The sequence below is a fragment of the Coregonus lavaretus genome (genome assembly GCF_964263955.1).
Source record: "Coregonus lavaretus genome assembly, chromosome: 23".
Taxonomy (NCBI): Eukaryota; Metazoa; Chordata; class Actinopteri; order Salmoniformes; family Salmonidae; genus Coregonus; species Coregonus lavaretus.
In genome coordinates, this window is record NC_140010.1 from 43,497,499 (window position 1) to 43,641,677 (window position 144,179).

A 144,179-nucleotide genomic window follows, 5' to 3' on the forward strand; every position below is an offset into this window, starting at 1 on the left:
GTGGGGGGGGAAAGCGACCAGGTTGAGCAGGTTGAGGAAGCAGTGAATGATGTGGAGAGGGCAGAATAGCCAGCAGCAGCAGAAGAGTTAGCCACAGGTTTGTGCATGGTTGGTGGTAGCTAACAAGCTAGTGTCCCTCAGCATAAGGGTTGGCTAATGCTAATAAGCTAGCGTTAGCGCTCAGCATCCTTAAGCTATTGGGTGTCAGTCAGAGTTATTTAACAGTATATTTAGTGAATGGGCAAGCTAAGGATATTAATATAAGGCATGATATTAGGAAGTGTTTATTGGCTGGCTAGCCACTTCGGTATCTACTGGCTGGCTAGCTTGCTGAGACCGAAGAGAGGAGAGAACGTTTTTCTGACTGAAGCATTATCTTCTGACAGTAACCCAGTGACACCCTGTGGACTGAAGCTGAATTTCACTCCAATATTATATTGAATCCGGTTTAAAAATAAAGGGGCAATCAGCTGTTGCTACCTCCATTTTTGGATTTACAGTATAAAGTAATGATATGTAACCATTGATTCTTATAGAATATTACTTATAAATGCCTCATGAGCTTAGTTCAACAGTGGTACCCCATCAGAACCCAAAATATAAGCTTGTTTTACTCCAGTGTTTGTAAACAAAGAAAATGAAAACAAACACAATATAGCCTCAAAACGTGGTTAAAACTATAATGTTGATATAATGGATGGTCAGTCCTTGCATCCATATCTCTGTCTATGAACTTTTTACAGAACCAGGGGTGGGGAGGCCGCTTTGCTATTGTTTCTACTGCTGATTGCCGCTTTAAGGTCTTATAACCTATTCCATTCTGCAGGTAAATATGGTTGGCTCATGTCTGTTATTTCCATATAGGCTATGTAACTATTTGTAAAAATATATATGATAATAATTAAATAAATAACTACCCATTATTAAATTGGTGAAATTATTTAATTGGGCTTTTGTTTTTATTCACTTAGCTACTTACTTTGTCTATTTTTGCATGCTTTCCTGAGTCATACTGGGATGACCACACAACATATCATCGTGTGACTACAGGTTTACTTCAATATGATGGTTATTATATCAATATATGCGCGTAAAAGCTTTTCCACCGCCATTTTTCGCATAATACATTTTACTGACACAAAAAGATCCCACCATGTCTAACAAACGTTGTCTGTTGGCATTTATAAAACTGTACCGGCATTTCCTGTTTCCATCAGCCCGGTCGTGACTTTTTTCATGTGTTAGGTAATTAATCCGCATGAAATGATTGGATGGAAACGTGGTTATAGAGGTCATACAACTTATTCCATTCTACAGGTCAATTTATTGGGCTCATGTCTCTTTATATTCATATAGCCTAGGGGCTATGTAGTTTCTTATCTGTCATGTTTGCAGTTGTGTTGCGCTGTTATGCAGGCACTTGAATTTTTCTTTACAGTTGGGTTGCCCTGGTCGTGTCAGTATACAGTAACTTTAAAGAGCAACTGCCCCTAAAAACGAACTTCTCATTTAGAAAACAGCCTATGTGGCATCGACATGAGTCAGAAACATTTATTCTAGTGTCAAAATTGACTACAAAGTGTAAATAGGATAATTTTGATCATAAAGTCAGTCTCGTCCAAAACAGATTTTTATTTTTGGTTGATTTGTGGTTGTGACCGCATCACAGCGTAAATTAAGGTTGGGTTTATTTCAATCCTGCCCACATGACCACTGCTGGCAGCACACAAGAATCAGCAATTCGGAGTGCAGCTGCAAGCGACCCGATCGTAATGCCTGTGGTAAATTTGGGTTGACTTTGGATATCCCTATGGGGCTAGTTAGGGACCATCAGTAGTAAATTACACAATGTATATGGGATAATATGTTAACATTCCAATAGCTCCAAATTTCAATGACTTCAAAACCTCAAACCAACTATAAATTGTAGAAATGAATATACAAATATTTAAAGCATTTAATGAGAAACCTAAAAGGTGTGCAACATGAAAATATTGTCTAATTTACATTGTGTCATTTATTGACGGTCCCTAACTAGCCCCGGAGATAGGCTATCCAAAGTCAAAGTCAGGTCGCACACCAGCCGGCTGAAGCTAATTAGCTAAATAATTTGTCTAACTCTTCCCACATGGGAACACACACACGAGATACCCACATCAAGCCACACCCCGAAACCAACTCACGTTTGAATTCAGTCATGGCCGCTAGCATTTCTTAATTAACCAAATCTAAAACGAGGCCAAAGCAGGAAGTACAGTAACCCTTTAAAACAAACTAATGACATGTTGCACCTCTACCTTGCTACCTTTCAGATTAGCCAAGGAGGAGGACCAATGAGAACAGCAGCAGCTAGGGAAAATGGTAGGCGAAGAAGATGATTTAGGTGACCCAGACACAGGCCCAAAACAAGTTTAGCTACCCCAGTATCCCCTTGACCGTTTTGGATTGTAAAACTAAAGACACATGAGACAAGACACAGAGACAGCAACAGAAGAGTAGATGATGGAGAGAGACACCAGACAAGACACAGAGACAGCAACAGAAGAGTAGATGATGGAGAGAGACACCAGACAAGACACAGAGACAGCAACAGAAGAGTAGATGATGGAGAGAGACACCAGACAAGACACAGAGACAGCAACAGAAGAGTAGATGATGGAGAGAGACACCAGACAAGACACAGAGAAAGCAACAGAAGAGTAGATGATGGAGAGAGACACCAGACAAGACACAGAGACAGCAACAGAAGAGTAGATGATGGAGAGAGACACCAGACAAGACACAGAGACAGCAACAGAAGAGTAGATGATGGAGAGAGACACCAGACAAGGCACAGAGACAGCAACAGAAGAATAGGTGATGGAGAGAGACACACCAGACAAGACACAGAGACAGCAACAGAAGAATAGAATATGATGGAGAGAGACACCAGGAGAACAGAACAGGCCATAACAGAAGAGGATAGACAAAGGAGACAGTAACAAACAATAACCTGAGACGGCAACAGACAAGACACAGAAAAAGGGACAGAAGAGGGCAGATGGAGAGAGAACAGAGGTGGATTTTATAACAGTAGACTGTATCACTTCAAGCTGCTCTATAGATTCTAGTTAGTTTTATTTATTTGAGGAGGTGAAATACCGATAGTGGAAAAGTAAAACATGGTTTACAAAGAATTTGCAGGTGAGGTGAAAAAGCCTGTGAAATTACTATTAAAACAATTGTTTACTTTTACACTTTTTACAACTAGGACAAGACGAGAGAGGAGGGTACACAAGAGACAGCAACAGAAGAGGGCAGACAAGAGAGACAGCAACAGACGACACGGATAAAGCAATGGAGAGAGGCAGAGGAGGCTTATTGGACAGTTTGGCTCAATGGACAGGTCAGAGTCTATGTTTGAAGTTGTTGAGTGCTTTTTGGCAATACACTGTAGATGTGAGTGTTCCAGAGTAGAGAGACCCACAGTAGCAATCGTAATTGAGTACTGGCAGTGTCTGCTGTGGCAGGTGGGAAGGTGCAAGTTACCTGAAAACGATCTAATCTCTTAATGTTCTAATCTCTCAATGTTCATCTCAAAGTGCACCAAATTCATGCATTTAGCTGTTGAAGTTCCTTCTTTTTTTTGCCGGGGGAGAATGCACCCGGACCCCCTACTGGCTTTGGGTTAAGCCCCCAATGTCTTCAAATCCTAGAAACGCCCCTGATTTCTAACCAACAAATCTCTCAATATCAGTTGACTATCTGAGAAGAGCACTAGGATGTTGAAAGGCAGATTAAGCAAGTTAACTTTATTGCTTATACATCTAGTAGAAGCATTACTATAGCACTATACAACCATATCACTTCAAAAGTAATAAAATGAAGGGTCTAACTACCAAATAACGACAATCTCTACAACTCCCAAGCACTAAGGGTTAACTCCTCTACTGCAAAGTGTAGTGCTAGCATTTCTGCAATAAATCATAACTGGCACGCGGACCGGTAGAAATGGTAGGATCAATTATAATTGGTACTCCACACGCAAAAGGTTGCAGACCTGTGGTTTTACACATTAGTGCTCTATTCCCATGCCTACCTTTATTTAACCAGGTAAGCCTACAGCTCCAACAGATCCATGGAAGATGTCATTTCCATCGCTATTCACACGGCCGTAACACATCTGGACAAGAGGAACACCTATGTGAGAATGCTGTTTATTGACTAAAGTTCAGCATTCAATGCTATTGTTCCCTCCAAGCTCAGAGCCCTGGGTCTGGACACCACCCTCTGCAACTGGATCTTGGACTTCCTGACGGGCAGACCACAGGCTGTGATCGGCAACAACACCTCCTCCACTGACTCTTAACACAGGGGCCCCCCAGGGGTGTGTCCTCATTCCTCTGCTCTACTCGCTGTTCACCCTCGACTGCGTGGCTTTGCATGACACCAACTCCATCAAGTTTGCTGACGACACCACGGTTGTAGGCCTGATAACCAACAACAACGAGTCAGCCTATAGGGAGGAGGCAAGTGAACTGGCATTGGGGTGTCATGACAACAACCTCTCCCTCAACGTCAGCAGAACAAAGGTGTTGATTGTTGACTTCAGGAAGCAGAGGAGGGAACATGCTCCGATCCGCATCAACGGGACTGCAGTAGAAAGAGTCACAGGTTTTAAGCTCCTCGGCGTCCACATCACCAAGGATTTGTCATGGACCAACAACACCACCACTCTTGTCAAGAGTGCTCAACAGTGTCTCTACTTCCTAAGGTGGCTGAAGAAATTCGGCATGCCGCCCCAGGTCCTCTCCAAATACTACCACTGCACCATCGAGAGCATCTTGACCATCACTGCCTGGTACGGGAATCGCTCCGTCCATGACCGCAAGGCCCTTCAGTGGGTGGTGAAGACAGCCCAGTACATCACTGGGACCGTGCTCCCACCCATCCAGGACATCTACTCAAAACGGTACCTGAGGAAGGCACGCAGCAGCATCAATGACCTATCATCATGCAGACGGTATCGGCGCATGAGATCTGATACCAACAGGCTCCGATACGGTTTCTATCTACAAGCCATCAGACTGCTGAACACATGAACTGGCCTGACCACCTGCTCTGGTTGTCTGCACCTTAGCACACATGCACTCACTCATGCACGCGCACCCACACAGACATACACACACACACGTATACATTCATGCTACACACACATCACAACTGCTGCTACCAGACTCTTATTCTACTGCTCAATTTATACACTTGCCCCTCATCACCCCATCCCCCCTTCCCCAATACATGTGTAAATATAGGACTATAAATTGTGCCTTCCCGTGTTATCCTTATGCTAAAATGTATTATTCTATTCTATTTACTTTCTGTTCGTATTCTTATCTTTTCTTATTTCTTATTGTTGTTGCATTGTCGAGAAGGAACCTGAAAGTAAGCATTTCGTTGGACGATGTTACCATGCGTATCCCATTCATACAACTAATAACACGTGAAACTCTAAACTTCATCTGGGTACAAGATACCAAATATTCCGCATCTCTAAAATAGTCCAAAGCACTTAGGGTTAACTCCCCTACTGCAAAGTATAGCCCCAGAATTACTGCAATAGAGTACGCATTAGTGCTCTCTTCCCATACATTATCTGTATAAGCATCGCTGAAGTAGTCTTAACATTATGGGTAAAGTTCAAGCCTTAGGGGGCCAATTGCTATGTTACAGTACTGTAAGCATTAGGGGGTCCACCAGCGGGACACCTTCCAAGGGCTTGGGCTGATTAACTTGAGGGTTAAACTCCTACCCCCGGTCCTCCATGATGGCTCGGGATTATCCCCACTCAATGGTGGTCTGCTGGGATTGGAAGAGGAAGGCCTGGTGGTGCAGATGGTGGGAGTGAATTAGACATTGCATGCTAGGATGGATAAGGCCCACTGCCCACTGCAGGTGCCCTATACCCTGTAGTAGGTCCTCTAGTCTTACACAGTCTGCTGCCATAATGTGCTGTCGCAAGGATTCTAGCAAAATTCCTGTATTGTGTATAGTAAGTCTGGTATACTCTGTCATTCATTTTGCTGGCACTTTTACTTTAATGGTGAAGATTTAACAGATTATGTGATTTACCAATTATGTTGCTTGAGAATTGTGATATGATAATTAGGAGTCGTCAGTATTGTGTTGGGTGTTTGTCATGTCATTCGTGTTGCCATTCATGTTGTATAGCCCAACAAACCTCACGTAATAGGATTTTCCCTAGAACTTCAGAATGACATTGTGGACAGACAACATCCTTGCCAATCCTGCATAAATGTAGTAAGCCAATTAGATGGATGTTAATGGAATTAGCATTGCTGATTCGCTGATCGCTCTATCCATTTAGCCCCTGCAATCCGCACAGTATCCCCTTACCCTACATTAAAACCGTTATCCTGGGCAGAGAGGGACCCAGAGAATCTGCGGTTTCCACGCTCCATTCATGGCCTTATACACTCAGCACAATAAATAGTCGTCGCCAAGGATACACTGTATACCTCTGAGAGTTCCGCATAGCCAACTGTACGATTCTGCTGTTCAGCATTGTTGGATTGAGGCAGAGAGAATCGGTGGGGGGAAAACGCCAGCAGTACCTAGTAGCTTATTAGTGGGTTATACTGTAGGCTTTGAAAATGTAAAATGCTACCCAAGGATTGCAGGCAATGCCTCTCACTGTTGTGGGATGATGAAATATAGAGAACAGCATTACTTTAACGCTATTACACCGGAATATAGGCAAGGAACTGTGAAAATAGTATAAATTGGTATTCACTTTTGAATTTGGAGATAGGAATTGGGGAAAACAGTGAAGTACTGTGGAAAAATCACACAGGAAGTGACTGCTGTAGTGAAAAATGGAGGAACAAAAATTGTGATGAAAGACAGTGAAATTATACTCTTAGAAAAAAGGATTCCGAAAGGGTTCTTCGGCTGTCCGCATAGGAGAACCCTTTCTGGTTCTAGGTAAACAATATTTGGTCCCAGGTAGAACCATTTTGGGTTCAATGTAGAACCCTCTGTGGAAAGGGTTCTACATGGAACCAAAACGGTTTTACCTGGAACCAACAAGGGTTCTTCAAAGGGTTCTCCTATGGGGCCAGCCGAATAACCCTTTTAAGTTCTAGATAGCACCTTTTTTTATAAGAGTGTACTCTTACCCAAGACTGTCTGCAACACACTGTGAAAATCACACTTAGCTGCTGATGTTGAGTGGGAACAAAGTGAACAAACACTGGAGTTGCTCACTGCAGGTGCCCAATACGAAACAGTGAAAAATCCCTTCCCAGAGTAGAGATTTCACATCTGTTTTAGTTGTTCATTGCCAATGAGTGAGGACAGTCACTCCAGGAGAGCTATTAAAGGGATAGATCACCCAAAAGGGCTAGGAAGGGGGGCATCCTCTCACGTGACCATTCTCTCCAAATCTCTTTGTTGTAGCTACTGGAGCTGCTGCTGCTGTTTTGCATCCGGCGCCTTTTCTCTTTAATTCCCAGTTATTGAAACCAGATTTGGTTTTATGAACGGAAAGCGTACCGGGAGTGTAGGACTACTTCCATTGATTCAAAAGAAGGTTCATTTGAGGTGTTGTTTTGAAAGGAGGGATTGACCGGGGTGTTAAATCCGGGGCGTCAGATAAGTCATAAAAAGACCCGGAGCGTGTTGGAAGGACGGACGGCGAGGATGCTGTTGCTGCTTCTGTTGTCATCTTGGGGAATTTCGTCAGCCACCGAGGCTTCATAGATGACCACGTTTATTGGGAGTAAAGAGCCTTCAGAATTGTGCCTCTGCATCTAAGAATACAGCTTTGCATCGCGTCCCGTTGTCATAGTGCGTGTACCTTCGTGCATTCTTTCATTCAACACAATTGACCCTTCAATATTTTCGTAAAGTTGTCGAACTGAATTAATTTAGGATACATTCTGTGACAGTAGCCTTATTTGGGTATCGTCTCCATCCGTTTCATCATGGTTGGAGGCTTGCGCCCTGGTAGGTTGCCCGGACCTTTGGCTGGCTATTCCTTGGCGTTCCTCTGCTTCGTGGCTATCGCTTCATTGCCTGGATCACTAGCATCCTACCTACAAAGTGGCGAATGCAAAGGGAAAGGAAAAGACTGCACAGGTAAGGGTGCTCAAAATATGATGCTGCCGTCTATTTTGCTTATGTTTACGCACGGGCTGTGAACGGTGTCACAATGATTTAATATCCTATTCAAACATGTCTCGGCTTACAAATAACTTGAGTTTGCCACTCAATGCACTCTCCTGTGTATACCTAGGAATGGGCCATTGAATAGCTACTCTAAAGACGCGCAGATTATGTCATATTTCAACTGTCAGATATGTATCCTAATGCCTGTCACTCAGGTGTAGCATAATGGAAATAATTGAAGATTTCAACCCCGCCCTGGTCAGCTTGTGTCCCTCTCTATCTCAACTCTATCATCAACTGTTTCATGTCGCAAAAAAAAAACGCACAGCAGCTCTTGCCGTTAGCCTATGCTGGAATATCTGTCCTGTTATATATTAACAATTTAAAAGGAAGATTGTCTTTTTCTTCTTGTGCATGGAGATTTAAAGAGGACTCTACTGTAGCCAACTCACTGGAGGGTGTTGGAATAACCTGGTATACATGTTTTATTAATGAACCTCAGAATTGCCTTTTCCCTTCACTGTGTTGGCATTAAACATTAAGCATTTTCATCATAGATGATGCACTGTGAACCTAATTTTTCACTCTTTCGAAGCAACCACACATAAATGGAACATAATGCCATATCAGTAAAGGCAAATTAGATTTTCTATTTCACTGCCCAAACGAAATAACTTAATTGCTGCACATAATGCAGTTGCAGTTAGCCTATGCATAGTAATACCCTCCCAGCTATGGCCCTAGGCCTTGTATCCAAATCGATTCAATTCGTTTCAAAACTACAGTACCAGTCAAAAGTTTGGACACACCTACTCATTCAAGGGTTTTTCTTTATTTTTACTATTTTCTACATTGTAGAATAATAGTGAAGACATCAAAACTATGAAATAACACATATGGAAACATGTAGTAACCAAAAAAGTGTTAAACAATTCAAAATATATTTGAGATTTGAGATTCTTCAAATAGCCACCCTTTGCCTTGATGACAGCTCTGCACACTCTTGGCAATCTCTCAACCAGCTTGATGACGTTGTCATGGGCCTCTCACTCCACCGGGTTACCACCTTAATTTTCTTCCACTCTGCTCACCACTCTCTCTACTCAGCCTAACTAGCTCCACCTGTCCCTGCTCTGCTCTGCTCTAATTACTCTGCCAGCTGCGCTGCATTACCCACTACCTCTCCCAGTATTTAAGGCCCTGTCTTTCAGCTCTCCGGTGTCAGATCGTCTGCAAAGCTCACCCGGAACCTGTTTGCTCGCGCTTCTGGCTCACCCTGGTTTTGTGACCCCGGACCTGCCTGTTTTTTGGATACTCTTCTGCCTCAGGAGATCCAGACCTGCTTCTGCCATTACGACTCCTGACTACTCTTCAATCCCGGTAACTCTGACCAGCCTTCTGCCTTGCTACTACGTATTTTGGATTTCCCTTGAACTGTACTGCTGCCTGGTTTCATTCCGCCCTGTTGTGTCTGTGTCTCCCCCCCCCAGGACTTCTGGACCACCCACCACCGGCTTCATAGGACGCATCGCTGCCACTGGGGGGGGCACAGACCCAGCGCATTGGACGGGATCCCTGTTACCCCTGGAGCCTTCATTCACTCCCTACTTCCCTTTTCCCCTTAAGTTTAATAAACTTTCTGGTGTGACGCAATTGTGGTCCTCTGGTCGTCTGTCTGAACCGTGACAGTACGATCTGACCATTATGGACTCAGCGCACACTTTCCCCGACATGGAGACCGATGAGCATGAGCAGCAGTTCCAGCAGCAGCAACAACAACTCGCCATGATCATTCAACTCCTCACCAACCTTACCCCAGCCAGTCTGCCCACCAGCCCAGCCCCCGAGTTACCTGCCCCGGTCATTGCAGCCGCTGCTCCGGAACCCAAGATTGGAAACCCCGAGCGGTTCAACGGCGATTCAACCCAGGTCCGGCCATTCCTGACTAGCTGCCGACTTCAGTTCTCCTTGCAGCCAAGGACCTTCGCCACGGAGGGGGCTAAAGTTGGGTATGCCATCACTCACCTGACGGGCCGAGCTCGACTCTGGGGAACAGCAGAGTTCGAACGTCAAACCCCCGCATGTGCAACCTTCGACCTGTTTGCTGAGGAGATGCTGAAGGTGTTTGACCTGGATTCACCCACTGCAGAGGCGTCTCGTGAACTGTTCAGTATTCGACAAGGCAGACGTACAGTCGCAGACCATTCCATCGACTTCCGAACCCTGGCTAGACGAAGTTCTTGGAACACACCATCGTTGGTGGACGCGTTCTTCCATAGTTTGGCTGACTATATCAAGGACGAGTTGGTCTCCCATGAACTGCCTTCCACTCTTGATGAAGCCATCGCACTGACTGTCAGGATCGACAGAAGGATACAGACCCGTCGTCGTGAGAGGGGGCGCCAAGGTCCACCTACTACCGGCATTCGGAGAGATCCGACTGGGCTCCTGTCATCTACTGCCACTCACCCAGGTCAGCTTGATCAGTCTGAGCCTATGGAGATTGGGCGAGCCTCCCTCACTCCTGCAGAGCGCCAGCGCCGCTTCACCTCAAACCTCTGCCTCTATTGTGGAGGTGATGGACATCGTGTGGTAACCTGCCCTTTAAAGGGCCGAAGCTCACCGGGCATAGGGGGAGTCCGGTTGAGTTCAATGACCATCCAGTCCTCCGACCGCAAACCCCTGCTGCAAGTTCACCTCCGCCTCTCTGACTCAACTCACACCCTGGCTGCTCTGGTGGATTCTGGCGCCGAAGCCAACATAATGGACATCAAGCTGGCACGCCAACTGGGACTGGAGAACCTCCGTTTGACACCTCCTATTCCTGCCCGGGCACTGGACGGACACTTACTCGGATCGGTCACTCATGTCACGGCCCCGGTCTCGATGGGTCTGTCCGGAAACCATCAAGAAACTATCCAGTTTCACCTGCTCCCCTCTCCAGGCCAACCCCTCATCCTGGGTTACCCATGGCTCCGCCGGCACAACCCTCAGCTCGACTGGGTGACCGGGGTGATCAGGGAGTGGGGAGAGGACTGCCACCGAACCTGCCTGCTTGCTGCCGCACTACCCCCTCGGCCAGTACCTACTAACTCCGCTCCTGACCTCTCCAATGTCCCAGAATGCTACCATGGTCTCAGAGAGGTGTTTAACAAAGCAAGAGCCACATCTCTGCCCCCTCACCGACCGTACGACTGTGCCATCGACCTCCTCCCTGGAACAGCTCCTCCAAAGGGTCGTCTTTATTCGTTGTCTGCTCCTGAAAGAAAGTCCATGGAGGACTACATCAATGGCTCTCTGTCCGCAGGATTAATCCGTTCATCTTCATCTCCTGCTGGTGCTGGCTTCTTCTTTGTGGGGAAGAAGGACGGATCTCTTCGCCCCTGCATCGACTACAGGGGACTCAACGACATCACAGTGAAAAACCGTTACCCTCTGCCTCTGCTCACCTCTGCTTTTGAGTTGCTCCAGGGAGCCACTGTTTTTACCAAGTTGGATCTCAGAAACGCTTACCACCTAGTGCGGATCCGGGAGGGAGATGAATGGAAAACCGCATTCAATACACCAACAGGCCACTACGAGTATCTGGTTATGCCTTTTGGCCTCACCAATGCTCCTGCTGTGTTCCAGGCTCTAGTGAATGATGTACTGCGGGACATGTTAAACAAGTTTGTCTTCGTTTACCTGGATGACATCTTAATCTACTCCAGAAACCTGTCTGAACACACCCGCCATGTCCAGCAAGTCCTTCATCGTCTTCTGGAGAATTCCCTCTACGCCAAGGCAGAGAAATGTGAGTTTCACGTCAAGACAGTGGCCTTCCTGGGGTACATAGTGGCAGAGGGCAGTATCCAAATGGATCCTGCCAAAGTATCAGCAGTCACTTCATGGCCAGTTCCGGAGAACAGAAAGAAGCTGCAACAGTTTCTGGGGTTTGCTAACTTCTATAGGAAGTTTATCCGGAACTACAGTACCGTTGCTGCCCCTCTCACTGCTCTAACCAGCACCAAGCAACCCTTCACCTGGACCCCAGCAGCCGACAAAGCCTTCAGTACCCTCAAGGTGAGGTTCACCTCCGCTCCCATCCTCCAGATGCCTGATGTGGACCGGCAATTCATTGTGGAGGTGGACGCCTCGGATGTGGGAGTTGGTGCTGTGATTTCTCAGTGGGCTGCGGAGGATAGGAAGCTCCATCCCTGTGCCTTTTTCTCACGTCGGTTGTCCCCCTCTGAGTGCAATTACGACATAGGGAACCGTGAGCTGCTGGCTGTGAAGCTTGCCTTGGAGGAGTGGCGTCACTGGCTGGAGGGGTCCACCATTCCATTTCTCGTTTGGACCGATCATAAGAACTTGGAGTACATCCGCACGGCCAAACGGTTGAACTCCAGGCAGTCCCGCTGGGCCCTGTTCTTCACCAGGTTTAATTTCACTCTGTCATACCGGCCTGGATCACGCAACACCAAGCCAGACGCCCTCTCCCGTCAATTCCAGAAGGATGACACCCCCTCCAAGGACCCTGTGTCGATTCTGCCAAGTCCCTGCATCGTTGCAGCTCTGACCTGGGCTGTTGAGGAACAGGTGCTGGAGGCTCTCCGTAACCAGCCAGGTCCCAGCACTTGCCCAGCTGACCGCCTTTTTGTCCCCGAAGACCTGAGGTCCCAGGTCGTTCAGTGGGGACATGACTCCCGCCTAGCTTGTCACCCTGGCTCCACCCGCACTTACAACCTGCTCGCCCAGAGGTTCTGGTGGCCCTCTCTGAGGAAGGATGTACGGGAATTCGTCCAAGCCTGCCCCATCTGCAACCAACACAAGTCGTCCTGCCAGCCCCCAGCCGGATTGCTGCAGCCCCTGCCTGTGCCCAGACGTCCCTGGTCTCACATCGCCCTTGACTTTGTCACGGGGCTGCCCCCTTCAAGTGGCATGACCGTCATTCTCACCATCGTTGACCGTTTCAGCAAGATGGCACACTTCATTCCCCTCCCCAAGCTCCCAACCGCCAAGGAGACCGCCCAGGTGGTCCTGGAACACGTCTTCCGGATCCACGGACTGCCAAAGGATGTAGTTTCTGACCGTGGTCCACAATTCTCCTCCGCTTTTTGGAAGGAGTTCTGTCACCTGCTGGGAGCCACAGTCAGTCTGACTTCCGGATTCCATCCCCAATCCAATGGGCAGTCAGAGCGGGCTAATCAGGAGCTCGAGAAGGCACTGCGATGCATGACTTCACGCAACCCCCACTCCTGGTCGCAGCAATTGACATGGGTGGAGTACGCACACAATTCTCTGACCTGCTCTGCCATCGGTATGTCCCCTTTCCAATGTGTTTATGGATACCAGCCTCCTCTATTTGCCAGCCAGGAAGAGGAGGTTACTTGCCCATCTGCACTTGCTTTTGCCCGTCGATGTCGCCGCACCTGGTCACAAGCCCGAGCCACACTCCTCAGATCCGTTGCCAGCTACACTACCGGGGCCAACCGTCGGAGAATTCCTGCTCCCACCTACCATGTTGGTCAAAGGGTGTGGTTGTCATCGAAGAACCTGCCACTCAGGGTGGAGTCGCAGAAGCTGGCACCTCGGTTCATTGGCCCATTCCCTATCATAAGAGTGATTAGCCCAACTGCTGTCCGGCTCCAACTGCCTAATTCCCTGAGGGTGCACCCCACTTTCCATGTGTCTAAGATTAAGCCCATCCATGAGAGTCCGCTGGTCCCTGCTGCGCCTGGTCCTCCTCCTCCACGGCTCGTCGATGGTGGTCTGGTTTACACCGTCCGCCGCCTGCTTCGGTCCAGACGGAGGGGTAGGGGTCTCCAGTACCTCATTGACTGGGAGGGCTATGGACCTGAGGAGAGGACCTGGGTGCCAGCTAGTCGGATTGTGGATAGGACTCTCATCACCGCTTTCCACCAACGGCATCCTGATCAACCTGCAATCCGTAGGGGCCGCCCCAGAGGGGTCCCTAACCGTCCGGCCCGCTCGGCTTCCTGTCCTGTGCCTGATCCTGTCTCGGGACCTGTCCCATCTCCCGACCACGGCCCTCCGGCTTCCTCCAAGGATGAGGACGTTCACTCGGACCGTTCGGAGGAGTTCTAGCCCTCCTCCGGCTCCCCTCCTCCCGCCCGGCGTGGTGTTGCTCTTGGGACTTCTGGGGCCGTCCCTTGGGGGGGGGGTTCTGTCATGGGCCTCTCACTCCACCGGGTTACCACCTTAATTTTCTTCCACTCTGCTCACCACTCTCTCTACTCAGCCTAACTAGCTCCACCTGTCCCTGCTCTGCTCTGCTCTAATTACTCTGCCAGCTGCGCTGCATTACCCACTACCTCTCCCAGTATTTAAGGCCCTGTCTTTCAGCTCTCCGGTGTCAGATCGTCTGCAAAGCTCACCCGGAACCTGTTTGCTCGCGCTTCTGGCTCACCCTGGTTTTGTGACCCCGGACCTGCCTGTTTTTTGGATACTCTTCTGCCTCAGGAGATCCAGACCTGCTTCTGCCATTACGACTCCTGACTACTCTTCAATCCCGGTAACTCTGACCAGCCTTCTGCCTTGCTACTACGTATTTTGGATTTCCCTTGAACTGTACTGCTGCCTGGTTTCATTCCGCCCTGTTGTGTCTGTGTCTCCCCCCCCCAGGACTTCTGGACCACCCACCACCGGCTTCATAGGACGCATCGCTGCCACTGGGGGGGGCACAGACCCAGCGCATTGGACGGGATCCCTGTTACCCCTGGAGCCTTCATTCACTCCCTACTTCCCTTTTCCCCTTAAGTTTAATAAACTTTCTGGTGTGACGCAATTGTGGTCCTCTGGTCGTCTGTCTGAACCGTGACAGACGTGGCCTCCACAATCCCCCGACCTCAATCCAATTGAGATGGTTTGGGATGAGTCGGACCGCAGAGTGAAGGAAAAGCAGCCAACAAGTGCTCAGCATATGTGGGATCTCCTTCAAGACTGTTGGAAAAGCATTCCAGGTGAAGCTGGCTGAGAGTGTTACAAGTGTTATTTACTGCTGGTGTAAAATCAGGATTTCTGGACATAACAAAGGGTGTCCCACAGGGATCGATACAGACCTGTTCCGGGTTAGGGGAGGGTTTGGCCGGTGGGGCTTTACTTGGCTCATCGCACTCTAGCGACTCCTTGTGGCAGGCCGGGTGCCTGCAGGCTGACCCAGTTGAACGGTGTTTCCTCCAACACGTTGGTGCGGCTGGCTTCCGGGTTAAGCTGGCGGGTGTTAAGGAGCGCGGTTAGGTGGGTCATGTTTCGGAGGACGTATGACTCCACCTTCGCCTCTCCCGAGCCCGTTGCGGAGTTGCAGCAATGAGACAAGATCGAAGAAAAAGGGGGTAAAAAATAAATAAAATAATTAAGAAACAATGAATTCCAAGAGTTGGCAGGAGACAGCTTTGCCATTCTGGAGAGAGATATGCCTATAGGGTAACTTGGGGGAAGATGCCCCCTTCAGGGAATTGGCTATTTTCGAACAGAAAAAAGCTAAGTTTTGGTAAGATTTAGATATATGCATACTGGCTATCCTTAGGCAAACACATTTTGAAAGGAAATAATTGTGCAGAATATTCTTTTTTTTGTTATTCAATAAAAACAGAAACTTTAGAAAGGGTGAAACCCCCCACCCCCCCATGGGGCAAAATGCCCCCTCAAGATTAGTGTGTCAAAATCAATTTTATGCGATTTTAAAAGCTAAAGTCTAGGTACCTTATTTGAATTGAATAAATCAAATATAGAAACAAAATGAAACTGCACATCACACTATTAATATCCTCGCGCTTCCTATCCAAATCATCCTAAAGTATCTAAAAATGGATTGTGTAACTCAATGAAGTTTATTTTAGATGATTTTGACATGATGTGGAAAATGCTAAAATACAGTGCATTGAGAAAGTATTCAGACGCCTTGACTCTTTCCATATTTTGTTACGTTACAGCCTTATTCTAAAATTAATAATAAATAAAAAATCCCTCATCAATCTACACACAATACCCCATAATGACAAAGCAAAAACAGGTTTTTAGATTGTTTTGCAATATTATAAATAATAAAAAGCTGAAATATTACATTTATATAAGTATTCAGACCTTTACTCAGTACTTTGTTGAAGCACCTTTGGCAGCGATTACAGCCTTGCGTCTTCTTGGGTATGACGTTACAAACTTGGCACACCTGTATTTGGGGAGTTTCTCCCATTGTTCTCTGCAGATCCTCTCAAGCTCTGTCAGGTTGGATGGGGAGCGTCGCTGCACAGCTATTTTCAGGTCTCTCCAGAGATGTTCCATCTGGTTCAAGTCTGGGCTCTGGCTGGGACACTCAAGGACATTCAGAGACTTGTCCCGAAGCCACTCCTGCGTTGTCTTGGCTGTGTGCTTAGGGTTGTTGTCCTGTTGGAAGGTGAACCTTCGCCCCAGTCTGAGGTCCTGAGCGCTTTGGAGCAGGATTTAATCAAGGATCTCTTTGTACTTTGCTCTGTTCAGCTTTCCCTCGATCCTGACTAGTCTCCCAGTCCCTGCCGCTGAAAAACATCCCCACAGCATGATGCTGCTACCACCACCATGCTTTACCATAGGGATGGTGCCAGGTTTCCTCCAGACGTGACGCTTGGCATTCAAGCCAAAGAGTTCAATCTTGGTTTCATCAGAGTCTTTAGGTGCCTTTTGGCAAACTCCAAGAGGGCTGTCATGTGCCTTTTACTGAGGAGTGGCTTCCGTCTGGCCACTCTACCATAAAGGCCTGATTGGTAGAGTGCTGCAGAGATGACTGTCCTTCTGGAAGGTTCTCCCATCTCCACAGAGGAACTCTGGAGCTCTGTCAGAGTGACCATCGGGTTCTTGGTCACCTCCCTGACCAAGACCCTTCTCCCCCGATTGCTCAGTTTGGCTGGGCGGCCAGCTCTAGGAATAGTCTTGGTGGTTCCAAACTTCTTCCATTTAAGAATGATGGAGGCCACTGTGTTCTTGGGGACCTTCAATGCTGCAGACGTTTTTTTGTGTGTGCACGTGTGTGTGTGTGTGCGTATTGTGTGTGTGTGTTCATCAACTCCTTCTGCCCAGTACATTTTCAGGGGGCTGATCTTGTAAACCAGTTCAGAGCTGGGCTGTGTAATTGTATGGTTTACAGGGCTTCTTTTTAGTGACATATGTTCACTGAAACCCTTGCCTCTCAGAGGTTGCATCTCAAATGGCACTTTATTCCCTATGTAGTGCACTTCTTTTGACCTGGGTCCATAGGGTTCTGGGCAGAGGTAGTGCACTACATAGGGAATAGGGTGTCAGTTGGGACGCAACCCAAGTCTCCACCACTAACAGTTTGAGGTTGTGGTGGATGGAAGTAGTAGCCTGGCTTTCCAGACTCCTTGCTCCGGCAAACCGCTAAGCCACGCCCACGGACGTTCATTTCTTTTCTGGATCTGAGTACGTTCCTGACCCTTCACCGAATGCGAACACTTTCGGGGTTGTCTGATTGGTCCAGAAACCGAAGGGTTGGGCCAGAGGCAGAACACGTGGGTAAAGCGGTGGTTTGAAATGTTTTCATCGCATTGATACTCTGATTGGTTACAGACGATCCAATTACTGATGTTTTGTACAACGGCCCTCGTGCCCATCGTCACCACAAACGACTTCAATGATGGCAGTCTCAGACTGCCTCTGTATTTGTATTTATTATGGATCCCCATCAGCTACTCTTCCTGGGGTCCACCAAATTAAGGCAGTTCTAATTTTTTTTTAACATTACAATATATTCACAACAGATTTCACAACATTTTAAGTGTTTGCCCTCAGGCCGCTACTCTACTACCACATATCTACAACACAAAATCCATGTGTACGTGTGTGTATAGTGCGTATGTTATCGTGTGTTAGTATGCATGTGTCTGTGCCTATGTTTGTGTTGCTTGACAGTCCCCACTGTTCCATAAGGTGTATTTTTATCTGTTTATTAAATCTAATTTTACTGCCTGCATGAGTTACATCATGTGGAATAGAGTTCCATGTAGTCATGCCTCTATGTAGTACTGTGCGCCTCCCATAGTCTGTTCTGGGCTTGGGGACTGTGAAATGACCTCTGGTGGCATGTCTTGTTGGGTATGCATGGGTGTCCGAGCTGTGTGCCAGTAGTTTAAACAGACAGCTCGGTGCATTCAACATGTATACCTCTCATGAATACAAGTAGTGATGAAGTCAATCTCTCCTCCACTTTGAGCCAGGAGAGATTGACATGCATATTATTAATGTTAGATCTCTGTGTACATCCAAGGGCCAGCAGTGCTGCCCTGTTCTGAGCCAATTGCAATTTTCCTAAGTCCCTCTTTGTGGCGCCTGACCACACGACTGAACAGTAGTCCAGGTGCGACAAAATTAGGGCCTGTAGGACCTGCCTTGTTGTTAGTGCTATTATGAATGCAGAACAGCGCTTTATTATGGACAGACTTCTCCCCATCCTAGCTACTGTTGTATCAATATGTTTTGATCATGACAGTTTACAATCCAGGGTTACTCCAAGCAGTTTAGTCTCCTCAACTTGCTCAATTACCACATTATTCATTATACGATTTAGTTGAGGTTTAGGGTTTAGTGAATGATTTGTCCCAAATTCAATGCTTTTAGTTTTTGAAATATTTAGGACTAACTTATTCCTTGCCACCCATTCTGAAACTAACTGCAGCTCTTTGTTAAGTGTTGCAGTCATTTCAGTCGCTGTGGTAGCTGACGTGTATAGTGTTGAGTCATCCGCATACATAGACACACTGGCTTTACTCAAAGCCAGTGGCGTGTCGTTAGTAAATATTGAAAAAAGTAAGGGCCTAGACAGCTGCCCTTTGGAATTCCTGATATTACCTGGATTTTGTTGGAGAGGCTTCCATTAAAGAACACCCTCTGTGTTCTGTTAGACAGGTAACTCTTTATCCACAATATAGCAAGGGGTGTAAAGCCATAACACATGTTTTTCCAGCAGCAGACTATGATCGACAATGTCAAAAGCCACACTTCAATCTAACAAAACAGCTCCCACAATCTTTTGATCATCAATTTCTCTCAGCCAATCTTCAGTCATTTTTGTTAGTGCTGTGCTTGTTGAATGTCTTTCCCTATAAGCATGCTGAAAGTCTGTTGTCAATTTGTTTACTGTAAAATAGCATTGTATCTGGTCAAACACCATTTTTTCCAAAAGTTTACGAAGGGTTGGTAACAGGCTGATTGGTCGGCTATTTGAGCCAGTAATGGGGGCTTTACTATCCTTAGGTAGGGGAATAACTTTTGCTTCCTTCCAGGCCTGAGGGCACACACTTACTAGTAGGCTTAAATTGAAGATATGGCAAATAGGAGTGGCAATATTTTCCGCTATTATCCTCAGTAATTTTCCATCCAAGTTCTCAGACCCCGGTGGCTTGTCATTGTTGATAGACAACAATAACTTTTTCACCTCTTCCACATTCACTTTACAGAATTCAAAATTACAATGCTCGTCTTTCATAATTTGGTCAGATATACTTGGATGTGTAGTGTCAGCGTTTGTTGCTGGCATGTCATGTCTAAGTTTGCTAATCTTGCCAATGAAAACATCTATAAATTAGTGGGTTTTGTGTTGAATGAGCCAACTGATCCAATGAATGATGGAGCAGAGTTTGCCTTTTTGCCCAACATTTCATTTAAGGTGCTCTAAAGCTTTTTACTATCATTCTTTATGTCATTTATCTTTATTTCATAGTGTAGTTTCTCCTTCTTTTTATTCTGTTTAGTCACATGATGTCTCAATTGCAGTACGTTTGCCAATTGGATGTACAGCCAGACCTATTTGCCATTTATTTTGCATTATCCATACAATTTTTCAATTCCACATCAATCCACAGGGATTTAACAGTTTTTACAGTCGTTTTCTTAATGGGTGCATGCTTATTAGTCACTGGGATAAGCAATTCTATAAATGTGTCAAGTCCAGCGTCTGGTTGCTCCTCATTAGACCAACAAATATTCTTTACATCAACAACATAGGAATCGCTACAAAACGTATTGTATGACCTCTTATACACTATATTAGGCCCAGCCTTTGGAACTTTGGTTTTCCTAGATTTGGCTATTATATTGTGATCACTACATCCGATGGATTTGGAGACTGCTTTCAAACTAATTTCTGCAGCATGCATTAGTAAATATGTGATCAATACATGTTGATGATTTCATTCCTGTGCTGTTTGTAACTACCCTGGTAGGTTGATTGATAACCTGAACCAGGTTGCAGACACTAGTTACAGTCAATATTTAAATCACCCAGAAAATTGATATCACATACACTACCGGTCAAAAGTTTTAGAACACATACTCATTCAAGGGTTTTTCTTAATTTTTTAAACTATTTTCTACATTGTAGAATAATAGTGAAGACATCAAAACTATGAAATAACACATATGGAATCATGTAGTAACCAAAAAAGTGTTAAACAAATCAAAATATATTTTATATTTGAGATTCTTCAAATAACCACCCTTCGCCTTGATGACAGCTTTGCACACTCTTGTCATTCTCTCAACCAGCTTCATGAGGTAGTCACCTTGAATGCATTTCAATTAACAGCTGTGCCTTCTTGAAAGTTTATTTGTGGAATTCCTTTCCTTCTTAATGCGGTTGAGCCAGTCAGTTGTGTTGTGACAAGGTAGGGGGGGGGGGGGTATACAGAAGATAGCCCTATTTGGTAAAAGACCAAGTCCATATTATGGCAAGAACACCTCAAAAAACAAAGAGAAACGACAGTCTATCATTACTTTAAGACATGAATGTCAGTCAATACGGAACATTTCAAAAACTTTGAAAGTTTCTTCAAGTGCAGTCGCAAAAACCATCAAGCGCTATGATGAAACTGTCTCTCATGAGGACCGCCACAGGAATGAAAGACCCAGAGTTATCTCTGCTGCAGAGGATACATTCATTAGAGTTACCAGCCTCAGAAATTGCAGCCCAAGTAAATGCTTCCCAGAGTTAAAGTAACAGACACATCTCAACATCAACTGTTCAGAGTAGACTGTGTGAATCAGGCCTTCATGGTCGAATTGCTGCAAAGAAACCACTACTAAAGGACACCAATAAGAAGAAGAGACTTGCTTGGGTCAAGAAACACGAGCAATGGACATTAGACCGGTGGAAATTTGTCCTTTGGTCTGGAGTCCAAATTGGAGATTTTTGGTTCCAACCGCCGTGTCTTTGTGAGAAGCGGTATGGGTGAACGGATGATCTCCGCATGTGTATTTTAGAATTCAAGGCACACTTAACCAGCATGGCTATCACAGCATTCTGCAGTGATACGCCATCCCATCTGGTTTGGGCTTAGTGGGACTATCATTTGGTTTTCAATAGGACAATGACCCAACACACCTCCAGGTTGTGTAAGGGCTATTTTACCAAGAAGGAGAGTGATGGAGTGCTGCATCAGATGACCTGGCCTCCACAATCCCCCGACCTCAACCAAATTGAGATATTTTGGGATGAGTCGGACCGCAGAGTGAAGGAAAAGCAGCCAACAAGTGGAAAAGCATTCCAGGTGAAGCTGGTTGAGAGAATGCCAAGAAAGGGTGACTATTTGAAGAATCTCAAATATAAAATATATTTTGATTTGTTGAACACTTCTTTTGGTTACTACATGATTCCATATGTGTTATTTCATAGTTTTGATGTCTTCACTATTATTTTACAATGTAGAAAATAGTAAAAATAAAGAAAACCCTTGAATGAGTAGGTGTTCTAAAACCTCTGACCGGTGGTGTACATTATCAAGCATTTTATTATCAAGCATTTCAGTCAGATACTGACTGTTAGCACTCGGTGGTCTATAGCAGCTACCCACCAGAATGGGCTTCAGGTGAGGCAGATGAACTTGTAGCCATATTACTTCAACAGTATTTAACATGAGATCCTCTCTAAGCTTTACAGGAATGTGATTCTGAATATAAACAGCCACACCTCCACCTTTTGTCATTTCTGTATTTTCTGTAGATCTTATAACCATGTATTGCTCCCACTGTATCATCAAAGGTATTATCTAAGTGAGTTTCAGAGATTGTCAGAATATGAATGTCTTCTGTTACTAGCAAATTATTCATTTCATGAGCCTTATTTCTTAAGCTACATATGTTAACTTGGGCTATTTTTAACACTTTTCTGGGATGCTTGATTGTTTTTCTTGCTTTACTGGGAAGCTTAGCAGAGGTAGACATGCTCAAGTTATTTATGTTAGTGCAGGGTGAACTGCACACAGTGGACTTCCTACTAGGGCACACCCCATCAGTGCTATCAGTATAACTCTGGTTCATAGGCAAATTATTACTGCATACAATAGCTGTAGGGTCAGCAGAGGCATTCAGGGCCGTAAGAGGGACATAAATTAGGTTACTTACATTGTGTCTTCCTACGCACCTGGGATAATGTACATTTGCTGAAGCATTATGACAACTCAGCGACACAATGGTAGGGATTAGATCATCTGGGCTTGGTTCATTGATAAGTCATTGTCTCAACGCAGCCTTATAATGCTGTGAAAGGATCCATGAACCCAAATTATTTGGGTGGATCCCATCCTCCTTATAATACGAGCTTTGTTTCCAGAAGGTATCAAAATTGTCAATAAATGTTACACACACAGAGCTACAATAGTGTCGTATCCAGTTATGGTTATGGAGGGCTAAAAATATGCTGAACTGTTCAATACCACGATTTAGGGAGGGCAGAGGGCCAGATATTATGGGGCGTTTGTTGGTGTCAAGTAGTGACCCAATCAGTTCTTTAAAATCCATCTTCAGCTGTTCTGAGCTGCCCTTCATAATGTAATTCGACCCCACATGAAACATGACAGTATCAGCCCCTGGTGACTGACTCACAGCCTCTGGAAGCAACCTGGTGATATCCTGAACTTTTTCCCAAAGTCTTTGCCCCAGGTATAGATATATGCCTCACCATCGAACTCCCTATCACAATAGCCGGAATGATCCGGCCTCTGCCGTGTCTCGAAGCTGATTGCGAGGCCAGAGCCACAGAACTCACCCGAGAAGAGAGCTGCTTAGACGCCGGCTGCGTGCAGGCCACAACAGCCAAAGGGACAGAGCTCTGATCCAGAGAGAACAGCCCAGCGGAGGGGGGCCGCGGTGGTCCAGGCTGTGCCCAGGCAGTTGATTGACTAGGACAGGGAGAGGTAGCTGGAGGGTCATCCACACCTATGTGCAGGCCAGTCAAGTTCTTCCACACCGATCTCAACAAACCATTTCTGTATGGACCTCGCTTTGAGCACCGGGGCATTGTCATGCTGAAACAGGAAAGGGCCTTCCCCAAACTGTTGCCACAAAGTTGGAAGCACATAAACGTCTAGAATGTCACTGTATGCTGTAGCGTTAAGATTTCCCTTCACTGGAAATAAGGGGCCTAGCCCGAACCATGAAAAATAGCCCCAGACCATTATTCCTCCTCCCCCAAACTTTATAGTTGGCACTATGCATTGGGGCAGGTAGCATTCTCCTGGCATCTGCCAAACCCAGATTCGTCCGTCGGGACTGCCAGACGGTGAATTATGATTCATCACTCTAGAGAACACGTTTCCAATGCTCCAGAGTCCAATGGCGGCGAGCTTTACACCACTTCAGCCGACGCTTGACATTGCGCATGTTGATCTTAGGCTAGTGTGCGGCTGCTCGGCCATGGAAACCCATTTCATAAAGCTCCCGACGAGCTAGTCCTGAGGCTAGAGCTTGTTTGGACTGAATGTTACCTTTGTGGTTCCCTTGTTCGTAGCCACCACATAGCCTATACCTGCAATAATGCCTGGCTAGAGAAAGGATCATCACATGGAATAAGTAAGCATTGCAAGGCGCCTTTGAATGAATCCTGGCCCAAAAAGGTCAAATGTTAGTAGTATTGGTTTTTGTAGTAGAATCATATGAAACAACAATGGTAAACTAATTAACATCCAATATTATTTGAAGCGTTATTGTGTAGCAGGGCTGCCTCTTACATTATCCTTAGATACACACATACTATATTGCCTGAAGCGATTCCGATGGCTCTGTGGGATTGAGCATGGTGCTAGCAACACCAGAGTTGTGGCTTTGATTCCAGCATGGGCCACATATAGCCTTCTGAATATATGCGTTGACTGTAACTTGGATAATAGCGTCTGCTAAATGACCATATGGTATTGCATTACAAGTCTCACATGGCATGGTAGCATGACTCACCAAGGAACTGATGCATCACTGTCAGCACGTATCTTGACTTTCACCCTCCAGTCCCTCAGGTGTGTGTGTGGCGGAAAAAGACAACACACTCCATAGATGTTCTCCAACCACATAGCCCTCAGGCCGCACTAGGCAATGTCAATGGAAAAGTTATGACTGTACATCAAAAGGTGTAGCCTAACCAGTCCTAAAGCCCATGCTCAGGTTTACCCATAAAGCACAACCTGAAAGCTTTCATAGTACTATCACGTTTCAAGTACTAGATAGTGAGCACTGATTTCAGTCCTTGAAGTATGCATCTTTTATCTTTTATGAGCCTTTAGAATCATCTGTAAAAAACCTCTAGAATACAATCTTATCTGGACTGGGAGGCAAAAACACCTCAGCTTTTATTTGCAAAATGATGTCTGTTATGGTACAGCCAGGGCTCGGAAGGAATTTGTGCACCATATTAGGGCTGGGAATTGCCAGGGACCTCACGATATGATAATATCACGATACTTAGGTGTTGATACGATATGTATTGCGATTCTCTCGATACGATTCAATACTGTGATTTTATTGCAATTCAACGTTCCAAACACACCATATGTCTGCTGCAGAAGGACAAAAGAGAGCCATGAGAAAATGAGTTTTGATCAGTCATGGAAATAAAATAGCTGAAAACAAATTGGCTCCCTATTTAAAAATAAGATGGAGTACAAGCTATGAAGGAGAAATACTGGAGCTTTGGTGCAGTTACAGCCAACTAGTGCAAAAATAATATTGTGATATTGTCAAAACGATACGATACAATATATCATCAAGAATAAAATCCCAATATGTAACTGTATCGATTTCTTTCCCCCCATAACAACACCACATTGGCCACTTATCGGGAAAATGAATTTAAAGCTAGTTTAAGCCTTTAAAGCACCAGGGCTTATTTTAAAGGGTGACAGCTGAATTCACCTCAGTGCTTGAAGCTCAGAAATCTATGGAGAGAGTTGTTAGAGAGCCTAGAGACCATAGTATTCTGCCGAAGTCTGGTCGAGCGGTAACAACTCTCGCCTTAGGACCACATATGCCCCTCAGCGACAGGGTTCGAGCCTTGGTTCGACCACTGTCTTTGCCTTTCCTACCTGTCATTGTCTGTCCCCTTACTTTCTAACTATCCTTTCTAAAAAAAACAAAGTATTAAAGGATGTTTAAAGGATGGAAAAAAGATACCATAATCTGTAGTAGCCTTGTAGTCAGTACCCTGTAATCTCATACAAAACAAATAATGTTATGGTGTATAATAAGGTCTTGATTCAGTGCTTGCAGTTACAGTGCCTTCAGAAAGTATTCATACCCCTTGACTTATTCCACATTTTGTGTTACAGCCTGAATTCAAAATGGATTAAATCGATTTATTTTCACCCATCTACACACAATACTCCATAATGACAAAGTGAAAACATGTTTTTAGAAATGTTTGTAAATGTGTTTAAAATGAAATACAGAAATATCTGATTTACATACTGTAAGTATTCACATCCCTGAGTCGATACATGTTAGAGTCACCTTTGGCAGTGATTACAGCTGTGAGTCTTTCTGGGTACATTTCAGAGCTTTGCACACCTGGATTGTACAATATTTGCCCATTATTCTTTTAAAAATTATTCAATCTCTGTCAAATTGGTTGTTGATCATTGCTAGACAAGCATTTTCAAGTCTTACCATAGATTTTCAAGCAGATTTAAGTCAAAACTGTAACTCGGCCACTCAGGAACTTTCATTGACTTCTTGGTAAACAACTCCAGTGTAGATGTGGCCTTTTGTTTTAGGTTATTGTCCTGCTGAAAGGTGAATTCATCTCCCGGTGTCTGTTGGAAAGCAGACTGAACCAGGTTTTCCTCTAGGATTTTGCCTGTGCTTAGCTCCATTCCGTTTATTTTTTATCCTGAAAAACTCCCCAGTCCTTAATGATTAAAAGCATACCCATAACATGATGCAGCCATGCTTGAAAATATGGAGAGTGGTACTCAATAATGTTTTGTATTGGATTTGCCCCAAACATAACACTTTGTATTCAGGACAAAAAGTTAATTGCTTTGCCACATTTTTTGCAGTATTACTTTAGTGCCTTGTTGCAAACAGGATGCATGTTTTGGAATATTTTTATTCTGCACAGGCTTCCTTCTTTTTACCCTGTCAATTAGGTTAGTATTGCGGAGTAACTACAATGTTATTGATCCATCCTCAGTTTTCTCCTATCACAGCCATTAAACTCTGTAACTATTTTAAAGTCACCATTGGCCTCATGTTGAAATCCCTGAGCAGTTTCCTTCCTCTCTGGCAACTGAGTTAGGAAGGACACCTGTATCTTTGTAGTGACTGGGTGTATTGATACACCATCCAAAGTGTAATTAATAACTTCACTCAAATGTGACCAACCGGCTCGATTCGGTCTTATGTAGGAACATTTGAAATTGTGTTTTTAAAATTAGAGTCTCAGAGCTAGAAAATTGTATATCATACACTACAGTTGAGGAACAATGGGAAAGTAATTCTGCTTTGAAAGTTGATAAACTTGTAACCTCACTTTTGAAAAAATGGCATTTGAATGTTTTGGTACACCCACTGGAGAGCTCTTCTTTGTCTACACCTATTCAGCATCGTTCACACCCACTTAAGCTATAGCCCTGCCTGTCCATTCGTAAATTCAGAGCGTTTCGTTCTCGGAGCGTTCAGAGCGCACACTGGACGCTCTGGCCGAGGAGTAGGGTTGAGCCGAGCGTTCTGTCCTAACAGCAGCAGTCAAGCAGCTTGCTAGCTTGCTAGCTACTTCCAGAACAGCTCACTCTGACCATTTTACTCACCCTAGCACAGCTGGTTAGGCTGTTTTTATGTTATCCAGAGCGTTGGTGACTGCAACTGTGCTGCTGGCAACAATTTAATTATGCTTTTTTGCCAACGTTTACTGACACAGGCCATATTCAACAGGTGTTGAGCTTTCGTAAATTTGTCAGTTATTCTGCGTCTGTTAGATAGCCAGAGCGAATAGCCAGCTACGTCTATCAACAGTTGTCACCTTGACATCATGAACATTCTATTGATATGGTTACTTGCATAGTGGAGTCTTTTGTTAAGACATGTAGCTAGCTAGCTAGCTAAACAATGAACCATAATCCCAACTCATGACGTTACTACCCTGCATGAATCTGCAGGTAGCTAACCAACCAGGTTCAGTGTTAGCTAGCTAACATTAGGCTATAACTAGGAAAGCAAATGGCTCTGAGATACGAAAAATATTACTACACAGATCATACACGTAACGTTAGCTAGCGAGCCAGCCAGCTAACGTTAGCTAGCTAGTTAACAGTACACTTTAACTTTAAATGAAAACGACTTTCTGACTAAATTAGAAACATGTAATATCTGAAAATGTAGCTAGCTAGACTGTCTTACCCGTATACATGGATGGACGCTTCTCCCTCTCTGTCAAGGATGCCATGGTTGCCCTTAGTTTGAAGATGTAATTCGGAGACAGGTGTTTTCTCCATCTCCTTAGCTATCATACTCTAATTCCATTGATTTCAAAACTCGATCTCTCGGCATGTCCAGCCCACTCATTATCTCAGCCAATCATGGCTAGCGGTAAGGTTGCTGTCTTTTTCTGTGGCTAAACAAACTGGGCTCGTAATTGTATTTATTTATTCGTATTTACAGATGGCATACAAGTTTGTTATTAAGGCACATGAAAGTTCACATGTTCCAGAAGGCAATTCTGCCCAAAAACGAAAATGTATTTAAAAAAAAAAGTTTTTGTTTAAATGGCTCTCCTGTGAAGTAGTAATGCGCGACATACGCCTAGTTTCCTGAAACGAGTCACAAATATATTCAATGTTTGTTTGTTTTTTCTCCCATCGACCAATAGGTGCCCTTCTTTGCGAGGCATTGGAAAACCTCCCTGGTCTTTGTGGTTGAATCTGTTTTTGAAATTCACTGCTCAACTGACGGACCTTACAGATAGCTGTATGTGTGGGGTACAGAGATGAGGTAGTCATTAAATCAATCAATCAATCAATCAAATGTATTTATAAAGCCCTTTTTACATCAGCAGATGTCACAAAGTGCTATACAGAAACCCAGCCTAAAACCCCAAACAGCAAGCAATGCAGATGTAGAAGCACGGTGGCTAGGAAAGACTCCCTAGAAAGGCAGAAACCTAGGAAGAAACCTAGAGAGGAACCAGGCTCTGAGGGGTGGCTAGTCCCCTTCTGGCTGTGCCGGGTGGAGATTATAACCATACATGGCCATTAAGGCCAGATGACCAGCAGGGTCAAATAATAATCACAGTGGTTGTAGAGGTTGCAACAGGTCAGTAAATCAGGAGTAAATGTCACTTGGCTTTTCATAGCCGGGCATTTAGAGGTTGAAATTGCAGGTGCGGTAGAGAGAGTTGAAAAGAGCAGGTCTGGGACAAGGTAGCATGTCCGGTGAACAGGTCAGGGTTCCATAGCCGCAGGCAGAAGAGTTGAAACTGGAGCAGCAGCACGACCAGGTGGACTGGGGACAGCAAGGAGTCTTCAGGCCAGGTAGTCCTGAGGCATGGTCCTAGGGCTCAGCTCCTCCGGGAGGGGAGAGAGAGAGGGAGAGAGAGAGAATTAGAGGGAGCATACTTAAATTCACACAGGACAGCGGATAAGACATTAGAATAACACCATATGTAACAGACTGACCCTAGCCCCCGGCACATAGACTATTGCAGCATAGATACTGGAGGCTGCCGCCGTGTCGGCTCTCCTCAGCCGACTGGCCGGTACTCATGTTAAACACTATAATTGCACAGAGAGTCCATGCAATTTATTATGTGACTTGTTAAGCACATACAGTGGGGAAAAAAAGTATTTAGTCAGCCACCAATTGTGCAAGTGCTTCCACTTAAAAAGATGAGAGAGGCCTGTAATTTTCATCATAGGTACACGTCAACTATGACAGACAAAATGAGAAAATCACATTGTAGGATTTTTTATGAATTTATTTGCAAATGATGGTGGAAAATAAGTATATGGTCAACAACAAAAGTTTCTCAATACTTTGTTATATACCCTTTGTTGGCAATGACACAGGTCAAACGTTTTCTGTAAGTCTTCACAAGGTTTTCACACACTGTTGCTGGTATTTTGGCCCATTCCTCCATGCAGATCTCCTCTAGAGCAGTGATGTTTTGGGGCTGTCGCTGGGCAACACGGACTTTCAACTCCCTCCAAAGATTTTCTATGGGGTTGAGATCTGGAGACTGGCTAGGCCACTCCAGGACCTTGAAATGCTTCTTACGAAGCCACTCCTTCGTTGCCCGGGCGGTGTGTTTGGGATCATTGTCATGCTGAAAGACCCAGCCACGTTTCATCTTCAATGCCCTTGCTGATGGAAGGAGGTTTTCACTCAAAATCTCACGATACATGGCCCCATTCATTCTTTCCTTTACACGGATCAGTCGTCCTGGTCCCTTTGCAGAAAAACAGCCCCAAAGCATGATGTTTCCACCCCCATGCTTCACAGTAGGTATGGTGTAATTTGGATGCAACTCAGCATTCTTTGTCCTCCAAACACGACGAGTTGAGTTTTTACCCAAAAGTTATATTTTGGTTTCATCTGACCATATGACATTCTCCCAATCCTCTTCTGGATCATCCAAATGCACTCTAGCAAACTTCAGACGGGCCTGGACATGTACTGGCTTAAGCAGGGGGACACGTCTGGCACTGCAGGATTTGAGTCCCTGGCGGCGTAGTGTGTTACTGATGGTAGGCTTTGTTACTTTGGTCCCAGCTCTCTGCAGGTCATTCACTAGGTCCCCCCGTGTGGTTCTGGGATTTTTGCTCACCGTTCTTGTGATCATTTTGACCCCACGGGGTGAGAACTTGCGTGGAGCCCCAGATCGAGGGAGATTATCAGTGGTCTTGTATGTCTTCCATTTCTTAATAATTGCTCCCACAGTTGATTTCTTCAAACCAAGCTGCTTGCAGATTCAGTCTTCCCAGCCTGGTGCAGGTCTACAATTTTGTTTCTGGTGTAGTGTGACTGTTTGAGGTTGTGGACAGGTGTCTTTTATACTGATAACAAGTTCAAACAGGTGCCATTAATACAGGTAACGAGTGGAGGACAGAGGAGCCTCTTAAAGAAGAAGTTACAGGTCTGTGAGAGCCAGAAATCTTGCTTGTTTGTAGGTGACCAAATACTTATTTTCCACCATCATTTGCAAATAAATTCATAAAAAATCCTACAATGTGATTTTCTGGATTTTTTTTCTTCAATTTGTCTGTCATAGTTGACGTGTACCTATGATGAAAATTACAGGCCTCTCTCATCTTTTTAAGTGGGAGAACTTGCACAATTGGTGGCTGACTAAATACTTTTTTTCCCCACTGTATTTACTCCTGAATTTACTTATGCTTGCCATAACAAAGGGGTTGAATATTTATTGACTCAAGACATTTCAGCTTTTCATTTTTAATTAATTTGTAAACATTTCCGAAATGTCTGTAGGCCAGTGACAAAAAATCTAAATGTAATCCTTTTTAAATGCAGGCTCTAACACAACAAAATGTGGAAAAAGTCAAGGGGTATGGCGTGTGAATATTTTCCTAAGGCACTGTAAAATAAATCCAGGTTTTATTTCCTATTATTTATTTCTTACAATTCTAAAACTGGTGAAAGGGAAATGGGAACAAAATCAAATCATAATGGCATTCACTCGCCTGTAGCCCCACAGTCCTCATTCCCAGGTGTGCGTAAAGCGTGTTTTACTAGCCTGAGTTATAATACACTACACCGCCATTGGCCTGACGTTTTTGATAGCCGTGTGGTTCTCTCTAGGACAAGAGGAGAGACACGGAGGCCCGGCTGGCTTAGCTAGCCTAGCTAGCCCGGAGCCTCAAATGGACACTAACAAACGTTTTCAACGCTGCAGGTGCTCTGTTTATTTTGCTTTATTCCAGGACAATGTGGACCGCCGGGACTTTCAATGTAGCAACTGTTTGCTTGCAGAGGACTACAGGGGCGAAGTGGCTACTCTTAGCAAACAAGTAGCGAACCTACACAAGCTACTGGGGAATCCACACCTGCCTACTTTTTCTTTCTCTTCTACCCCAGTAGCCGTACGCCGCTCTGGCCCGGTGGAAGTGTCGCTGCCGTGTCGGCTCTCCACAGCCGACTGGCCTGTACTCTGCAGGGATCCCTCCCCTAAGGGAGAACAGAGTTAGTAGGATGCTCCTGGATGACTTGGTGGATGTACCTGTTCTTGATCCTACCATCCAGCCATGGAGATATGTCACTCGCTGTGACAGTCGAAAACAGCGTCCTCTGGCAACGAGGGCCTCCTTGGAGATGTTAAGCCCGGACCAGGCACAGACTAGAAACAGCTTCGCCGCCCTGGATCCAGAGGTTCCAGAGCCTTCTTTGCTGGGGACTTCCGATTCGAGATCGGATCCGGAGGTACCTGCGCCTTCGTCCTCAGTTCTGTCTCCCTCTCTGGTGGCTTCTACCTCGGGTTCAGATCCTCAGTGCTCCCACCCTCATCAGACCATGAGGCTGTCTGAGACTCCGGCCCATTAATCATCCACGGTGGATACTACAGCTCGCTAGGGTCCATCGGGCCCCACCGCCCTTCGGTCCTCGATGGGTTTGCGAAACCACTCAAGGCGAAAGAACGGCCGGACCAGCTGTCATCATCGGCAGTTCTATGGTAAGAAACATCTGGTTCCTGAGGAAAAAACCTTGTGATATTCTGGAGCACGAGTACAGGACATTACAAGGCTGCTTCCGACCATTCTACGACAGCTGCCAGGAGCTGACGCTAACGTAGTCCATGTGGGGTCAAATGAAATTAGGAGGGCTAGCTTGGAAAATTTATTTTAAAGAACTGATTCTAGCACTGAAGGATTCCAAAAAGCGTCCAATTATTTCAGGTCCGATACCATCGTTGGGCCGCGGGTGTAAAAGATTCAGCAGGCTACTGGCAATACACACCTGGCTACAAGATTACTGTAGCTCTGTTGGAATCACTTTTATAGAAAACTTTGACACCTTCTGGAAACAGAAGATGTTCTACAGGAATGACGGAGTCCATCCAAATCATCTTGGGTCCTGGACTCAGTCACTGAGTTTTCATAATGCTGCAGCAAATGTACATTATCCCAGGGGCGTTGGCAGACACAATGTAATTAACCTAATTTATGTCGCTCTAACTGCCCTGAATGCCTATGTTGATCCAACAGCTATTGTATGCAGTAATCATGTGCCTATGAACCAGATTTATACTGTTAGCACTGAGGCAGTGTGCCCTAGTAGGAAGTCTACTGTGTGCAGCTCACCCTGCACTATTTGCTCAAATATAAATAACATAACAATAACTTCTGATAAGCTTCCCAGTAAAGCAATAAAAACAATCAAGCATCCCAGAAAAGTGTTTAAGTGCCTTAAAGCAGTATCCAAATCCATCGGATGTAGTGATCATAATATAGTAACCATATCTAGGAAAACCAAAGTTCCAAGGGCTGGGCCTAATATACAGTGGCTTGCGAAAGTATTCACCCCCCTTGGCATTTTTCCTATTTTGTTGCCTTACAACCTGGAATTAAAATGGATTTTTGGGGGGTTTGTATCATTTGATTTACACAACATGCCTACCACTTTGAAGATGCAAAATATTTTTTCTTGTGAAACACTATTTTTCTTAACAACACGGCAGGTCCTACAGGCCCTAGTTTTGTGGCACCTGGACTACTGTTCAGTCATGTGGTCAGGTGCCACAAGGAGGGAATTACAATTGGCTCAGAACAGGGCAGCACGGCTGGCCCTTAAAATAAATGGAGATCTAACATTAATAATATGCATGTCAATCTCTCATTGCTCAAAGTGGAGGTGAGATTGACTTCATCACTACTTGTATTTGTAAGAAGTGTTGACATGCTGAATGCACCGACCTGTCTGTTTAAACTACTAGCTCACAATGTACTTAAATGTTACAGTATCTTCTTGACCGAAAACAACTCTTGGATCTCTTTTCCATTCATCATTGTCCACATTGTCTTTATATCTTGTTCTGCCCATTTAAAGGTTTTTGCAGATTCCTCTTCTGGCTATGAATAGCCTGAATGCCAATAGAAATGCGTCTGTGGTTAAATCTGAAACTAATTCCAAATGAACTGCTGTTGTCACAGCGCATGTGAGTAGTGCTACAGTGCATTCGGAAAGTATTTAGACCCCTTTTTCCACATTTTGTTACTTTACAGCCTTATTCTAAAATTGATTAAATAGTTTTCCCCCCTCATCAATCTACACACAATACTCCATAATGACAAAGCAAAAACAGGTTTTAATTTTATTTTGCAAATGTATTAAAAATTAAAAACGAAAATATCACATTTACTTAAGTATTCAGACCTTTTATTAGTACTTTGTTGAAGCATCTTTGGCAGCGATTACAGCCTCGAGTCTTCTTGGGTATGACACTACAAGCTTGGCACACCTGTATTTTGGGAGTTTCTCCCATTCTTCTCTGCAGATCCTGTCAAGCTCTGTCAGGTTGGATGGGGAGCGTTGATGCACAGCTATTTTCAGGTCTCTCCAGAGATGTTAGATCGGGTTCAAGTCCGGGCTCTGGCTGGGCCACTCAAGGACAGTCAGAGACTTGTCCTGAAGCCACTCCTGCGTTGTCTTGGCTGTGTGCTTAGGGTTGTTGTCCTGTTGGAAGGTGAACATTCACCCCAGTCTGAGGTCCTGAGCACTCTGGAGCAGGTTTTCATCAAGGATCTCTCTGTACTTGCCCCGTCCATCTTTCCCTCGATCCTGACTAGTCTCCCAGTCCCTGCCGCTGAAAAACACCCCCACAGCATGATGCTGCCACTACCATACTTCACCGTAGGGATGGTGCCAGGTTGGCATTCAGGCCAAAGAGTTCAATCTTGGTTTCATCAGACCAGAGAATCTTGTTTCTCATGGTCTGAGAGTCTTTAGGTGCCTTTTGGCAAACTCCAAGCGGGCTGTCATGTGCTTTTTACTGAGGAGTGCCTTCCGTCTGGCCACTCTACCATAAAGGCCTGATTGGTGGAGTGCTGCAGAGATGGTTGTCCTTCTGGAAGGTTCTATCATCTCCACAGAGGAACTTGAGAGCTCTGTCAGAGTGACCATTGGGTTCTTGGTCACCTCCCTGACCAAGGCCCTTCTCTCCCGATTGCTGAGTTTGGCCGGGCGGCCAGCTCTAGGAATAGTCTTGGTGTTTCCAAACTTCTTCAATTTAAGAATGATGGAGGCCACACTGTGTTCTTGGGGACCTTCAATGCTGCAGATTTTTTTTGGCACACTTCCCCAGATCTGTGCCTCGACACAATCCTTTCTCGGAGCTCTACGGACAATTCCTTGGTTTTTGCTCTGACATGCACTGTCAACTGTGGGACCTTGTATAGCCAGGTGTGTGCCTTTCCAAATCATGTCCAATCAATTAAATGATCAATAGACTCCAATCAAGGATGATCAATAGAAACCGGATGCACCTGAGCTCAATTTCGAGTCTCATAGCAAAGGGTCTGAATACTTATGTAAATAAGGTATTTCAGTTTGACATTTTTTATAAATTTGCAAACATTTATAAAAACCTGTTTTCGCTTCGTCATTATGGGGTATTGTGTGTAGATTGCTGAGGATTTGTATTTCTTTAATCAATTTTAGAATAAGGCTGTAACGTAACAAAATGTGGAAAAGGTCAAGGAGTCTGAATACTTTCTGAAGGCACTGTACATCTTCATTTTTTCATTTTGCATAGGGATGTCACTTGTTCATAAGAATCTCAATACGTCTCTGTCCATTTCGTTTAGTGAGATTTGCAGAAATGCTTTTGTGATGTCTGCCATTAGCGCTACTCTGTGCTGCCTGAACTTAATCAGAATACTCAACAGGTCAGGGTTTAGATTCGGTCCTGTTAGTAATCAGTCATTTAATGAACAACTATCTCTCTAATGATAGGATGCATCAAACACTACTCTGAGCTTGATAGTTGTCCTCTCCTCCTTGATCACTGTGTGATGTGGTAAGTAGTATACAGGGTTATCCGAATGATCATTAAGCACCTGCTCTATAGTCTTGAATCATGTCGTTGTATTTGTCATACAGAGTAACATTGTTTCAGAACTTATATATATATATATACACTACCGTTCAAAAGTTTGGGGTCACTTAGGAATTTCCTTGTTTTCGAAAGAAAAGCCATTTTTTTGTCCATTAAAATAACATCAAATTGATCAGAAACAGTGTAGACATTGTTCATGTTGTAAATGGCTATTGTAGCTGGAAACGGCTGATTTTTAATGGAGTATCTACATAGGCGTACAGAGGCCCATTATCAGCAACCATCAGTCCTGTGTTCCAGTGGCACATTGTGTTTGCTAATCCAAGTTTATCATTTTAAAAGGCTAATTGATCATTATAAAACCCTTTTGCAATTATGTTAGCACAGCTGAAAACTGTTGTGCTGATTAAAGAAGCAATAAAACTGGCCTTCTTGAGACTAGTGAGTATCTGGAGCATCAGCAATTGTGAGTTCAAATACGGGCTCAAAATGGCCAGAAACAAAGAACTTTCTTCTGAAACTCGTCAGTCTATTCTTGTTCTGAGAAATGAAGGCTATTCCATGTGAGAAATTGCCAAGAAACTGAAGATCTCGTACAGAACAGTGCAAACTGGCTCTAACCAGAATAGAAAGAGGACTGGGAGGCCCCGGTGCACAACTGAGCAAGAGAACAGATACATTCAAGTTTGAGAAACAGACCCCTCACAGGTCCTCAACTGGCAGCTTCATTAAATAGTACCCACAAAACACCAGTCTCAACGTCAACAGTGAAGAGGCGACTCCGGGATGCTGACCTTCTAGGCAGAGTTGCAAAGAAAAAGCCATATATCAGACTGGCCAATAAAAAGAAAAGATTAAGATGGGCAAAAGAACACAGACACTGGACAGAGGAAGATTGGGAAAAAGTGTTATGGACAGACAAATCGAAGTTTGAGGTGTTTGGATCACAAAGAAGAACATTTGTGAGACGCAGACCAAATGAAAAGATGCTGGAGGAGTGCTTGATGCCATCTGTCAAGCATGGTGGAGGCAATGTGATGGTCTGGGGATGCTTTGGTGGTGTTCAAGTGGGAGATTTGTACAGGGTAAAAGGGATCTTGAAGAAGGAAGGCTATCGCTCCATTTTGCAACGCCATGCCATACGCTGTGGACGGCGCTTGATTGGAGCCAATTTCCTCCTACAACAGGACAATGACCCAAAGCACAGCTCCAAACTATGCAATAACTATTTAGGGAAGAAGCAGTCAGCTGGTATTCTGTCTATAATGGAGTGGCCAGCACAGTCACCGGATCTCAACCCTATTGAGCTGTTGTGGGAGCAGCTTGACCGTATGGTACTTAAGAAGTGCCCATCAAGCCAATCCAACTTGTGGGAGGTGCTTCAGGAAGCATGGGGTGAAATCTCTTCAGATTACCTCAACAAATTGACAACTATAATGCCAAAGGTCTGCAAGGCTGCAAATGGAGGATTATTTGACGAAAGGAAAGTTTGAAGGACACAATTATTATTTATATTAAAAATAATTATTTCTAACCTTGTCAATGACTACATTTCTTATGCATGTTGCTATATTTCCTATTCAAACTAATTTAATGTATGTTTTCATGGAAAACAAGGACATTTCTAAGTGACCCCAAACTTTTGAACGGTAGTGTATATATTTTTCTTATTTTTACCCCTTTTTTCTCCCCAATTTTGTGATATCCAATTGGTAGTTACAGTCTTGTCCCATCACTGCAACTCCCGTACGGACTCGGGAGAGGCGAAGGTTGAGAGCCATGCGTCCTCCAAAACACGACCCTGCCAAGCCGCACTACTTCTTGACACACTGCTTGCTTAACCCGGAAGCCAGCCGCACCAATGTGTCGGAGGAAAGACCGTACAACTGGCGACCGTGCATACCACATGAGTCGCTAGTGCGCGATGGGACAAGGACATCCCGGGCCGGCCAAACCCTCCCCTAACCCGGACGATGCTGGGCCAATTGTGCACTGCCTCAAGGGTCTCCCGGTCGCGGCAGGCTGCGACACATTGCAAGTGTTGGTTCAGGAAAGTTGAGGTGAGGGGGGCGATTATTTAAGGTAGAGTTTCAGGTGCTTTCGGAAGATGGACAGTGACTCTGTTGTCCTAGCTTCAGGAGGAAGCTGGCTCCACCATTGGGGTGCCAGGACAGAGAAGAGCTTGGACTGGGCTGAGTGGGAGCTGCCCTCCCATAGGGGTGGAAAGGCCAAGAGACCAGAGGTGGCAGAATGGAATGCTTGGGTTGGGGTGTAGGGTTTGAGCATAGCCTGAAGGTAGGGAGGGGCAGTTCCTCTTGCTGCTCCGTAGGCAAGCACCATGGTCTTGTAGTGGATGCTAGATTCGACTGGAAGCCATTGGAGTGTGCGGAGGAGCTGGGTAACATGGGAGAACTTGGGAAGGTTGAAAACCAAGCCGGCTGCAGCATTCTGGATAAATTGCAGTGTATAAGTTGCAGGTGTTTGATGGCACAAGCGGGGAGCCCAGCCAACAGTGAGTTGTAGTAGTCCAGACGGGACTAGAGAGCTCTTTGAGCTGGCAGGCCTTCCCAAAGAGCAGCTCCGTCTTGTCGAGGTTGAGCTTGAGGTGGTGGGCCGACATCCAAGCTGACATATCTGCCAGGCAGAAGGGGGGAAGGTGAAAAGTAGTTGAGTGTCATCCGCATAGCAATGATAGGAGAGACCATGTGAGGATATGATGAAGCCGAGTGATTTGATGTATAGAGAGAAGAGGAGAGGGCCTAGAACCGAGCCCTGGGGGACACCAATAGTAACAGTATGTGGTATATACACAGATCCTCTCCACTTTGCCTGGTAGGAGTAGCCTGCCAAGTAGGATGCAATCCAAGAGTGTGCAGAGCCTGAGACGCTCAGCCCTGAAAGGGTGGAGAGGAGGAGCTGATGGTTCACAGTGTCGAAGGCAGCGGATAGATCTAGGAGGATGAGAACAGAGGAGAGAGAGTCAGCTTTGGCAGTGCGGAGAGCCTCCGTGACACAGAGAAGAGCAGTCTCGGTTGAGTGACCTGTCTTGAAGCCTAACTGAGTGACCCGTCTTGAAGCATTCCATTGTGAGATGCAGATTTTGATTGTCGATAGATAGGGTTTCCACTATTTACTACAGCCACAAGATCAAAATTGGCTATATCGTAAAACTTCATGAAAACAAAAATGAGCTTTTTGGTCTTAAATTAAGGTTAGGGTTAGGCATAAGGTTATCAGGGTGGTTAAGGTTAGGGTTAGGTTTAAGAAGATAAATTGTTGATATAGGAGTGGTTTATGACTTTGTGGGTTAATTATCTCACAGCTTGGAAAATATTTGTAATATTGTACTTCTTGTTCACAAAATTAATGCAAAAGTTGGGTTTTTGAACTAGCGCCCAATTGACTCCCATTCACTCCTTGAAGGAGTGATCTCCTTGTCCCAGAATCGCCCCGAATGGACTACATGGCCGATTGACACTGCATGGGCAACGTAGACAATGGGTGTTAATACGATTCCAATGGAGTTTCCCATCACCTCATTTTCATTTCATTTTAGTCATTTAGCAGACGCTCTTATCCAGAGCGACTTACAGTTAGTGAGTGCATCCATTTTTCATACTGGCCCCCCGTGGGAAATGTATTTCTGGCCTAGTGCACGGTTCTGACTGTCTGCCTGGTGGCCGACCTGCCTATACTGTGCACCTCCCCTCTCTCTCCATCCCTTGCTAGCTCGCTATGAAAGATGCAAGTGTTTATGTTCTCAGAAGTATGGCAACTGATCAGTCTCCTCCGTTCCAAAAATACTGAATATTGGCGGAATCTACACTTGACACTCAGAAATGGGAGTCGATACAAGGAGTCGATGTGCAAGAAGTCGAGGAATCAATTATTTTGGAGTCGACTACACCACTACATCGTCGTCGTTAACGTAAGAAAAATGGTAGAGAAAGGCACGCGGTACAGTACAAACTTTGCGAGGTGGAATTGAGGAACAGTAATGGTAGTACAGGTGAATGCTTAACCATCTGAAAGGGACGCACCGTGAGACCCAAACCGTTGTTGGCAGCAACGCAGCTGAATTGTGAATGCCTTCTGGAACATGTAAATAAATACGAATAAGATGGTTAAATTACTAACATAGTTGGTTTAGCCATGGAAAAAGACCAGAACCTTGCCGCTAGCCATGATTGGCTGAGATAATGGATGGGCTGGACATGCCGGGAGATGAGTTTGGATTGGTCTGCCATGTAGCATGCTTCTGTCTATAACGTGAGCTGCTCAGTATGTGTTGGCAGTCCTTTCTACCGCACCATTTTTGAAAGATATAACGTTAGCCATCGAGAACTACAAAAGTTTTGCTACTTTTCTCAACAACATTGATGACCTGAATTTAGCAGCCGCTATTGACAGATCAGTTAGAAAAAGTGATGGGCTACTTTCTGCACACGCCACGGTCAGCGTGAACCGGAGTGACTTGACACATTGCTGGCCAAACAAGGGGTGCGTTCGTAAATACACTATGTCTATCTACTCCGATTTCAGATCACTCTCATCTGAGTGTGCCAGAGCGCAGAATAACTGATTAATTTATGAACGCTCAACACCCGTTGAATATATGGCCGGTGTCAGTAAACGTAAAAAGCATTGTTGCCAGAAGCACAGTTACAGCCACCAACGCTCTGGATAACATGAAAACACCATAACCAGCTCTGCTAGGGCAAGTAAAATGGTCAGTGAGATTTTCTCTCATTTGTGTCTGGAAGTAGCTAGCAAGCGAGCCAATGTTAGCTTGGGTGCTTATATAATATATATAATATGCCATTTAGCAGACGCTTTTATCCAAAGCGACTTACAGTCATGCGTGCATACATTTTTTTTGTGTATGGGTGGTCCCGGGGATCGAACCCACTACCTTGGCGTTACAAGCGCCGTGCTCTACCAGCTGAGCTACAGAGGACCAACGCTTGGCTCAACCCTACTTCTTGGCCAGAGCGTCCAGTGTGCACTCTGAACGGTCCGAGAGCGAAACGCTCTGAATTTACGAATTTTACATAGTTTATTTGGATGAATTATTCATACTATTTCATCCTTCTGCAAGATTTAGCCTTGGCAGCAGCTAATGGGGATCCTTAATAAATACAAATACACGTTCTGTTTCCTCCCCTTTAGCCTTCAACAATGCAGACTTTTATTAGAGGGATCATTGTTGCTTTTCCTTTGACTTGGAATGTGGTTGTGGATATTCTGTACTTTCTTCCGGTCGGTTGTGCAATAGTAGTGTGTGTTGTACTGGTGTCTATGAATGAGCCTTGTAGCAAGGGGGTGCGTTTGGACAATAACCCTTAGCTGGAGGAAATGGAGATGACTAATGGTTCTGGTAGGACTCTGTTACAGATGTCCTTGAAGCCCAACAGGATACAGTGTTGATATTCTCTCAGCACAGCCAAAGGATCTACACTATAAACTGTGGTCCAGTAAACACACTGAGAGGAAAGGGTTTCAACCAAAACAGGTCCTCCACTTAGGGAATGCAATGAATGTCGTTTGTGAAAAATGCCTTGCACTGAGATTCTGAATAAGAAATGAAACAGATGCTTTAAAGAGTGCCATTGCTCCAGCACTAAGAACATTGACATTTAAATATGAAATAGACAAGCTCAAAACCGTTTGAGGCATTACAAAGTTCATGCTTTGTTTTACAGTACCTTCAGAAAGTATTCACACCCCTTGACTTTTTTCACATTTTGTTGTGTTACAAAGTGGGATTATAATGGATATAATTGTCATTTTTTTGTCAACGATCTACAAAAAATACTCTGTAATGTCAAAGTGGATGAAAAATTAGATGTTTCTTTATTGTTAATGGAAAATAAAACACTGATATATTTTGATTAGATAAGTATTCAACCCCCTGAGTCAATACATGTTAGAATCACCTTTGGCACTGATTACAGCTGTGAGTCTTTCTGGTTAAGTCTCTAAGAGCTTTGCAAACCTGGATTGTAAAATATTTGCCCATTACTCTTTTTAAAAATTATTCAAGCTCTGTGAAGTTGGTTGTTGCTCATTGCTAGATAGCCATTTTCAAGTATTTCTGTAGATTTTCAAGCCGATTTTAAGTCAAAACTGTAACTAGGCCACTCAAGAACATTCAATGTCGTCTTGGTAAGTACCTCCAGTGTATATTTGGCCTTGCGTTTTAGGTGATTCTCCTGCTGAAAGGTGGATTTGTCTCCCAGTGTCTGTTGGAAAGCAGACTGAACCAGGTTTTCCTATAGGACTTTGCCTGTGCTTAGCTCTATTCCTTTTATTTTTATCCTAAAAAACTCCCCAGACCTTGCCGATGACAAGCATACCAATAACATGATGCTATCATGTTTCAGGAGAAGACCCAGATGCAGACAGTGTCGAAGTAACAAAAGTTTATTACAAAAACTGGGGGCAGGCAAACGACAGGTCAAGGGCAGGCAGAGGTCAGTAATCCAGATCAGAGTCCAAAAGGTACAGAACAGCAGGCAGCCTCAGGGTCAGGGCAGGCAGAGGTCAATAATCCAGGGTGGTGTGACTAGGTACAGAACGGCAGGCAGGCTCAGGGTCAGGGCAGGCAGAACAGTCAAAACTAGAAAACATGAACTTGAGAAAGACAGGCGCAAGGGGAAAACCGCTGGTATGCTTGATGAAACAAAATGAACTGGTAACAGACAAACAGAGAACACAGGTATAAATACACTGGGGATAATGGGGAAGATGGGCGACACCTGGAGGGGGGTGGAGACAATCACAAAGACAGGTGAAACAGATCAGGGTGTGACAGATGCAGCCATCACCATGCTTGAAAATATGAAGAGTGGTACTCAGTGACGTGTTGTGTTGGATTTGCCCCAAACACATTCCTTTGTATTCAGGACAAAAAGTTAATATCTTTGCCATATTTCTAGCAGTTGTTTGCCTTATTGCATCCTGCTTGCATCCTGTTTGCCTAATTGCAAACAAGATGCATATTTTTTCCACTCCTTCATTTAGGTTAGTATTGTGGAGTAACTACAATGTTGTTGATCCATCCTCAGTTTTCTCCTATCACAGCCATTTAACTCTGTAACTGGTATAAAATCACCATTGGCCTCATGGTGAAATCCCTGAGCAGTTTCCTTCTTCTCTGTCGACTGAGTTAGGAAGGACGCCTGTATCTTTGTAGTGACTGGCTGTATTGATGAGGGGTCGGAACCAGTTCAGGGAACAGAACCAAAAACCGGAAAATAACAAACATTTTCAAGGAACAGAAATGGAACCTGGAACGAAAGTGTTACTGGTACTGTTCCGGAACAGAACCGTTATTTTAAAAGCATGGGAACCGGTTAATAACATTATTTTACGTTCCAGGCATTTTTTTCTAGTCCCACAACAAAACACAACAAAGCGCCTTTCCAAAACCCTTACTCTGTCACTCAGAAACCTGCAAGCTGAAAATATTTGCCTGTGCGTGTTTAGGCTACCTGCCCCTCCCTCCTCCAAAGGATAGGCTACTGTACTGATGTTACAAGCTTGATTCAGAAGATAGGGAAAGATATTTTTTTATTAGCTAAAGAATAATGGATAACCTTTTTCAATGCTAGTTAAGGATACTATAGGCCTAGGTATCACGTTTCACGTTGTATTTATTGGCTACAAAAAGGAAAGACGTGTTTTTAATTCTGGTGCCACTCTGCACACTCAAGCTTGCTAACTAGCAAGCTCAAAGGACATTAAAAGTTCCTCCATAGAAACCACTCCTCCTAGGTATAATTCTGTGGACCTAATTCAGATAATGCATGTCAAAACAAGATGCCCAGCGCTTCAAGCCTCCTCTTCAACCCTCTCCCCACCTGCAAAATTTCAGTCGTATCTTGCGCCATAGGCTACATTTTCATTTTAGTAGACGCTCTTATCCACAGTGACATACAGGTGCAATTAGGGTTAAGTGTCTTGCTTAAGGGCACATTTTCACCAACCTTTTGGTTACTGGCCCAATGCTCTCAACCTGCCTCCCCTACACCTGTCTGTCCATCAAACATATAAACAACTACCTTGACTGCTCTATCCGCACTGATTGGTGAAGTAATTTAATGAGCTAAATGTAAAAAACTGTTGATTTCACAGGTTAAAAAAGAACAGAAAATTATTATATAAACTGTTACTTTTTTTTTGTTTGAAACGGTTCAAAACTTTATTTTGCTGATCGGAACAGTGGAACGAAACCAAAAAAAATGTGTCTCAGTTCAGAATGAAATGAAAATAATTATGGTTCCAACCCCCTGGTATTGATACACCATCCAAAGTATAATTCATAACTTTAATAATAACTCTACCAATACAGTAGGTGCCCTTCTTTGCGAGGCATTGGAAAACCTCCCTGGTCTTTGTTGTTGAATCTGTGCTTGAAATTCACTGCTCGACTGAGGGACCTTACAGATAATTGTATGTGTTGGCTACAGAGATGGGGTAGTCATTCAAGACCATTATTGCACACAGAGTTAGTCCATGAAACTTAATCTCTGACCTATTAAGCACATTTTTACCCCTGAAGTTATTTTGTTGAATACTTATTGAGTCAAGACATTTCAGCTTTTCATTTTTTATTAATTTGTAAAAAATTCTAAAACCATAATTCCACTTTGACATTATGGGGTATTGTGTGTAGATCAGTGACACAATCTCAATGTAATAAATGTTAAATTCAGGCTGTGACACAACAAAATGTGGAAAAAGTCAAGGGGTGTGAATACTTTCTGATGGCACTGTAGTTTACACAGTTCTTCTCCACTTGCACACAGAGGAGTTGCCTTCCCTTGATGTTGTAACACTGAAACCTTAGCCTTGAGCAGCAACATAAAATATATAGAAAGCACAGAAAACCACAGTTTCTGCTACAGACTTCATCTCATAGTTGGCCTTTGTTAGTTTCATCGACACTTTGGGCAGCAACCACAGCAGTGTGAGACAGAACCTCAACTTAATATGTAGCCTCGAAGACAACACCTCTGATTGTTTCCTTTATTAGGTGAAACTATGGAGACTTTACTAGCCTCTTAAATGTAACTAGATGTAATCTAAAATGTAATCTCCAAAAGTAATGATTTATCATAAGAGGACCATAAACGATAACTAGTAATGCTGCATACTCCAAGAACGGTTAAAACCTCACCTTTTTGGTAAAAATTGTTATAAACTGCAGAGATGTGGTCACTTTTGCGGACACAAGCTCAAGTACACAGTACAAATATGAAAGAAATATGAAGATATTACATTTTATGACGTATTTCCTACTCAACAAAACTGTATGAATAAGGCTTGAAATGACTTGTATGCTTTCAAATATAGTATAATAAAATTATTAAACCACTAACTATAAGATTTCACCTTCCTTATAACTGTAAAATACATATTTGTATGTTTAGTTTTAGAGAACATTTTCATATTTTCGAAAGGTCTCTCTTGATCAAAACATCTTCCCCACCGCTGTGAACGTCACACAGAGCTCTAGCTTGGCTTCCTGAACTTGTTAGGAACTCGCCTTTCATCTCATATTAACATTGTCCATCTATGACAAACAGAAAGTGTTTTTTTGTTTAAAATCTATTAATTATTTTTGATGAATGGCTATAAATCCATCTCTGAATGTGCTATAGTGATTAAACCACTCTCTCCTGCTGCGCTACAATGTAAGGATTGCAGGCATGTGCTTTGTCAGTGGCTGTGATGTAGGGTTCAGCCAGGAGATGGACAGTCGGAAGAGCAAATTAAATGGTAGGAGGGACATTCCAGCTTCAAGTGGTTTCAGGTTTCACATTCTACGTCTCCCAGGCGGAAAAAATATACTACTGTGTCCGTGGGAACCAGGGCTATCGCTCAATGCAAGCCATTTCGTGTCCACAGATTGATTTATAAGCGAAAATGTTGGTTTGAACCTGTACCAGAACCACGCAGGTCCCCTAAACAGGGGACTTTACATCTAAGAGGCTAGTGTGAGTGGGTGCATGACACCTTGCTGCCCTGTTTCAACAGCATTTCCTTAATTGTAGAAAGACTGTCTCAACAAGTCTCCCCCACTGCACTTGGACATTGAAGTTCATGGGACTCAATGAAGTTAATTTGGAATAGTGACCCATTGAGCAAGGCAGTTAACCCCAACAACAACTGCTCCCCGGGCGCCGATGACATGGATTAAGGCAGCCCCCGCACCTCTCTGATTCAGAGGGGTTGGGTTAAATGCGGAAGACACATTTCAGTTGAATGCATTCAGTTGTGCAACTGACTAGGTATCCCCCTTTCCCTTTCCCTTCCCATTCGTACCAGCTGCATCTTGTCTTTGTTCCTCGGCTTCAAGACACAGATGCATAACAAGGAAGTTATGGTCTATCAGGATTTATTTAGTAAGACCAAGTCAATCAAATTCAATGAGATTTATTTTATATATCCCTTTTTGCATCAGCAGTTGTCACAAAGTGCTTATACAGATACCCAGCCTAAAACCCGAAAGAGCAAACAATGCAGATGTAGAAGTACAGTGGCTAGGAAAAACTCCCTAGAAAGGCAGGAACCTAGGAAGAAACTTAGAGTGGAGATTATAAGAGTACATGGCCATTAAGGCCAGATCATTCTTCAAGATGTTCAAACGTTTACAGATCATGGCCATTAAGGCCAGATTGTTCTTCAAGATGTTAAAACGTTCATAAATCACAGTGGTTATAGAGGGTGCAACAGGTCAGCACCTCAGGAGTAAATGTCAGTTGGCTTTTCATAACCAAGTCCATTACTTTAATGTACACATTCTTCATGCGAAGCACTGCTTTGTGCCAAAGCCATGGCAACTAAAGACTTTCCGTGCCAGGCCGGCCCCCATTTGCTGAATGTTGTGTCTGCAGTGAATTTGATGCGCTCTCCTCCTTTGTTTTTCTTCTCTTGTAGACACAAAAATGATGAACGCTTGTTTAGCTACTCTAATTCTCATATTAAGCATGCATGCTAGCTTGCTTGCAATTGAGCCATTCCATTTTTGTGGAGGCTTTCCCAAAACCATGTTTTGTGACGAAAGCACTTCCAGTGTCTACAAGACGACAAGACTGCATTGAGGCCAGTGCACAAAATGTACATATGTCAAAAGAATGGCTACATTTGTGGAAGATGGCATCCTCTCTTTTTGTCCATGCAGCCGGTTTGTTAACCCAAGGGTATAATAATAATAATAATAATATGCCATTTAGCAGATGCTTTTATCCAAAGCGACTTACAGTCATGCGTGCATACATTTTTGTGTATGGGTGGTCCCGGGGATCGAACCCACTACCTTGGCGTTACAAGCGCCGTGCTCTACCAGCTGAGCTACAGAGGTATGGTCTAGCTATTGCATATATTGATGTGCTTTTTGATAGCAAAATAACTTATTTGGGCTATATTATACATTAATTTATACATGACAAGGTGATATTTTCAATGAGACGTGTTTCGTATTTTGATTCCATATATTCACATATTTCTTATTGATAGCAAACTTATTGGTATGCATTTATATGCTTGGTTTGGCCAAGGGATCTGTGGAGCAAAATTGTCTCTCTGCCACATGGGAAAATGTATAGAATTGCAGGGAATTAGCTTTAAAACTTCAACATGTTCCCTCTGTCCCAACTCAAAATGTGTAGAATTACAGGAAATGACCTTGAAAACTGTAACATTGTCTCCCCGATGCGAAGAGGGGGGCCTTTTAAAATGTTATTTCCCAGGGCCCGAGACTTGAGGCTCTATTCAATCCGTATTGCGGAAGTCCAGCGTTACTGACATTTTAAGGGAATGGACACTGCATTCACGGTAAACGCTGCATATGTCGGCTCAATCGGAAATGACCTTTTCATTTCTGTCGCGCAATCTGTAATGCTTACAGATTGAATAGAGCCCCTAGTTAGTCCAGCCAGGTTCTGCAGCAGTCATAGTAAAACTCCTTGTGTGCTATTTCTCTCACATTCGAAAGTCAAATTGTGTTCTGATTTTGAGGGGGTCCCTGATGAATTTGCTATCACAAAAGGGGTCCCCGGACCCAAAAAGTTTGGGAACCCCTGATCTAGGGAAGGCTTTTGTTTCTGTCCTCTCTGTAATATTGAACCGTCCAAAGCAGCTCATATTGGCTGTAGGGTCTGTTATGCAGTCATTAGAGGCATCGGGTTGGGGTTAGCTTTCCTTCCCATTGATTGTGGACAGACAAAAGAAGCATCAAAAGGATGGCCCCCGTCTGTGCCTTGAACAGCAGCAGTAGGATCTGCTATCTCCTCTTACACAGCTAAAGGAAGCAGAACTTAAAATAGGCTAGATAGAATGGGGTCTATGTTAAGTAGAATGCATCAAGTTCAGGTCACCTGCTGGTTTGTGACTTGAGCTTCGCAACCCAGGTTGGGCGTCCTCTTGTGTGTGCCCAGAATTGTAATGGGGGCCTGACAATTCTCGCATCACTGAGTCCTTGGCCAAATTCATTCAACAGCATTTCATACACCAGCAGAGCAGAAAGGGTTTTGCCTCAAAAAGTGTCTTACGCTATAGACAGGTAGATAATATCAGACCTTGCGCAAACATTCTGGCAATATTATCATGATATAATTATTGTATTTTTTTCTGATAGTGATAATCTTGTGGTGTAACCTAGCGGCTAAGAGCTTTGGGCCAGTAACTGAAAGGTTGCTGGTTTGAATCCCTGAGCCGACTAGGTGAAAAATCTATTGATTTGCTCTTGAGCAAGGCACTTAACCCTAATTACTCCTGTAAGTTGCTCTGGATAAGAGTATCTGCTAAATGTGTACTTTGATCATACAGGCCTTACAATAAATCACGATTTGTTTTATGGATGTATTTGCGATTCCGTGGTAGGCCTACATCACTGCATTGCAGAAATTGATGGTCCTTTTAGAATGTTGTTTTACATCACCTACATTATTGTTGTTTATCACTGTAACTCACTCAGACGCTGCCTTCCTTGTTCTGCTTTTCCGGCCCCGACTGCAGCAGCAAATTGTGCAGTCTTGTGGATCTGTGGAGTGGCAATACTCACAGCTAAATCTGTTTAGTGTTACAGAAGAGAGTAATGTCGCTTGTCACGAAAAGCAGTAAAATCAAATCGAACAGCGCTTGAATCGGTTGTGTCTCTGCTTTAAATCAATACTGGGTGAGAATTTCCCTCCTCCGTAACGCGCTCACTTTGAGATTTATGCGATTGCATGGATCGGGAGAAGACGCACTCAAGACTGCAGTAAGATGAAGGCAGAGGGACGTTCAGACTGTGACAACTAGTTACATTTGAGGATAAAAGACAGACACAGGCAAATGAAATGAACCCATCAGTCTACAAATGGGAATATGAAGACAATCTACTAGGGTCATTGACTATTTACTAGGGTTAGAGGATGTGTGGCAAAATATGGCTTGTCATTTCATCCCTGGCATTCTGCGTGTTAGTGGTGGTTGCTGTGCTCCCTTCCAGTCTCTCCCGTAAGACCCCCATAAACAATAAGAACATGCAGAGAGGATATAAAGACTATTTATGAGGGACTGTGAGAGCTGCCTGAGAAAAGACAAAAAGCCCTTTCCATTGACTTTCAAAACAGACATTTATGAAGCCTCTTTGAGCTCCATGCCCCACTTGAAGACAAAAGCAACTTCCAGAACGAACCACTGTAAGGAAGGACAGTTTTGTGGAGATCTGTCATGTCCAACGGCAAAGAGAAAGGCAGTGCAACATATAGCTTGCAGTGTTCACTCAGGGGCTGAATGGCAGATATCATTGGGAGACCAAACAAACGGTATTGAATTGTAGTGCAGTAATGATGCAAATAGTTACACCAATGGCAGGGGGAAGGGATTATGGATGTTGACAAGGGGTTGTTGACATGGGGCTGGAGATTGATGGAAAAATGTAATGTGTTAGTGTGCATGCGTTTGTGTCATACGTTTGTCCATCTCTACGTTTGCCCATGTATAACTGTCCAAGTCTGTGTGTCTGCGTTTGAGTGTATGCATGTCTGGCAGGGAGAGAGAGGGAGGCGGAGAGAGGGAGGAGAGAGAGAGGGAGGAGAGAGGGAGGCAGGGCAGGCTACATTAGAGGATGTTGGCTGGTCCATAGAGAGAGGTTTGGGAGTCTGCCAGTAGGTCTCATTTAATCAGGAGCAGAACCAGCAGACACATCCAGGGAGGTAGGGGGTGAAATCCATCAGATTAATGGATAAATAAGGACATGGGATATCAGAGTGGTTTTGCTTGGCTATTCCCAAAACTTAAGTCTGCAGTTTCTGGCAGGTGGATCCAGGGATAGGCTGAGAGGGTGTGAATACGAGGTAGTTTCAGTAATCATTAAATGAACTCTCTTGTTCGATGTGGTGCAACTGAAATAGAGAATCTAACACGAGGCAGCAAACGTCACTGAATCTGGAAAACTAAAAATAGCCATGAATGTATGGACCTATTTCAGTGTGATCTCAACCCACTGGGCACACGATGTCATTTCAGCATGGACAATTGGGTAATATTTGTTTGAGATGTTGATCAATGAGATTACAACCTATACATCCACTCAAAAAGACAGTTTACGTTGATGACTTTTGCAAATCCAATGTATTTTACACATATATTCCACATCACAATACGTTGACAAATTATGTTGAAACAACGTTGATTCAACCAGTTTGTGGCCAGTGGGAAGTAACTCAAAGATAATCAATCTAAGCTGCATAATATGAATGCCTCAAAGATCTGAAAGCATCTCAAATATTTAAAAAAATGGACAGTCTGAACAAAGTCAAAGAACTGGACCATTTGAAGATACAAGTGGTCTCAACAATACTTGTGTTGCCTTTTAGGATCTGACATATGCAGTACATTAGCCACTCAGGAAAACTAAGGGGCCTAGGACCGACCCTGTGGGGGGACACCATTGTTTTTGCTATAGCCTTTAATTTTCTACGTAGACCTAGCCTACCATCACCACGGCTTATCTGAGGTTATCTGCACTGGCTGGGGCCAGAGGTTTGCCTTATCCCGGAACATAGCAGGGTTGTCGGTGGACTGTAAAGTGAAGCAAAGACTGAACACAGTGTATTACTTGTGTCGATTGTGTGAGGAGACAAACTGAATGGAGGGGTGTCGCAGTAGGGAGTGGATCTTTGGTTGGCTCTCCCTGATTGAGGGCCTCGTCCATCCAGGCACTCCCAAACCCTGAGGTGGCAGATGGTCCTCCTCTGGATGTCTTGTTGTGCTTCTGAAAAGGCTACTGGGTCTTTTGTCTTGTTTACACAGACAGATGGAAACCTCTGGAAAGAAGATCTATTGAGGGCACTGCATGCCTCTCTCTCTTTCGCTCTGTCTCTGTCTTCCTCTCCTCCTCTAAGGGTTTGTGGGGGATGGTGGCTGTTTAAAATGTTTGTCTAATTGAGGACTGGAAAGGAAAGCATTTTTTTGCAGTCAATTGCCGTAAAAAGTCATGTTTCCTTCTCTCTCCATCTCTTTCCATCTCTCTCGCTCTCCCTCTACCCCCCTGTTTCTCTCTCTTCTCTGCTCTCTCACACACACCAAAAGCGCCTGCGTGCAGCTTACAGGCTGAAAGGCCTGAGGTCACTCAGCCTTTGAATTCCCCCAGCACTTAAATCTTTCATCATGTCAAGCTCTTCATCCCCCTGTTCCTTTGCCGCCTGCTGAGAAGCCCCTGCTCTTTCTCTGTGGTTTTAGTTAGAAACTGTCATTATTTCATCCCTCCCCCTGTAAGATTTCTGTCCCCCTCCTTTGTAACCATGTGCTGCGATAGACATTCATGCCCCTTTGAAGCAAGAGGACACAACCACAATATCGTTTTTTTCTTCAGGAGTGTGTAGTTTGCTGTCCACCAAAGAAAGTATACTGTAGTTTAGTATGAAACGCAGATTGTAATGTCAGTTTTCTGTTTGGAATGTTTTTGGAATGTTGAATTCTTATGGCTAGTTTAGTGGCCACCTAGCTGGAGTGCAATACATTTATTTAAGGCACGGACAGACCAGTAGGATTGCAGGCCGAGAGTACTTAGCACCTCTAAACCGAGTGCAAACCGATTCTACATGTAGAATCTATTTTGACCCAAACTATGAACCTGCACTTACCAAATTAACAATGACTTCTTAGTCATTACAAAAGCATATACAGTTTCTCTTACCTTTGTGTGTTCTTCTCTAGTTACTCGCTGGCATTACATTTAAATGTAAGATTCTCTTTATTTCATAATAGAAAATAGACCCACCTTTGGTAAGCAGGCAATTGTAACATTTACTGTATCTGCACTGTATCCTCTCAGGTTGCATAAGCCTTCAGTTGACATAGGAAAAGTCATTTGGTTGTGCTTTGTAGTTGTAAGCCGGGCGGTGGGTTTGGAATTTGGAGTTGTTTTGACAGAGCCACCACCCTGGCTTTGGTGTTTGAAGCTGAAGCTGAACTTATTTGACTGAGCCCAAACTAAAGTCCCATTGCATTGTCTTTGACTGAAGCTTAGGTTTCTGTTGCCTGTGGTTTCATGTTATGTTATTGAGGCAATTGTCATGTTATGAGACTGTAAACAAAATATGTATTGCTTTAAATCAAGTAATATTGCTCATGGAACGTCATTCCTTGAGCACTCCAGATATATCTCAGAAATCAAGTGCTATATGTATGTGCATTTTTTTTGGAATGGATTTGCATGGTTGTTTGTTACATTTTTATTGGTGGTCTACACTTTGATGGCATGTAGGCTACAGCTTTAAATTGGGCATTTGAAATTTCAAAGCTGTTTTGACTGAAAGAGAATTGTTTACTTGGTATTTGACGTTGATTCGACCGAGGTCAAAAGCAGTCTGAGGTCTGAGCCACACAAGCCAATCCCTCTAGCATCCCACGTTTGTGCTCACCTCGTAGAAAGCCAGACACGTTCTCCTGCACCTGTGCTGTCTGCACACTTAGTAGAGAAAGAGACACACTCATTTAGACACCTCCACAGGAGTCGCAGATCACTGGGATGCCTTGGCAAACAGGCCCGCACTGTAATAAGCATCGCCTTCTGTCTGCAGGAGAGGGGGTTCTTCCTGAGGGAGCCATCTTGGATTTGTTCAATATTTATTAATCTAGCCTAATGAATTGCAAAGTGGATGAATCTATTGCGTTGCTCTATTCCTTGAAATTACATAGCATAATTTGTCATAATATGTTGATTTACTATATACCAACACTGTATGAATAAACGTTTCTGAATAGGTAAATTCATATTACACTGATTGTCAGAGGGTGATTGTACACATTTCAGAGTGCATGACTACAGCACGTTGTAATACACCGATGCCGTAATTGTTCAGGAACTCTTATCAAGCCAAAGTACCATGTAAAGCTATTGGAAGCATTATAACACTGTTATGTTGTTTGTACCCATTTACCTTAAAGTCTCCTAGATTATGCTTTGTCACACAGAGGCTAGTGTGAAGGGAACAGTGAAAGGCTTTTTAGAGGATGGTAAAAAAAAGTGCTAACTAATCTTTCTTTTGAGGTCAAGCTTTTTTTGTCTGTCTCGGAAACAACAATAGACAATCACATTTCACTCCTCATTGTTCATCAATTTGCTAAGCAGCTTCTCTAATGTGGAAAACAACGGTTTCCTCAAATCATCAACATTTGTTTTGGGCATGTTTTGCAGAGGAAGATCTAAAAGTCCTTGTAAATGATCACACCCCTGAAAGTGAGCCAGGGGCTGAACAATGTCTGTGGTTGACAATAGAAGTAGAACTAAAGGTTTGGTGGTTCTACACTTCCAGTATAACATAATCTCAGTTATTGAGGCTTAATTACTACCTGTGTTCTACGATAGTGTTTAAACCTTAAACAAACTACTCTATGTGGACTTCCTTGCACAAGACCTAAGCAGACCAAAGCATTTGGAAAGGTTATTGCAACACTGCAATTTTTTCTTTTAGATATTTGTCAACAGTGGAGTTTAGGTGTGCTGTGTGTGTGGGTTAGGGTTAAGGTTCATTTTAGGGTAAGGATATGATTACAGGTTAGGGTTTAGGGAAAATAGGATTTTGAATGGGACTGAATTGTGTGTCCTCACAAGGTTAGCTGTACAAGACTGTGTGTGTGTGTGTGTGTGTGTGTGTGTGTGTGTGTGTGTGTGTGTGTACGTGGACGTGGACGTGTTTAACTATACCTGTGGTCCCCACAAAAATGTGTAAACTAACAAAAGTTTGACCAACAAGGTCAAATTCTATTTCTAGGGGATGTAGAGTTAAGGTTAGAATTAGGTTTAGGGTTAGGTGCTAGGGTTAGTTTTAGGGCTAGGAGCTAGGTTTAGGGTTAGGGATAAGGTTTTGGGGTTAGGGTTAGGGTTAGGGTTAGGTTTAGGGATTAGGGAAAATAGGATTTTGAATGGGACTGAATTGTGTGTCCCCACAAGGTTAGTTATACAAGACTGTGTGTGTGTGGAAGGGATGAAGGGGGGTTAAGCGCGCAAGGAAGTCATCCAGGAAGTCAACTAATCAACCCAGCAGTGAATAGCAATGCAGGATTGTGTGTGGGTCTGTCTGCACTCTGCATGGTGTGTGTGCACTGTGTGTGCATCTACACACTGCATGTGAGTGTGTGTCTGTCTGTTTTACATGCTCTTGTGAGTGTGTGTGTGTTAGTGGGGGATGGGAGATTAGATGTGTCCCTCTATAAATCTCGGGTTAAGGGTCTGAAAAGAGACGGCTATCACTCAGCTACCCGGGTGGCAGGTGGAGGCTGTGCTTCCGAGCCAGAGCCTGTTATTCAAATGAAGTAATTAGACGAACCCATCAGGAGTCCTGCTGCACTCACATTTAAAAAGTGAACGACTGTTGTAGGATTATGAAGAGAGAGAAATAGCAGTTTAAAGTAGTTTATTAAGAAGTGGTTTTACTGATTATGTGATGTGGAAAGCCTTTTTTCAGAAGACTGAAATATAACAAAACCGAAAAAATATCCAACTTACAGTCATCTGTGCATACATTTTCATATGGGTGGCCACAGCTGGAATCGAACCTTTAATCCTGGTGTTTCAAGCCGAAAAACAGTTTCAAGCTGAAAGGGTTAAAGGCTAAAAGACCCTTTCTGTCTGAGCCGAGGGAAACCAGTGAAGTGTAGGCCCCAGTCTACCAGATAGGAGATGAAGTATTGACGTCTACTAGCCTGGAGTCAGGGGGGCCCGGCGTAGATAACGACCCAGGAGACAGACAGCTAGATGGGCATGACGACTCAGGCAAGCAGGGGGATTTGAGACTGAGAGGTCGATCTGCCCACGGCCCAGACAGCCACGGACCACTGAGTTCTCTCCAGTTCAGGAATAAGGAATTATGTTGCATTTCTAGTAGGGCTGGTAATTGCCAGGGACCTCACTATACGATATTATCATGATACTTAGGTGCCAATACGATATGCATACGATATGGCTCCCGAGTGGACAGCGGTCAAAGGCACTGCATCTCAGTGCTAGAGGCGTCACTACAGACCCTGGTTTGATTCCGGGCTGTATCACAATCCGGCCGTGATTGGGAGTCCCATAGGACGGCGCACAATTGGCCCAGCGTCGTCCGGGTCATTGTAAATACGAATTTGTTCTTAACAGGCTTGCCTAGTTAAATAAAGGTTAAATTAAAAAAGATGTATTGCGATTATCACAATTTTTATGAATCTCACGATTCTATATGTATTGTGATTCGATTCTGCAATTGTATTGCGATTTGATACTCCAAACATATTGATCACTATATTTCTGCTGCAGGAAGATAAGAGAGAGCATGAGAAAACGAGTTTTGATCAGTCAGGGTAATACATTTGCTGTAAACATGTTGGCTCACTATTTAAAAAGATGATGGAGAACAAGCTATACGATGAAAAATACAGGAGTTTTGGCGCACGTACAAATCGATACTCTTTGTCAAATATTGATATAATATTGTCCAAAAGTAATATTGTGATATAACTGTATCAATTAGATTTTTTTCATCACTCATTTCTAGTGAGTTTCTTGGAATATATAGGCTATATTCCAGGGAAAATATCAAATAGATGGACAGTGCTCTGTTGAAAACAAGCACCCACACAATATGCAGACATTTCTGTTAATATATACATTTGGTGTCTATGTATATTAAGTTAAGCACACAAATGCCTGCAACTGAAATGCTTACTCCAAAATACACTCATAAACACAGACACACATGCTTCCTCCTCAACCGCATCCTGCCAGGCACAATCTACCCTGATGGATGGGGCAATGGCTTGGCTTAATTAGCCATGAAAGGCACACTAGCCGGCGGAAGGAAGGAAACAATGAGAGATTGAGGCCAGCCAGCAGTGGACAGCTGCCGTAAACGGCTGTTGTTGACAGCCCCTCCCCGGAACAAATTCAACTACACAGACGGTTCAGGGTCCTGGCCACCTCAACACGCTCCTCTCTCTGCTCCTCTCCGCTCTGCTTTGACGTCGACTGCCGGTCAGAAGTGACATTGCATAGTCAGAGAGTATGGTAGTCAAACGAGAAAGGATACAAATCAGCCAATTTGTGCTGGTCGGGAGAGAGAGTTCGCTTAAGCAACATGTACCTCTTTGATGCTCCATGAAATTGTCTCATTTGGCTCAGTCTGGAATGAGAAGCATGACTAAGTAACAGTATTTATAGGACAGGAGACAAGGCTCTTTCCATGACATAGACCGGCCAGGTGAATCCAGGTGAAAGCTATGATCTCTTATTGATGTCACTTGTTAAATCCACTTCAATCAGTGTAGATGAAGGGGAGCAGACAGGTTAAAAAATGATTTTTAAGCCTTGAGACATGGATTGTATATGTGCCATTCAGAGGGTGAATGGGAAAGAGAAAATATTTAAGTGCCTTTGAACGGGGTACGGTAGTAGGTGCCAGACGCACTGGTTTGTTCAAGAACTGCAACGCTGAGACGAAGATAATCGATTTAGGTATGCAAACATCTGGAGAGTTCTGGAACAAGACATTTTGTACAATATATGCAAGGCATAATCCATTGCAATGGGTTTACATTGGAATAGTTTACATGGTTCTCTAAGTGGTCGGTAAGCCCAGAGAGCAGCTTCTCTAACTTATGGCACCCTATTCCCTATAAAGTGCAATACTTTTGACCAGGGCGAATACGTTTCTGGTCAAAAGTACTGCACTATGTAGGGAATAGGGTTGCTATTTGAGATGAAGTTAGACTCTGTGAGATGAACATATAAAATGGGAACAGGTTTTACATTATGTGTGCATTACTTATACATTACACACTTGTTCTACATCACACAATAATCCACAGAGCCACCAGCTTGTCGTTCCTGGAAAGCTGAGTATACTTTGCACATCTAAGGCTGTCGTCATTCTGATTTCCAAATCAACCCCAAGCCCCAACTACACTCTTAGAAAAAAAGGGTTCCAAAATGTTTATTTGGCTGTCTCCATAGGAGAACCCTTTTTGGTTCTAGGTAGAATCCTCGGTGGAAAGGGTTCTACATGGAACCCAAAAAGGTTCCACCTAGAACCAAAAGGGTTCTACCTGGTTCCAAAAATGGTTCTTCAAAGGGTTCCCCTATGCGCACAGCCAAATAACCCTTTTAGGTTCTAGATAGCGCCTTTTCTTCCAAGAGTGTACCTAGGCCCTCCTGTAGATTTGAAACAATTGGATAGGTGTAAGCAATAAGGGAAACAATTCCACCCAGTCTAGGGCAAGGTAATCTTGGAAACCCAGAAGTAAAATCTTGTGTAATTAAGTTCTCGGGGGAGATGTGTTAGAAAATATACTACGGAAGCAGGGCGGTAGCTCCACCCCCCTCTCTCTCCAGGTTTCGGGCTAAATTTGAAAGATGCGAGCACCTGTGAAATCGCGATTTATCCAAATGATCAGTGACAAGAAATCAGGGCACAGGAACAAAGTTCCTTGTTAGTCGCCACATCCCACAATCTGTTGACAGATGCTACGATACCATTTATGTTACGTGCGTCTGTCCACGAGAGATTAAGGGCAAGGTGATGCAAATATCGCTTAAATTTATCCAATCATTTCAGATCTACATGAGTGCCTAGAGATAGCATAGGGTCTAGGCCTAGGGGTCTTACTCACTAACACAGTAGCACTGTGTTTTTGTGTCTCGTTCTGGGAGCAACATTGAAAGTCTGGTTAGCGCAGATAGTCGTTAGCTAGTCTAGGCTGGTCCAAAAGTGGTAATTACAGACCATTGCACAGCTCTTCAAAGCCCACTCAGGCATGGTGTGCGACACAGACAGAGGCATGACTGAGTAATACGCTAGTACCGCTACATTATTAATCCCGCCCATGAGCGGGCAGGATTCCCTCCCTTTTATCTCTGCGGAGTATGTTGCTAAACGTCGCTAATTTAGGTACTCTGCACATTTTTGTAGTCACCAGCCCTATAATTACTATAGAACCAGTGGTGTAGTGGTGCCTGGAGAAGTGGGTATACTCTAATTTTGCCAAACATTTCCCAAACGGCCCGCCTGACAAAGGAAAGGCGCCCTGTGTGAAAAATTATATGAGAAACACTAACCGCTTTTACATCCACAGTTTTTATGCGAGTAAAGTCATACCATATATTTTTTTAAGCACGGTAGTTTCGGTACAATTTTATAAATGCTGACAGATAATTTGTTCATTCGACATGGTGGGATCTTTTTGTGTCGGTAAAATGAATTAGGTGAGAAATGGTAGTGGAAACGCCTTAATGCACAAATATTGATATAATAACCATCATATCGAAGTAAACTTGGATTCACACGATGATATGGTGTGTGGTCCTCCCACTATGACTCGGGAAACCATGCAGTTTATTAGGCTACAGATGAAATAAATTATGATGCACTTCGCAGGGTGGTGAAAGTGCACGGTGATTGATGCTCCTTTCCAATAAATATTGAGGGTCTTATTCTGGTGATCGATGCTTAACTGCCGTTTGACAAATTAAAATATTCTGACTCTTATCCATAATAATCTCATTATGTAGACTAGCCTACCAGCACAACCTACCCACACTGTATCTGCCAGCTGTTGGCTAGAGCGCACATGCCAAGACCAGAGGAGGCACATTTGCTATTCAACGCAAACGTTTTTGCGTTGAATTGGCGTTGAATTTTTGCGCAATTGGATGGAAACCTAGCTTGTGACATACACTCTGAATGACCTAAAATGCTAAATCCCATATTGGGTCTTTCACAGTCAGGCCAACCCAAGCTGTACTGTACAAGTAGGCTAATAGTTTCTGAATTGTCTATTTTTTTTAGGTTTTCCTAAAATAGAAAAACAACAAAATTGGATGTTCTAAGGACACAACAATGCTTAAACCACATCAGGAGACCAAAGTTAGATTTTTTTGTGTTAATTCAAGTGTGCTGGGGCCTCATTTATAACAGTTCCGTAAATTTCACACAAAATTTCTGCGTGCGCTATTTCTGAAAAGTCTACGCACGTACAAAAATATTTAGATGTATAAACTTGGCACATGCCATACATACGCATGATTCCCGTTATAAATCAGACCTTGAACAAGCATTAAAACCGCCTGGAAAAAGCCTCCATTCGTCTTTTATGGTGACAATAACGCCCTTTATTTGTTGTATAATTTGGAACTATTGGCATTATGCCATGGCATGCAAAAGACGAATTGTTGTTCAATATTTAGTTTATCAATAGATTATTGGGTTTTTACACTATATATACAAAAGTATGTGGACACCCCTTCGAATTAGTGGATTCGGCTATTTCAGCCACACCCGTTGTTGACAGGTGAAATCAAGCACACAGCCATGCAATCTCAATCTACAAATTGGCAGTAGAATGGCCTTACTGAAGAGCTTAGTGACTTTCAACGTGGCACTGTCATAGGATGTCACCTTTCCAACAAGTCCGTTCGTCAAATTACCATGTGCATCTCTCATTAAATTGAACCTAGTAACCTAGTAAATAGATAAGCTATATGTATCTCAAGTTTTACAATATCATAGGCAGCACGGTTTTATAATACCGGCATACAGTCGAATATAATAGTGTCGCGTAGAGTAGGCCAGAAGGCTAAACTGAAAAACCTAACCTCTATCAAGTAAAATGATGGCGGAGCCGCAAAAGTACTTCCGTGCAAGGGTGTTTATTTACATCGTATAAACAGTGTAACTAAAATGCAATGTACAGTAGTAGAAATATTATAATGAGCTATGTCAAGAATAAATTATTTAAATACACAGTACAAAACCCCATGGCAAAATGGATAGAATTGCAAGAAATTATCTTCCGCACCAGATTCCGGAATATAAATATATATGTATGTGAATGTTGTGGACAGCAGTAGTTATATAGGATGAGCCATGACTAGAATACAGTATATACATTTAAAGTGGGTAAAACAGTATGTAAACATTATTAAACATTATTTTTGCTTACCTCAGCAGAGTATAGCAACTATCCAGCTCAACTAGAAGAAACCATACTAAGTAGTATGCTAGTATGGACATCCTAAGTGAATTTAATTGGTGTGCTAGCTAGATCCAACACAATGACACCAAATGTAGTATTTTGATCAACGTTGGTGTTAGTACTTCTCTTGACATGTCCGGCTGTCAGGTTATATGTCTGTGTCCCAAATTGCACCATATTTCCTATATAGTGCACTACTTTTGATCAGAGCCCTACACTACACTAAAAATGCTGGGATGTTTGGTTGGCCCAACTGCTGGGTTGCAGACGTTGGGTCACTTAGTTTTTTTTTTTTAATTAGCAAGGTTGGTTTTTGATGCTGGGTTATTGGTGCTGGCCTATTGAGATATGACCCAGCGGGTCAGGTCAGAAGACTGGAGGCAAAGTTTAGTAGGGCCGTGGCTTTCAGATAATTATTTTTAGCCACCCGTGAGAGTAAATGTAATTCCCGTTCATCTGGTCTGTTGTATGGTTATCACGTTAAGGTTGAACATTTACATTTTTGTAGCTTCAATGAGGCTTACATGCTGACCACACCGCTCGTGTTATGTACGCGAGCGTTGCAAAATAAATGTACACATACATGTTATTCAATAATTTCCTCCAAAATGCTTGCTTCAACAAGCGTCTGCGTAGCCAGGCGATAAAATAGAAATTGGTTCTATTTTTTATGATTGACCCGCTGCAAGTCCCGCCTCTCCCATCTCTTCATTGGTTTTTAGGAGCATATACCCAAGTGGGTGATTGAAAGCTGAACTGAGGTCCACACTACAGACCAGTTGGTGGTGGTAATGTGCCTTAAAGTTGGTTTCCAACTGCCATATAAAGTACAAAGAAGAAGAAGAAGACTGAAGGAGGAGAGATTACTAGAAACTAACTAGGTTTACCCGTTTATCTGTGGATTAATTGTCAGAGTAGAGGACCTTGTGCATTTCAGGTAAAATAACAACCCGATGTTTATATCCCAGGACAAATTAGCTAGCAACAGCAAGCTAGCTAGCTAAATGGCCATGAATGTTTCATGCGTTTTGACCTGTCCCCAAATTAATATTGGTGGTTCAGAATTTGTTTTGATATTTCAACCTGCGCGTCCTGATCGCGTCTGGTGTGGATCGACAAAATCAACATGCGCGCGATGGTGGACGCACGCCCGTGCCCGGTCTAGTCAGCATGTTACAGAAGTGGATGAGTTCCCTAAAAGCCTTTGTAAATCCCATTGTTGTATACCTTATTATGCAATAAGTTGGCATACCTTATTATAATATGTAATAAATAATCATAATATTCTAGAAGATTGAGTAAAATACCCCAAAAATTAAGAAAATGTTAATTTGCAGTATGTAAACCTAACATGATGAACGGGAATGAAAGCCCGTTCATCATAACCTAAGGATTACATTCAAAAAGACCCAGCTGCTAGCTCAGCCCAGCATTAAAGTAACAAATACCCAAATTATGGTTAAATTACACCATGTAATCCCAACAACCCAACATTTTATTTTCTATTTTATTTTATCTTTATTTTATCAGGGAGGTCTCTTTTACAGATGAGCACTGAATTACAGAAATTACAGAAAATACACACATCAAAATATAAATACAAAATGCAAGCAGAAAGAAAGAAAAACATGGTCATAAAAAACAAACACATTCATCAGTAATAAGGTCCTCAATCATCTTTCTGAATTGCCCTAAAGGCACCAAAACATCAAATTTAAGAACATTTTGAAGATTGTTCCACAAATAAGGTGCAAGAAAACTAAAATCTAATTTACCTAACTCAGTAGAGACCACAGGAATTTCAAGAGTTAGCAATCCCTGAGACAGCGTGAGGTAACTCTTATGTCTAAAGTTTAGTAAAGATGTTGGGTACGGTGGGCCTTTTTGGAAAAGGGCTTTATAAATGGAAACATAGCAATGCATCAACCAACGTGACATCAAAGAGGGCAAACTTTCTGGTAGAGAATACAATGATGAGTACTAAAATTGTCGCCCATAATAAAGCGCAGTGCGCTATGATGAACTGCATCTAACGGCTTTAATGAAGTGGCAGCTACGTTCATGTAGAGGATGTCACCATAGTCTAGGACTGATAGGAACGTCGACTGAATAATCAGCTTTTTACTATTTAGTGAGAGGCAGGACCTATTTCTATAGAAGAAACCCATTTTTATTCTCAGCTTCTTAGCTAACTCATCAGTATGCTTTTTAAAAGACAGCTTTTCATCTATCCAGATACCCAGATATTTGTAAGCAGGGACACGATCAATATGGACACCATCCAAAGTACATATGCTTAAATCATCAAAGTTATTTTTATGCGCTCTAGAGAACATACTTAGTTTGATCTGCATTCAATACTCATTTCAGGTCAATAAAGTTTTTCTGTAGTACCATGAAGGCAGACTGTAGTTCAGATAGAGCCTGGTCAACTGTGGGGGCAATAGCATACACAACAGTATCATCGTCTAAGGATTCAGCAATCAGGGTGGCAGAGAGCTGCAGTAAAAATGGATCAAGCAAATCAGCCCCAGTGGATTTTCTTTTTACATCAATCTTAAGCAAGGCATCTAGAACATCACAGATAGTAAATTGTTGAAATGAAAACAAAGATTGCTGGGTAGTAGTGAACACAACATGTTGGGTTATTTACACAGCCCAACTGACTGGGTCAAAATAACCTAGCATGTGTTCTGTCCAGTATCTACCAAATAACCTAAATTGGGTTGTTTTTAACCCAGCATTTTTTGAGTGGATGGGACTTGGTCAAAAGTAGTCACTAAATAGGGAATTTGGGACTCAGCCTAGGTGTGTAGCCTACATTCAAAATGAATGAAGAGATGAATGAATGACCTCTTTTCTTTTTTCCTTTGTCTTACTAGATCTGTCGGAGAAGAAGAGCGACCTACGAGTGTGTGACGACTCCAGCTGCCGTTTTGGAGGCGTCTGCAGGGATGACGGGGCCACGCTAAAGTGTGTGTGCCAGTTCCAGGTACGTGGTGTAGTTTCTGCCATATTTTGTGTGTGTGTGTGTGTGTGTGTGTGTACATGTTTCCCTACATTATTAGGATCTGAATGTCCTGACAAGTCACCAGAATGTCCTGACAAGTCACCAGAATGTCCTGACAAGGTATGAAAACTATATTTTTAAAAAGGTGGGACTTTTTCCATTTTTAGAATGAGTTAAAATGCTATTTTAGGCTTAAGGGTTAGGTTTAGGGTTTGGGTTTAGGGTTAGGGTTAGGAGTTAGGCTTAAGGGTTTTGGGGTTAAGATTAGGGTTAGGTTAAGGCTTAGGGAAAATAGGAGTTTGAATGGAGAGAGAAAATGGACTCCCAAAAAAATATTGAAAATCCATGTAGAAAAAGCTGTGTATGTGTGCATGCACCTGCAGTGTGTGTATTTTTGTGTTGAAAAAAGTATGAATTATGTGCTTGGCAGAGGTGGGTAGAGTACTGAAAATCTGTACTTAAGTAAAGGTACTGTTACTTAGATTGTAATTTACTCAAGTAAAAGTAACCCTCTTAAGAAACTACTCAAGTAAGAGACCTTGGAATAATTTTTCTATTTCATTTCATGTAGAGGTGATGGTGAATGCGTACTGAAAATATTTACTCCAAGTGTGATGTTAAATTTTGTTTACTCAAAATGAAAGATCAAGGAGGATGTAAGCATTATATCAGTAAAACAACAACAAATATCAACATTTCACTATCAATAATGTTACTAGTATGCAAATCAGACAATTCAGCATGGAATGAAAGATCAAAGTAGGTATTCAGGTAAGAATCATGTAAGTAATAAATAATCAAACAGAGCATATATCAATTGCCATAGTCAACTCAATCATGTTACAAGTATGCAAATCATCAAGACACATTTTAGCATGGAATTAACATCGATGTACAGTACCAGTCAAAGGTTTGGACACACCGACTCATTCAAGGGTTTTTCTTTATTTTTTTTACTATTTTCTACATTGTAGAATAATAGTGAAGACATCAAAACTATGAAATAACACATGGAATCATGTAGTAACCAAAAAGAAGTGTTAAAAAAATAAAATGTATTTTAGATTTTAGATTCTTCAAAGTAGCAACCCTTTGCCTTGATGACAGCTTTGCACAATCTTGGCATTCTCTCAACCAGCTTTATGAGGAATGCTTTTCCAACAGTCTTGAAGGAGTTCCCACATATGATGAGTAATTGTTGGCTGCTTTTCCTTCACTCTGCTGTCCAACTCATCCCAAACATCTCAATTGGGTTGAGGTCGGGTGATTGTGGAAGCCAGGTCATCTGATGCAGCACTCCATCACTCTCCTTCTTGGTCGAATTCTAAATAAATCACAGAGAGTTTCACCAGCAAAGCACCCCCACACCATCACACCTCTTCCTCCATGCTTCACGGTGGGAACCACACATGCAGAGATCATCCGTTCACCTACTCTGCATCTTACAAAGACACGGCGGTTGGAACCAAAAATCTCAAATTTGGACTCATCAGACCAAAGGACAGATTTCCACCGTTCTAATATACAGTGAGGGAAAAAAGTATTTGATCCCCTGTTGATTTTGTATGTTTGCCCACTGACAAAGACATGATCAGTCTATAATTTTAATGGTAGGTTTATTTGAACAGTGAGAGACAGAATAACAACAACAAAAATCCAGAAAAACGCATGTCGAAAATGTTATGAATTGATTTGCATTTTAATGAGGGAAATAAGTATTTGACCCCTCTGCAAATCATGACTTAGTACTTGGTGGCAAAACCCTTGTTGGCAATCACAGAGGTCAGACGTTTCTTGTAGTTGGCCACCAGGTTTGCACACATCTCAGGAGGGATTTTGTCCCACTCCTCTTTGCAGATCTTCTCCAAGTAATTAAGGTTTTGAGGCTGACGTTTGGCAACTCGAACATTCAGCTCCCTCCACAGATTTTCTATGGGATTAAGGTCTGCAGACTGGCTAGGCCACTCCAGGACCTTAATGTGCTCTTCTTGAGCCACTCTGTTGCCTTGGCCGTGTGTTTTGGGTCATTGTCATGCTGGAATACCCATCCACGACCCATTTTCAATGCCCTGGCTGAGGGAAGGAGGTTCTCACCCAAGATTTGACGGTACATGGCCCCGTCCATCGTCCCTTTGATGCGGTGAAGTTGTCCTGTCCCCTTAGCAGAAAAACACCCCCAAAGCATAATGTTTCCACCTCCATGTTTGACGGTGGGGATGGTGTTCTTGGGGTCATAGGCAGCATTCCTCCTCCTCCAAACACGGTGAGTTGAGTTGATGCCAAAGAGCTCAATTTTGGTCTCATCTGACCACAACACTTTCACCCAGTTCTCCTCTGAATCATTCAGATGTTCATTGGCAAACTTCAGACGGGCCTGTATATGTGCTTTCTTGAGCAGGGGGACCTTGCGGGCGCTGCAGGATTTCAGTCCTTCACGGCGTAGTGTGTTACCAATTGTTTTCTTGGTGACTATGGTCCCAGCTGCCTTGAGATCATTGACAAGATCCTCCCGTGTAGTTCTGGGCTGATTCCTCACCGTTCTCATGATCATTGCAACTCCACGAGGTGAGATCTTGCATGGAGCCCCAGGCCGAGGGAGATTGACAGGTCTTTTGTGTTTCTTCCATTTGCGAATAATCGCACCAACTGTTGTCACCTTCTCACCAAGCTGCTTGGCGATGGTCTTGTAGCCCATTCCAGCCTTGTGTAGGTCTACAATCTTGTCCCTGACATCCTTGGTGAGCTCTTTGGTCTTGGCCATGGTGGAGAGTTTGGTATCTGATTGATTGATTGCTTCTGTGGACAGGTGTCTTTTATACAGGTAACAAACTGAGATTAGGAGCACTCCCTTTAAGAGTGTGCTCCTAATCTCAGCTCGTTGCCTGTATAAAAGACACCTGGGAGCCAGAAATCTTTCTGATTGAGAGGGGGTCAAATACTTATTTCCCTCACTAAAATGCAAATCAATTTATAACATTTTTGACATGTGTTTTTCTGGATTTTTTTGTTGTTATTCTGTCTCTCACTGTTCAAATAAACCTACCATTAAAATTATAGACTGATAATTTCTTTGTCAGTGGGCAAACGTACAAAATCAGCAGGGTATCAAATACTTTTTTCCCTCACTGTACGTACATTGCTTGTGTTTCTTGGCCCAAGCAAGTCTCTTCTTCTTATTGGTGTCCTTTAGTAGTGGTTTCTTTGCAGCAATTCGACCATGAAGGCCTGATTCACACAGTCTCCTCTGAACAGTTGATGTTGAGATGTGTCTGTTACTTGAACTCTGTGAAGCATTTATTTGGGCTGCAATCTTAGGTGCAGTTAACTCTAATGAACTTATCCTCTGCAGCAGAGGTAACTCTGGGTCTTCCTGTCCTGTGGCGGTCCTCATGAGAGCCAGTTTCATCATAGCGCTTGATGGTTTTCGTGACTGCACTACAAGAAACTTTCAAAGTTCTTGAAATGTTCCGGATTGACTGACCTTCATGTCTTAAAGTAATGATGGACTGTCACTTCTCTTTGCTTATTTGAGCTGTTCTTGCCATAATATGGACTTGGTCTTTTACCAAATAGGGCTATCTTCTGTATACCACCCCTACCTTGTCACAACACAACTGATTGGCTCAAACGCATTAACTTTAAGAAGGCACACCTGTTAATTGAAATGCATTCCAGGTGACTACCTCATGAAGCTGGTTGAGAGACTGCCAAGAGTGTGCAAAGCTGTCATCAAGGCAAAGGGTGGCTATTTGAAGAATCTCAAATATAAAATATATTTTGATTTGTCTTTTTTGGTTATTACATGTTTCCACATGTGTTATTTCATAGTTTTAATGTCTTCACTATTATTCTACAATGTAGAAAATATTAAAAATAAAGAAAAACCCTTGAATGAGTAGGTGTGTCCAAACTTTTGACTGGTACTGTAGGTATTCAGGTAACAATCATGTAAGCAATAAATAATCAAACAGTGCAGATATCAATTGCCATAGTGAGCTCCATCTTTTTCCTACCAAGGTACAAACCTCTCCTTTCCACTTTGAAGGGTCTTTTATTTTCTTGGCTGGCCCATTTTCCTACCCCTCAGTTGTGCCACTACAAGCTGTAAATAAAAAGAAACACAAAACATTTTATTGCTAGTAGCTATAAGGCACAAAAAGCTTACTGCAGTGTTTCACTATATGACAGATGTGGCTTATAGGCCTAGTCATAAAAACAGAATGACATTTTACACACACACACACACCCCCACACCCACAGTGAAAGAGAGCAATGGAGTGGGAGGATTCTGCACTGGGCTGACCGATTGATCTAGCTAACATTAGTTAGCTAGCTTGCTAGCTAGCTACATGATTGACATTGCAGCTATCTTAGCCAGCTTATCTAGTGGGAACCTAATGTGATAGCTAGCTAGTTAGCTATTGGCCCACACATCTGATTAATCTGTTCACGCTACATGCCAATGACAAGGTGGCTAGTTAATTTAGCAAACAAACAGATCATATGGGGAACTAAAAACAGGAGATTAAACATTCTGTCAGATTCTGGGTTAGCCAAAGCAAACCAGCTAGCTAGTTAGCTACCTAGCCATTTAATTTGCACTCGCCCTCAAAACCCAATTTCAACAGCAGAATGATATCCGAAAAATACTTATCTTAATCCAGAAATATATAATATTACAAAGGCAGAAGATAATTAAAGTGCAACTGAACTCTGATCGCATTTGGCTAAGAACCCACGAACAAAAATCTCCTTAGGAGTGAAGACGTGTGCTTCACTTCAAGAGCTGTGGTGGAGATACGGGGTTTGACGGACAACTTTGAGAGCCAATGGACTTAAGAGTTTTGATGACAAGTTATTTTGAATACATTCCGTGAAACGTTCTTACAGACGTAAAGGAGAACCAATAGTATCAATTCATGTAAAACAAATGTATAATCACAACAGTCACTAGGTTTTCATTTGACAGCGATGATAGAATAATATAAATCTATATTACAGAAGTGATTTGGTCAAATGTAACAGAGTAAAAAGTAAGTTACTTCCTTCAGAAAATACTTAAGTAAGAGTACAAGTACAGCCCACAGAGAGTAACTAGAAAAGTTCTAGTTCTTCCAAAAACGGACTTAAGTACATGTAAAGCGTTACTTGTTGTGCGTTACTACCCACCCCTGGTGCTTGGTATAGCTTCGAAGAGGAGTGCTGTTGTTTTTTCCCTCTAGTCTAGGTTGCTTTCTGTAGTCTGAGGTGGAATGAGAAGGCCGCCATATTTCTCTCTAATGTGACTGTAATTGCAACAGAAGGAGGACAGGTGTGTGTGTGTGAAGAGACCAGAATACCTTAGAGCGAGAGAGAGACGGAGATAGTCTAATGGGGAGACTGAGCAATAGCCTACAGTATGTCTTCAATTGGTCCTAGCCTGCAAAGCCTTTATGAAGCTTCCTAGATGTGACATGACATAGGTTATAAACATTCATGACGTTCCCTCATAATGAATGAGAGATGACTAGAATGTACAGGGCATTCGGAAAGTATTCAGACCCCTTGACTTTTTCCACATTTTGTTACGTTACAGCCTTATTCTGAAAAAAATAAAAAATAAAAAATAATAATCCAAATCAATCTACACACAATACCCCATAATGACAAAGCAAAAACAGGTTTTTAGAAATGTTTGCAAATGTATTAAAAATTAAATATTACATTTACATAAGTATTCAGACCCTTTACTTGAAGCACCTTTGGCAATGATTACAGCCTCGAGTCTTCTTGGGTATGACTCTACAAGCTTGGTACACCTGTATTTGGGAAGTTTCTCCCATTTCTTCTCTGCAGATTCTCTCAAGCTCTGTCAGGTTGGATGGGAATGTCTCTGCACAGCTATTTTCAGGTCTCTCCAGAGATGTTCGATCGGGTTCAAGTCCGGGCTCTGGCAGGACCACTCAAGGACATTCAGAGACTTGTCCTGAAGCCACTCCTGCGTTGTCTTGGCTGTGTGCTTAGGGTCGTTGTCCTGTTGGAAGTTGAACCTTTGCCCCAGTCTGAGGTCCTGAGCGCTTTGGAGCAGGTTTTCATCAAGGATCTCTCTGTACTTTGCTCCGTTCATCTTTCCCTCGATCCTGACTAGTCTCCCAGTCCCTGCCACTGGAAAACATCCCCACAGTATGATCCTGCCACCACCATGCTTCACCGTAGGGATGGTTCCAGGTTTCCTCCAGACGTGACGAAGATTTCAATCTTGGTTTCATCAGACCAGAGAATCTTGTTTCTCATGGTCTGAGAGTTCTTTAGGTGCCTTTTTGCAAACTCCAAGCGGGCTGTCATGTGCGTTTTACTGAGGAGTGGCTTCCGTCTGGCCACTCTACCATAAAGGCCTGATTGGTGGGGTGCTGCAGAGATGGTTGTCCTTCTGGAAGGTTCTCTTATCTCCACAGAGGAACTCTGGAGCTCTGTCAGTGACCATCAGGTTATTGGTCACCTCCCTGACCAAGGTCCTTCTCCCCCGATTGCTCAGTTTGGCCAGGCGGCCAGGTCTAGGAAGATTCTTGGTGGTTTCAAACTTCTTCCCTTAAGAATGATGGAGGCCACTGTGTTCTTGGGGAACTTCCATGCTGCAGAAATGATCTGTCTGCAAAATAGATCTGTGCCTCAACACAATCCTGTCTCGGTGCTCTACAGACAATTCCTTCGACCTCATGGCTTGGTTTTTGGTCTGACATGCACTGTCAACTGTGGGACCTTTATATAGACAGGTGTGTGCCTTTCCAAATAATGTCCAATCAATTGAATTGACCACAGGTGGAATCCAATCAAGTTGTACAAACATCTCAAGGATGAACAATGGAAACAGGATGTACCTGAGCTCAATTTCGAGTCTCATAGCAAAGGGTCTGAATACGTATGTAAATAAGGTATTTCAGTTTTTTATTTTAAATAAATTTGCAACAATTTCTAAAAACTTGTTTGCACTTTGACATTATGGGGTATTATGTGTAGATTGATGAGGATCAAAAAAAAAAAAATCCATTTTAGAATAAGGCTGTAATGTAACAACATATGGAAAAAGGGAAGGGGTCTGAATACTTTCCGAATGCACTGTATATTTCTATTATGGCTATGGCAACACGATGACAGCTTGTGCATTAGCCAACTAGCTTACTACTATTTTACAACTACCTATTTCACATGTTCTTGTTGTGAAAGTACCTGCACTTTTATATTGCCTCTCTTTGCATTACATAGACACACTCACTTTTTTGTTTGGTTTTCTGTTTTTCATTTCAGTGTCACAAAAACTACATCCCTGTGTGTGGCTCCAATGGCGATACCTACCAGAATGAGTGCTACCGGAGACAGGCCTCCTGCAAACAGCAGAGGCTCATATCAAGGGTATCTGATGGGCCATGCTCTGCAGGTGAGTGTTTCCACTTCTACTTTACAATCAGAGAAATATAATTTGTTGAAGGAAAAATAAGAATTCCCCGAGACCACAGCAATTTGACTCACATGTCCACTGGTCAACCCATCACAGCCCAGAACAGAACATTCACTTGAATAGAAATGTCTGTTCTAGTAATTATATTTATATTATTACAATAACGTTCAATGGATATAGACTTGTTCAGTGCTGCAGTCTGATTGTCTACCTTTCACCCCGATGTGTGCACTCCTTCACTCATCTCGTGGATTTAAAAGGAACAGACTGGTGGAAGGAATATGGTAGGAACTCTTTCAGCGCTAGTTCTAGCGGACGCCAATCCAATTCGCTTTGTTCATGTGGGGGAGTGAGCAAGTGCATACTTCAGGGAGAAGTGTAGGGAATTAGAATGCAACCCAGGTGTTCTCAATCCTAGTCTTCAAGGGCAGCAGTGTCTACAGGGTTTCTGCTCTCCTCAATACTTTATTGATTTCATTGATTGGTTTGAGAATCCGCTCACCTGTGGTCCTCTGTAGCTCAGCTGGTAGAGCACGGCGCTTGTAACGCCAGGGTAGTGGGTTCGATCCCCGGGACCACCCATACACAAAAATGGATGCACGCATGACTGTAAGTCGCTTTGGATAAAAGCGTCTGCTAAATGGCATATTATTATTATTATTACCTGGTTTCTTAGGTCTAAATCAATTAGCAATTAAAGACAAAGATGGAAAGCAGCTGGTTCGGTTGGGGACACCTGTTGTCGAAATAACAATTTCAGAATAGGTGTGTTTACAAGTGCTAGTTATGTGCTTGTCATTCATCAGGGTACGGCTTTGAATAGGAAATATCTGACTGGTTCACCAGGTCTAAACCAGAAGCCATTCTGAGGCAGAAACAAAAGCCCTGCACGGATTGCCTACACACACACACACACACACACTCACACACAGACACGCACACTGGTTCATCTGTGCCTGCACTAAGACAGGTTTTCTCATCGAGTATCACAGACATCCCCTAAGACAGACACATTGTCATCACACATAGCAAAATTGCGAGAAACTTTGAGCAACAGTTTCCAGCTCGCGTCGTGGACCCAGTCTCTCGGGGCGGTGGCCTGATTTCCCTGGTGACGCACCGCAGTAGTGCACTCTTTTACGACCTACCGAGGGTTCTTGCTCCGCAATATGCCCTCTGCTTCCTTCCCCTCTCCTTGCTCAGTCCAATTTCCTCTTGCCTAGATTTATGCTTTCTGTCATTGAAGCGTTTGGCGGCTATGAGCCGACTGCCGAGGCAACACCATGAATACTAAGGGCCCTATTCACTATTTAGTGCACTACTTTTGACCAGAGCCCTATGGGACCTGGTCAAAAGTAATGCTCTATAAAGGGAAAAGGGTGCCATTTAGAATGCAGACATAGGGCTAAGCACTTGTTTTTTTATAGGGCTTTTTGCAGTAGTGGTAGAAGTGGTTACAGTAGTGTCCGTGTAGGATGAATAGGATGCCCTCCACTGTCCAAGAACACATTAAAAGGGGCATGAATAGAGGGAACATCATACATAGTTTATGATAAGCAATAAACATTTGCTGGGATGAGGGGGTCAAAATCGGTACCAAAATCGGTCAGAGTCAAGAAAGGGTGTGTCAGATGTGTCAGAATTAGGATAGGACAAAAAGTATTGTTTGGGTTACATAATATAATTAACATTCAGTATTGGAGTTGTTAAAATGTCCTGAGGTAATTTTAAAAAACATTAATCAAACCCACACCAAGAAGTGTATCAATGTAAATGTTACTTAGGATCAAGTTTTTCACTCAGTAAATGTTAGCAACCTACAGTGGAACAGTATTTTTTTCTGCAGTATGGATTTGATTGAACTACAGTCAATGTTTTTGCAGTCGAGATTGGGCTGTGGTTTTGGGTTGAGTAAGCCTTGCAGCTGATCTATGGTAGCTTTTAGAGAATTTAGGTCTGGTCCCTCTGTTAAAAGTTTTCTTGAACTATGACTTTGGAAAGAGGTGCCGTAAAAGAAACCTGTGGTGAACTTTAATTGAACGATGCAGCCAATATCCATCTCCTAATGCAACAATACCATGCCAAAATCTTGGAAGCAAGTGTCCATTTCTTAATTCACGCATGCTATGCCAAGATCTGTGTTGCCAGGGTCCATTTCTTAATGCAACAACACTATGCCAAGAAGTATAGGGAAGCTGTCCTTAATACAATTGAACTTCAGAAGCAGTGTTTTTGAAGGGCATACACCGTATGTGGACTAGAATTGTGACAATGTCTTTCCTATCTTCACAGATACTGGCTCCGGCTCTGGAGATGGAGGTATGTGTTATACTCTATGGTTAATCCTGTGTTAAGCATATAAATAAGATACATTATAATATGTGATAAAGCATTGAAATAATCTGCACATACAGTAATTTGTTCTGTGACTTATATATGAGTGAAACATCCTTAAAGGCTTACAAAGATCCATTAAAGAGGCAGTACATAACTTTTTCCTCCAGGGGTCTTGAGTCAAAAGGGGTCCCCCCCAAATGGTCTGAAATATTGCCCCAAAATGACCACATTGGACAAGAAACGGGCCCGCCTAAAACCAAGGATTGTGCGGTTTCACAAGTTAAGAATGAAGGTCATATGTGTACATGAACCATTTAGGCAAAATGTGAGGTAAACAATTAGCAAATAAACGTCCGTACTGCCTCTTTAACTTTAGCCCTTTTTGAAGATTTTTCCTCACACAACATCGAAGGGTGTACCAAGTCCTAGGAAGTACACAGACTTGATACACCAGGCACTTATTTCCTATTCTGTTCATGCTGAATGCAAATGCAGTCCCTTGACAATTGGTCAAGGAAATGACTATTTAGATTGCAGTTGAACTTTAAATCCCCCTGTTTATTCCCTACTTCTGAAAGCTTCCAACTCTCAGAGTTTGTCTCGGAATACATTTCAGACAATACACAACAAATTCCTTTAATGAATACTCAATCTGATTTTTGGATGATTTATGAATGAGGGTTACGCAAGCCAGTGAACCTCCCGGCTTTGTACACAGTCTATAAGCGAGCTGGAATATTAAGTCCCTAATAATGGTCTGAGAGAAAATGGCTGTTCGTTCCTCCCATTAACTTCTCCTCATGGAGGCATTGATATTTCACTATTTGGATATTCCATCTACAGACTATTTACAGACTATCATTGACATTTCAATTGCATGTCTTTAGCCTCTCAGTAGCATCTCAACAGTATATATAATCATTTTCAACCAGGTAGTCTATAGTCCATCTATAGATGCTCATCAAACCATCTGTAGACTATCAGCCACATTTCAACAGCATATCTGTAGCCTGCCTGTCAGTAATATTTCAACAGTGTATCCCCTCACTTGCACAAATGCCAAGCCCATCGAGACATTTTGTGACCATCTGCATGTGGCGACCGCAGCGTTTGTTGTTTAATGTGACTGTTGGGGTTATAATTGGAAAGCAGTGACTGGGGACCCAATATCTCTACCATCTGCACAGGACTCAATAGACGTGCATAATCCCCTACAGGCGATTGGCTGAGCTGTTGATGATATCAATTATTAAAGTGCAATTGAGCTCTGATGCTTGTGTATCTGTCTGTGTGCTTTGGCTGTGTTTTGCTGTCCCCTTTGAACACGGTTGGGTATTCACAGTGGTTCTCTATGGGGATAGTGATTCTGTTCGTGGGTGTGTTCGTGTTTTTAATGTTGTTGTGTGGATGCTGTGTGTGTGTGTTTGGGTGTGGGTGTGTATAGCAATGGATGTGTGATTGCTGTGTGTGTGTTTGGGTGTGGGTGTGTATAGCAATAGATGTGTGATTGCTGTGTGTGTGTTTGGGTGTGGGTGTGTATAGCAATAGATGTGTGATTGCTGTGTGGGTGTTTGGGTGTGGGTGTGGATAGCAATGGATGTGTGATTGCTGTGAATGAGGATTGTCTGGTGTCTGTACCTATATGTATGTCATGGCTGTGTGTGTGTGTGTGTGTGTGTGTGTGTGTGTGTGTGTGTGTGTCTGCGTGCGTGCGTGTGTGCGTGTGTGTATCAGAGGTGGTTGGTGGCACCTTAATTGTGTAGGACGGGCTCATAGTAATGGCTGGAACAGAATAAATGGAATGGTACCATGTGTTAGATACCATTCCATTTACTCCATTCCAGCCATTGTTGTGAGCTGTGCTCCCCTGACCAGCCTCATGTGGTGTGTGTGTTTCTGTGTGTGTGTGTTTCTGGGTGTATGTGTGTGTGAGCGAGAGAGAGAGAGAGCGAGCGAGCGAGTGAGAGAGCTGAGAACAGAATGTTTGGTACACTCAGCCTTTGTGTGTGCCTCTGTGGATGGTTCATGGCTGCTGTGTGTTTGCGCACAAGTGTAGGCGTGTTGTAATAATGTATAAAGGTGGATAGAAGGTAACACGTACACTGGCATTGATTGAGTGGGGATGCACAGTGAGGTACTGTACAGCTGTTTCCATGGAATGGAAGGTTGTCAACAATGTGAAAGGGTTATTGTGGGGTGGTAGGGTTGTGTTCATTTTAGGTGTATAATATCCTGCTTTGGCAAAGCACAAAAATCTAATCAAAACAAGGACTGGCTTACTGACTGTGATAAAGCTAATATATTCTATCTAGAGAATAGGGAATGGCTGTTTGTTTGGGAAGACTGCTGGATGTGGCCTTACATCCGTTGAACCCAAGGATACAAATAATATTCACGTCTCTGTTTTATCACACAAGTAATGTATATGAATCGAATCTGTAATAATGGGCTAACATTTAAGGGGAAATCTGGGATTTCTACATCCTTTTTAGGGCTGTTAAAGTAATGATATAGCCTACTGTATATAACGCAATTTATTCTTGAAGAATATAACGTATAAATGCCTCATGAGCTTTTATTGTGGTACATATAGTTTCTTGGGTAATGCTGACAAAATCCGGTGACACAGGTTAACCTAGCCTAGTAGCAACAACAAAGCAGATCTTTCTCTATTGATCCTGTGTCCTCCCGACTAAGCACCACAGCCAATACAAGCATAAACAGCAGGCCAATCTGTCAGTACAGAGCGATAACCCACATTCCCCCCACCGCCCAGGTTTATTGCATTTGATCAAATATGGGTTAATTGTAATCCGCTTTGATAGTGGTGGGCGTTTTTTTACATTAGGAAATTACACCGGATGAATCCCTAAACGGCCCTCGATGAATACAGACCCAATCATCTGCACACAGATGCTAATGATACCTCAACTCATTGATATCTGAATTTGATTGTTATTGCCTTGTCCGTAGTGAATCCTCTGCTCTCCACTGGAAAAACACCACTCCACTGCCAGATAATAGTAACGCATCACTATAATTCCAAAATGCCCTGTTTTGTCTTGATTATCATGGTTTGTTTTCACTGTCATTGAATAAATCCCCTTTCTCGTTCAAGCTGACGCAATAGAACGTGTGAGTCACTGGTGTCTTATTTTCCATATCCGTCTCCTGTAATGATAGTGAATTTAGGCAGAGCGGTTGATGTGAAGTGTTTTGTATCCATTGCAATGGTATGATTATGTTCAGTGGAAAATAAATTGATCTCAATGAATCAAGAATGTATCCCTGGGAAAGAATGCACTGAACTGAAAGTGAAAGTGGGGAACAGAATGAAGCAATGATAATGAAACAGACCTGGTATAGAGGGACATGGAGATACACGATGAAATGGTGAGAAATGCAACTGAAGGAGAATTTCTGGTACAAATGAAAGGGAACTTTGTTACTGAAAATATAAAATAGAAGAATGAGAAGACGAAAGGGACAGAAAGTCTTGGAACCAAATTCATTAAACAGAGAGAAAAGAAATCATGACAGCTGTGATGGAAACAGGAAGTTTCGGTACAATTGTATAAATGAGGACAGATCATTTGTTTGTTCTTGTTCGTTCGACACGTTGGGATCTTTTTGTGTCGGTAAAATGTATTATGCGAGAAATGGCGGTGGAAATGCCTTTATGCGCAAATATTGATATAATCACCATCATATCGAATTAAGCTTGGAGTCACGCAATGATATGGTGTGTGTCGCCAATTGGATGGAAACCTAGTTAATGATACAGACATGAATGATACAGTAATGAAAAACCTTAGGCACTGAAAAGATTTGATTAGGAATATGGCAAACATCCTACTTGCCTATCAGAGGGCAAGGTGAAGCTACTACCATGCCTAATTATTTTGGCTCTACATGAAGTGACAAGGGGCTAGGGGTTGCTTCTAGACTGAGCCATTGCCTGAGCAAGGGAGAGTAGAATGGGAATAAGTAAGCCATGGTTCAGGATGCTGTGAAACAGAAAACTATGAATGAAACCCAAATAGCAGGTAACACTGTTTTGCATGTCCACTCTGCTCTTCCAGAATACGAAGGCTCAGGCACAGACGTGGGGAAGAAGTTCACAAAGTGCGGCACGTGCAAGTATGGAGCAGAATGCGACGAGGACTCTGAGGATGTTTGGTGAGTTTCTGTAAAATAGTAACTATCTCATCTAATATATTTTTCATATCATACAATAGGTCATAGAATATTGAACTTAGGCATTGATGAGTTGTCTCTGGCCTCATTGTAGGACCAACAATATTAAACACATTGTCATTATAATCTAAAATACATTTTACATTTCAATACTGTATCATACTGCATTAACATACAGTATTAGTATCATGCAGTGCCATCATACATAATCACCCTGTAAACATACACGTCCAAGAGATCTTCCTAATATACTGTAGTCGACGCTGATGGATGAAGACTAGTAGTTTAGGGTTACAAATTTTATATTTTTCTGTCAGGTGCATATGTAACATTGACTGCAGCGGACACAATGAGAACCCTGTGTGCGCCACGGACGGAAACTCCTACAACAACCCCTGTCTGGTCCGAGAGGCCTCATGCATGAAGCAGGAGCAGATCGACGTCAAGCACCTTGGGAGATGCCCAGGTGAGACTGAGCACTATGCTGTGCAACTAGTAAAACTGGTTTACTGCTTGTAAAACATTATTTTTTGGGGGTGGGGGGGGGCAAATTCACAACCTACTGTACACAACTGGGTTGAAATGGCGTATTTTTATAACTCACCAAGGTTATGGCGCAGCTTTTCAAAGCCCAGCAAGACCAGATGAGGGGATTTTCCCATTTTGATTCAATAAAAAAGTGATAAATACCATCAACCGGCAGTTTTATCTGTGGTACACAGGCCAACGAACCTTCAGTATCTTTACCATGTTGGCTCGTATTGGGGTCAGAGATCAAACCATTTCTAGAGGGAGAAGAAACATCCCGTTCCCTGAGGGGGGAAGGTTCCTCACAACTTTGGAATGTGGTCTCAGAGACTGTGTTCATGCTAGCTAGCCGGATGCTAGCCGGATGCTAGTTGTCCCCCACGATGAAATCGGAGGGGGGACTATGGATCTGTCTCCGTCTGTACGTTAGTCAAACGCGATTCTCAGACACCACTGGCCGAAACGTGGGTGAATGATGCATAATCAACTGAAGTTCCAAACTCTGAACAAGCATAGCTCCTGTCCCATTTACTGTTGCCTTGTTTCACACTGAAATGGCTGTTTATGTTAGCATTATTCTAGTGTCAATCTCTTACCCAAAGTCTTTATTTACACTGGGAACAAACTGCCCCAGTCTATTTGGGCCAAACCTACAGTATACAGCTAGCCTCCATTATTATGGTAGACACCATAGGAAGCTAGCCATATTAGGGCTCGGCCAATCCCTCACTTTAAACAGTATGTTCGCATTTTAGGCAACCACTTAAGTCTCTCTGGGAAGTATAATTACACTAGCTCCAGGAACAATACTGTTAGCTTCACTCATCTCACCTGGAGACTTTCTTACACCAACCATATGCTAGTACAAATGCTAGCTAACCCTATGCTAGTTTACCCCAAAAACCATAGTCCCATTGTATTCTCATCACACAAGTTACACAAAGTTACAAGTCACACTTGACACAAAGCTGTGGTAATGCTAGGCCCCGTTTCCCCTCGTAGAGTCCTTCATGCCCGCCTGACTGAAGCTCGCAGCCAGATAAGCCTTACCAAGCAGACACCTGTCGTCAGCGCTGAGCCGGCCGATCAGTCATGCAAATCAATGAGCACTAGGCAAGCATATCAAAGCCTCCGAAGTCAGTAAACAAACACACAAGCCCTGACCGGCGCCTCAAAAGGAATAACATTTATTTATACTCCCCCACCGCCATTCCAAACCCCTGTCACGTCGAACCTTCCCAGAATTAAATTTACTCAGCCATGATTGAAGCTCGCTTCTTCAGAGGCATCTTTAGGTGGGGGGGAAAAGCTCAAATTAGTTATCCCAGGTCACGGTATGAGAAGTTTTGATCAAGCCACTGCTGGATGACGTTTTGGGGGGAAGGGCTCATTTGTAGTCCTGTGTTGAGCATCTGATTGAGGCTGTCTGCATTGCCAGGAGGGAGGGGTTTGCATTTTGCGGACTATTCCATTGGTTCCATTGTGCCAGGCATGCTCAATCAATCCCAGGTCAATTATTTGAATGAAAAGATAATATTATTTGGAACCTGGTTTGCAAATGTCAGGCACAGCTATGACAAAGCTACTGATTGCCTCTGTGGGAGAGAAGTCTAAGCGACAGTGTGCCCTGCAGGGCCTGAGAGGAGGAGCAACAGACCAATTTTCTAGGATCACGCCGGGTTCCTTCACACAAACAGGGATTAAGATATTTTGTGACGCTCGAAACCCCATATGCCAAATGTCATCGCAGTATCAATGAATATTTCCCCCATGATTTTATTTTAGCAGATTCATTTGTTCAACCACAGTGTCATTGATTAGAGTCGATACATATTTGATCATATTTAAATTCCTTTAGGTTGTGCACTAACTCAAGGGTTAGTAAACTCGACAGCTTCAAAATAAAGCACAAGCATTTGCTTGCAGGTGGCACTACATATTTAACCACTGTTGCATGTTAGATTTTACACATCAAAGCAACAGCAAGGTAAATCTGTAGCTATCTCAGTAATCCTACATCTCGCAGCAATTCTTTCATAATCAGGCCCACACTTTTTTAGGTTAAAACAACAGGGATTATCCCTCTAGAATGTTCTACAACCACTGACTTCCCACTGTGGCTAGATTGTGAGCCACTACACAGTGCAACATCAAAAACAAACACGAAAGAAAGAAGCACTATCAATATTTCCCGAGGAAGGATAGAATATAAAAAATGGATGAGTGTATGTGCCACTGTGTTTACTTATTCACAGCCCCACACCTCTCTATTGCTCTTTTCCTCTCATCTTCCTGTTTAGCATGCACCCCACCAACTGCTCTCGTCTGCGGGCCATTGCAACAAGACGAGAGCGGCGTTGTGTCAAGCCAGCGTTAGCTGTCGACTGTTTTGTATGATAGGAAACCACAGAGACAAATATTGACACACAGACACATACACAGACACACCACAATCACACACACTGTCAACAGGCACAACTCCCTGCACTCGCTGTCCCAGACCGGACTCACCTCGCTTTCGAAAAGGCCCGTAACACATAGATAGACCTCTCTACGCCTCCGTTCTGACAGATAGATACCCCCCTTCAGACAGAGAGCAAATATCCCCCACTTCCTTCGAAACCCTGGGAAATAATTATCCTCCAAACATCCACGAAGAGAAACAGTCTCAGCCAGTTTGTTTGTTTGAGACAAATCTGTAGCCAGACAGATGGACAGGACCTGCTTCCAGCTGTCTCTCATGTAGACAGATTGGCAGACATGCAGACAGATAAACAGGTAGAAAGACAGACAGACAGACAGACAGACAGACAGAGGAAGACAGACAGACAGAGACTGACAAGCAGACACAGACAGACAGGCAGGCAGTCAGGCAGACAGACAAACAGGCAGGCAGGCAGATAGGCAGACATACAGTGGGGAGAACAAGTATTTGATACACTGCCGATTTTGCAGGTTTTCCAACTTACAAAGCATGTAGAGGTCTGTAATTGTTATCATAGGTACACTTCAACTGTGAGAGACGGAATCTAAAATCCAGAAAATCACATTCTATGATTTTTAAGTAATTAATTTGCATTTTATTGCATGACATAAGTATTTGATACATCAGAAAAGCAGAACTTAATATTTGGTACAGAAACCTTTGTTTGCAATTACAGAGATCATACGTTTCCTGTAGGTCTTGACCAGGTTTGCACACACTGCAGCAGGGATTTTGGCCCACTCCTCCATACAGACCTTCTCCAGATCCTTCAGGTTTCGGGGCTGTCGCTGGGCAATACGGACTTTCAGCTCCCTCCAAAGATTTTCTATTGGGATCAGGTCTGGAGACTGGCTAGGCCACTCCAGGACCTTGAGATGCTTCTTACGGAGCCACTCCTTAGTTGCCCTGGCTGTGAGTTTCGGGTCGTTGTCATGCTGGAAGACCCAGCCACGACCCATCTTCAATGCTCTTACTGAGGGAAGGAGGTTGTTGGCCAAGATCTCGCGATACATGGCCCCATCCATCCTCCCCTCAATACGGTGCAGTCGTCCTGCAGAAAAGCATCCCCAAAAAATGATGTTTCCACCTCCATGCTTCACGGTTGGGATGGTGTTCTTGGGGTTGTACTCATCCTTCTTCTTCCTCCAAACACGGCGAGTGGAGTTTAGACCAAAAAAGCTCTATTTTTGTCTCATCAGACCACATGACCTTCTCCCATTCCTCCTCTGGATCATCCAGATGGTCATTGGCAAACTTCAGACGGGCCTGGACATGCGTTGGCTTGAGCAGGGGGACATTGCGTGCGCTGCAGGATTTTAATCCATGACGGCGTAGTGTGTTACTAATGGTTTTCTTTGAGACTGGGGTCCCAGCTCTCTTCAGGTCATTGACCAGGTCCTGCCGTGTAGTTCTGGGCTGATCCCTCACCTTCCTCATGATCATTGATGCCCCACGAGGTGAGATCTTGCATGGAGCCCCAGACCGAGGGTGATTGACCATCATCTTGAACTTCTTCCATTTTCTAACAATTGCGCCAACAGTTGTTGCCTTCTCACCAAGCTGCTTGCCTATTGTCCTGTAGCCCATCCCAGCCTTGTGCAGGTCTACAATTTTATCCCTGATGTCCTTACACAGCTCTCTGGTCTTGGCCATTGTGGAGAGGTTGGAGTCTGTTTGATTGAGTGTGTGGACAGGTGTCTTTTATACAGGTAACGAGTTCAAACAGGTGCAGTTAATACAGGTAATGAGTGGAGAACAGGAGGGCTTCTTAATGAAAAACTAACAGGTCTGTGAGAGCCGGAATTCTTACTGGTTGGTAGGTGATCAAATACTTATGTCATGCAATAAAATGCAAATTAATTACTTTAAAATCATACAATGTGATTTTCTGGATTTTTGTTTTAGATTCCGTCTCTCACAGTTGAAGTATACTTATGATAAAAATGACAGACCTCTACATGCTTTGTAAGTAGGAAAACCTGCAAAATCGGCAGTGTATCAAATACTTGTTCAAATCGGCAGTGTATCAAATACTTGTTCTCCCCACTGTATATGTATGTGTGTATTATATGCATGTGTGAATGTGTGTGTGTGAGAGAGTGCTTCAATTTATCTTGTCTTATTTCTAACAGCAGATAAAGACAAAATGGGGAAGAAAGATGACGGCAGTTCGTACAAGCCTGATCTTTTAGGTAAGCATATTTTCAATTGACTTTATTTAATCTACCTGTCATTGTGTTTCAATTGTTGATTCATGTAGGAGCATTGAAGTCGTAATCCCACTATAAAGCTACAGTAGATAAGCGCTTGGAAGCTTGTATGATTCGGCAAACATACTGTAATACAGTATACCAAAACACCAAATTACACCACTTCACTTCAACTTACTGTAGCACAGAAGCAGATCAAAACAAGAACAAAGATAAAACAGAATTCAAAAAGCACCCATGACTATTTTCCATTTATTCATTTTGTGCATTGCTATTTTAATCAACTCAATCTCTCTTGGGAACAATTCCCATAAAGCTTTGAGCATTTTGAATCAATGGCTTCAGTGCTGATGCAATTCATAATGCTGTGCAAAAAATTGTTCTTAACGAGAGGGAATCGACAAAAAACGAGCATGTGATGTCATCACATATCATTACCGCAAATGCCATTCTCTCCTTATTTCTTGGGAATGTTTGTTTTCATTTGAAGGTTTAGTCGTTTATTTGATTTTGATGTACACATTCGCAGCTGAAAGCTAAATTGCTGTACACACAGTAGTTTACATGGCCTAAACCGAAATACAGTGTTCAAAAGAAGTCTACAAATAATTAAGCTATTCCTAGGAATAGTTTTACAAAGTTACTTGGGTTATGTTTTTTCTTCTAAAATCCTATTTCTCAGACACAGCAGACCCAGGGGATGGCTTCTACGCTGGGATGCCCATCCCCTGTGCGGAGAGCTACGCTGGCTTCTGTGTACACGGGAAATGCGAGATCAAGTACAACATGGCCACCTGCAGGTCCGTCTCATATCTGTCATGGCACCTCCTTTCCTTTCTTCTTTCCCTCTTTCACATTCACACGCTGTAGGCAGATCGCTGGCGGGCGTCTAGCTGTTTAGATACAGTATGAAATGGTCTGATAATCTGTATGTCATGTGGCTGTCATAAATGGAAGGGTCAGATCATTTTGTTTATAATAGTAATAGGGCATTGTACAGCATTCCTGGTCTTAATGTACATTTTTTCATCATGGCTCTGTCTCCTTGTGATGTCGCCAACAGGTGCGACTCGGGCTACAAGGGGGCGCAGTGCGAGGAGCCCCAGGACTTCAACATCCTGTATGTGGTGCCCAGCGGCCAGAAGCTCCACTACGTCCTCATCGCCGCCATCATTGGCGCCGTGCAGATCGCCATCATCGTTGCCGTGGTGATGTGCATCATGAGGTAAGCGGCTAGGTGTCACACTTCTCACAGAGGTGTGATGTTTCTGTCTTTCACGTTGTCAACAAGTTCAGCGAAGGAGAGGATTGAAAATAACTCAAGGCTTGAGGTGTGAGTGGCTTAATGCCAAGGAAGCCGACCGTATGTGTGACTGACCAGGGTTTAAACCTGGGTCTCCAGCGTGGCACAGGACTGTTAGTCCACTGAGCTAAAGCCTAGGTGTTCAAGTCTCAGGCAAGGTTACTCATCACATGAGAGTAATTCCGTGGAGTAGGTGTATGGATGCTAAGAAATAACATTTGGATCAAAGGCAATCAATTAATTTACTGTCTAGTTTTATGAAGTTATTCAGTGCTTAGAAGATAATAGAATATTAATGTGTGTGGGGAAAGTTAATCTTTCCTAGCAGACAGTTAAACAAATCATCCATCATTAAACGAAACCACATAAATCTCTCATAGCTTAGTTTTAAGCACTGACTTAGAATCTGAGGCTCAAAACGAATTTCCTTTTTTGTACTTACAGGAAATGCCCGAAAAACAACAGGGGCCGTCGACAAAAGCAAAACCTCGGACACTTCTCATCAGACACTAACTCCAGGATGGTATAGCTCGTGTTTTTGAATAGGTTTTTCTTACAACGTGGAATACGATTTTTTTTATGTAAGATGTGTCATTTTATTATTTTATTCTTCCTGAAAAACAAAAATAGAAGAATGAGGATATTTATTTCAGGGACTTTTCTGTTTCTCTGGTGGATATGTAGCGTATCTCGCAGCGCTATTTTTACATTTTTCAAACATCCACAGACTGGTATGAGGAAACCGTCGACCAAGCCGCTCGTAGCTTGACCTTTTTATCTGCATTTTTGTTTAGTTTTTTTTATTTATTACTGTTTATTTCTTTTTGATTTTTTCGATAATACGGTACCTTCGGCGATCTGGAAAATGAATCCAAAGGAAACATAAACAACGTCTGTCTATATGGAATGTGCTACGCATTGGAAACAATTATTTCTAAGCCCCTCTCTCTCTCTATCTCGTTTTACAAATGATGTGCAGCTGATCACCAAAATGCAGTTTTTATTTATTGGGTGAGGGGTCAGCCAGCAAGGTGGATAATATGTTTACACTTATTATTTGATATGTAATTACAATTTTAAAGAATACACTGTTTTAACTAGCTAATCATTTATTTTTTGAATTTGATCAATGCTTACGTTTTTTACGTTAACATTATTATTACGAGGATTCTTTTTCTAATTCTAGTTACTGTACTGTATATCGCATGACTTGTGAAACTGTGTTCTTTGGTGTAGTTTTAACTTAAAGAAAATATGACACGTCTCCAAGCTTTCATCTCAGAAGCTCTACCAGTCCGATTATTCCAGCACATGATGATAGGCATCCATGTAAAATAGAATTCGGGTGGTAGATTGATAGATTTGTCAGTGAAAAAAAAGGAATGTGTAATGTTTCAAATAAGTCTCCTGTCAGTCTTCTCAAACCAGTCATACTGGGTTACATCAAAGTACCTATGACTGGAGTTTTACTTTGATGGTGGAGACATGAAAGTGGATTGTAATGCGTTGAGGCAGATTTTTTTTTTTTTACTGTCTTACAATCACAGGATTGTAATGAAAGAGCTGTTGACTTTGGGGGACCAGTGGTATTTAATGTAATGATACAAAATGAAGGACTACACATTGAGATACTACTATCATCCCTTTACGATACTTTCATGTAATTAGAAACGTATTGGTTACCGAAATGGATGTACATTTACATTTTCGTCATTTAGCAGACGCTCTTATCCAGAGCGACTTACAAATTGGTAAACAAGGGTTTTCTTTGAATGTGAGGATGTAATGCTGTTGTTGTTCCTCCACAAAACTTTACTTACATTTGCTCCTCAGCAAGACATTCCAAATACAGAGAAAATGTTGAATGGATGAATGAATAGGTGGAAATAGAACACTTCCGAGGTCCAAAGTGTAATACTTAACCACCAGTTTAAGTAGTAATTTTTTTCATCACTGGGGCCTTTATGTAAATGTCTTTAGTCTGCCTTCATCTGGTTGTAGGTCTTTGAGCAAAGTGTTTCAATTTGTTGTTTACCATCTCAGCCGTGACTCTATAAATGTGACTAGAATGTGTTTGACATGTCGTTGATCTTCTGCATGTAGGACTTTATAGGCAATTTTTGTCCCCAAAAAATAAAATGGAAATGTTTTTTTATGTATCATGTCATGGTTTGGAATGCGTCATTTGGAATTAAATGTTCCTGTTTTACTACACTGTCATCCCTCAACAGAGAGGGATGGGTAAAAGTATGGCGTCAAATCAGCTTCTAAAGTCCATTGCGTGCGAGACAGCGCTGTCGAGCAAGATGAGACATAATTGAGCAAGCAAGCACTGAGTAGAGAGCGCAGAGGATGGATCAAGAGAACAGAGGATGTGTCCCGCGAGCAGACAGGCCACGGGTCGAGCAGAACATCATTGCTGCAGTTCAAAAAGAAAAATGTATGAATAAATAAATACAGAACTGTTGGCCTCCCAAGTGGCGCAGCGTTCTAAGGCACTTTGGTCGCCAGTTGTACGGTGTTTCCTCTGACCCATTGGTGCGGCTGGCTTCCGGGTTAAGCGAGCAGTGCGCCTTGGCAGGATCGTGTTTCGGAGGACCCATGGCTCTTGACCTTCGCCTCTCCCGAGTCTGTACGGGAGTTGCAGCGATGGAACATGACTGTAACTACCAATTGGGGAGAAAAAGGGGTAAAATTATTTATATATATATATATACACTGCTCAAAAAAATAAAGGGAACACTTAAACAACACATCCTAGATCTGAATGAATGAAATAATCTTATTAAAAACGTTTTTCTTTACATAGTTGAATGTGCTGACAACAAAATCACACAAAACTTATCAATGGAAATCAAATTTATCAACCCATGGAGGTCTGGATTTGGAGTCACCCTCAAAATTAAAGTGGAAAACCACACTACAGGCTGATCCAACGTTGATGTAATGTCCTTAAAACAAGTCAAAATGAGGCTCAGTAGTGTGTGTGGCCTCCACGTGCCTGTATGACCTCCCTACAACGCCTGGGCATGCTCCTGATGAGGTGGCGGATGGTCTCCTGAGGGATCTCCTCCCAGACCTGGACTAAAGCATCCGCCAACTCCTGGACAGTCTGTGGTGCAACATGGCGTTGGTGGATGGAGCGAGACATGATGTCCCAGATGTGCTCAATTGGATTCAGGTCTGGGGAATGGGCGGGCCAGTCCATAGCATCAATGCCTTCCTCTTGCAGGAACTGCTGACACACTCCAGCCACATGAGGTTTAGCATTGTCTTGCATTAGGAGGAACACAGGGCCAACCGCACCAGCATATGGTCTCACAAGGGGTCTGAGGATCTCATCTCGGTACCTAATGGCAGTCAGGCTACCTCTGGCGAGCACATGGAGGGCTGTGCGGCCCCCCAAAGAAATGCCACCCTACACCATGACTGACCCGCCGCCAAACCGGTCATGCTGGAGGATGTTGCAGGCAGCAGAACGTTCTCCACGGCGTCTCCAGACTCTGTCACGTCTGTCACATGTGCTCAGTGTGAACCTGCTTTCATCTGTGAAGAGCACAGGGCGCCAGTGGCGAATTTGCCAATCTTGGTGTTCTCTGGCAAATGCCAAACGTCCTGCACGGTGTTGGGCTGTAAGCACAACCATCACCTGTGGACGTCGTGCCCTCATACCACCCTCATGGAGTCTGTTTCTGACCGTTTGAGCAGACACATGCACATTTGTGGCCTGCTGGAGGTCATTTTGCAGGGCTCTGGCAGTGCTCCTCCTGCTCCTCCTTGCACAAAGGCGGCGGTAGCGGTCCTGCTGCTGGGTTGTTACCCTCCTACGGCCTCCTCCACGTCTCCTGATGTACTGGCCTGTCTCCTGGTAGCGCCTCCATGCTCTGGACACTACGCTGACAGACACAGCAAACCTTCTTGCAACAGCTCGCATTGATGTGCCATCCTGGATGAGCTGCACTACCTGAGCCACTTGTGTGGGTTGTAGACTCCGTCTCATGCTACCACTAGAGTGAAAGCACCGCCAGCATTCAAAAGTGACCAAAACATCAGCCAGGAAGCATAGGAACTGAGAAGTGGTCTGTGGTCACCACCTGCAGAACCACTTCTTTATTGGGGGTGTCTTGCTAATTGCCTATAATTTCCACCTGTTGTCTATTCCATTTGCACAACAGCATGTGAAATGTATTCTCAATCAGTGTTGCTTCCTAAGTGGACAGTTTGATTTCACAGAAGTGTGATTGACTTGGAGTTACATTGTGTTGTTTAAGTGTTCCCTTTATTTTTTTGAGCAGTATATACAGTGGGGGAAAAAAGTATTTAGTCAGCCACCAATTGTGCAAGTTCTCCCACTTAAAAAGATGAGAGAGGCCTGTAATTTTCATCATAGGTACACGTCAACTATGACAGACAAAATGAGAAGAAAAAAATCCTGAAAATCACATTGTAGGATTTTTTATGAATTTATTTGCAAATGATGGTGGAAAATAAGTATTTGGTCAATAACAAAAGTTTCTCAATACTTTGTTATATACCGTTTGTTGGCAATGACACAGGTCAAACGTTTTCTGTAAGTCTTCACAAGGTTTTCACACACTGTTGCTGGTATTTTGGCCCATTCCTCCATGCAGATCTCCTCTAGAGCAGTGATGTTTTGGGGCTGTCGCTGGGCAACACAGACTTTCAACTCCCTCCAAAGATTTTCTATGGGGTTGAGATCTGGAGACTGGCTAGGCCACTCCAGGACCTTGAAATGCTTCTTACGAAGCCACTCCTTCGTTGCCCGGGCGGTGTGTTTGGGATCATTGTCATGCTGAAAGACCCCGCCACGTTTTATCTTCAATGCCCTTGCTGATGGAAGGAGGTTTTCACTCAAAATCTCACGATACATGGCCCCATTCATTCTTTCCTTTACACGGATCAGTCGTCCTGGTCCCTTTGCAGAAAAACAGCCCCAAAGCATGATGTTTCCACCCCCATGCTTCACAGTAGGTATGGTGTTCTTTGGATGCAACTCAGCATTCTTTGTCCTCCAAACACGACGAGTTGAGATTTTACCAAAAAGTTATATTTTGGTTTCATCTGACCATATGACATTCTCCCAATCCTCTTCTGGATCATCCAAATGCACTCTAGCAAACTTCAGACGGGCCTGGACATGTACTGGCTTAAGCAGGGGGACACGTCTGGCACTGCAGGATTTGAGTCCCTGGCGGCGTAGTGTGTTACTGATGGTAGGCTTTGTTACTTTGGTCCCAGCTCTCTGCAGGTCATTCACTAGGTCCTCCCGTGTGGTTCTGGGATTTTTGCTCACCGTTCTTGTGATCATTTTGACCCCACGGGGTGAGATCTTGCGTGGAGCCCCAGATCGAGGGAGATTATCAGTGGTCTTGTATGTCTTCCATTTCCTAATAATTGCTCCCACAGTTGATTACTTCAAACCAAGCTGCTTACCTATTGCAGATTCAGTCTTCCCAGCCTGGTGCAGGTCTACAATTTTGTTTCTGGTGTCCTTTGACAGCTCTTTGGTCTTGGCCATAGTGGAGTTTGGAGTGTGACTGTTTGAGGTTGTGGACAGGTGTCTTTTATACTGATAACAAGTTCAAACATTTGCCATTAATACAGGTAACGAGTGGAGGACAGAGGAGCCTCTTAAAGAAGAAGTTACAGGTCTGTGAGAGCCAGAAATCTTGCTTGTTTGTAGGTGACCAAATACTTATTTTCCACCATAATTAGCAAATAAATTCATTAAAAATCCTACAATGTGATTTTCTGGAAAACATTTTCGCAATTTGTCTGTCATAGTTGACGTGTACCTATGATGAAAATTACAGGCCTCTCTCATCTTTTTAAGTGGGAGAACTTGCACAATTGGTGGCTGACTAAATACTTTTTTCCCCCACTGTAAGTATTTGATCACCTACCAACCAGTAAGAATTCCGGCTCTCACAGACCTGTTAGTTTTTCTTTAAGAAGCCCTCCTGTTCTCCACTCATTACCTGTATTAACTGCACCTGTTTGAACTCGTTACCTGTATAAAAGACACCTGTCCACACACTCAATCAAACAGACTCCAACCTCTCCACAATGGCCAAGACCAGAGAGCTGTGTAAGGACATCAGGGATAAAATTGTAGACCTGCACAAGGCTGGGATGGGCTACAGGACAATAGGCAAGCAGCTTGGTGAGAAGGCAACAACTGTTGGCGCAATTATTAGAAAATTGAAGAAGTTCAAGATGACGGTCAATCACCCTCGGTCTGGGGCTCCATGCAAGATCTCACCTCGTGGGGCATCAATGATCATGAGGAAGGTGAGGGATCAGCCCAGAACTACACGGCAGGACCTGGTCAATAACCTGAAGAGAGCTGGGACCACAGTCTCAAAGAAAACCATTAGTAACACACTACGCCGTCATGGATTAAAATCCTGCAGCGCACGCAAGGTCTCCCTGCTCAAGCCAGTGCATGTCCAGTACCGTCTGCAGTTTGCCAATGACCATCTGGATGATCCAGAGGAGGAATGGGAGAAGGTCATGTGGTCTGATGAGACAAAAATATAGCTTTTTGGTCTAAACTCCACTCGCCGTGTTTGGAGGAAGAAGAAGGATGAGTACAACCCCAAGAACACCATCCCAACCGTGAAGCATGGAGGTGGAAACATCATTCTTTGGGGATGCTTTTCTGCAAAGGGGACAGGACGACTGCACCGTATTGAGGGGAGGATGGATGGGGCCATGTATCGCGAGATCTTGGCCAACAACCTCCTTCCCTCAGTAAGAGCATTGAAGATGGGTCGTGGCTGGGTCTTCCAGCATGACAACGACCCGAAACACACAGCCAGGGCAACTAAGGAGTGGCTCCGTAAGAAGCATCTCAAGGTCCTGGAGTGGCCTAGCCAGTCTCCAGACCTGAACCCAATAGAAAATCTTTGGAGGGAGCTGAAAGTCCGTATTGCCCAGCGACTGCCCCGAAACCTGAAGGATCTGGAGAAGGTCTGTATGGAGGAGTGGGCCAAAATCCCTGCTGCAGTGTGTGCAAACCTGGTAAAGACCTACAGGAAACTTATGATCTCTGTAATTGGAAACAAAGGTTTCTGTACCAAATATTAAGTTCTGCTTTTCTGATGTATCAAAAACGGATGTCATGCAATAAAATGCAAATTAATTACTTTAAAATCATACAATGTGATTTTCTGGATTTTTGTTTTAGATTCCGTCTCTCACAGTTGAAGTGTACCTATGATAAAAATTACAGACCTCTACATGCTTTGTAAGTAGGAAAACCTGCAAAATCGTCAGTGTAACAAATACTTGTTCTTCCCACTGTAACTGATACAAGTAGTAGAATCAGATTTAAAAAACAGGTACAAAAACACCTTATGGAACAGTGGGGTCTGTGAAGCAACACAAACATAGGCACAGACACATTCATACACACACGATGACATACGCACTATACTGACACGTACACATGGATTCTTCCTGGAGTCAAGCAAAATTAAGGCAGTTCGTACAATTTTAAAAACATTACAATACATTCACAGATTTCACAACACACTGTGTGCCCTCAGGCCCCTACTCCACCACTACCACATATCTACAGTACAAAATCCATGTGTACGTGTGTGTATAGTGCGTTTGTTATCGTGTGTGTACGCATGTGTCTGTGCCTATGTTTGTGTTGCTTCACAGACCCCACTGTTCCATAAGGTGTTTTTTTTAATCTGTTTTTAAATTCTAATTTTACTATTTGCATCAGTTACTTGATGTGGAATAGAGTTCCATGTAGTCATGGCTCTATGTAGTACTGTGCGCCTCCCATAGTCTGTTCTGGACTTGGGGACTGTGAAGAGACCTCTGATGGCATGTCTTGTATGGGTATGTATGGGTGTCCGAGCTGTGCGCCAGTAGTTCTAACAGACAGCTCGGAGCATTCAACACGTCAATACCGCTCATAAATACAAGTAGTGATGAAGTCAATCTCTCCTCCACATTGAGCCAGGAGAGATTGACATGCATATTATTAATATTAGCTCTCTGTGTACATCCAAGGGCCAGCCGTGCTGCCCCGTTCTGAGCCAATTGCAATTTTCCTAAGTCTTTTTTCGTGGCACCTGACCACATGACTGAACAGTAGTCCAGGTGTGACAAAACTAGGGCCTGTATGACCTGCCTTGTTGATAGTGCTGTTAAGAAGGTAGAGTAGCGCTTTATTATGGACATACTTCTCCCCATCTTAGCTACTGTTGTATCAATATGTTTTGACCATGACAGTTTACAATCCAGGGTTACCCCAAGCAGTTTAGTCAACTCAACTTGCTCAATTTCCACATTATTTATTACAAGATTTAGTTGAGGTTTAGGGTTTAGTGAATGATTTGTCCCAAATACAATGCTTTTAGTTTTAGAAATATTTCGGACTAACTTATTCCTTGCCACCCACTCTGAAACTAACTGCAACTCTTTGTTAAGTGTTGCAGTCATTTCAGTCGCTGTAGTAGCTGACATGTATAGTGTTGAGTCATCTGCATACATAGACACTCTGGCTTTACTCAAAGCCAGTGGCATGTCATTAGTTAAGATTGAAAAAAGTAATGGGCCTAGACAGCTGCCCTGGGGAATTCCTGATTCTACCTGGATTATGTTGGAGAGGCTTCCATTAAAGAACACCCTCTGTGTTCTGTTAGACAGGTAACTCTGTATCCACAATATAGCAGGGGGAGTAAAGCCATAACACATATATTTTTCCAGCAGCAGACTTTGATCGATAATGTCAAAAGCCGCACTGAAGTCTAACAAAACAGACCCCACAGTCTTTTTATCATCAATGCCTCTCAGCCAATCATCAGTCATTTGTGTAAGTGCTGTGCTTGTTGAATGTCCTTCTCTATAAGCATGCTGAAAGTTTGTTGTCGATTTGTTTACTGTAAAGTAGAATTTTTTCCAATAGTTTACTAAAGGTTGGTAACAGGCTAATTGGTTGGCTATTTGAGCCAGTAAAGGGGCCTTTACTATTGTTAGGTAGCAGAATGACTTTTGCTTCCCTCCAAGCCTGGGGCAACACACATTCTAGTAGGCTTAAATTTAAAATATGGCAAATAGGAGTGGCAATATCGTCGTTATTATCCTCAGTAATTTTCCATCCAGGTTGTCAGACCCCGGTGGCTTGTCATTGTTGATAGACAACAATACTTTTTTCACCTCTTCCACACTCACTTTACGGAATTCAAAATTACAATGCTTGTCTTTCATAATTTGGTCAGATATACTTGGATGTGTAGTGTCAGCAATTGCTGCTGGCATGTCATGCCTAAGTTTGCTAATCTTGTCAATGAAAAAATCATGAAAGTAGTTGTCAATATCAGTTGGTTTTGTGATGAATGAGCCATCTGATTAAATGAATGATGGAGCTGAGTTTGCCTTTTTCCCCAAAATTTAATTTAAGGTGCTCCAAAGTGTCAAGGCCGGGCGTAGGTGTGGTGTGGAATCAATTGCAGGATGCAGATGCAAGTCCAAAAACACTTTAATAAAGTCCACAGAAACAACGGCTATAAACAGAGCCGGTTGAACAAGGGAAAGATAAACGCACTCAGCGTAAAAGTACAACAACCGCACAACGTGCGGACTCTCTAATAACATAGAGCACAAACTGACTGGCAACACCTGCTGACATAGAACAACTACACACAACCACAAGACAGAAACAACGAGAACTTAAAGGACACATAATCAAGACGAAATGAGCAACAGGTGTAACAAATCAGACCAAACCAAACACACACAGACACAACGAACGGTGGCAGCTAGTACTCCGGGGACGACGACCGCCGAAGCCTGCCCGAACAAGGAGAAGGAGCAGCCTCGGCTGAAACCGTGACAGTACCCCCCCCTTGACGCGCGGCTCCAGCCGTGCGCCGACCCCGGCCTCGGGGACGACCAGGAGGATGCGGAGCAGGGCGCGTGGGATGACCACGATGGAACTCAGTCAGAAGAGACGGGTCTAAGATATCTCTCCTAGGCACCCAGCACCGCTCCTCCGGACCGTACCCCTCCCACTCCACGAGATATTGGAGACCCCCCATCCGGCGTCTCGAATCCAGGATGGACCGAACTGTGTACGCCGGATGGACCGAACTGTGTACGCCGGAGCCCCCTCGATGTCCAGCGGGGGCGGAGGAGTCTCTGCTATCTCACACTCCTGGAGTGGACCAGCTACCACCGGCCTGAGGAGAGACACATGGAACGAGGGGTTAATATTCTTATACTCAATAGGAAGTTGTAATCTGTAACACACCTCGTTCAACCTCCTCAGGACTTTAAAAGGCCCCACAAACCGCCGACCCAGCTTCCGGCAGGGCAGGCGGAGGGGCAGGTTTCTGGTCGAGAGCCAGACTCGATCTCCCGGTGCGTACACCGGTCCCTCACTGCAGTGGAGATCGGCGCTCGCCTTGTGTCGACGGATGGCCCGCTGCAGATGTACGTGAGCAGCGTTCCACGTCTCCTCCGAGCGCCGCACCCACTCATCCACCGCAGGGGCCTCGATCTGGCTCTCATGCCAAGGTGCCAGAACCGGCTGGTACCCTAACACACACTGGAAAGGGGTTAGTTTAGTGGAGGAGTGGCGGAGAGAGTTCTGTGCCATCTCGGCCCAGGGAACATATCTCGTCCACTCCTCCGGCCGGCCCTGGCAATACGACCTCAGAAACCTACCCACCTCCTGGTTTACTCGTTCAACCTGCCCATTGCTCTCCGGGTGGTACCCCGAGGTAAGGCTCACCGAGACCCCCAAGCGCTCCATGAACGCTCTCCAGACTCGAGAGGTAAACTGGGGGCCTCGATCAGACACTATATCCTCGGGTACCCCGTAATGCCGGAAGACGTGAGTGAATAGTGCCTCAGCGGTCTGTAGGGCAGTGGGAAGACCCGGCATGGGAAGGAGACGACAGGCCTTCGAGAACCGATCCACAACGACCAGGATGGTGGTATTTCCCTGGGAGAGGGGAAGATCAGTAACAAAATCCACCGAGAGGTGAGACCAGGGTCGTTGTGGAACGGGCAGGGGTTGTAACTTACCCCTGGGCAAATGTCTGGGTGCCTTACACTGGGCACATAGCGAACAGGAGGAAACATAAACCCTCACATCCCTGGCTAACGTTGGCCACCAGTACTTAGTGCTAAGGCAGTGCACCGTCCGGCCAATCCCTGGATGTCCAGAGGAGGGTGACGTGTGAGCCCAATATATAAGTCGATCCCGAACCTCGAACGGCACGTACGTCCGACCCACAGGACACTGTGGAGGGCTAGGATCGGTACGCAACGCCCGCTCGAATTTCGGAATCGACCTCCCACACCACCGGTGCCACCAGGCAAGACGGCGGGAGTATGGGCGTGGGCTCAACGGACCTCTCCTCCGTGTCATACCGCCGGGACAGAGCATCTGCCTTACCATTCTGGGACCCAGGGATGTACGTGATCTTAAAAACGAACCGGGCCAGAAACATATTCCACCTAGCCTGGCGAGGGTTCAGTCTCCTAGCTGCCCGGATGTACTCCAGGTTTCGGTGGTCTGTCAAAATGAGGAAAGGGTGTTGAGCCCCCTCTAGCCAATGCCTCCACACCTTTAGGGCCTGGACCACGGCTAGCAGCTCCCTGTCCCCCACGTCATAATTTCGCTCCGCCGGACTGAGCTTTTTAGAGTAAAAAGCACAGGGGCGGAGTTTCAGGGGCGTGCCAGATCGTTGCGAGAGCACGGTCCCTATACCGGCTTCAGACGCGTCTACCTCGACCTGGAATGGGAGTGCGGGATCCGGATGCGCCAACACCGGCGCCGAGGTAAACAGGTCCTTCAGTCTCCCAAAAGCCCTATCCGCCTCAGCAGACCACTGCAAGCGCACCGGACCTCCCTTTAGTAGAGACGTTATGGGAGCTGCCACCTGTCCAAAACCCCGGATAAACCTCCTGTAGTAATTCGCAAAACCCAAGAACCGCTGCACCTCTTTAACAGTAGTTGGAGTTTGCCAATTACGCACGGCCGACACACGGTCAACCTCCATCTTAACCCCTGATGCAGACAACTGATAACCCAAAAAGGAGACAGACTCCTGGAAAAACAGACATTTCTCTGCCTTGACATACAGATCATGCTCCAACAATCTCCTCAATACTCGGCGCACCAGGGCTACATGCTCGGCTCGGGTAGAAGAATACACTAGAATGTCATCAATGTACACGACCACTCCCTGCCCCTGCATATCCCGGAAGATCTCATCAACGAAGGATTGGAAGACTGAAGGAGCATTCATTAACCCGTATGGCATGACGAGATACTCGTAATGACCCGAGGTGGTACTAAATGCTGTCTTCCATTCGTCTCCCTCCCTAATACGTACCAAGTTGTATGCGCTCCTGAGATCCAATTTTGTGAAGAAACGCGCCCCGTGTAAAGACTCCGTCATAGTCGCAATCAGAGGGAGTGGATAACTGTATTTCACAGTAATCTGATTGAGACTGCGGTAATCAATACACGGGCGCAAACCTCCATCCTTTTTCTTCACAAAAAAGAAACTCGAGGACGCAGGGGAAGTGGAGGGCCGTATGTATCCCTGTCTCAGAGACTCGGCTATGTAAGTCTCCATAGCTCTCTTCTCCTCTTGAGACAGAGGATACACATGGCTCCGCGGAAGCGCAGCTCCTACCTGGAGGTCTATCGCACAATCCCCCTGTCTATGTGGTGGCAATTGCGTCGCCTTCGCTTTACTAAACACAATTGCTAAATCATCATACTCGGGGGGAATGTGCAATGCCGGCAGTTGGTTTGGACTTTCCACCGAGGTCGCCCCTACGGAAACGCCCAGACATCGCCCTACACACTGGACAGACCACTCCTTGAGAGCCCTCTGTTGCCACGAAATAGAGGGATTATGAGTAATAAACCAGGGAAGCCCCAGCACCACCGGATACGCAGGAGAGTCTATAAGATATAGCTGAATAGTCTCCTCATGACCCTCCTGCGTCCCCATCCTAAGTGGAGCTGTGACCTCCCTAATCAACCCCGATCCCAACGGACGGCTATCTAAAGCATGTACAGGGAAGGGACTACTGACTGGAAGGAGGGGAATCCCTAACTCAGCACAAAATCGCCGATCTATAAAATTCCCAGCTGCGCCTGAATCTACTAGCGCCTTATGCTGGGAATGAGGTGCAACCTGTGGGAAGCAAACAGGTATGGTTAGGTGAACAACAGAGAGCTCTGGGTAAGTGGGGCGCCTACTCACCTGGAGGGACTCCCCAGAGCGTGGCCTGCCGTCTCTCCCCCTAGGCGACCCCCCCCAGCACCTGGCCGCAGTGTGTCCTCCACGGCCACAGTAGGTACAGGGGTTGGTTCCCCTGGGGCTCCTTCTCCTCTCCTCTCTAGCGCCAGCACCCCCGAGCTCCATAGGACTAGGCTCGGAGGTGCTGGAGGGTGGAATGGACGACCCCCACTCAGGACGTCCGCGGGTGGCCAACAGGGTGTCGAGGCGAATGGCCATGTCAACTAACTGGTCAAACGTGAGGGTGGTGTCCCTGCAGGCCAACTCACGACGGACGTCCTCCCGTAGGCTGCAGCGGAAGTGGTCTATGAGGGCCCGCTCATTCCACCCTGCGTCTGCCGCTAGAGTCCGGAACTCCAGTGCAAAATCCTGTGCGCTCCTCTTCCCCTGTCGGAGGTAGAATAGACGTTCTCCCGCCGCCTTCCCCTCAGGTGGATGGTCGAATACAGCCCTGAAGCGACGGGAGAACTCTGCATAGGTGATCGTCGCGGGGTCTATTCTCCTCCATTCGGCGTTGGCCCACTCCAACGCCTTGCCGGTGAGACAGGAGATGAGGGCGGAAACGCTCTCGTGTCCCGAGGGCACCGGGTGTACGGTGGCGAGGTAGAGTTCTACTTGTAGGAGGAAACCTTGACACCCGGCAGCGGTACCATCATACGCCCTCGGGAGCGAGAGCCGAATCCCACTGGGTTCCGGAGCGTGGACTAAGGGACTGACCGGTGCTGGTGGTACTGTGGGAGGAGGCGTGGGTGCCCAACTGGTCTCCAGGCGATGCAGGGTATTCATTACTCCTTGTAATGCGTTGGTGATCTGGGCTATCCTGTCATCCTGTCCGCGGACGCGCTCCTCCCATGACTCGGTCGCTGCTGCTGCTCCTGCTGATTCCATGAATGGTGTGTAGTTCTGTCAAGGCCGGGCGTAGGTGTGGTGTGGAATCAATTGCAGGATGCAGATGCAAGTCCAAAAACACTTTAATAAAGTCCACAGAAACAACGGCTATAAACAGAGCCGGTTGAACAAGGGAAAAATAAACGCACTCAGCGTAAAAGTACAACAACCGCACAACGTGCGGACTCTCTAATAACATAGAGCACAAACTGACTGGCAACACCTGCTGACATAGAACAACTACACACAACCACAAGACAGAAACAACGAGAACTTAAAGGACACATAATCAAGACGAAATGAGCAACAGGTGTAACAAATCAGACCAAACCAAACACACACAGACACAACGAACGGTGGCAGCTAGTACTCCGAGGACGACGACCGCCGAAGCCTGCCCGAACAAGGAGAAGGAGCAGCCTCGGCTGAAACCGTGACACAAAGCTTTTTACTATCATTCTTTATGTCATTCATCTTTGTTAAATATTGTAGTTTCTTCTTCTTTTTATTCAGTTTAGTCAAATGATTTCTCAATTTGCAATACGTTTGCCAATCGGTTGTGCATCCCTCTCAAACATACCATTTTTCAATTCCTCATCAATCAACAGGGATTTAACAGTGTTTACAATCATTTTCTTAATGGGTGCATGCTTATTAGTAACTGGAATAAGCGATTTCTTAAATGTGTCAAGTGCAGTGTCTGTTTGCTCCTCATTACACACCACGGACCAACATATATTCTTTACATCAACAACATAGGAATCACTACAAATCTTATTGGATGACCTCTTATACACAATATTAGGCCCAGCCTTTGGAACTTTGGTTTTCCTAGATATGGCTACTATGTTGTGATGGATTTGGATACTACTTTCAAACAAATCTCTGCAGCTTTAGTAAAGATATGATCAATACATGTTGATGATTTCATATCTGTGCTGTTTTTAACTACCCTGGTAGGTTGACTGATAACCTGAACCAGGTTGCAGGCACTGGTTACAGTTTGAAGCTTTCTCTTGAGTGGGCAGTCTGATGAAAGCCAGTCAATATTTAATTCACCCAGAAAGTATACCTCTCTATTGATATCACATACATTATCAAGCATTTCACACATGTTATCCAGATGCTGACTGTTAGCACTTGGTGGTCTATAGCAGCTTCCCACCAGAATGGGCTTTAGGTGAGACAGATGAACCTGTAGCCATATTACTTAAACAGTATTTAACATGAGATCCTCTCTAATCTTCACAGGAATGTGGTTCTGAATATAAACAGCAACACCGCCACCATTGGCATTTCTATATTTTCTGTAAATGTTATAACCTTGTATTGCTACCACTGTATCATCAAAGGTATTATCTAAGTGAGTTTCAGAGATAGTCAGAATATGAATGTTATCTGTTACTACCAAATTATTGATTTCATGAACCTTATTTCTTAAGCTACATACAGTGAGGGAAAAAAGTATTTGATCCCCTGCTGATTTTGTACGTTTGCCCACTGACAAAGAAATGATCAGTCTATAATTTTAATGGTAGGTTTATTTGAACAGTGAGAGACAGAATAACAACAAAAAAATCCAGAAAAACGCATGTCAAAAATGTTATCAATTGATTTGCATTTTAATGAGAGAAATAAGTATTTGACCCCTCTGCAAAACATGACTTAGTACTTGGTGGCAAAACCCTTGTTGGCAATCACAGAGGTCAGACGTTTCTTGTAGTTGGCCACCAGGTTTGTACACATCTCAGGAGGGATTTTGTCCCACTCCTCTTTGCAGATCTTCTCCAAGTCATTAAGGTTTCGAGGCTGACGTTTGGCAACTCGAACCTTCAGCTCCTTCCACAGATTTTCTATGGGATTAAGGTCTGGAGACTGGCTAGGCCACTCCAGGACCTTAATGTGCTTCTTCTTGAGCCACTCCTTTGTTGCTTTGGCCATGTGTTTTGGGTCATTGTCATGCTGGAATACCCATCACGACCCATTTTCAATGCCCTGGCTGAGGGAAGGAGGTTCTCACCCAAGATTTGACAGTACATGGCCCCGTCCATCGTCCATTTGATGCGGTGAAGTTGTCCTGTCCCCTTAGCAGAAAAACACCCCCAAAGCATAATGTTTCCACCTCCATGTTTGACGGTGGGGATGGTGTTCTTGGGGTCATAGGCAGCATTCATCCTCCTCCAAACACGGCGAGTTGAGTTGATGCCAAAGAGCTCCATTTTGGTCTCATCTGACCACAACACTTTCACCCAGTTCTCCTCTGAATCATTCAGATGTTCATTGGCAAACTTCAGACGGGCATGTATATGTGCTTTCTTGAGAAGGGGGAACTTGCGGGCGCTGCAGGATTTCAGTCCTTCACGGCGTAGTGTGTTACCAATTGTTTTCTTGGTGACTATGGTCCCAGCTGCCTTGAGATCATTGACAAGATCCTCCCGTGTAGTTCTGGGCTGATTCCTCACCATTCTCATGATCATTGCAACTCCAGGAGGTGAAATCTTGCATGGAGCCCCAGGCCGAGGGAGATTGACAGTTATTTTGTGTTCCTTCCATTTGCGAATAATCGCACCAACTGTTATCACCTTCTCACCAAGCTGCTTGCGATGGTCTTGTAGCCAATTCCAGCCTTGTGTAGGTCTACAATCTTGTCCCTGACATCCTTGGAGAGCTCTTTGGTCTTGGCCATTGTGGAGAGTTTGGAATCTGATTGATTGATTGCTTCTGTGGACAGGTGTCTTTTATACAGGTAACAAACTGAGATTAGGAGCACTCCCTTTAAGAGTGTGCTCCTAATCACAGCTCGTTACCTGTATAAAAGACACCTGGGAGCCAGAAATCTTTCTGATTGAGAGGGGGTCAAATACTTATTTCCCTCATTAAAATGCAAATCAATTTATAACATATTTGACATGCATTTTTCTGGATTATTTTGTTGTTATTCTGTCTCTCACTGTTCAAATAAACCTACCATAAAAAGTTTAGACTGATCATTTCTTTGTCAGTGGCAAACGTACAAAATCAGCATGGGATCAAATACTTTTTTCCCTCACTGTATGTTAACGTGGGGTATTTTGAGTACTTTTTTTCTGGGATGCTTACTTGCTTTTATTGCTTTACTGGGAAGCTAAGCAGTAGTAGATGTGCTCATGTTCTTTATGTTAGTGCAGGGTGAGCTGCACACAGTGGACTTCCTCCTAGGGCACACCGGCTCAGTGCTAGTATAAATCTGGTTGCATACAATAGCTGTAGGATCAGCAGAGGCATTCAGGGCAGTTAGAGGGACATAAATTAGGTTACTTATATTCTGTCTACAGATGCCCCTGGTGTAATGTACATTTGCTGAAGCATTATGACAACTCTGCGTCACAATGGTAGGGATTAGCTGAGCTGGGCTTGGGTCATTGATAAGTCATTGTCTTAATGCAGTCTCATAATGCTGGGAAAGGATCCAGGAACCCAAATTATAAAACGTGTTTTGTTTCCAAAAGTTATCGAAATTGTCAACAAAAGTTATGCCCATTGAGCTGCAATAATCACGTAGCCTGTTGTGAAGAGCAAGAATCCTGCTAAAGCGTTCAATGCCACGATTCAGAGGGCACAGGGCCAGATATTATGTTATTTTTTTGTGTCTAGCAGAGCGTCAATCAGCTCTTTAAAATCCAGTTTAAACTGTTCAGAGCTGCCCTTCATAATGTCATTAAAACCCACATGGACTACGATAGAATCGATTTCCATGTCCTGACGTAGTACATTCGGGAGCAGCTTAGTAATGTCATTTACTCGAGCTCCGGGATAGGATATTGTTTTTCCAGGAATGGTCACATTTCTTACCATGGAGCTGCCCAAAATCACGGCTGGCAAGAAGGACGAGGAAATCTGCCCACTCCCATGCTTCACAGGATTCGTAGAACCCTTTATGGACTGTCGAGAGGCAGGATAACTTGAGCCTGTTGCTCCCGGCGCCTGGTGCAGGCCTCCGACAGATGGAGAAGCCCCACACGATCCAGAGCAGGCACCCCCAGCGACGAAGGTGCAGGAAGATCAGGCTCCAGGACGGCGAAACTATTCGTTGTTTGTATCCGCTGCTTTGCTTTGCGGGAGGTCGCTGTCTTCGGCTTCCACGGCTCGTGACATGCGACCATCGTTGATTGCCTTTCTCCTCATGCTGTGCTCCTTTGACTCCGCTATCAGATGGGGGAGCTCCGGGTAACACTGGCCAGTCGGATAACGACAAACTGTCACGGTTTCGGCCGAGGCTGCTCCTCCTCCTTGTTCGGGCAGGCTTCGGCGTTCGCCGTCCCCGGAGTAGAGCTGCCACCGCTCTATGTTTCTGTGTTTGATTGCTTTTGTCTGTCTGTCACACCTGTGTCTGTTTGAGTGTTGATTATGTGTCTTATAAGTTCCTTGTTTTGCTCTATGGTAATTGTGTGTTGTTATTTTTCCGTTGCCTCTTGTATATGATACGTGTTTGTTTTTTCCGTATCATTTTTCTATGTTTAGTGTTTTACGCGTGTGCGTAATGTTCCCTCGCCTCTTCGTGTTATTCGAGGTCGGGGTTTATACTATTGCTTTTGAGACTATTAAAAGTCTTGTTGGACTAAACCTCTGCTTCCTGCGCTTGACTCCTCCACCACATCCACGACGGTTTTATGACAGAACAACACACCATGATGGAGTCAGCAGGATCAGCGACGGCACCTGAATCCCTGCTGGACCGGATCAATTTCCAGGACGCCATGATCCAGCAACTCGGGACCGTCATGGACGAGGTGTCCAACGCCCTGCGCCGATTGGTGAACTCTGAGGTGGCCAAGGACCCTTACAACTTCGCATCACCAACGGCCAGTCCTCCTCTCTCAGTACCGGAACCCAGTGGCATTCGGCTCTCACTCCCGAGGGCATATGACGGTTCTGCAGCCGGGTGTCAGGGATTCCTCCTGCAGGTAGAACTGTACCTTGCCACTATACACCCGGCGCCCTCGGGATACGAGAGCGTCTCCGCCCTCATCTCCTGTCTCTCCGGCAAGGCGTTGGAATGGGCCAACGCCGAATGGAGGGGAATAGACGCCGCTACCATCACCTACGCGGAGTTCTCCCACCGCTTCAGGGCTGTCTTCGATCATCCCCCTGAGGGGAAAGCGGCGGGAGAGCGTCTATTCCACCTCCGACAGGGGAAGAGGAGCGCACAGGAGTTCGCACTGGAGTTCCGGACACTAGCGGCGGATGCGGGGTGGAATGAGAGGGCCCTCATCGACCAGTACCGATGTAGTCTACGAGAGGACGTTCGTAGGGAGCTGGCCTGCAGGGACACCAACCTGTCGTTTGACCAGTTGGTGGACATTTCCATCCGTCTGGATACCCTGCTGGCTACCCGCGGACGTCCCGAGTGGGGGTCGTCCAGTCCACCCTCTAGCACCCCCGAGCCGATTCCCATGGAGCTAGGGGGTGCTGGCGCTAGAGAGAGGAGGAGAGGGAACCCGAGGGGGGCCATCCACTGCACCACCTGCGGTCGTGGAGGACACTCTGCGGCCAGGTGCTGGGGAGGGTCTCCTGGGAGAGGTGACAACAGGCCACGCACTGGGGAGTCATTTCAGGTGAGTAGGCGCCCCACTCACCCAGAGCTCTCTGTTGGTCACATGAGTATTCCTGTGAGGTTTACACAGGTGGCACCTCATTCCCAGCATAAGGCGCTAGTAGATTCAGGCGCAGCTGGGAACTTTATTGATCGAGCATTTTGTGCTAGGTTAGGAATTCCCCTTCGGCCGGTAGAAGTTCCTTTCCCTGTCCACGCATTAGACAGCCGGCCGTTGGGGTCGGGTCTGATCAGGGATGTCACAGCACCACTGACTATGACGACGCAGGGGGGTCATGAGGAAATCATTCAGGTCTATCTGATTGACTCTCCTGCGTACCCAGTGGTGTTGGGCCTTCCCTGGTTAAGTACCCATGATCCTACCATAGCGTGGCAACAGAGGGCTCTTATGGAGTGGTCTGCCCAGTGTGTAGGGAGATGTCTAGGTGTTTCCATAGGGGCGACCTCGGTAGAGAGTCCGAACCAAGGGCCCGCACTGCGCATTCCCCCCGAGTATGAGGATTTAGCACTCGTGTTTAGCAAATCGAGGGCAGCACGGCTACCTCCTCATAGACAGGGGGACTGTGCGATAAATCTCCAGACCGGAGCGGCTCTTCCCCGGAGTCATGTGTATCCCCTGTCTCAAGAGGAGACTGCGGCTATGGAGACCTATATAGCCGAGTCCTTGGCACAGGGATACATACGGTTCTCTACTTCCCCAGTCTCCTCGAGTTTCTTCTTTGTGAAGAAGAAGTACGGGGGATTGCGCCCGTTTATTGATTATCGTAGTCTCAATCAGATCACAGTTAAATACAGCTACCCACTTCCACTGATTGCGACGATGACGGAGTCATTACGCGGAGCGCGGTTCTTCACAAAGTTGGATCTCAGGAGCGCGTACAATCTGGTGCGCATTAGGGAGGGGGATGAATGGAAGACAGCATTTAGCACCACCTCGGGTCATTACGAGTATCTCGTCATGCCATACGGTTTAATGCATGCTCCTTCAGTCTTCCAATCCTTTGTTGACGAGATTTTCCGGGACATGCATGGGCAGGGAGTAGTAGTGTACATAGACGACATCCTAGTGTACTCTGCTACTCGAGCCGAGCATGTAGCCCAGGTACGCCGAGTGTTGAGACGACTGTTGGAGCATGACTTGTATGTCAAGGCAGAGAAATGCCTGTTCTTCCAGGAGTCCGTCTCCTTTTTGGGTTATCGGTTGTCCGCGTCTGGTGTGGAGATAGAGGTAGACCGGGTATCGGCCGTGCGTAATTGGCAAACTCCAACCACTGTAAAAGAGGTGCAGCAGTTCTTGGGTTTTGCTAATTACTACCGGATGTTTATTCGGGGTTTTGGACAGGTTGCAGCTCCCATTACGTCCCTGCTAAAGGGGGGTCCGGTTCGCTTGCAGTGGTCGGCTGAGGCGGACAGGGCATTTGTCAAACTTAAGAACCTGTTCACCTCGGCTCCTGTGCTGGCGCATCCGGATCCCTCTTTACCATTCCAGGTTGAGGTAGACGCGTCCGAGACTGGTATTGGGGCAGTTCTATCACAACGGTCCGGCACGCCACCTAAACTCCGCCCCTGTGCGTTCTACTCCAAGAAGCTCAGTGCGGCGGAGAGTAACTATGATGTCGGGGACAGGGAGCTGTTAGCCGTAGTCCAGGCCCTAAAGGTGTGGAGGCATTGGCTTGAGGGGGCTCAACACCCTTTCCTCATTCTGACGGATCACCGTAACCTGGAGTACATCCGGGCAGCTAGGAGATTGAACCCTCGTCAGGCTAGGTGGAACATGTTCCTAACCCGGTTCGTTTTTAAGATCACATACATCCCTGGGTCCCAGAATGGTAAGGCAGACGCCCTGTCCCGGCGATATGACACAGAGGAGAGGTCCAACGAGCCTACTTCCATACTGCCGGAGTCTTGTTTGGTGGCTCCGGTGGTGTGGGAGGTCGATTCAGAAATCGAGCGGGCACTGCGTACCGACCCTACTCCCCCCGAGTGTCCTGTGGGGCGGACGTACGTTCCGCTCGAGATTCGTGATAGACTTATTTATTGGGCTCATACATCACCCTCCTCTGGACATCCTGGTATTGGCCGGACATTGCACTGTCTTAGCATGAAATACTGGTGGCCAACGTTAGCCAGGGATGTGAGGGTTTATGTCTCCTCCTGCTCGGTGTGTGCCCAGTGTAAGGCGCCTAGACATTTGCCCAGGGGTAAGCTACATCCCCTGCCCGTTCCGCAACGACCATGGTCACACCTATCGGTGGATTTCGTAACCGACCTTCCCCCCTCCCAGGGGAATACCACCATTTTGGTCGTTGTGGATCGGTTTTCCAAGGCCTGTCGTCTCCTTCCCATGCCGGGTCTCCCTACTGCCCTACAAACCGCTGAGGCCCTATTCACCCATGTTTTCCGGCACTATGGGGTCCCCGAGGATATTGTGTCTGACCGAGGTCCCCAGTTCACTTCCAGAGTTTGGGGAGCGTTCATGGAACGGTTGGGGGTCTCGGTAAGCCTTACCTCGGGGTACCACCCAGAGAGTAATGGGCAGGTGGAACGTGTCAACCAGGATGTGGGTAGGTTTTTGAGGTCCTATTGCCGGGACCGGCCGGAGGAGTGGTCGAGGTTCATCCCCTGGGCAGAGATGGCCCAGAACTCTCTCCGCCACTCCTCCACCAACTTAACACCTTTCCAGTGTGTTTTAGGTTATCAGCCGGTCCTGGCACCGTGGCACGAGAGCCAGATCGAGGCCCCTGCGGTGGACGAGTGGATTCGGCGCTCGGACGAGACGTGGGACGCTGCCCATGGCCATCTGCAGCGTGCCATACGTCAACAAAAGGCGAGCGCCGATCGCCACCGCAGCGAGGGGCCGGTGTACACACCGGGAGATCGAGTCTGGCTCTCGACTCGAAACCTGCCCCTCCGCCTGCCCTGCCGGAAGCTGGGTCGGCGGTTTGTGGGGCCCTTCAAAGTCCTGAGAAGATTGAACGAGGTGTGTTACAGGTTACAACTGCCAATTGAGTATAAAAATATTAACCCCTCGTTCCATGTGTCTCTTCTCAGGCCGGTGGTAGCTGGCCCACTCCAAGAAGATGAGATAGGAGAGACCCCTCCGCCCCCTTTGGACATCGAGGGGGCCCCGGCGTACAGGGTCCGGACCATCCTGGACTTGAGGCGCCGGAGGAGTGGTCTCCAGTATCTCGTGGAGTGGGAGGGGTACGGTCCGGAGGAACGGTGCTGGGTGCCCAGGGGGGACATACTTGATCCATCCCTCCTGACTGAGTTTCACCATGGGCATCCCACGCGCCCGGGTCCGCGTCCTCCTGGCCGTCCCCGAGGCCGAGGCTGCTCCTCCTCCTTGTTCGGGCAGGCTTCGGCGTTCGCCGTCCCCGGAGTATTAGCTGCCACCGCTCTATGTTTCTGTGTTTGATTGCTTTTGTCTGTCTGTCACACCTGTGTCTGTTTGAGTGTTGATTATGTGTCTTATAAGTTCCTTGTTTTGCTCTATGGTAATTGTGTGTTGTTATTTTTCCGTTGCCTCTTGTATATGATACGTGTTTGTTTTTTCCGTATCATTTTTCTATGTTTAGTGTTTTACGCGTGTGCGTAATGTTCCCTCGCCTCTTCGTGTTATTCGAGGTCGGGGTTTATACTATTGCTTTTGAGACTATTAAAAGTCTTGTTGGACTAAACCTCTGCTTCCTGCGCTTGACTCCTCCACCACATCCACGACGGTTTTATGACACAAACGACAATTAATCAGTGGCGATTTTAGCATGTAAATCTTGGTGGGGCAAACAAACAAAAGCAAAGCCACTACACAACGCTAAACAATACATTAATTGCATTATAACGGTGACAAACGGTGCCCATAAACTGTTAGGGCCTACATAAAGCTGTCCCAACAGCAGAGTGCCAACAGCAGTCCCAACACCTTACCACTGCTATACCTGGCTATCAGCGGAGTCTTGTCTTGCAGCGAAACAGTTAATTCAGCCTCATTTACTGCCTTTAAAAAAAACATAGCTGATATGGCTGACTTGCTTAAACAAATGTGGTTTCTACTGACAATTGAGATGTACAAACTATGGCATAAGGGGATGACGAGCGGATAAGAGGCAATCCGTAATTTCGATTAAGACATAAATGAGCGCGCTACGACGGACGTAGTCAAAATAACTATTTGTTCAGCACTTTTGAAATGTACAGCGACAGAATTCAGAACATGGGCCATTCTTACAATGTACTCCCTGTACACCAAGTCAGAACTGTGGGATAAATAAGCAGACAATGAAAGCTCTTACAATATTTTATGATTACATTTCTTTAAAACAGGTTATAGGCTACATGTGCACCACCAAATTAGAACAGTAGGCGAAATTAAAAGGTGAAAATAGACCAAATTATTAGGGTGTGGCACATTGAACGCCGTTTGGGTCTTTGCGTGTCAAAAAAGATACACGTCAAATAACACAATTCTATTATAGATGTGTTGTGTGTGTTGAATTTGCACGTGCAAGCCAAGCGCCACCACTACTATCAGTAGCACTGTCAAAGCTGTACAAAACAAAGTCTGCAAACAAGCACACACTGGCCACGAACGATGTGTTTACAATACCGTGTTGGTGAAAATAGACCAAAGGACAAATTTCCACCGGTCTAATGTCCATTTCTCTTGTTTCTTGGCCCAAGCAGGTCTCTTCTTCTTATTGGTGTCCTTTAGTAGTGGTTTCTTTGCAGCAATTTGACCATTAAGGCCTGATTCACACAGTCCCCTCTGAACAGTTGATGTTGAGATGTTGAGATGAAGGCCTGACTTGAACCCTGTGAAGCATTTATTTGGGCTGCAATTTTTGAGGCTGGTAACTCTAATGAACTTATCCTCTGCAGCAGAGGTAACTCTGGGTCTTCCATTCCTGTGGCGGTCCTCATGAGAGCCAGTTTCATCATAGCACTTGATGGTCTTGACATTTTCCGTATTGACTGACCTTCATTTCTTAAAGTAATGATGGACTGTCGTTTCAATTTGCTTATTTGAGCTGTTCTTGCCATAACATGGACTTGGTCTCCTGACACTGTTTTGGTAAAAAGCTGGGTTTGGGCTGGAGAAATGTAACCACCAAAATCTATAGACAGTTATTTTTTGGGGTCATTTAGCAGACGTTCTTAACCAGAGCAACTAGGGTTGCTCAAGGGCACAGCAACAGATTGTTTTTCACCTAGTTGGCTCGGGGATTCAAACCAGCGACCTTTCAGTTACTGGTCCAACACTCTTAACCGCAAGGCTACCTGCCTCCCGCTAGGTAGGTAGCAACATTGGAGTAAAACAAGCTTGTATTTTGGGTTCTGATTGAGAATGACAGTTCAACTAAGCTCATGAGACATTTATAAGTTATATTATTTTCTGAATCAATGGTTAGATATCATTCATTTATAAGTTCAGAAATGGATGTAGTAACTGTTGATTCAACTTTAACATAAACACAGACACTAGACACAAACAGTGGAAATTATATATATATATATATATATATATATATATATATATATATATATATATATATATATATATAAATAAATAAAAATCTGGTAGATCTTTAAGAGCCTTTGCTTTGCTGAGCAGTTCGTTTTAAGAAGTGTGCTGCCTGCCTGCCATGCCATGCTATCAGAGAATTAGACCTGTGAATAATGAAAAGTGAAGTTATTGCTGGTTCAAACCACAAAATGTAGAACACAAAAAAGGCAAATGGTAGCAGATAAATAGTAAGCTGGTTAAATAAAAGACAGTGCTTTTTAGACATCCATATTTCCCCAACATATTGGCAATGTCTGTATTTCGCCAAATAACAAAAAATTGATGTATTTTGATATTTTAAAATTCTACACCATTTCATTCAGGATAATCTATTCGTTCTAATGATGTATGTAGCTTAGTTTGCTGTGATCAATTGCTTGTAGTTAAAAATAATTTTTTGCTCATGGAACTCTGAGGTTGTCCCATTATTTCCTATAGGGGTGTGTGTGATGAGTGTGATTAGAAGGAGTCAGGCGCAGGAGGGTAAATCACAGAATACAGAGTTTATTCCGTCGTACACAGTTGCACTGGATAGCGACCACAAAATACAGGCACAGGGGAACAATCTACCCCGGCAATACAAGGTACGAGTAGCTCCACTGAGCTACACTCAACTCACAAAAAACAATCACCTGAACAAGGAGGGGAGGCAGCCTCGGCGGAAGTCGTGACAGTACCCCCCCCCTTGAAGCGCAGCTCCAGCAGCGTGCCGACCCCGGCCAGGAGGACGCGGAGCAGGGCGGGCCTGATGGCGACGGTGGAAATCCCGCAACAGGGAGGGATCGAGGATATCCCTCACCGGGACCCAGCACCGTTCCTCCGGACCGTACCCCTCCCACTCCACGAGGTACTGAAGGCCCCCCACCCGACGCCTCAAATCCAGGATGGAACGGACAGAGTACGCCGGGGCCCTCTCGATGTCCAGAGGAGGTGGAGGGACCTCCCGCACCTCAGACTCCTGGAGCGGACCAGCCACCACCGGCCTGAGGAGAGACACATGAAACGAGGGGTTAATACGGTAATCAGTGGGAAGTAATAACCAATAGGTGACCTCGTTGATTCTCCTCAGGACTTTGAATGGCCCCACAAACCGCGGGCTCAGCTTCCGGCAGGGCAGGCGGAGGGGCAGATTCCGTGTTGAGAGCCAGACCCGATCCCCCGTTACGAAGACCGGGGCCTCACTGCGGTGGCGGTCAGTGTTGGCTTTCTGATGACGCACGGCACGTTGGAGGTGAACGTGGGCAGCGTCCCACGTCTCCTCTGTGCGCCGAAACCAGTCATCCACCGCAGGAGCCTCGGTCTGGCTCTGGTGCCATGGTGCCAGAACCGGTTGGTAACCTTGGAATGGCACATTGGACACATTGGAATGGCGTTAGGTTAGTAGAGGAGTGGCGGAGAGAGTTCTGGGCATATTCTGCCCATGGCAAGAACACCGACCACTCCCCCGGCCGGTCCTGGCAGTAGGACCGCAGGAACCTACCCACGTCTTGATTTACCCGTTCCACCTGCCCATTACTCTCGGGGTGGAACCCAGAGGTCAGGCTGACTGAGACCCCCAGACGTTCCATGAACGCCTTCCAGACCTTGAATGTGAACTGGGGACCTCGGTCAGACATTATATCCTCTGGTACCCCGTAGTGCCGGAAGACGTGTGTAAACAGGGCCTCCGCAGTTTGTAGAGACCGGGCAGAGGAAGGAGGCGGCAGGCCTTGAAAAAGCGGTCCACAACGACCAGGATGGTGGTGTTACCTTGGGAGAGGGGAAGATCAGTCAGGAAATCAACACTTAGGTGAGACCATGGTCGTTGTGGAACTGGTAAAGGTTGTAACTTTCCCGCTGGGAGGTGCCTAGGTGCCTTACTCTGGGCGCACACCGAGCAGGAGGAGACATACACCCTCACGTCCTTAGCCAAGGTAGGCCACCAGTACTTTCCGGTCAGGCAGCGCACTGTACGACCGATACCTGGGTGACGTGTGTGCCCAGTAGATCAGCCGATCACGGATAAGAGCAGGCACGTACCGCAACCCAGCTAGACACTGAGGTGGAGATGGATCTGTGCGTAATGCCTGCTCTATGTCCACGTCCATCGCCCATACTACCAGCGCCACAATGCAGGAGGCCGGGAGTATGGGGGTGTTGTCTCTGGGCCTCTTCTCTGTGTCATACAGCCGTGACAATGCGTCTGCCTTCACGTTCTTCGTACCCGGGATGTATGACAGTGTAAAATCGAACCAGGTGAAGAATAGGGCCCACCTGGCCTGGCGAGGATTCAGCCTCCTCTCTGCCCGGATGTACTCCAGGTTACGGTGGTCCGTCCAGACGAGGAAAGGGTGTTTCACCCCTTCGATCCAATGCCTCCACACGGTCAAGGCTCGGACAACAGCCAACAGCTCCTGATCACCAACGTCGTAGTTCTGCTCCGCCGGGCTGAGCTTCTTACAGAAGAAGGCACAAGTATTGTATTTGTCTGAGCCCGGTGAAGCACGAGGCTAGCTAACCCACTACCTGGACTAGCTAACGGGTAGCTACTGGTAACTATTAGCAACTGTGGATAGTTGTTTCACACTTAAGAGTACCTGTAATTACGCCAGCTAGCTGCCTACCATTCAGCTGTTTTTCTAACCTCATTGTCTGAAGCGTTATCGTTAGGTAGTAAGTAGCTACTGTGCTCAAAATGTAGCTAGCTTGTTGCTACCTGGATAGCTACTAAACAATAGCTGGAACGACCTAGCGAACAGACGCGAACTGGCTGAGTCGATTCAGTGGCTAGCTTTGCACTTGGCTAGCTAACAGTAGCTGCTAGGGGTAAGTTTTAACCTACATTTGTGTTTTGTTTTTACATACTGGTAACCAGAGTCGTTCAAGGGAATTTGGGACATGGGTGACTAGTTAACGTTAGCTTGGCTCTCTCTGTGTGTTCGTGCCATGGGTGGAGGGGTTTCTTCGTTGGCAGAAAGCAATGGCTAGCTAGTATGCTAACTATTCTAGCTAACTAACTGGCTGAATAAGTTGACGACGGACTCGCTCAAGCTGTCGGGACTAACCCACAACGTTAGCCACGGACACAAATGATCTGCTTGGCGTGTTGACACACTGGTGGTTTGTTGTGGCCGAGTATTGGTGCTAAACCGTGTTATTGGAGCCTGGCATGCTAGTTGGCTATGGCGTCATAGGACTAGGCCCTGGACGGTTTTCACGGAAGAATACTGTACCAAGTTAGCTAGCTGAATAAACTAAGTTAGTCTATTCCTAGAAAACATTGAACCGCTGTAGTTTACAACAATTATAGTTTAGAGGTAATTATAGAGGTGGAAGTTGGGAGAGTTATATTTGGGTGTTTCAGTGAAACGTAAGTGAGGGAGGCCCCGCTCTCTCGCTTTCCCAGATGTTTAGTTCATTTCATTCCGATCTCCTTTGCATTATTGTAGCGTCTGTCTATCCCTGTTCTCTCCTCTCCGCACAGGCTATACAAACGCCTCACACCGCGTGGCTGCTGCCTCTCTAACATGGTGGTCCCTGCACGCATGACCCATGTGGAGTTCCAGGTCTCCGGCAGCCTCTGGAACTGCTGTTCTGCGGCCAACAAGGCAGAGTTCATCTCAGCCTATGCTACCCTCCAGTCCCTCGACTTCTTGGCGCTGACGGAAACATGGATTACCACTGAAAACACTGCTACTCCTACTGCTCTCTCCTCGTCTGACCATGTGTTCTCGCATACCCCGAGAGCATCTGGTCAGCGGGGTGGTGGCACAGGAATCCTCATCTCTCCCAAGTTGACATTCTCTCTTTTTCCCCTGACCCATCTGTCTATCTCCTCATTTGAATTCCATGCTGTCACAGTCACTAGCCCATTCAAGCTTAACATCCTTATCATTTATCGCCCTCCAGGTTCCCTTGGAGAGTTCATCAATGAGCTTGACGCCTTGATAAGTTCCTTTCCTGAGGATGGCTCACCCCTCACAGTTCTGGGTGACTTTAACCTCCCTACGTCTACCTTTGACTCATTTCTCTCTGCCTCCTTCTTTCCACTCCTCTCCTCTTTTGACCTCACCCTCTCACCGTCCCCCCCTACTCACAAGGCAGGCAATACGCTTGACCTCATCTTTACTAGATGCTGTTCTTCTACTAATCTCACTGCAACTCCCCTCCATGTCTCTGACCACTACTTTGTATCCTTTTCTCTCTCGCTCTCCTCCAACACTACTCACTCTGCCTCTACTCAGATGGTAATGCGCCGTCGCAACCTTCTCTCTCTCTCTCCCGCTACTCTCTCCTCTTCCATCCTATCATCTCTTCCCTCTGCTCAATCCTTCTCCCTCCAATCTCCTGATTCTGCCTCCTCAACCCTCCTCTCCTCCCTTTCTGCATCCTTTGACTCTCTATGTCCCCTATCCTCCCGGCCGGCTCGGTCCTTCCCTCCTGCTCCGTGGCTTGACGACTCATTGCGAGCTCACAGAACAGGGCTCCGGGCAGCCGAGCGGAAATGGAGGAAAACTAGACTCACTGCGGACCTGGCATCTTTTCACTCCCTCCTCTCTACATTTTCTTTCTCTGTTTCTGCTGCTAAAGCCCCTTTCTACCACTCTAAATTCCAAGCATCTACCTCTAACCCTAGGAAGCTCTTTGCCACCTTCTCCTCCCTGCTGAATCCCCCCCCCCCCCCCCCCTCCTCCCTCTCTGTGGATGACTTCGTCAACCATTTTGAAAAGAAGGTTGACGACATCCGATCCTCGTTTGTTAAGTCAAATGACACTGCTGGTCCTGCTCACACTGCCCTACCCTATGCTTTGACTTATTTCTCCCCTCTCTCTCCAGATGAAATCTTGCGACTTGTGATGGCCGGCCGCCCAACAACCTGCCCGCTTGACCCTATCCCCTCCTCTCTTCTCCAGACCATTTCCGGTGACCTTCTCCCTTACCTCACCTCGCTCATCAACTCATCCTTGACCGCTGGCTATGTCCCTTCCGTCTTCAAGAGAGCGAGAGTTGCACCCCTTCTCAAAAAACCTACACTCGATCCCTCCGATGTCAACAACTACAGACCAGTATCCCTTCTTTCTTTTCTCTCCAAAACTCTTGAGTGTGCCGTCTTTAGCCAACTCTCTTGCTATCTCTCTCAGAATGACCTTCTTGATCCAAACCAGTCAGGTTTCAAGACTGGTCATTCAACTGAGACTGCTCTTCTCTGTGTCATGGAGGCTCTCCGCCCTGCTAAAGCTAACTCTCTCTCCTCTGCTCTTGCCCTTCTAGACCTGTCTGCTGCCTTTGATACTGTGAACCATCAGATCCTCCTCTCCACCCTCTCCGAGTTGGGCATCTCCGGCGCGGCACACTCCTGGATTGCGTCCTACCTGACAGGACGCTCCTACCAAGTGGTGTGGCGAGAATCTGTCTCCGCACCACATGCTCTCACCACTGGTGTCCCCCAGGGCTCAGTTCTAGGCCCTCTCCTATTCTCGCTATACACCAAGTCACTTGGCTCTGTCATATCCTCACATGGCCTCTCCTATCATTGCTACGCAGACGACACACAACTAATCTTCTCCTTTCCCCCTTCTGATAACCAGGTGGCGAATCGCATCTCTGCATGTCTGGCAGACATATCAGTGTGGATGACGGATCACCACCTCAAGCTGAACCCTGGCAAGACGGAGCTGCTCTTCCTCCCGGGGAAGGACTGCCCGTTCCATGATCTCGCCATCACGGTTGACAACTCTGTTGTGTGCTCCTCCCAGAGTGCAAAGAGCCTTGGCGTGACCCTGGACAACACCCTGTCGTTCTCCGCTAACATCAAGGCGGTGACCCGATCCTGTAGGTTCATGCTCTACAACATTCGGAGAGTATGACCCTGCCTTACACAGGAAGCGGCACAGGTCCTAATCCAGGCACTTGTCATCTCCCGTCTGGATTACTGCAACTCGCTGTTGGCTGGGCTCTCTGCCTGTGCCATTAAACCCCTACAACTCATCCAGAATGCCGCAGCCCGTCTGGTGTTCAACCTTCCCAAGTTCTCTCACGTCACCCCGCTCCTCCGCACACTCCACTGGCTTCCAGTTGAAGCTCACATTTGCTACAAGACCATGGTGCTTGCCTACGGAGCTGTGAGGGGAACGGCACCTCCGTACCTTCAGGCTCTGATCAGTCCCTACACCCAAACGAGGGCATTGCGTTCATCCACCTCTGGCCTGCTGGCCCCCCTACCTCTGCGGAAGCACAGTTCCCGCTCAGCCCAGTCAAAACAGTTCGCTGCTCTGGCACCCCAATGGTGGAACAAGCTCCCTCATGACGCCAGGACAGTGGAGTCACTCACCAACTTCCGGAGACACTTGAAACCCCACCTCTTTAAGGAATACCTGGGATAGGATAAAGTAATCCTTCTACCCCCCCTTACCCCACCCCTCAAAAAATTAAAAATAAAAACATATTGTAAAGTGGTTATCCCACTGGCTATAAGGTGAATGCACCAATTTGTAAGTCGCTCTGGATAAGAGCGTCTGCTAAATGACGTAAATGTAAATGTAATGTAAATGGGCGGAGCTTGGGTGGCGTGCCCGAGCGTTGAGAGAGGACAGCGCCTATCCCTACCTCAGACGCATCCACCTCCACTACGAACGGTAGTGATGGATCGGGATGGGCCAGTACCGGGGCTGAGGTGAACAGACCCCGCAGTTTGCTGAAGGCCAGGACAGCCTCAGCAGACCAGCGGAGCCGGGACGGCCCACACTTCAAAAGGGATGTAATGAGAGCTGCGACCTTGCCAAAGCCCCAGATAAACCTCTGATAGTAGTTGGTGAAGCCAAGGAAGCGCTGCACCTCCTTAACCGTGGTTGGAGTCAGCCAATTACGCACGGCTGAAATGCGATCTCCCTCCATTTCCACACCTGAGGTGGTAATGCGGTATCCGAGGAAGGAGACGGACTGCTGGAAAAAAATACACTTCTCTGCCTTGGCATAAATGTCAATTTCCAACAGTCGGGCAAGCACGGATGGAGCATTCATCAAACCGTAGGGCATCACCAAGTATTCATAATGCCCCGTGGTTGTGCTGAATGATGTCTTCCACTCATCCCCCTCTCGGATACGCACCAGGTTGTACGCACTCCTGAGATCTAATTTGGTGAAGAAGCGCGCCCCATGCATTGACTCGATCACTGACGGAATGAGGGGGAGATGATAACTAAATCTGATCGTCTCTTTGTTCAGTGGTCGATAATCAATGCACGGGCGCAGACCGCCGTTTTTCTTCTTCACAAAGAAGAAATTCAAGGAGGCGGGTGAAGTGGAGGGACGTATATACCCCTGGCGCAGGGACTCGGTGAAGTATGATGAGGTGGTAAATTGGTAGCCTGCGTTTTTGAAAACGCGTGTGCCAAATCGAGGAATTTGTGGGGAATGTGCACGGTGGAGGTACTGTCTGGACTTTCCACCGTGGTTGCACCAACGGAAACACCTAGACACCTACCCTGACACTCTCGCGACCACCCCGTGAGAACTTTCTGCGGCCATGAGAAGGTGGGGTTGTGGAGTGCTAACCAAGGGATACCTAATACCACAGGGAAAGCAGTGGACTCAATAATAAAAAAAGAGATCTGCTCACAATGAGTCTCCTGGGTAATCATGGTGACTGGTGCAGTAACTTCCTGAACAAACCCGGACCCTAATGGTCGACTATCAAGTGCTCTGATGGGGAGTGGAATTGAGAGGGGACCAATGAAATGCCTAGACGGCATGAGAATGCCCTGTCCATATAGTTCCCAGCTGCGCCTGAATCGACTAGTGCCTTACACTGGGGAACTACCATGTGATCGGGAAAGTAGATGGGTAGGGTACAGTGCGCAGCAGAGGGCTCTGAACAAGTGTGGGTGTTCGATACCTGGGGTGATGCGAGAGTGCCCTGCCTGCCGCCTCCAGAACCAAAAGAGCGTTGACGACAACGTGTGGTGTACTGTACCTTCATGCCACCAGAGTGGCACTGTCGCTGTCGTCCTCCTCTCTCTCGGACGGCGGCTCCACCCAGCTCCATCAGCTCGGGATCCGAGTTGGCCGGGGTGGGAACGGGCAGACCCCTTCCAGGACGTCCTCTGGCTGCCAGCCGGTTGTCCAAATGGATGGCCATGTCCACCAGTTGCGTGAAGGACAACATGATGTTCCAGCAGGCTAGCTCCCGTCGGACGTCCTCCCGCAGATGGCACCGGAAATGGTCGATCAGGGCCCGCTCGTTCCACCCGGACCCCGCTGCAAGAGTCCGAAACTCCAAAGCGAAGTCCTGCGCGGTCCTCGTCCCCTGCCTCAGGTGGACCAGCCGCTCGCCCGCCTCTCGGCTTTCGGGCGAGTGATCGAAGACAGCCCGAAAGAGCCCGAAGACAGCCCTCCAAGAGAGGCAGGAAACGAGGACGGACACCTTCTCACGTTCCGATGGGGCCGGCCTGATGCTGGAGAAGTAGAGCTCCAGTTGGAGGAGGAATCCTTGGCAGAGCGCCGCCGTCCCGTTGAACTCCCGTGGTCGGGATATCTGAATCCCTCCGCGTGCTGGGGTGTGGGTGGCTGGATCCGGTTGGCCTGCTGGTCTCGACAGATCGGTTCCTCTCCTCTCCAGGCATTGGACGACCTGAAGAACCTGATCCATCGCTTCCCCCAAGCTGGCCAGCATCGTGGAATGCTCCTGGACCCGTCCCATGACTCCAGGCATGCGCTCCTCTCCCGCTGACTCCATAGCGGGTGGGTGATTCTGTGATGAGTGTGATTAGGAGTCAGGCGCAGGAGGGTAAATCACTGAATACAGAGTTTATTCCGTCGTACACAGTTGCGCTGGATAGCTCCAACAAAATACAGGCACAGGGGAATAATCTACCCCGGCAATACAAGGTACGAGCTACACTCAACTCACATAAAACAATCACCCACAAGGACAAGGGGGCAGAGGGAACACTTATACACAGACTAATGAGGGGATAGGAACCAGGTGTGTGTAATTGACAAGACAAATGGAATGATGAGATATGGAGCGGCAGTGGCTAGTAAGCCGGTGACGACGAACGCCGAAGCCTGCCCGAACAAGGAGCGGAGGCAGCCTCGTCGGAGGTCGTGACAGTATGACTGTCTATTTCGCCAAATATTTCACAATGTGTATATTTTATTTTTTTTCAAGTCTGACACCATTTTAAATCAGGAGAATGTCCTCTTTGTAGTGATGTAAGGTTGGGCAGCGAGCTCGGTTATCATCAAATGCTAGCCCCAAAATACTTTTTGCCCTTGGAACCCTGAGCTCCGCCCATTGTTTCCTATGGAGAGGCATGCCGGTCTATTTCGCGAAATATCTCACAATGTGTATATTTAGATTTTTTCAAGTCGGACACTATTTTAATCAGGAGAATCTCATCTTTGTAATTATGTAAGTCTGGGCAGCGAGCTCGGTTGTCGTCCATCAATAGACCAGAAATAGTCCAAAGTGTTCATTTTTTCCCTACTTCCTCATTAGCGCAGACAAAGGTGCGACCATCGAGGTGCGGATGTTTACTTTCTACACTCGTTTCTTTAGAAAGTAAATAAAAAGGGGAAAAAAAATTGTGCCATTTAGGGGAAATGGAATTCCAGTCAGAAGAGGCTCTGCGAAGGTTCGTTTAAATTCATTTGCTATGGCCTCGCGCTAGTGTTCCAGCTCAGCCAATGTTCTTTGGCCATTTTTCAGCCTTGGGTGAATTTTGACTCGTTCTATTGTCCAGCCTATCTGGAGTCTGGACTGCAAGGGACTGCCAATGACGACCCAATCTGCACCCATCATCCATAATAACAAACAGGGCATGCATTGGTATTGAGGGTGCAACTTTTATTTACTGTTAAATCAATAAAATAAATGTTTCGCAAAGATTGGCCTACGTTTGCATCTTTCCAGAAAAACATGTGTCGTGATTGGAGCTCTGGATTTGCTATGTTGCATTTTCGAAACAGAAATAGCAGAGATGTTCTTTAGAAATAGCAACTTGGATTAAATATGACGATGTTTGCCTTTCCGTGCCTTGTATAGCCTGCTACTGAATATGGTGCAAATGTATGCTCAGATATGTAACCTACATGTGAAGAAGCACAAGGTTTTCAGCGCCTGAACAGGTAAAATAATTTGGCCGCTGGACATTTCATGAGTCAACTTTATCAAATGTTTTATCTGACATACGAGGAAGATTTTAATTGTTTAAAATACGGATACATGAATGATCAGGTAATGACTATAGATATGATACATTTATGTTAGCATGTTGACACATACTCTTTCCAGAGTTAGAATATTCAAAAAAGATGTACGAGCTCACCCAAGATATCTCCCTGGACTCACACGGTAGCAGGGAGATTGCGGAGGTCCAGATTGGATACATGTACAGCACTGGAAGGAAATCATCAACATGTATTGATCACATCTTTACTAATGCTGCAGAAATTTGCTTTAAAGCAGTATCCAGATCCATCGGATGTAGTGATTACAATATAGTAGCCATATCTAGGAAAACCAAAGTTCCAAAGGTTGGGCCTAATATTTTTTTTGTGATCCAATTGACATTTTAGGCATTTAGCAGACGCTCTTATCCAGAGCAACTTACAATTAGTGAGTGCATAAATTTTTCATACTGGCCCCCGTGGGAATATAAGTGTATAAGAGGTCATACAATAAGTTTTGCAGGGATTCCTATGTTGTTGATGTAAAGAATATTTGTTGGTCCGTGGTGTGTAATGAGGAGCAAATAGACACTGCACTTGACACATTTATGAAATTGCTTATTCCAGTTACTAATAAGCATGCAGCCATTAAGACAATGACTGTAAAAACTGTTAAATCCCAGTGGATTGATAAGGAACTGAAAAATGGTATGGTTGAGAGGGATGAGGCAAATGGCAAATAAGTCTAGCTGCACAACCGATTGGCAAACACAAATTGAGAAATCATGTGACTAAACTGAATAAAAAGAAGAAGAAGAAACTACACTATGAAACAAAGATCAATTACATAAACAATGATAGTAAAATGCTTTGGAGCACCTTAAATGACATTTTGGGAAATAAAGCACTCAGCTCCATCATTAATTGAATCAGATGGCTCATTCATCATGAAACCAACTGATATTGCCAACTACTTTAATGATTTTTTCAATGGCAAGATTAGCTAATTTAGGCATGACATTCCAGCAACAAATGCTGACACTACACATCCAAGTACACACTGGGACGCATCACTGTCATCAACACCTCCTCCCACTGGTCCAGTAACAGGTACATAGACATTGGCGTTTGATACCATAGCCAGGACTCCACTGAGGAAGGTGGAGGGATACGTACACTGAGTGTACAAAACATTAAGAACACCTGCTCTTTCCATGACATAGACTGACCAGGTGAATCCAGGTGAAAGCTATGCTCCCTTATTGTTGTCCCTTGTTAAATCCACTTCAATCTGTGTAGATGAACGGGAGGAGACAGGTTAAAGAAGGAGTTTTAAGGCTTGAGACATGGATTGTGTATGTGTGCCATTCAGAGGGTGAATAGGCAAGACAAAATATTTAAGTGCCTTTGAACTAGGTATGGTAGTAGGTTCCAGGCGCACTGGTTTGTGTCAAGAACTACAATGCTGCTGTGTTTTTCACGCTCAACAGTTTCCCATGTGTATCAAGAATGATCCACCATGCAAAGGACATCCAGCCAACTCGACACAACTGTGGGACGCATTGGAGTCAACATGGGCTAGCACCCCACTCCATCCTCCTCTTTTACGCTGCTGCTACTCTGTTTATTATTTATGCATAGTCACTTTAACTCTACCCACATGTACATATTACCTAAATTACCTCGACTAGCCGGTGCCCCCACACATTGACTCTGTACCGGTACCCCCCTGTATATATAGCCTCCCTACTGTTATTTTATTTTACTTCTGCTCTTTAGTTATTCGCTTTTATTTATTTTACTTAACACTTTTTTTATTTTACTTTTTTCTTTAAAAAACGGCATTGTTGGTTAAGGGCTTGTAAGTAAGCATTTCACTGTAATGTCTACACCTGTTGTATTCGGCGCATGTGGCAAATACATTTTGATTTGATTTGATTTGACTCACAGGTCCAAACTTGGCGTCCTCAGCCTCGTAGGTGTAGTGGTCCAGGGCGATGAAGTAAAAGCCTGACTCCACTTTGTCAGACATATGTTCTCTACACACACACTGACCCATCTCCTGAGAACAACTGCAGTGAGGTTAGAGTAAAAATATAATGTCAGGAAATTGGAGTTGAATAGTTTTAACATCTTAGTGTATACAGAAACACATTCAACTATGGATAATCATTTAGCCAAATAAGTGATAACATACCATGTGGGACTGAGCTGAGTTGTACCAATCCACGCCACTCGTCAATCATTATGCTCAGTATTGACCAGCCTGCTGTCATTTCATGCCCAACCCTCGTCATGCAGAGCTATCCTTTATACAGTTGAAGTCGGAAGTTTACATTCACTTAGGTTGGAGTCATTAAAACTCGTTTTTCAACCACTCCACAAATTTCTTGTTAACAAACTATAGTTTTGGCAAGTCGGTTAGGACATCTACTTTGTGCATGACACAAGTAATTTTTCCAACAATTGTTTACAGACAGATTATTTCACTTATAATTCACTGTATCACAATTCCAGTGGGTCAGATGTTTACATACACTAAATTGACTGTACCTTTAAACAGCTTGGAAAATTCCAGAAAATGATGTCATGGCTTTAGAAGCTTCTGATAGGCTAATTGACATCAAATTAGTCAATTGGAGGTGTACCTGTGGATATATTTCAAGGCCTACCTTCAAACTCAGTGCCTCTTTGCTTGACATCATGGGAAAATCCAAAGAAATCAGCCAAGACCTCAGAAAAAAAATGGTAGACCTCCACAAGTCTAGTTCATCCTTGGGAGCAATTTCCAAACGCCTGAAGGTACCACGTTCATCTGTACAAACAATAGTACGCAAGTATAAACACCATGGGACCACGCAGCCGTCATACTGCTCAGGAAGGAGACACGTTCTGTCTCCTAGAGATGAACGTACTTTTGTGCGAAAAGTGCAAATCAATCCCAGAACAACAGCAAAGGACCTTGTGAAGATGGTGGAGGAAACAGGTACAAAAGTATCTATATCCACAGTAAAATGAGTCCTATATCGACATAACCTGAAAGGCAGCTCAGCAAGGAAGAAGCCACTGCTCCAAAACCGCCATAAAAAAAGCCAGACTACGGTTTGCAATTACAAATAGGGACAAAGATCGTAATTTTTGGAGAAATGTCTTCTGGTCTGATGAAACAAAAAAATAGAACATTCTGTATAGAACAATCCTCCGTATAGAAGCATCTTTCTAACCAAATAAATAGCAGTTTGTCAAAGTCAATAACATGTCATCCTCTCGACGTGACAAATGTCCTAATAACAATAACATACAGTTGTGGTCAAAAGTTTTGAGAATGACACAAATATTAATTTTCAGAAAGTCTGCTTCCTCAGTTTTGATGATGGCAATTTGCATATACTCCAGAATGTTATGAAGAGTGATCAGATGAATTGCAATTAATTGCAAAGTCCCTCTTTGCCATGAAAATGAACTTAATCCCCAAAAAACATTTCCACTGCATTTCAGCCCTGACACAAAAGGACCAGCTGCCATCATGTCAGTGATTCTCTCGTTAACACAGGTGAGAGTGTTGACGAGGACAAGGCTGGAGATCACTATGTCATGCTGATTGAGTTAGAATAACAGACTGGAAGCTTTAAAAGGTGGGTGGTGCTTGAAATCATTGTTCTTCCTCTGTCAACCATGGTTACCTGCAAGGAAAAACGTGCCGTCATCATTGCTTTGCACAAAAAGGGCTTCACAGGCAAGGATATTGCTGCTAGTAAGATTGCACCTAAATCAACCATTTATCGGATCATCAAGAACTTCAAGAAGAGAGGTTCAATTGTTGTGAAGAAGGCTTCAGGGCGCCCAAGAAAGTCCAGCAAGCGCCAGGACCGTCTCCTAAAGTTGACTCAGCTGCGGGATCGGGGCACCACCAGTGCAGAGCTTGCTCAGGAATGGCAGCAGGCAGGTGTGAGTGCATCTGCACGCACAGTGAGGCGAAGACTTTTGGAGGATGGCCTGGTGTCAAGAAGGGCAGCGAGGAAGCCACTTTTCTCCAGGAAAAACATCAGGGACAGACTGATATTCTGCAAAAGGTACAGGGATTGGGGTAAAGTCATTTTCTCTGATGAATCCCATTTCCGATTGTTTGGGGCATCCGGAAAAAAGCTTGTCCGGAGAAGACAAGGTGAGCGCTACCATCAGTCCTGTGTCATGCCAACAGTAAAGCATCCTGAGACCATTCATGTGTGGGGTTGCTTCTCAGCCAAGGGAGTGGGGTCACTCACAATTTTGCCTAAGAACACAGCCATGAATAAAGAATGGTACCAACACATCCTCCGAGAGCAACTTCTCCCAACCATCCAATAACAGTTTGGTGACGGCCAATGCCTTTTCCAGCATGATGGAGCACCTTGCCATAAGGCAAAAGTGATAACTAAGTGATAACTAAGTACATCGAAATATTGACATGGCCAGGAAACTCCCCAGACCTTAATCCCATTGAGAACTTGTGGTCAATCCTCAAGAGGCGGGTAGACAAACAAAAACTCACAATTTCTGACAAACTCCAAGCATTGATTATGCAAGAATGGGCTGCCATCAGTCAAGATGTGGCCCAGAATTTAATTGACAGCATGCCAGGGCGGATTGCAGAGGTCTTGAAAAAGGGTCAACACTGCAAATATTGACTCTTTGCATAAACTTAATGTAATTGTCAGTAAAAGCCTTTGACACTTATGGAATGCTTGGAATTATATTTCAGTATACCATAGTAACATCTGACAAAAATATCTAAAAACACTGAAGCAGCGAACTTTGTGAAGACCAATACTCATTCTCAAAACTTTTGACCACGACTGTACAGTGTCAAAGTAATTAGAGGAGCTCTCAGTACCACTAATGATTAAGTTACGGGGGTGTTTGATAAAAGTCATGGTTACCTGTAGGAAGTTCACAGAGTGCTGTGCATAGAGGAGAGCCAAGGTACTTGGAACAGAGTAGACTCCTGTATCTCCTATCTCTGTCAGCTAAGCAGAGAACAACTTCCCTACCACATAGTGAAAGTGGGCCTGCATGAAGAGAGGAATGGAGAGTGAGAATATGGTTAGAGGTCATTCTCTTGTATTGTAACTGCACAAAAATGGCCAGAGTAAAAGTCATCAAATATGTATTTCAAATAGACTATCTGAAAGTGTGCAGTTAGAGGTTTACAATATTGGCTATTTAGTTTGGAGTTTGATCTCTCTTGGCTCCCTCTCATCCAATCTCAATCAAGGGCCTCTTCCCCAGTGAGGGCCTTCCCTGTCTGTTCTCACTCTGCCTCTCCCTCCTCCTTCACTCCCTCCCAGTCATGCTGGTTTTCCAAGATCTCCTTCTCTACTAACCCTTCCCCACTGGGCACAGGCGTCAATTCAACGTCTATTCCACGTTGGTTTAATGTAATTTCATTGAAATTGTTTGGAAACAACGTTGATTCAACCAGTGTGCCCAGTAGGTCGTTAACTAGCTATAATGCTCTTGGTTAAACCAAAGATACTGGTAACTTTTATATGTGGTTAAACATAGTTAGCTTCCTAGCTAGCTACTAGCTGACACTAACCTAGCTTGCCTAATCAATAGCCAGCTTTAATAACAGAAGACCAAATAACTACTTGCTTCAATTTCAGTATTGAAATCATAGTTGATTAGTTGGTTGGTTAGGTTCTTATAGAGCTTACCCTTTTCATCGTCCCTACTTCACTACCACCGTCAAAATCTGGTTTCCACTAGATAACACACCCACAAAGTCAAAATTGGTTGTTTTGTAAAAATTAATGAAAACATGATTTAAGGTTAGGGTTAGGCATAAGGTTAGCAGTGTGGTTAGGGTGAGGTTTAAAATCAAATTTTAAGAAGATACATTGTAGAAATAGGTAGGGTTTAGCCATCATAATTATGACTTTGTGGCTGTGTTAACTAGTGACAACCATCTTCATTGGCTAGAATTGTCACCTGTAATAAAATTATAGTTATAGATTGCAGTTGCGAGAGCAAGATTATTTGATGTGAGGAGAAATCTATGTGGGGATGCGGTGTATTTGTGAGAGCGCAGTAACTTCTGAGTCTTGACATGTAATAAGTATCTCTGCAAAACAAAACAAAAATCTCTTCTCTCAAATTAATATTTTGAATTTTTTGCAGTGATGTTCTGCTTTCTCAAAGTCACACTTGTAACTCAGGTTTAATTTGCGCAGCCCCTGCTGCTTGTGCGCTCGCAGGACACATCCTCTGCTGCTAGCGGCACTCATCCTCTGCTCGTGGGACCCATCCTCTGCGCTATTGTCACACATCTTGCTCGACAGCGCCATCTTCGCGCGCAGTGGACTTTAGAGGGTGATTTGATGCCATATAAAGGGGGCTATGATGCATTTAGATCTTTTACTTTGTATCGCTTACTGTGTCACTGGAGTTTGTGCATGCGTGTTTGTTTGTGCATGCGTGTTTGTTTGTGTGTGTGTGTGTGTGTGTGTGTGTTTGTGCATGTGTATGGTAGAATGGTAGCAGTGACAGAGATGAATGAGATGACCTTCTCTCTACCCATGTGACTGCCCACCAGAGACTCTTCTTCCCTGTTCGCACAAACACACAATATACTTATGTTGATCTCCTGTTGTTCTGGTCAGTACAGATACAGGCTACACATTATAGTGTGCCACCCCCACAGAGACACAAATAACTTTTTTAAAGTTTTGCAACGGTAAACAAAAGTTCAGATAGTACATCCCAGTTTCACTCCGTTTGGGACTGTTTCCTTCCATTTCGTGCGTACTGAACACGACCCGGGTTCAGTGTACAAGGATGAACATGGCCTCCAGCGATGTCATCAGAAGCCCCCTCACCATTCATTCGCAGTTCCGACCACAGTGGGAGGGGGATTGGATCATTAATTGGCACTCAAATCTAATTAAAAACTGCTTGTCTGCAGAAGCCCAGAATGAGAGCAGAGGTCAGAGCCTCTCCTCCTGAAAATAAACCAATGCGTGGGCATACATTTCAGAAGGGTGGTGGAGGGGGAGTCAAATATGGAAGGGGGGATTGAGGGGGCAGTAGGCTCACTGGCTCAGTCACTATGCTGCTGTGTAATTATAGACAGTGGAGGAGCTGAGGTGGGGGTGGGGGGTTTTGAGAGCAGAAGCAGCTGCTGGCTTCAGTTGAGGCAATTCAACCCCCCCCCCCCCCTCAAGGGATGAGAGAAATGGGACCAGGCCCTGATTGGGAAAGGGAGGTGGAGAGGGAGGTTGATCCTCAAGGCAGTCTCAGCTCACTGGTTTCGCGAGGTGGCTAGGCCGTGGCTCTCGGACCTCTTACTATTCTGAGAAGAAATCAATGGAAACTGGACCTCCATTGAAATGGGGACTACACATAATGAAGCATAGGAAGAGATGGAATAGTAAGGAGATCAGGTGGTACAGAGGCAGGACAAGAGTGATACTGTTTATTGTCACGCCTGCACCCGCTCCCCCTCCCTGGCGCTCGAGGGACCCATCATTACGCACACCTGTCACCATCGTTACGCACATCAGCGCTCATTGGACTCACCTGGACTCCTTCCCTTTGTTAATTACCTCCCCTATATCTGTCAGTTCCTCTGTTTGATCCCGGTGTCAGCATTGATGTTGTTTAGTTTCCCCTGTCCATTAAATGTTCACTCCCTGTACTTGCTTCCTGTCTCCCAGCGTCTGTCCTCACAGTTTATCATTATCAGGGCTTTGCTGCCACAGGAATTTAGATGAAATTATAGAACAATGCAACAGACAGTTGAGGAAATGTTGTCATATACAGAAACTCCAATTTGGTGGTATTGTATGCTTAAAAGATTCCCCATTCACAAAGTTGTGTCACGATCGCTGGAGGAAGTGGACCAAGGCGCAGCGTGGAATGCAAACATACTTTTATTTTAAATGATCACACGAACAAAACAACAAAACGATACGTGACGTCCTTGGCAAAAGACACTAACCAAACACGGAACAAGATCCCACAAACACTGTGGCAAAACAGGCTACCTAAGTATGGTTCCCAATCAGAGACAACAAGCAACAGCTGATTCACGTTGCCTCTAATTGAGAACCACACCGGCCAACATAGAAACAAATGAACTAGATAAACACCCTAGCACACAAAACACATAGAAACAACCCACCCTGGCTCAACATAACAGAGTCCCAGAGCCAGGGCGTGACAGTACCCCCGCCCAAAGGCGCGGACTGCGACCGCGCCAAACATAAACCGAACAGGGGAGGGCCGGGTGGGCATTCCTCCTCGGAGGCGGTTCCGGCTCCGGCCTTGACCCCCACCCTCCAACAAACCCCCCATAGCGCCCCTGGTCCGGTCTGGCCCTGCTGGCTGGATCTGGACTGGACATCGGTGGAGCGGATCGCTCAGGCTCCGATGTGGAGCAGCTAACCGGTACCTGACCAGGCACCGGTGACCCAGGCACGGGCTGTGCCGGACTGACGACGCGCACCACAGGCTTGGTGCGGGGAGCAGGAACAGGCCGGACCGGGCTGACGACGCGCACCATTGGGTTGGTGCGGGGAGCAGGGACGGGCTGAACCGGGCTGACGAAGCGCACCACTGGCTTGGTGCAGGGAGCAGGAACAGGCCGGACCGGGCTGACGACGCGCACCACAGGCTTGGTGCGGGGAGCAGGAACGGACCAAAACGGGCTGACGACTTGCACCACTGGCTTGGTGCGGGAAGCAGGAACGGACCAAAACGGGCTGACGACGCGCACCACTGGCTTGGTGCGGGAAGCAGGAACGGACCAAAACGGGCTGACGACGCGCACCACTGGCTTGGTGCGGGAAGCAGGAACGGACCGGACCGGGCTGGCGACGCGCACCACTGGCTTGGTGCGAGGGGCAGGAACAGGCCGGACCGGGCTGGCAACGCGCACCACAGGCTTGGTGCGAGGGGCAGGGACATGCCGGACCGGGCTGGCGACGCGCACCACAGGCTCGGTGCGAGGGACAGGAACAAGCCGGACCGTGCTGGGGACACACACCACTGGCCCTACGCGTGGATCAGGAACGGGCCGGACCGGACTGGCAACACACCCCAGTACCTCTCGCCGTGCCTCTACATTCTCCTTCCCCCTGGTGACCAGTGACTCCCGTAACCTGGTGGCCTCCTTTGCCAACCCGCTGAACCACTCTATCCCAGCCTCCTGCTGCCCCATCGTCCACGGCGTGAGCCCCTCCTTAAACATTTTCTGGGCGTCTCTCCTCCCCATGGGCCAGGCCTCCATGGCTCTCGCCAGACTCTCGCTCCTCTGCTCCCAAGTCCAGCCTCTCTCCTCCTCCCGCGGCTTGACCCAGTCGAGGTTGATATCCTTTAGAGCCCTCTCTGGCGTTGGCTCCTGGACACGCTGCTTGGTCCAGTTATGGTGGGATCTTCTGTCACGATCGCTGGAGGAAGTGGACCAAGGCGCAGCGTGGAATGCGAACATACTTTTATTTTAAATGATCACACGAACAAAACGATACGTGACGTCCTTGGCAAAAGACACTAACCAAACACGGAACAAGATCCCACAAAAAATGTGGCAAAACAGGCTACCTAAGTATGGTTCCCAATCAGAGACAACAAGCAACAGCTGATTCACGTTGCCTCTGATTGAGAACCACACCGGCCAACATAGAAACAAATGAACTAGATAAACACCCTAGCACACAAAACACATAGAAACAACCCACCCTGGCTCAACATAACAGAGTCCCAGAGCCAGGGCGTGACAAGTTGTCCCATTTGCTATGTAATTTGCCATGTATAGGATAAGGTTGCATATTGTGATTTGTGTTCATTGTAATATTGAAAACTAATAATATAGATTAAATAAGTGATTTGCAACAAAACGCAATATGGATTTAAGCACATTAACAAATCAATAGGGGAACAGTAAGTAACACACAAGTACTTCACTTCAACAGCTGCTCAATGCTCACAATTCCGATATGGCGCCACTTTGACACTCACTGCAATACAATGTTGCTGGTAGACAATGTAAATGGCTCCTGATGTCACTGCCACTCAATATGTGGACTTTGCTTCCCTGGGGAACTCAAAAAGGGCAGCGCTACAATGTTTAATCCTCTCAACATTCCTGGGATGGGTAATCAAGGCCCATGACCAAAGTGTTCTCTTTCCATCTGTCGCTACAAATGAGTCAGAAGTTGACGTTGACATACATGACATACAGCTGCATCGTCAAGCGATGCCTAGATAATGACCACCACTTTATTATAAATGATAAATTAATCGGGGAGTAACAGAGTGGGCTAGAGGGGGATTTCCATCCATGCCCCTGCTTTGCATCTTCCCAAAATGTCAGTGTCACCTTACCAAAAAAGTATTTATATCTATGTGGTGCATGCTGGCTACGCCACACCCCTTTCAGTCTATTTCCTGCCCTCTGAGCGCTTGTTTTGCAGGTCCCCTCTTGATCCTGCAGCCTATTCTAAAAGGGTAGGAGAAGTCTGCTTCCTTTTTTGCACCAGACCTGAGTTGGGTCACTGTGGTAGGGAGTCACCTCTTGCTGGTCTCTTAGCTGGTGGTACCTCAATGGTCTTGGAGCAATCCAAATCAACCCAAGTCTAACCAGATATCCTCAAGTTCTCTGCACTTGCGTCAAAGTTTCAGCACTTCAGCGTTGTTCACTCGGCTTCTTCACCCAACATCCAAGTTTCCCTTCCGTCTTTCGAGAAACGCTTCCATGGATCAGTCGAAGTACCGCATGGCGGGCGTGCAGGACAAGCTGGAGGTGCTGGGGGTGGAGGACGATGCAGGCAATCCCATCAGTGCCCTGACCATCCTGTCGCTGCTGGAGCGTGTGGCAGGCATCATCGACAACGTTCAGGCTGGCCAGCAGCGCATGGAGGAGCGGCAGCTGGAGCTGGAGACCAACATCAACACCATCCAGGGTGATGTCCTGAAGCTTGCCAAAGACCACACCACCACCAGTGGCACCGTGGAGAAGCTGCTCCAGAAGACGCGTAAGGTCAGCTCCAATGTCAAGGAGGTGCGCATGCGCGTAGAGAAGCAGAACGTGCGCGTCAAGAAGGTGGAGACCACACAGGAGGAGCTGCTGACCCGTAACAAGTTCCGCGTCATCATTTATCAGGTAATTAAGTAATATAATAAGCTGCAATAATAGTAACTGATAACATTCACAATCAGATGTAGAATGCACCAATAGGTTACATAAGGAAACTGTAACTGAAAAGCTCCAAAAGGAGGCAGGGCAGAGCAACAAATAAAGAGGCCAATGATACAAAGGCCAAAGGGCCATGACGGCCACTTCAAAAAATTAGTTAGCAGTTAAGAGCGTAGGGCCATGAACCGAAAGGTCGTTGGCTCGAATCCTGAGACAACTAAATGAAAAACCTGTCGATGTGCCCTTGAGCAAGGCGCTAAACCCTAATTGCTCCTGTAAGTCGCTCTGGATAAGAGCTTCTGCTAAATGATGTAAATTTATTTTACAGAAACAATTATCTTTGGTCTTATTTTACAGAAACAATTATATTTGGTCTAAGGTGTAGACTTGAATACAAAGTGAAAAAGACTTACATTTACATTACATTTACGTCATTTAGCAGACGCTCTTATCCAGAGCGACTTACAAACTTCACAGAAGTCATGAAAAAAACAGTTACAGTTTATGTCTTAGATGAAAATAGATACTAGGTAGCCTAAAAGAGACTTCAAGCCTTCTGTTTTAATAGGAGAAACAGCTCCCGTTAAAGGGACTTGCGGGTGCAATGAGAGCTCTGTGTGCTTTCCCCTGAAAGAAGCAGCTGCTGTGTGGCCGTGACAGAGAGTCCTATTCTGGGAGCATGGCATACTCCCCGCTGCCAATGGGGACACGATAAACTGACTTCTTATGTGGCAGCAGACTGCTAGGGCCAATCTGAAGAATGAAGGTCTGCCAATCACGGTGACCCCGCTTTGGGGCAACCTCTTACTAGGCTAACGAGAAAGCGATATCAGCAGTCAGTGGGTGTCACATGTATTTATTGTAAAATAATGAAGACGGTAGTGATTTCTTGTATAGCGATCAATGTTAGAAAGCCGATTTTTAATGAAATTTTTAATGGGGCCATTAGCTCTCAGATAAGTCATGGCATTTGAAACACCATAGCTTAAAAAAAAAAACTACGCTCGATGTCCGCTCCCCCGCTGAAATTGAATTTGCATAATAAAAAAATCCCCAGAAAAATCAGTCAGTTTAAGCTAGAGATATCTTTTTACATCTCAATCCACTGCATCCACCTATGTCGCACTTCCGCATCTGTGGTGAAAGGTGACAGAGCTAGAGCAGTGTTTGTCAGACCAAGAGACATCCCAAAAATCGGTCTTCTCACAAAATTGTCTGTAGCGGCCGAACAGTTTGGCCTACAAACTATTATACCCCTCTGTGGAAAGATAAGCAAACACGATGGTGTTATACGTTTTGCTATACGACCCCCACAAGCATCTTGGGACTCATCTGAAGTCAGTACAGCCGATCAGCCAACCTTTGTCTGTAGCGTCCGAATGGTTTAAAAAGGTGAGACTCTCACATACATATACATGTCGGTTGTTTTGCTCTAGGATGCCCACAGGCCTCAAAAGACTTGTCTGAGGGTCCCCCGGTTCCAGTTGAAAAAATGAATGGAAGTACAGTACCAGTCAAAAGTTTGGACACACCTACTCATTCCAGGTTTTTTCTTTATTTTTGCTATTTTCTACATTGTAGAATAATAGTGAATACATCAGAACTATGAAATAACACGTGGAATTATGTAGTAACCAAAAAAGTGTTAAACAAATCAAAATATATTTTATATTTGAGGTTCTTCAAAGTAGTCACCCTTTGCCTTGATGACAGCTTTGCACACTCTTGGCCTTCTCTCAACCAGCTTCATGAGGAATGTTGAAGGAGTTCCCACATATGCTGAGCACTTGTTGGCTGCTTTTCCTTCACTCCCAAACCATCTTAATTGGGTTGAGGTCGGGTGATTGTGGAGGTCAGGTCATCTGATGCAGCACTCCATCACTCTCCTTCTTGGTGAAATAGCCCTTACACAGCCTGGAGGTGTGTTTTGGGTCATTGTCCTGTTGAAAAACAAATGATAGTCCCACTAAGTGCAAATCATATGGGATGGTGTATTGCTGCAGAATGCTGTGGTAGCCATGCTGGTTAAGTGTGCCTTGAATTCTAAATAAATCACAGACAGTGTCACCAGCAAAGCACCCCCACACCATCACACCTCCTCCTCCATGCTTCACGGTGGGAACCACACATGCAGAGATCACCGTTCACCTACTCTGCGTCTCGCAAAGACACGGCGGTTGGAACCAAAAATCTCAAATTTGGACTCCAGACCAAAGGACAAATTTCCACCGGTCTAATGTCCATTGCTCGTGTTTCTTGGCCCAAGCAAGTCTCTTCTTCTTATTGGTGTCCTTTAGTAGTGGTTTCTTTGCAGCAAATTGACCATGAAGGCATGATTCACGCAGTCTCCTCTGAACAGTTGATGTTGAGATGTGTCTGTTACTTGAACTCTGTGAAGCATTTGTTTGTGCTGCAATTTCTGAGGCTGGTAACTCTAATGAACTTATCCTCTGCAGCAGAGGTAACTCTGGGTCTTCCTTTCCTGTGGCGGTCCTCATGAGAGCCAGTTTCATCATAGCTTGTGATGGTTTCTGCGACTGCACTTGAAGAAACTTGAAATGTTCCGTATTGACTGACCTTCATGTCGTTTCTCTTTACTTATTTGAGCTGTTCTTTCCATAATATGGACTTGTTCTTTTACCAAATAGGTCTATCTTCTGTATACCCCCCCCCCCCCCCCCCCCCCCAGGTGACTACCTCGTGAAGCTGGTTGAGAGAATGCCAAGAGTGTGCAAAGCTGTCATCAAGGCAAAGGGTGGCTACTTTGAAGAATCTCAAACATAAAATATATTTTGATTTGTTTAAAAAATTTTGGGTTACTACATGATTCCATATGTGTTATTTAATAGTTCTGATGTCTGCACTATTATTCTACAATGTAGAAAATAGTAAAAATAAGGAACAAACCTGGAATGAGTAGGTGTGTCCAAACGTTTGACTGGTACTGTATATATGGAGACTGTTTAGTGCCAAAAATAAGGTGTTAAATACATGTACTGAACAAATAACACTTTTTTCCCCCTGATCTTTCTTCTATCTCCCAGATATAGGACAGACACTTCAGAACAAACTTAGACTCTTATGGGTAATGGCAAATCCTTATATATGACTGAACTTTTAAGGCCTAGGGGCTAGCTTTTCATATAAATATTTGAGGGTTATTGTGTCAGTCTCTGTAGTCAACATTAAAACATGGCTTCTGAATATGATTGTTATACTACACTTTACATTAAGTGTATAGTGAATCTCATATTTCCTCTATGATGATCCCTAGGAGGGGCTTAATCTCCCTCTTGCCTGAATAGGACAGTCTGAGTGTAGGATTTCCAGATGACTGATTTGCTGTCGGTTATTCTGAGGGCCTGGCTAGCAGGGCATAGATATCCTAATATAGTGCTTTTGCCTCTGACGCAGCGATGGCCATTTAACTTTAGTTAGGAAGCAAGCACTGTTTGTTATAGAGACAGTCATTGCCAGTGGCAAAGCATGGCAAGACTGAAAAATGGGACACAACAGCTCAGCATGGACCAGTAATAAGACACAGATAAATGGCTGTAGTTTCTGTGGGGGTGGCATTGTTTTGAGGATAGATTTTGGGCATATAAAGCCAAACTTTCATTCGAAGCTAGAATTAACCAACACAAGGTAACAACATTTTTGTCAAAGTAATGTATATTCTGTATAGCAGCAAGTTCTTTGTTGTAGCAGTCAAGCTGACGTTATCCCTTTTTGGGGGGGTTATACATTATAGGACTTTCTAACGCATGACTGGCTTTATGCCAATCACATGGACATCATATATCTTATACAGACACTGATTGGCCAGCTACTGTAGGGTTGACAGAGAGAATTTAGAACTTATTGTGCAGACTCCTACTCTGTACCACGAGCCTGAGCCGTCCATGTACTGTTATGTAACCATGACAACAGAGGCACCAATAAGGTCAGAGTTCAACATGAATAAAGCACCATCGAACGCACACCATCAGTTGACGGAAGCACAAGCCCAATGTGGTTGTGACCAATGACGGTCATCTTATGGGTGGTTGTCATGTCGGTCGGCCAATAATCTATTATTAATTGCCTGGCAACATCAGGTATGAAAATAAATAAATATGCTGGCCCACATTCCCTTGTGGTGTAATTGTTGTGTCATTCACAGAGTCTGGGCATGTTCAGACAACTTACCCTCTTGATTAATGAGAGTGATTGTTGCAGGTGGCTGAATCTTTATTATAATTAATTGGGTCTCAGATTCAAAAGTCACCTGCAGAACCCAGCAGGTTGCCCAGTCATCAGAAGGGGGGGCACTACCGCTTTTTAGGAATTCATAATAGAGAGGGAGATTCAGCAATTAGGCCTAGTATCACATAGTGCTAGAAATGTAAGCTAAGTGTTCAGTTGTAACACTAGAAGTGCTTGTTAATGGCACATCTTTCAATGCTATTCTTGGGTTTATAATTTATCATGTTTCTCATACGCTTCTCATGTTGTGGGCTAAGTTGTCTGAGTTATTTGCTGAGAACACCCACTCATAGATGTCCATATGTTGCGAACTGCAATGATACAGTTTAGCATATCTTTGAGAAACGGATCTTTCCACCAACCTCTGTGATCCCTGTAGAAAAATTGGCCCATGGTATTGAGTGGTTACTGGCATGTAATATAAAGCCCAGCGGGACATATACTGTTGCAACCTCAAAGGGCAAACTCAAAGACATAGCAACCGTTACAAAGCCAAACATCCCCTCTACAACTGATAGGGAGAGAAGAGAAAGCTTGTGTAATTTCTCCATAATTGCCCAAAAAGTGCACAGTCAAGCAGACCCGGTTTCAAAATGTATGTTTTTCCTTTCAAAGAGTTTGAGCATTTGATTGAGCGTTTCTGGAACGCCAGATGGTTGGCAATTTTGGGACTATTCCATTGCACCAGGCAAACTTAATCAAGTAAGAAAAAATACAAATACTATTTGAACCCAGGTCTGCTCAACCATTGGCGATATAACTTAAGAAGCCAACCCATATTATTGTAATTTAAAACACTTAATTTGCCTTTCTCTAGGGGGAACATGAGATCCCTTCGGTGGCCGTGACAAAGACCCCAAAAGGAGCGGTTGGTATGGAGGGGTTGGTGATCGAGCCAGACACCTACAATGTCCCCGAGGACATCTCCTCAGACGAGGAATACATGACGGTGGACGAGACTGAAGGAGGCTCCAAAACCGCCCGCCTGAAGGCGTCAGGCATGAAGGGCATTGAAAGCATTAAGCACGCCTTCTCCAAGGAGACCATGACTAAGACCAAGGACAACTTGGGCACCAAGTTCCACAACATGGGCGAGAAAATGGTGCCCCCCGAAAGACGGGAGAAGATGCACCAGGCCGGCGAGCGTATCAAGCACTCTGGCGAGAGGCTGAAGGAGAACATTGCGAAGAAAGCCCCCACCAAGGAGTCCTTCCGCATCAAGCTGAAGAAGGAGAGGACCGTGGCCGAGGGCCAGGAAGGAGCTGAGGCTGATGGGGAGGTCGATGAGGCGGTGACCCCAGTCAAGGGAAGGAAAAGCCCGGAAGTCAGTAAAACCCCGGTAGTAACCTACACAGAGGTGGTAACGGAGGTGGAAACCAAGAGGGAGGGTCCCGTGGAGGAGCCGGCCGTCATCAGGATAGGGGAGGTAGGGAAATTCGCTGTGGAGGCAGTGGAAGAGGGCAAGGAGGACGAATACGACAGGAAGTAGATCTCCAGCATGTTGCCGCAACACAACGACAAGTCACCAAAACAGGAAGTGAAGCCGGGTAGGAAGAAAGCTTGCAGTGTCTTGCAAGAGAGATGGTCTGTGACGAATCAACATCGACGACAGACAATTTACATTATCAATCCGTATAAAAATCAAAGAGATACTTGTATTGGATATGGATACTGACCAGTCTATAGAGGAGTGGAAAGAGTTCTGTGACTGACCTGGTAATCTATAAAGATTGTGTTTCTGGGGTGTCAGATGTTGGTAGGTTAGTGACCCACTATCACGTCATTGAAATTAGCTGCTTTTATTTTTAATTTTGGAATGATCTTTATTGAGATAATGTACATGGACACATTCACACACGAACACAGAGAAAGGTGTAAGATTGAACCTGTTTATGGAAATATGTATTGGGATGAATTCAGGTCAGTGGGTGTTTAGGGCAACAGTACATCAGTATTGGACACATTGGGAACTAATGTACATGAACTGCTATGTTGAGTTTGCAGTTGGTTTAGGCGTTAAAGTTAAGTACACACAAAAACAAATTGCTCCCAGATGTTTGGTTGCTAACTGATTTCTTTGAGATGAAAGACTAGTCAAGAAAAAGCGCTCGCAAGTTAGAAATTAATTTGCACAAAGTGTTTGGAGGGGAAAATAGTTTAACTGAAGGGAGAAAAGAGAGATTGCAAAGTACCTTTGAGATGATTCTGAATGTTGAGGAAGTTTGTGTATGATATTGATCTTAAATCTGAATGTAAAATGTTGTACATAGCATAACCGTAATCATGAAATTGGTCAACACAGATCTCAGCTGGTCTCTGAAGAGTTTGAAAAAGTAAAGCTATACAGATATAAAGCTACTGTTTATATAGTACCAGTCAAAAGTTTGGACACCTACTCATTCAAGGGTTTTTCTTTAATTTGACTATTTTCTACATTGTAGAATAATAGTTAAGACATCAAAACTATGAAACAACACATATGGAATCATGTAGTAACCAAAACAGTGTAAACAAATCAAAAAAATATATTTGAGATTTGAGATTCTTCAAATAGCCACTCTTTGCCTTGATGACAGCTTTGCACACTCTTGGCATTCTCTCAACCAGCTTCATGAATGCATTTCAATTAACAGGTGTGCCTTCTTAAAAGTTAATTTGTGGAGTATCTTTCCTTCTTAATGCGTTTGAGCCAATCAGTTGTGTAGTGACAAGGTAGGGGGGTTATACAGAAGATAGCCCTATTTGGTAAAATACCAAGTCCATATTATGGCAAGAACAGCTCAGATAAGCAAAGAGAAACGACAGTCCATCATTACTTTAAGACATTAAGGTCAGTCAATACGGAACATTTCAAGAACTTTTCAAGTTTCTTCAAATGCAGTCGCAAAAACCATCAAGCGCTATGATGAAACTGGCTCTCATGCGGACCGCCACAGGAAAGGAAGACCCAGAGTTACCTCTGCTGCAGAGGATAAGTTCATTAGAGTTAACTGCACCTAAGATTGCAGCCCAAATAAATGCTTCACAGAGTTCAAGTAACAGACACATCTCAACATCAACTGTTTCAGAGGGGACTGCGTGAATCAGGCCTTCATGGTCGAATTACTGAAAAGAAACCACTACTAAAGGACACCAATAAGAAAAAGAGACCTGCTTGGGCCAAGAAACACAAGCAATGGACATTTGTCCTTTGGTCTGGAGTCCAAATTGAAGATTTTTTGATCAACCGCCGTGTCTTTGTGAGACCCGGTGTGGGTGAACAGATGATCTCTGCATGTATATTTCCCACCGTAAAGCATAGAGGAGGAGGTGTGATGGTGCTTTGCTGGTGACACTGTCTGTGATTTATTTAGAATTCAAGGCACACTTAACCAGCATGGCTACCAAAGCATTCTGCAGCAATACACAATCCCATCTGGTTTGGGCTTATCATTATTTTTTATTTATTTTTTAGGGGGTAGATCAGCTTTAATATTGCACATAGATTGTAACTTCCATCAATGTAATTGTCTGCATCACTTCCAATGTTCTTTTTTTTCTTGCAAATATACACTGCTCAAAAAAATTAAGGGAACACTTAAACAACACAATGTAACTCCAAGTCAATCACACTTCTGTGAAATCAAACTGTCCATTTAGGAAGCAACACTGATTGACAATACATTTCACATGCTGTTGTGCAAATGGAATAGACAAGGAGATGTGGAGGAGGCCGTAGGAGGGCAACAACCCAGCAGCAGGACTGCTACCTCCGCCTTTGTGCAAGGAGGAGCAGGAGGAGCACTGCCAGAGCCCTGCAAAATGACCTCCAGCAGGCCACAAATGTGCATGTGTCTGCTCAAACGGTCAGAAACAGACTCTATGAGGGCCCGACGTCCACAGGTGGGGGTTGTGCTTACAGCCCAACACCGTGCAAGACGTTTGGCATTTGCCAGAGAACACCAAGATTGGCAAATTCGCCACTGGCGCCCTGTGCTCTTCACAGATGAAAGCAGGTTCACACTGAGCACGTGACAGACGTGACAGAGTCTGGAGACGCCGTGGAGAACGTTCTGCTGCCTGCAACATCCTCCAGCATGACCGGTTTGGCGGTGGGTCAGTCATGGTGTAGGGTGGCATTTCTTTGGGGGGCCGCACAGCCCTCCATGTGCTCGCCAGAGGTAGCCTGACTGCCATTAGGTACCGAGATGAGATCCTCAGACCCCTTGTGAGACCATATGCTGGTGCGGTTGGCCCTGGGTTCCTCCTAATGCAAGACAATGCTAGACCTCATGTGGCTGGAGTGTGTCAGCAGTTCCTGCAAGAGGAAGGCATTGATGCTATGGACTGGCCCGCCCATTCCCCAGACCTGAATCCAATTGAGCACATCTGGGACATCATGTCTCGCTCCATCCACCAACGCCACGTTGCACCACAGACTGTCCAGGAGTTGGCGGATGCTTTAGTCCAGGTCTGGGAGGAGATCCCTCAGGAGACCATCCACCACCTCAACAGGAGCATGCCCAGGCATTGTAGGGAGGTCATACAGGCACGTGGAGGCCACACACACTACTGAGCCTCATTTTGACTTGTTTTAAGGACATTACATCAAAGTTGGATCAGCCTGTAGTGTGGTTTTCCACTTTAATTTTGAGGGTGACTCCAAATCCAGACCTCCATGGGTTGATACATTTGATTTCCATTGATAATTTTTGTGTGATTTTGTTGTCAGCACATTCAACTATGTAAAGAAAAAAGTATTTAATAAGATTATTTCATTCATTCAGATCTAGGATGTGTTATGTTAGTGTTCCCTTTATTTTTTTGAGCAGTGTATATATTTTTGGTCATTTAGCAGACACTCTTATCCAGAGCAACTTACAGTTAGTGAGTGCATACATTTTCATACTGGCCCCCCGTGGGAAACGAACCCACAACCCTGGCGTTGCAAGTGCCATGCTCTACCAACTGAGCTACAGGGGACATATATATACACATACATACATATATACATACATATATATACATACATTTCCTTTATTACTTTCCAACCCCACCACCCCTTCCCTAATTGGAGTAAACTAGTGAACAACAATGCTTAGGCCTCTACTTCCAGCTTATACATACTACATACATTTTATGGACACAGTCAATTTTACAATAATTCTATTTTGTTTGTTTTTACTCCTGAACTTCCTCTACCCTCAACCTCTCCGATCAAGGCAAAGGGTGGCTATTTGAAGAATCTCAAATATAAAATATATTTTGATTTGTTTAACACTTTTTTCTTTACTACATGATTCCAAATGTGTTATTTCATAGTTTTGATGTCTTCACTATTATTCTACAATGTAAAAAATATTACAAATGAAGGAAAACCCTTGATCGCCCATGTAGCTCAGTTGGTAGAGCATGGTTCTTGCAATGCCAGGGTTGTGGGTTTGATTCCCATGGGGGGCCAGTATGGAAGAAAACAAATTATGCACTCACTAACTGTAAGTCGCTCTGGATAAGAGTGTCTGCTAAATGACTAAAATGTGTGTCCAAACTTTAGACTGGTAGTGTAGATATGACAGATCTGTGTGTTTCAAAATCCAACAAGGATTGACCATTTGGTTACAATGTGTTCTTTGGCAAGGTTACAGACGCAATACAGTAGGTTACATTTTAAGCAAATAATTTTGCCGTTAACAAGGAGACGCATCATAATAACAGTTGAAGATTATGTTGAATCAAAATATATCCATATAGTGAAAAGCACACACTAAGTATTTAGCCTAGAATAAAACCCTTTTTTATTACAAGAGGTTATGCAAAGCTTGAGAGTTAATTGTCATATTTCAAGTGTACTATGTGCTGTGAATATAATTTCAGTGGTCTGAGGATGACTAGATCGTAGTGTGTATGATTGTGTAGTGTACTAGTGTTAAGAAAATAAAAAAATATATTTGAGGAAAGCATTAAGTAATGTAAATGGTTTAGGTGTACCTGTAACATTTATGGCACTTGAAGGTTTTGAGCACTGATGCAATTCTGTGCAATAATCTGAGAATGTTGACAGAAAAGGTAACACGTGTATAAAGATTACATAGCAACCTAATATTTCAAAGTAGTTTCAAAGTAATTTCTTTCTGAATACAGTTTACAGCATGTTTATGCCCTTTCTTTGGTAAGCTAGAGATGCATTGCTTTCATTTGTAATATTAATAATGGCATCAACTATCCAAAGGGCAATGTACGTGTCTTATTCTACTGTGCTCGCATACCTGTGGGCTGAGTCTACCCTGTAGACCTGCATTAATTAATATTCAACCACAAAGAAACATGTATGTTAATATACTACTGCATTAGGCCTAAGTAATCTGGATTCGACTGATTTGAGCCCAAAGTATTGATGTCAATGAGTAATGAGAGGTTAAATAGGTAGTGGTGGGTAGTTGAATTGTTTCTTACTAGTTCTCAGGAAATGATTGTCAATGAAGTATGTGCGCTACATAATTGACTAAAATGTATAGTCACTTTTTTATTATCTTTTGCCAAACCCCCTGCCAAATATTTCCTAAAATTGCCAATGTTTTCTTGAGATCACCATCCAGGCATTGTCGCTGTTCTTAGCAAATTACCAGCTACATTGATGATGGGATTGTAGCCTGCAATAAGGCACAGCCTTTTATTTGTTGGCACAATCATTTTGTTTATTTGTGTGTTTTCTGTGTAATGATACATATACTGTAGATGAAAGGACATTAGCATATTTTGTATTGAAATTCTCATTAATATGTGTAACTGTGCAAATGAAGAACAAGACGTAAGTTTGTGTTCTAAATCAACCTCTTATTTAATTTAGATAATGTAGCCCGATGTTAGACCAATTGAATCAAAACTGGCAACTGGATCTCCAAAGATCTCTCCTGTGGCCTGCTATTGTTACAGTTGAAGTCGGAAGTTTACATACACTTAGGTTGGAGTCATTAAAATTCGTTTTTCAACCACTCCACAAATTTCTTGTTAACAAACTATAGTTTTGCCAAGTCGGTTAGGACATCTACATTGTGCATGACACAAGTAATTTTCACAACAATTGTTTACAGACAGATTATTTAACTTATAATTCACTGTATCACAATTCCAGTGGGTCAGAAGTTTACATACACTAAGTTGACTGTGCCTTTAAACAGCTTTGAAAAGTCCAGAAAATGATGTCATGGCTTTAGAAGCTTCTGATAGGCTAATTGACATAATTTGAGTCAATTGGAGGTGTACCTGTGGATGTATTTCAAGGCCTACCTTCAAACTCAGTGCCTCTTTGCTTGACATCATGGGAAAATCAAAAGAAATCAGCCAAGACCTCAGAAAAATAAATGTAGACCTCCACAAGTCTGGTTCATCCTTGGGAGCAATTTCCGAACGCCTGAAGGTACCACGTTCATCTGTACAAACAATAGTACGCAAGTATAAACACCATGGGACCAAGCAGCCGTCATACCGCTCAGGAAGGAGAGGCGTTCTATTTCCTAGAGATGAACGTACTTTGGTGCGAAAAGTTCAAATCAATCCCAGAACAACAGCAAAGGACCTTGTGAAGATGCTGGAAGAAACAGGTACAAAAGTATCTATATCCACAGTAAAACGAGTCCTATATCAACATAACCTGAAAGGCCGCTCAGCAAGGAAGAAGCCAATGCTCCAAAACGCCATAAAAAAGACTGACTACGGTTTGCAACTGTACATGGGGACAAAGATCGTACTTTTTGGAGAAATGTCCTCTGGTCTGATGAAACAAAAATAGAACTGTTTGGCCATAATGACCATCATTATGTTTGGAGGAAAAAGGGGGTTTCTTGCAAGTCGAAGAACACCATCCCAACCGTGAAGCACGGGAGTGGCAGCATCATGCTGTGGGGGTGCTTTGCTGCAGGAGGGACTGGTGCACTTCACAAAATAGATGGCATCATGAGGAAGGAAAATTATGTGGATATATTGAAGCAACATCTCAAGACATCAGTCAGGAAGTTAAAGCTTGGTCGCAAATGGGTCTTCCAAATGGACAATGACCCCAAGCATACTTCCAAAGTTGTGGCAAAATGGCTTAAGGACAAGAAAGTCACTGTATTGGAGTGGCCATCACAAAGCCCTGACCTCAATCCTATAGAACATTTGTGGGCAGAACTGAAAAAGCTTGTGCGAGCAAGGAGGCCTACAAACCTGACTCAGTTACACCAGCTCTGTCAGTAGGAATGGGCCAAAATTCACACAACTTATTGTGGGAAGCTTGTGGAAGGCTACCCGAAACGTTTGATCCAAGTTAAACAATTTAAAGGCAATGCTACCAAATACTAATTGAGTGTATGTAAACTTCGGACCCACTGGGAATGTGATGAAAGAAATAAAAGCTTAAATAAATCCTTCTCTCTACTATTATTCTGACATTTCACATTCTTAAATAAAGTGGTGATCCTAACTGACCTAAGACAGGGAATTTTTACTAGGATTAAATGTCAGGAATTGTGAAAAACTGAGTTTAAATGTATTTGGCTAAGGTGTATGTAAACTTCCGACTCCAACTGTAGATAAAAATAGGATTTATGAAAGTCGAATGCTTATGCTTTATTGATGGAAAACAATAATTGTCATTTATATGCATTGTGGTATGTGACATGTGCAAGCAGCATCATATATATTCATGATTGTTTTCTTTTTGTATAAATAAAGGTCTAATGCCCCCTGTATTAATCAAAAAAATATCACTTCACTATCTTCGTGAAAGGACACTAGGCTGATGTTCATAATGTTCAATCTTCACAAACGTCTAAACAGGGTGAACTTTGGTACCTCAGTGACTTTGGCACTTGCTAGAACTTGCTAGAACCATAACAGCATGCCGATCTCATCTACAATTCAAATTAAATCACTAACTTGATGTAGACTCGCGCAAAGCACAATCAGTCAACTGAGTCAGCAATGTCCTGAAGATTCACTTCTGCCCTTGCATTGAGCTATAAATGAAATGCCAATCATACCGGGCAAGTCCTCTGTGTGGTGAGAGGTCAAAGTGGCAGTCAGTGTAAACATATTGCCCTAAACAGAAACTCCTGGCAACAGTGTGCTTGGGGTACAGGAATGGCACAATTCTCAATGCAATCCTTGCTAATCCTAACTAGATGAACAACCTATATCCTGAGAAAACTCTTTAGTGAATGTGGCTTAACGGCTGATCCATGACTATCGGCGATATAACTCAAATCTGCATAATCCAGTATAAACTGTCACCAAAGGTATCTTATACTGACTGTGCAGGCTTCCTGTTTTTGTCCAGGCATGGCTTTCAAACTGTTCAAAAAGTGTTTCTTACAGCCCCATCGTGGGCTATATCTTCCCTCAGTGTCTGCTTTGCTGAGGTGCACACAGCGAAGAGGGTTGAGGGATTTTAATTCATCATCAGATTGCTGCGCTGTCAGTCAGCTGCTCGGTCTTATTTCAGTAGGCTCTTTTTATAGCTCCTGCAAACTCTGAAAGGTGACACCGCCTGCACTTTTATAACTGATTATAGAAGCCTTTGCGCACCTGTGCTGCACAGCTCCTCGGTTGTCAAGGCAACTGAGAACATCAATTTAATGATAAAGGTCAGAGCTGTGAAATGAAGCGACGTTAATTTGCATTTATTGAAGCACGCGTTGGTTTGAGTCAGTCGTAATCCGATGGCCTGCCAGACAGTTATTGTTCTATTTCGGAACGGCACTGTGAAAAACCAAAGCTATAATTTTGATTTACCACATAGTTATGAGAGAGGA

The 144,179-nt window shown here is 44.7% G+C and overlaps 2 protein-coding genes across 2 annotated transcripts; both read left to right on the top strand.

Moving 5' to 3' along the window:
- Positions 1 to 7,985: 7,985 nt before the first annotated feature.
- tmeff1a (transmembrane protein with EGF-like and two follistatin-like domains 1a) lies at positions 7,986 to 84,017 on the top strand (the record flags this gene model as incomplete). The annotated part of the gene is made up of 10 exons (XM_084188185.1): positions 7,986 to 8,139; positions 62,866 to 62,975; positions 70,278 to 70,407; positions 72,721 to 72,747; positions 76,848 to 76,944; positions 77,280 to 77,428; positions 82,108 to 82,167; positions 82,868 to 82,985; positions 83,249 to 83,410; positions 83,933 to 84,017. 10 exons carry the CDS (start codon positions 7,986 to 7,988, stop codon positions 84,015 to 84,017), a joined length of 1,092 nt encoding a protein of 363 aa, XP_084044311.1.
- Positions 84,018 to 129,723: 45,706 nt separating this feature from the next.
- cavin4a (caveolae associated protein 4a) lies at positions 129,724 to 135,898 on the top strand (the record flags this gene model as incomplete). The annotated part of the gene is made up of 2 exons (XM_084188209.1): positions 129,724 to 130,131; positions 135,227 to 135,898. The coding sequence occupies 2 exons, from the start codon at positions 129,724 to 129,726 to the stop codon at positions 135,896 to 135,898; spliced, it is 1,080 nt and encodes a 359-aa protein (XP_084044335.1).
- Positions 135,899 to 144,179: the final 8,281 nt, after the last annotated feature.